The sequence below is a fragment of the Oncorhynchus kisutch genome, linkage group LG9 (assembly GCF_002021735.2).
Source record: "Oncorhynchus kisutch isolate 150728-3 linkage group LG9, Okis_V2, whole genome shotgun sequence".
Classification (NCBI taxonomy): Eukaryota; Metazoa; Chordata; class Actinopteri; order Salmoniformes; family Salmonidae; genus Oncorhynchus; species Oncorhynchus kisutch.
Genome location: NC_034182.2, coordinates 13,238,651 through 13,360,546, shown reverse-complemented (window position 1 = coordinate 13,360,546; position 121,896 = coordinate 13,238,651). Strand labels below are relative to the sequence as shown.

At 43.3% G+C, this 121,896-nt stretch overlaps 6 protein-coding genes and 1 long non-coding RNA gene across 32 annotated transcripts; 4 read left to right on the top strand and 3 right to left on the bottom strand.

The window, feature by feature from the left end:
- The first annotated feature begins 1,646 nt into the window (after window positions 1–1,646).
- LOC109896771 (cyclin-dependent kinase inhibitor 1B) lies at window positions 1,647–11,427 on the top strand. Of its 2 annotated transcripts, none has more exons than XM_031831926.1 (3): window positions 1,647–1,768; window positions 7,159–7,658; window positions 8,285–11,427. In XM_031831926.1, the coding sequence occupies exons 1-3, from the start codon at window positions 1,656–1,658 to the stop codon at window positions 8,341–8,343; spliced, it is 672 nt and encodes a 223-aa protein (XP_031687786.1). In that variant the 5' UTR covers window positions 1,647–1,655; the 3' UTR covers window positions 8,344–11,427. The 2 variants fall into 2 exon arrangements, with proteins under 2 accessions (XP_031687786.1, XP_020346699.1); XM_020491110.2 differs by having other exon boundaries at window positions 1,687–2,487.
- On the bottom strand, window positions 10,961–24,343 carry LOC109896770 (sugar phosphate exchanger 3). Of its 2 annotated transcripts, none has more exons than XM_020491109.2 (14): window positions 24,201–24,343; window positions 23,369–23,568; window positions 22,558–22,672; window positions 22,074–22,166; window positions 20,722–20,805; window positions 20,370–20,515; window positions 16,819–16,915; window positions 16,416–16,500; window positions 15,824–16,041; window positions 15,235–15,376; window positions 14,751–14,852; window positions 14,250–14,449; window positions 14,031–14,096; window positions 10,961–13,884 (listed from the first exon to the last, which is right to left on the bottom strand). In XM_020491109.2, the coding sequence occupies exons 2-14, from the start codon at window positions 23,443–23,445 to the stop codon at window positions 13,792–13,794; spliced, it is 1,518 nt and encodes a 505-aa protein (XP_020346698.2). In that variant the 5' UTR covers window positions 23,446–23,568; window positions 24,201–24,343; the 3' UTR covers window positions 10,961–13,791. The 2 variants fall into 2 exon arrangements, with proteins under 2 accessions (XP_020346698.2, XP_031687785.1); XM_031831925.1 differs by having other exon boundaries at window positions 23,369–23,483; window positions 24,201–24,342.
- LOC116375267 (uncharacterized) lies at window positions 14,001–14,672 on the top strand. Its single transcript, XR_004211006.1, has 2 exons — window positions 14,001–14,108; window positions 14,264–14,672. It is a non-coding gene; the product is annotated as an uncharacterized LOC116375267 (long non-coding RNA).
- A 90-nt stretch (window positions 24,344–24,433) lies between the features above and the next one.
- LOC109896769 (dnaJ homolog subfamily B member 9) lies at window positions 24,434–27,371 on the top strand. Its single transcript, XM_020491108.2, has 3 exons — window positions 24,434–24,555; window positions 24,989–25,229; window positions 26,012–27,371. Exons 2-3 carry the CDS (start codon window positions 25,013–25,015, stop codon window positions 26,455–26,457), a joined length of 663 nt encoding a protein of 220 aa, XP_020346697.1. The 5' UTR covers window positions 24,434–24,555; window positions 24,989–25,012; the 3' UTR covers window positions 26,458–27,371.
- Window positions 27,372–27,824: 453 nt separating this feature from the next.
- LOC109896768 (dynamin-1-like protein) lies at window positions 27,825–38,204 on the top strand. 4 transcript variants are annotated; one of them, XR_002256147.2, is made up of 20 exons: window positions 28,005–28,218; window positions 28,732–28,876; window positions 29,564–29,610; window positions 29,714–29,785; window positions 29,900–29,986; window positions 30,159–30,321; window positions 30,552–30,672; window positions 30,816–30,947; window positions 33,337–33,543; window positions 33,828–33,948; window positions 34,143–34,298; window positions 34,684–34,773; window positions 34,873–34,965; window positions 35,585–35,638; window positions 35,811–35,888; window positions 36,130–36,267; window positions 36,349–36,458; window positions 36,864–37,023; window positions 37,173–37,281; window positions 37,520–37,568. XR_002256147.2 is itself a non-coding variant. In XM_020491106.2 (19 exons), the coding sequence occupies exons 1-19, from the start codon at window positions 28,117–28,119 to the stop codon at window positions 37,227–37,229; spliced, it is 2,133 nt and encodes a 710-aa protein (XP_020346695.1). In that variant the 5' UTR covers window positions 28,005–28,116; the 3' UTR covers window positions 37,230–38,204. The 4 variants fall into 4 exon arrangements, 2 of the variants coding, with proteins under 2 accessions (XP_020346695.1, XP_020346696.1); XR_004211005.1 differs by lacking the exon at window positions 35,811–35,888 and having other exon boundaries at window positions 27,825–28,218; window positions 37,520–38,204; XM_020491106.2 differs by having other exon boundaries at window positions 37,173–38,204.
- A 3,523-nt stretch (window positions 38,205–41,727) lies between these two features.
- Window positions 41,728–55,058, bottom strand: LOC109896767 (troponin T, cardiac muscle-like). Of its 5 annotated transcripts, none has more exons than XM_031831920.1 (18): window positions 54,969–55,058; window positions 52,668–52,703; window positions 52,530–52,537; window positions 51,110–51,136; window positions 50,779–50,799; window positions 49,850–49,882; window positions 49,555–49,572; window positions 48,564–48,581; window positions 48,186–48,203; window positions 47,725–47,743; window positions 47,550–47,613; window positions 47,213–47,329; window positions 45,389–45,466; window positions 45,169–45,282; window positions 44,926–45,038; window positions 44,536–44,626; window positions 43,418–43,455; window positions 41,728–41,938 (listed from the first exon to the last, which is right to left on the bottom strand). In XM_031831920.1, the coding sequence occupies exons 2-18, from the start codon at window positions 52,685–52,687 to the stop codon at window positions 41,899–41,901; spliced, it is 837 nt and encodes a 278-aa protein (XP_031687780.1). In that variant the 5' UTR covers window positions 52,688–52,703; window positions 54,969–55,058; the 3' UTR covers window positions 41,728–41,898. The 5 variants fall into 5 exon arrangements, with proteins under 5 accessions (XP_031687780.1, XP_031687783.1, XP_031687779.1 ...); XM_031831919.1 differs by lacking the exon at window positions 43,418–43,455 and adding an exon at window positions 43,768–43,808 and having other exon boundaries at window positions 41,729–41,938; window positions 54,969–55,057; XM_031831923.1 differs by lacking the exon at window positions 48,564–48,581.
- A 289-nt stretch (window positions 55,059–55,347) lies between these two features.
- Window positions 55,348–111,233, bottom strand: LOC109896765 (non-muscle caldesmon). 17 transcript variants are annotated; one of them, XR_002256145.2, is made up of 18 exons: window positions 110,865–111,187; window positions 92,312–92,405; window positions 86,579–86,661; window positions 79,740–79,874; window positions 76,674–77,058; window positions 76,547–76,576; window positions 76,247–76,450; window positions 75,494–75,567; window positions 74,554–74,818; window positions 73,557–73,697; window positions 71,706–71,749; window positions 71,513–71,588; window positions 68,804–68,938; window positions 68,514–68,606; window positions 63,556–63,624; window positions 61,986–62,051; window positions 60,098–60,134; window positions 55,348–57,306 (listed from the first exon to the last, which is right to left on the bottom strand). XR_002256145.2 is itself a non-coding variant. In XM_020491097.2 (17 exons), the coding sequence occupies exons 3-17, from the start codon at window positions 86,650–86,652 to the stop codon at window positions 57,287–57,289; spliced, it is 1,782 nt and encodes a 593-aa protein (XP_020346686.1). In that variant the 5' UTR covers window positions 86,653–86,661; window positions 92,312–92,405; window positions 110,865–111,187; the 3' UTR covers window positions 55,348–57,286. The 17 variants fall into 17 exon arrangements, 12 of the variants coding, with proteins under 12 accessions (XP_020346686.1, XP_020346689.1, XP_020346692.1 ...); XR_004211001.1 differs by having other exon boundaries at window positions 55,348–57,303; XM_020491097.2 differs by lacking the exon at window positions 61,986–62,051.
- Window positions 111,234–121,896: the final 10,663 nt, after the last annotated feature.

The window sequence follows — 121,896 nt, the reverse complement described above, 5'->3', positions numbered from 1 at the left end:
TGTATAAATAGCAATAGCCGTTGGTCTGGAAACCTGGAACAACCTCAGCTCAGACTGAGGAGTGGTGTTGGGTGTTGGCCCCTGAACAAACAGTCCCTATGATGTCACCCCACAGCCATGCAAGTATGACAGAACCTATGTAATAACTGAAAGAGGAGAAAGGACCTATGAGGAAGGGGATACACTGGTATGTAATAAAGATACAAGGAAGGAGATATTACTTTAATAGTGATACCATATACACTACCACTACAGTCCCTTGAAAAGCAGATATTTTGTCCATTAAAATAACATCAGATTGATCAGAAATACAGTGTAGATATTGTTGATGTTGTAAATGACTATTGTAGCTGGAAACGGCTGATTTTTTCACTCCTGCGTTCCAGTGGCACGTTGTGTTAGCTAATCCAAGTTTATCATTTTAAAAGGCTAATTGATCATTAGAAAACCCTTTTTCAATTACGTTAACACGGATGAAAACTGTTGTCCTGATTAAAGAAGCAATAAAACTGGCCTTCTTTAGACTAGTTGAGTGTCTGGAGCATCAGCATTTGTGGGTTCAATTACAGGCTCAAAATGTCCAGAAACAAAGAACTTTCTTCTGAAACTCGTCAGTCTATTCTTGTTCTGAGAAATGAAGGCTATTCCATGCGAGAAATTCCCAAGAAACTGAAGATCTCGTAGAATGCTGTGTACTACTCCCTTCACAGAACAGTACAAACTGTCCCTAACCAGAATAGAAAGAGGAGTGGGAGGCCCCAGTGCGCAACTGAGCAAGAGGACAAGTACATTAGTGTCTAGTTTGAGAAACAGACACCTCACTCAGTCATTCACTGGAAATGTTTAACAATTTGTATAGCCTAAGCAAACATCTCTTATTGACATAATTTATCTCTATGTGAGAGTGTAAGACCAGGAGACTAAACACATAAATTAAAGGTATAACAAGACATAAATCATCAATAATAACATGACACTTTGGCTGCGGTTTACACAGGCAGCCCAAATCTGCTCTTTTTCAGAGCTGATTTGATTGGTCAAAAGACCAATTAGGGAAAAAAATATCAGAATTGTCTGCCTGTGTAAACGCAGCCTTGTTGTTGTCCATATATGGCCTGCTATAATAGCGTATTAATAAAGCTTTGTCCATGTTTTAATTCATTTTCATTAAACATGAGTTTATTTATATTAACATTGTAATTAATGTTAGTTAGAATAAGTAATTCATGTTAATTAGAATAAGTAATTCATGTTAATTAGAATAAGTAATTCATGTTAATTCGGACTAATACTAATAGATAGCGCAATAGACTAACTATACTAACATAATAGACTAACATGGACCTTATGCTTGATATGTAACCTACTGTCCTAAATAGTAATATCAGCTATAGGTCAAACTATTTGAAAATGGCACAAAGCAACAAAAAAACATTTTGTGCCTAGCCAGTCCCATTGAGAACTTTTCGAGCGGGAGATGACTGTACCTAAATGAAACGTAGGCTAAACTGCGGGAGAAAAAAATACAAAATGGAGTAGAGGGTTGACTAGCTCACGTTGAAATTCAACGTGACTTGTGGTCTTGGATCGGAGCCAAGGCGAAACGTGACGCAATGCCAACACAAGAATGTGTCACATTCAAAAGAGCTGGGTATATGGGTCCTATGTGCCAAGATATTTTACCTAGAGAGAGAACAGTGCAACAAATCTTTGCGCGCAGTTCGAATCTTACAACCGAACTTCAAAACGATCTTATAATGAAAACGAGGTAGGAAATATATTGAAAAACTAATAGAAAATGTGTTGGTTGATTTAAAAGAAGTAGTATACCAAGATGATTTTTATGCCAGATTTTACATTAGCCTACACTTGAAAAAAGTGTTCCATAACGGTTCTTTGGCTGGCCCCATAGGATAAACCTTTTTGGTTCCGGGTAGAAAGAACCCTTTTGGGTTCCAGGTAGAACCCTCTGTGGAAAGGGTTCTACATGGAACTCAAAAGGGTTCTCATATGGGGACCATCGAAGAACCCTTTTCGGTTTTAGATAGCATCTTTTTTTCTAATAGTGTATTTAATTAAGAATGCAAGGCCAGGATGCGCACTTATACCAACTATTTGTGTCATTGGATGAAATTGATTGAATCACTGATTATATAAAGGTGTTTTCCTTGGGCATTGTCCAGCTCAATGGTCCAGCTCCCAAACCCCGATTGTTATGATGATTATGACGTGTTTAAGTCTTCTGCGGTGATTATCACGTGATTAAATCTTCTGTGGCGGTAGGACGTCCCATTGCCTTCTAGGAACAAACAAGTCACATAAGGGGACAAGAGAGCGCAATAACTGGGAGCTTGTAAAGTGATATTCGTTTATCGTGGACAGTGAAGAGCATCAGTCTATACTTCGGTGAGGCGCGTCAATTTTGACCCACAACGTCAGGAATTCGCAACAGTATTTCAGATTTGAGTGCATCATTGGACACTGATGGTAAGAGAAGTCACATTGGCAACATTTGAGAAGTTTTGCATTATTCTTATTCGGACTTTGCAGAGTCAAACCATAGGAAAATCTGTGCTGTTCGGGTTTTTATTGTCAATGTGTATTTCTTTATGTTGCATCTCATTGACCAACATCTCATGTAGTATGCGAATGTAACTGCGTCATCTGTGATTTATACTTCTTCTGTGTATTGGTTCAAAATAAGGCTACTTTTAATCTATTTTAACATCTGGCAATGATATCGAGTGCTGTACTCTTAAAATGTGGTAGTTTCAAAGTTCTTCTCCTCTTATCGACTATTTGGAGAAGTTGGGCACAATTATGATCGGAGATTGAGAATGTTTGTGTGGGTCTGGGGATTCCAGAGAGTTGTAAACGATCTAGTTACCGCGCCCACTTTTTCGACGCAAACAACTTTCACTCCAAGGAGTTGAGCTGTTGCTGTTGAGGGAATGGCAGTTTATATTAGTTTAGAATAATGTTTTTATTTTCATGAAAATATGTTATTGGAAAGAAGACTTATTTTAATGAAAGTATTTTACGTAAAACGTTTTTTCTTCTTTACGGGACAGGCTAAGAATTTGATCAAACTGCGTCATGAACGCAATGTAGAGAATATGCATCTTTGGCATAGTAGGCCTAACCAATATCCTATTAGTCCTACTGTTCCCTTTATGATTATGCTTTATATAAGATATTCAATATATATAGCTGGAGAGCAACGAATATAATGTACAAACTCCCAGTTTAAGTCTGTACATTTGTTTTTAAACAGTTGACAGGCCATTGCGCAATGCTCAATTGAGTCGACCTCAATTCCCTGGCTCTCGCCCCTGTTTTCCTTAAGATTCTTACCTTACACTCAAAAAAATGCTGGGTTAAAAACAACCCAATTTGTGTTATTTGGTAACCCAGCACTATGTAAATATTGAACAGAACACATGCTGAATTCTTTCTTGAATAACCCAACATTTTGGGTTGTTGGGATTACCCCCAACATGGGTTAATTTAGCATCAATCTGTTTTTTATTCACTTTCATGCAGTGTTGACCCACCGACTTTTAACATTTTATTTTCAGGAGGGGTGGCCTATAAGGGAGGTGGCTATAAGATAATTTCTTTTGGCCACCCGTGAGACTTAAGTGTCATTCTTGTTAATCATGTTCAGTTTGTTCAGTGCAAAATAAAACGATCCTAGAATATTTTTGCACATTACATACATTAATATAAAATGAGTAATATGATTATTTACATATTGTGACAAAGTGCTAACTATCTCAACATTTGGATATACATAGGCTCTTGAGGGACTCATACAGTTGTGTAAGCCTCATTAAAGCTATAAAAGGCTCAGTGTTCAACCTTAAAATGTGATAACAATTAGGGATGTGACAAATGGTAAACATTTCTTAACGTTTAAACAGCCATTTTTAAAAATCGGTTATCCGTTAAAACGCGAAGAAAAATTCATTAAATTCAACGTGAATTCACAATGGAGATGTGCTGCTGCAAGCAACGGTTTGAGGTCTCTCAGACGGTTAAGCATTACACCTGTACCTCCATTACTGTCCCTCAATTCCACTTTGCAAGTTAGCATTTCCTTCTCATTTAACTTGTTAAAGTATTTCCATACAGGACTTTGCTGCCATTTTTCCGAATCTTAACGACGATGACATAGGGGTGGAGAGTTGACTCCAAAACAATTGATTCTTCCACTTCCTCCACGTTGACTCCCATTTCTAAGTGCAAGATTGACTCCTAAGATTCTGTCATTTTGGAATGGAGGAGACTGATTAGTTGTCGTACTTACGAAAATGCAAACACTTGTGTCTTTCATAGCGAGCCAGTGAAGGACAGAGGGTGAGAGTGGGCACAGTATAGGCAGGTTGGCCACCAGGCAGACAGAGTCTGAACTGTGCACTAGGCCTATTGATCGGCAATCAAAAGCTGTATCTTGCAATAGAATGCTGTATCTCGCAATTTCTTGGCTTGCAATGTCTCGCAACATCAGTAAAGCAGGGCCTATCATGAATGAATAGGCTACGATATTCTACACGCAACAAACCAAAGAGTGAACACAAACTCTCACCATTAGCGGAGCACGAGGGAGAGAAATGAGGGGGCAGGCAGAAACGAGCGTATAGGTCTTGGTAATCTGTATCTCGCAATGTCTTGTCTTGCATGCCTTGCAAATTCACCAACGTCTTCCTCTCTGGTTTGACTTAAAACACATAACTTTCCCCAGGCCTTAATTGTCTAGATGTCCATAACATGGAAAATAAATTGTTTTGTGATAACTGCATTTTGTAGGGTAAAAAACTGAAAAACTTTGTTTTTCATTTAGGGATTTTTCTTAATGTTAAAGATCCCAATTTCATTATAAACATGTTAACGTTCACACTCCTAATAACAATACACCAGAACAGATTAACTGGAATGACATTTACTCTCACAGGTCACCAAGTGTCTGAAAGCTAGGTCCCTACTAAAGCTATGCTTCCAGTCTTCTGATCTAACCCGCTCGGTCATATCTCAATAACTCAGCATCAATAACCCAGTATCAACAACCCAACCTTGATATTTTTAAAGAAAACAACCCAACTAAGTGACCGAATGCCTGCAACCCAGCAGTTGAGTCATCCAAGCAACCAAGCAGTTGAGTCATCCAAGCAACCAAGCAGTAGAGTCATCCAAGCAACCCAGCAGTTGAGTCACCCAAGCAACCCAGCAGTTGAGTCAAACCAAGCAGTTGAGTCATCCAAGCAACCAAGCAGTTGAGTCAGCCAAGCAACCCAACAGTTGAGTCAGCCAAGCAACCCAGCAGTTGAGTCAGCCAAGCCACCCAGCAGTTGAGTCAGCCAAGCCACCCAGCAGTTGAGTCAGCCAAGCAACCCAGCAGTTGAGTCAGCCAAGCCACCCAGCAGTTGAGTCAGCCAAGCCACCCAGCAGTTGAGTCAGCCAAGCAACCCAGCAGTTGAGTCAGCCAAGCCACCCAGCAGTTGAGTCAGCCAAGCAACCCAGCAGTTGAGTCAGCCAAGCAACCCAGCAATTGTCATCCAAGAAACCCAGCATAGTGTATGCGTCTCTCAAAGTACAAGATTCAAAAAATCTTATTTTACCTGTTTAATTCATACATATTTTTTTTTTACAAAATTGTATGCATTTTATTTTCAATTTGGCTGTTTCTTTGCATTTTCTTTATAGATGAACGTCTGAAAAGGTTGTCCATCTGATGCATAAAACCTAATGTTCACAATGTGGAATAATGGTTTCTGTTACACAAGCGTGTTTCTTTGTATGAGGGGGCTGGCATTTAAATGCAGACGTAGTTGTGTCCCAGACGCTGTAAAGTTTGCTCAATCCCACCGTGTAACGATTTTTTAGATAAACAAAGGCGTAGAAATGATTCACTGCCTGTCTGGCGCACATTTTTTAGTGTGGTTCCTTCCCATTCACTGATGCTGATAGTGGGTAACTGACTGATACACTCTGGCGGGTAAAACTGTATTTCAAGGAGGCAAAATAATAAGAAAAAAAGATCTAGATGTTTCTAACTTTGATAAGAAAAATTCAGCGAAGGGAAGTTCTCATTATATACCAGGGATAGACTCAGCAAGGCAAATCTGACCAACCTAACAGGTATTTATTAAAACAATTCAGACTGCTACATGTGATCTATTGGATATTAATTAATATTTTCTAGACTTTGCAAGCTGTATAATGGTTTACTTGCTATTGATTTTTTAAATTGAATTGCTGATCAGGGCCTGTATTCACAGAGTCTCAGAGTAGGAGTGCTGATCTAGGACCTGTCCATATAATTATATTCCTTATGATCTAAAAGGCAAAACAGATCCTAGATCAGCACTCCTACTCTGAGAGGCCTAGATTTCCTTGGTGTGTAGAATGTTTGCGTGTCACAAAAAATTAAGAAAGTGTTAATTTAAAACACTAGTATTGGACGGTTGTAACTCGTAAACTACAAAAACGTGTAACATTCCTGAACTTCAGAATGTATACCTTTAACTACATGGGGTGACTAGAAGAGCACATAAAACATTCTCACATGAGGTGAAACATTCTCCATACGTTTTACCGTGCCGCACCATGTGACCTTTTCTCCTGACCTCTCACCTCTGGCAGCCAGAGCAGAGACCAGAGCAGGTGGAGCAGGTTCATTTTTTACATACTTTAGGTGTTCTTCTATTCTGATTCTATGGATGTTGGAGATTTATTTGGTGTGTGGGTCTCTTACCATATGGTTAACTACTAAGTGGGTTAGGTAGGGCAGGGGTACTCAACTCTTACACTATAAGGTCCGGAGCCTGCTGGTTTTCTGTTCTACCTGATAATTAATTGCACCCACTTGGTGTCCATGTTCTACATCAATCCCTGATTAGAGGGAAGCCATGAAAACATGCAGTGGAACTGGCTTCAAGGTCCAGAGTTGAGTTTGAGGGAGGTAGGGCATGTGTGTTTGATCACATAAAATTCAACGATGCCCCTAAAGGGCAAACGCTGAACAGAACAGGCGTGTCTGTGTGTTTAGTGTGTTGGTATGAGTGTGTGTCTAAACCTAGGCCACACCAGTAGTGACCTGGGCCACACCTCATAGAAAAACAGACACCTCACCTTTAACCCTCTCCCTTTCTCTCTCAGGGACATTGAGATGGCATCATCATTATCATCTGATGGGGCCATGTTGGTCTGTGGGAGTATGGAGGAGCTGAAGCGCAGGGCCCAGGGCCCGGTGAGGAGGAACCTGTTTGGGCCTGTGGACCACGAGCAGCTGCAACAGGACTTCCAGAGGCACCTGTGTATGACCGTGGAGTCGGCCAACAAGCGCTGGGACTTTGACTTCAACGCCGGCCGGCCGGCCACCAACAGCGCCAGCATGGAGTGGGAGGAGATGAAGTGCCAGGATGTGCCGGCGTTCTACCACAGCTGTGTGGTAAAGAAGCCGGTGATTGGCATCGCCGGGCGGAGGGCAGAGAGCGAGAATGTCAGGCTGGCGCGGGCATCATCTCCAGGGTCGTCCAGCATTGGAGAGGAGTACCTGGAGGTGACCACCAGGGAGAGCTATAGGATCCAGAGGCCGGAGAAGATGGTGGCCAGCCAGAAGGCAGGAGCAGTCAAACGGAGACAAGCCGCCATAACAGGTCAGTGTCAATGAACGGGAGAGGTGCTGCACTTTTCCCCCTATTGTTTTCCTTCTATTGGGCTTGGTACAAAAACCATACGAAAAAAGGCAATAGAGAGTTAGTAGCCTACAAAATGTTGGAGTCCAGAGGTTAACTTGACTATCGTTATAATAATAATAAATCAATAATATAAATCAATACATTTGTGTATTTTTTTATTATTATTACTCCCACAAGCCCTGAGGTCTTCATTTAAAGAGAGATAATAGAAGTTTACAGGTTGTTTTGAACTTCATATGAACCTGTTATTAACCTGTTAACCTGTTAATAACCATTGAGTGACAGCAGTGAATACCTCAGTGTGCTTGCAAAAGCACTGTATTTTAGGCCTTACAACAACACTGTGTTGTTACCTATGCCATTTTTCCCAAACAGTTTCCCAGTTATAAGCCTTGTTGTGTGTGTCCCATATTCCACCCTATCCTCTATATCTAGTGCACTACTTTTAACCCTATGGGCCCTGGTCAAAATTAGTGCACTATACAGGGAATAGGGTGCCATTTGGGATGCAAATATTATTTCCCTTACATTACTGGGACTGGGAACTAACACCTGTTCTCTCTCTCTCTGCCGGTCATCCACAGAATTCTTTGTTGTGAAGAAGAGGAGGGCCATGCACCACAAACGGTCCTCACTGCAGTAAACGCATCCCAAGAAAGAGCACCATTCAGTGGGCATGCTTCGTTTGGAAATCACCTCATTAAGATGAATTTATAATCTCTGCAGCTTTCTGTAGCGACTCTGACTGTCAAAAAGCTCATAGCTACAAAATGTCTTAAAAACTCCTGACAAACTCTGTTGATTTCCACGCAAGGAAGCTAACTAACGTCCTCTCAGAGTGAAATATCTCTGAGTGGAAATGATGGATATGTTTGTATATATATTTATATATCTGTATTTCATCTATATTTCCTAAGCTTGTATGATTGTCTAAGCTTTAGATTATACTGTGAAATAGTTCAAATACACTCATCAGGAAAAAACCTAAACAGCTCTGTTGTAAGAGACTTCTTCCAACAGTAACCTTGGTATAGTATTTCTTAACCCCTAACCACCTCAGCCCGCTCTCTAACAGCCTCTCTCAGAGTTTTGATAAGAGGAGTTCAACTACTCCTGACCTCACTCCACGTGTCGTCTTCAGTTTCACCACGGCTGTAAAAGTATCAGCCACTCGAGTAAGAGGCCCCGGAGTCACCTCAGGTCAAATTGGCAACGTGACCATGATTAGCCTAGGGTACAAAGGTCAACGGTGAAGTTCCAGCACTTAGGCTATCAGGCGATGGCTGCATCGGTAGGGACTTTTATGATAATGATACATCTTATTGAGTAATAATGCTTCTCAATATATGTTTTTTATGACGGTAATTGTTTTATTCTTAACAACAAGATACTAAAGCGTCATATCAGCTTCTTGGTGTGAGTATTATTACAGAGTGATATAAGGTGTCAGTAGGCAACAAGCTTAAATTAGCTTAAGTTCATGCTCAAATATTGTTATAATGGCAGACATACACTTCACCGTTGGCACCACCGTCTCTGTAAAATTCGTCAAGAACTTCAGTACAAAATGGAATAAAATGTCAAACTGTTTTTATTTAGCCCGTAATCTTTCCATTATCTATTTAGCCCGCTTCATTTTGACCCATTTATCTTACTAAGGTAGTAAAACAGGTTATTGGAAATTGTTTGGTAACAAAACGGAATATACCTTGTATGGTTGGCTTTTGTTGGCTAAATCCTTTTTTACAATGTATCCTTTTCTACTCTTGTCTTTTTATAATGGCAGCCTCTAGGTTTTGAACGCGACTCTTTTCTGTATGAAGGTAATGTAGCATTGACATTATTTGGAGTTGAAGTTATAATGGTGTTGTAGTTCACCAAAGTACATTGATCCTTAATTGCATACGGAACATTCCAAGTTCTGTCAGTAAATGATTCTTTTTTTTATGAGGAGCTGAGCTGTTACACATTTCTATTGCTGTGCTAAAATACTAGACTGTTGTGACAACTGAGGCAGTTGACCAAAAATTGATTTGTGAGACATCTGTAAGCGTTGGCTTGAGACAAGGGACATAGCCATAGACATCCACATGCCTTAAGCATCTCACATATACATCTCAGATATACCTGTGATTAATATACAGTATCACAGATGTATCCATTGGTATTACATTCCAAACTTTATACCATTCATTCTCCAGAGTCACATCGCAATACTGATAGTAATAGTGGCGAAAATAGCAGTCCTACAGGGAGTGCATTTCCCAAAATGAGTCATGTTTGAACAAATAGCCATAATCTGGATTACCTACCTCATTGAGCGATTGACAAAAAAAGTGAAAATAATTGACAAAAGATATACAAAATAAAAATTGTCAAATAATTACAACATATTTGTTGGAAACTACAGGAGATCATTTTGTATTACTGTTCATAGCTGGTTCAGTGGGAAAATGGGTTCAGACCATAGGCTTTAGTTACACATCAGGTAAAATAGTCAGTGTGTCAGAGTGATAGGCCCATTCCAGCTCAAAGCAGGACTGAGGAAACTCAAGTCCTCTGGGAGTCCTGAGCTTTGTTATCTCTGGCCCTCTGGCTTGCTTTGACTGGTTTCCCAGAAGTAGACAGAATGGAGGATAGGGGGGGCAGGGACTTTATTAATAGACCGCAACAGAATGATGTCCGAGACCCTGAATCAAAGTGGTTCTATAACCAGACGAGTAGCCTGTGTTCTAGAGGGCTTTTGTCTGGATCCAAAGAGGTCCTTATATACCACCGCCCTATTGACTTGCCAACGTAGAGACATGTCAACAGAACGTCTTGATTTCCGTTTACACACTTCACCTCACAAATGGAATCGATTATCCATTTTTATTTAATAATATTTTATGGTGTTTTTGTTGTTGTTTTGTGTGTGTTTGGACTTTGCATTTTGGTATACATGCGCCTGTCTTTCAACGTGTTCAAAACAAATCTTTAAAAGTCTGTTAACTTATTTTTAACTATATATTTTGTTTTTGTAGGGAAATAATTCTAAATACCCTTTCGGTAAAACTAATTGATTATGTGTATTGTTGAACTGTCTTTGCACTAAAACATTATTGACAAGATAATTCTATATTTCTGATTTTATAAAAGTACTCTCACGGAAGGGGAAGTGGTTAGAACAAAAACAAACCTTCACTGCTGAACTGGGACACAGACTATGGGCTATCGTAGTTTGGGTCGGACACAAAATGATAAATAGATATTCGGTGCTTTCTTGGTATTACAACAGTGTTAAAACAAGGTAATACTCAGCCATAATATTACTGACTGTACTGGTTTTCCCAGAATTCCCTTGGCAAGCGAACTGTGATAAGCTAATGATCATAGATCTGTATACAGCTACTGGGCTGCTCAATCCTGCATCCCCCCTGGCCCACAGTATCCCAGGTATATCAAAACATAGTATTGCATGCCTTATATGCATGAATGGATAACATAGGTTTTTGATAGGATAATGGTTAATGTATGCCAAGTGTATTACAATGTAATTACATGGGAACAGACTATTAGCTTTGATTCGGTTTGGTAATAGTTTGAAAATAAAATGACACATTTCAATGAGGATTAAATGACCGGTTTTTGGTGCACTGTTGACTTTGATGTTCATTTGTTACAGTATGTTTCAGATTATTAAATATGTAAATAAATAATAGAAATATACTAAAGTATTGTTTGTTTAGACTCGTCTTCATCCATAATTTACTACCTCCTTGTACATTAATATGATCTTCAGTGTCAACAGCTGGAAAATCTAGTAGGCCTACTAATTCTACACATATTAAGTCTACTAATTATATTAAACCTACTAATTATATTAGGGGCGACAGGTAGCCTAGTGGTTAGAGCGTCGGGACAGTAACGGTTGCTTGATCGAATCCCTGAGCTGACAAAAGTACAAATATTTCGTTCTGCCCCTGAACAAGGCAATTAACTCGCTGTTCCTAGGCCGTCATTGTAAATGAGAGTTTGTTCTTAACTGACTTGCCTAGTTAAATAAAAATTAGGCCTACTTAATACTACACATATTTTGACGGTATTATTTTTGCCTTAAAGGCTCCTCCTGGTGGATCTGAAGTGACATAACACGTCTGTAACAGGATGAGCAGAATGTATCCTCTACTGCTCTACAAGGGTGTCTATCCCATTAGTAATTTACCGCGAAAGTCCTTCTGAACAGATCCTCTTAATTTGTGTCCATTTTATATGTGAAAATAAATACAAGTATGCTAATTCAATGTTTCTAAATGCTGGTTTCATTGCGTTGTGTGAATACAGTTTAGGATCATTGAAGTTCAAATTCATTGAGGTGGTTTCCCAAACATATATAGTAAATTCCCTTGTGAAGAAAAAAATATAGGAGTCAACAGTTTAGAAAATGTCAATTTTCTTTTCTTGAAAAAACAAAAGAAACATCACATAGGCTCATTCAAATATGAATTTAAAGTGCACATATGGAGAGAAAAAAACGAACATTCATCACAGATTAAGAACATACATTCAATAAATGTTACAATTAAATACACATTCTATTTCATCAAGTTTAGCAGGCCCTGGACCAGCTGAAATGCACTTGTGACCTTGGTTAAAACCACTACAGTAATTTAGCAACTGATCCCAGTCCAACCAGGAGAACTACTTGTACCGTTTTAATTTACCTACAGTAAATAAAATCAGTATACTTTTACCTCATTTTGAGAAGACAACTTTTTTTTTACATTGATGTAATCTTACTGTTCTTTAAATAAATAAAATATTTCAGAGGCGTGCAGTTAATGTTTACTGACCTTTACAAAGCTGCTTAAAAACTTTATCGGCAAACGTACTTTTTACACTGACCACGTTTAAATACACACCAATATTCCGTTATTATTCGGGGTACTCAAGTGAGTTGATACACGTAAACATCATATCCCGTTTACAATAACCCGAAAAAGTTTTACTGATGCTCCGTATTGGACCGTGTAGCCTACTGGCTAATTTCACCCTTAATTTAGACACTTTCTGTTTATAATTTCTGACAATTAGTAGTCCATTTGTTTGCCAACTATTGTTAGATACATGCAGCTTCTCTTCTGTCATAACTTGTTGTCCCAGAAGACCAAATAAAGTAGTGCTCACCAGAATAATGTTTTACATCGAAAGAATGAACGCAGTAGTAATCTAGCTAAAACCGGTAAAATTGTCTGTTTCGTTTAGCGACCGGGAGAACAGTGGAAAGATTCCAAAAACAATGGAACGATAGGTCTGTGCAAAATGTCCAAATGTCATCAGTTTGACCGGTTTTAATTCAATTAAAAGCTGAGAAAACGATTAAATAGGTTTATGATAAGACTGTCTGCTTGCATAACAGCATCAAAGATAACACATTCCACACGCATTTTCTCAAGAGATGCTGAAAGAAATAATTAATATTTATCCACTCCTGTTCCCGAGACAAAATTAACATTTGTTGCCTAATTTTACTGCAAAAAAATTATATTATGCTACATGGGAGAGGTTGTAGGCCATATTTCAGTTACTGTTTAATCCATATGAATGAGCTACTGTCCAGAATACTGTGTGCATGTAAACGTGGTCACTGACTACATGTATGTGCTACAGGCAATGACTGAAAATCCACCAAGCGGATGTGTGACTGAGATTCTAAGAGTGAGTGGCGGACTTCAGTGAGTGTGTGTTTTGCCTGCCTTTGAAATCTGATCTCTACTAAGCAAATGAGCAGATCCAATCATTCTATACAAGTAATCATTATACACTTCAGTAAACAGGTAAAGGAATTTGAATCATTGACAGCTGCTTGGAACTTCCTATCTCAGACCACAAACATTGAGAGGGCCCTGCCCCCACTCGTAAAAGGCGCTGAAGTAATATCTTTAAAAAACGTGTTTCAGACCAAATATATACATAGATTGGACACACACATTCATAGACATGTTGTACATATATCTACAGTAGTGATCAGTGGACATAATCTGATTGACTGACAGCTAGTAGGCCCCATAGGGAAGGAGTAGGAACAAACATGGCCCCCGTGAGGAAGGCTTCACAGCTGGTATGTCCTTGCCTGTCTGTCCCTCCACATGGCCCGAATCTCAGTCACGATAAGCGGCAAGATGAAGACTATGCTGCCCCCCGTCTGTGAGGCAATCACAACAGGACCAAATATGTCACAAACAGGGACAACACAGTGTCTTATGTAAGATGCTCCTGAGGAGAATAAGTGACTAATTAACAGAATACATGAACATTGTCTCACATTATGGATTAGACAGATGATCTTACCATGACTATGAAGAAGTAGAACACACACATCCAGCCCAGTTTGCTCTCGATCAACGATACCAAGTACTGAAAGACAAGGTAAAATACTCAACATTAAATCAATGGAAAGCACATATTTATGTGTTTACGTATGTACCTATGTACGTATGTATGTATGTATGTATGTATGTATGTATGTGCGTGCGAGTGTGTACTTTCTCGATCTCTAGTGTGTGTTACCTGTCCCGCTGCAGCTCCAATACTCCCGGTCCCGTCCACTATGCCGGTGACGGTAGCCAGAGCCTCCTGACTGCCCCTGAGGGCCTCCTGTCGCCCCAGGTCTGCAGAGATGGCTGAGCTGATCATGTTGGATGGCCCTCCTATGAAGAAACCTGTGGTGGCCAGGAGAGCTGCATTCACCACCTGGTCCGGAGGGGAGTCTGAGGGGGGGACAACACAGGGTTAATTCACATGTTTTTTTTGTGGTTTCTGTATGAGACATATGGTTCTTCATTTTCTCCCCCCCCCCTCCATCAAGGGCTCCCCTTGGTGGTCTAGAATTGACATAACACAATAATGAACCATTTCCATTTTTTCTCTCTCACCTAAAATAAATAATGGGAATACTATTTCTTAAATAAATGGGATCACATTGAAATTGAATGTTGGCCTGAGTAATATAGTGAGATGTTTTGGGCTAGAAAAAGGAGGAAGGTGGATGAAAAAAGGAGGAGTACTCACGACTGTACCCCACCAGGGCTCCCATAGCCAGCAGCAGACTGACGGCTAACACTGGAGCTCTCTTCCCCATGCAGTCTGAGATCAGGCCCTGGATCGTACCACCTGTGTGTGTGTGAGTGAGTGAGTGAGAGAGAGAGAGAGAGGACAGAGAGCAGAAGATTAATACACAATTTGCGGTCCCGTCTTAAGGGCTTTACACAGTCCACGCAAACAGAGCAGACGGAGGTCCATTTGCGTCGCGTTCCAAAAACTCAGTCGCACAAATGTACGTGGAACTACGTTAGAGAGCGATGCAAACGGACCTCCATCGGCTCCATTTGCATAGACTACGTAGACCCCTTCAGACAGCATAGATAAATGACTCTGCATAGCTAGCTAGGATGTTACCACAGCTAAACCGCAGTCAACAACACCAATGCCAATGTCATTCATATTAACCAGTCAATACAGCCAGCGGTAACTAGGCCTGGGCCGGAAAACTCACCTATGATGCCTCCCACGTCGTACCACACAGAGAGCCTGTCGGCCTGGGCCTCCTTCCAGCCAAAGTTCCTGCTCAGGTAGAAGGGCAACCAGAAGAAGAAGGAGTAGTTCACCAGCTTCAGACACGCGTACGCCAGGGAATACTGGGGAGAGAGGATGACAGTCACCAGTTACTGAGAGAGTCATCACAGAAAGCCAGAACTAAAATCTTCATATCTACAGATGCTCCATAATACAATACTTGCTTTATTGGTTCTGGGAGGAGAAGTTGAGAGAAAGAGACTAACGCAACTAGTGACGTCTTCACCCCCCCCCCCCCCCCCCGATGCCTAAACAAAACTGTCAGCTAAAGAACAGAGACAGAATGAAAACGCTTAAACAGGGAGGGGCAGATAGCAGAGAGGCAGGGAGGATAATAAGATGATAGAGATATAGAAATAGATATTGATATAGATGGGGAGGGGTGAATGAAAGAGGGAGATAGCAGGGTGAGTGCGAGAGAGTGAGTGGGTGACAGCTAGCCAGAGTTAGAGGGATCACGAGAAAGAGGGACACAGAGACACAGAGAGCTCTAGTAATATCCCACTCACAGGCAGCACCCCGGGCAGGCAGAAGGCCTGGCAGAATCCGATGGCTTTGGGTGTTTCTCGCGGCTCCTCATCCCCCTGCTGGATGGTGTAGTACCCTCCGTCACACACCTCCTCCGATCCCTCCTCTTCCTCATCCTCTTCATCACTCATCAGAGGCCTGTGGCTGTCTGCATCTCTCTCCACTGGACTCGGACTTGTCTCTGACTCCAAACACAGACCTGATGGGACAGAGAAACGACACTCGTCATCAAAAGAGTCACACAGTACATCATAGCTATATGAGCTTTATATCATATTCCACATACAGTATTACAACATCCTCACAATTTTTTTAAAGTGTTTATTCTATTCTACTGAGCCATTTACTTTATGTTCGTATTTTGATCTTTTATTATTTCTTATTCTTGTTGCATTTTCGAGGAGGATCCTGCTAGTAAGCATTTCATTGGACGGTGTATACCATGCGTATCCTGTACACACGACTAATTGAACTCGAAGCTTGAAGTGAAAAAAAAGTACAGTACGATACAATGATAGGGAGACAATACCAGATCAATGAGGGAAACTGAGAATGCGTGGACCCAATACTCACCCACTTCTTTAGGGGAGGTGAGCAGACCAAAGAACACCACCACCCCACCGGCAAACTGCAGCACTGAAGTGACCAGGAAGGCATACTGCAGAAACACAGCATAACACTGAGGTGCCTTGTATTGGGAATTGTGCTGTTCATACTCTGTGCTTTCATGTTTTCTTCCCTGGGACCACAGATGGACTACATAACTAACTATGTAGCAAGGGGTTGAGAGAAAGACAATACCGCGTAAATTCACTTTTCTCGAGACAACAATTTGTTGACCTTTTCTTCTAGACTTACTGACTAGACCATACCAGGTATTGTCTATGCAACATGTCCCTTTTTCATCTAGACCTTATAAAAAGGTGGATCCCAGAGCAGATCTGTAATATGTATATCTGTGTGCATCTGCACTCACCTCATATCCGTACTTGAGAACACTGGATGCCAGGAAAGCTCCCAGAATGTTCCCAACAGAGGCACAGGCACTCCACAGGCCAAACACAAAACCTCGCCTGGAGGGAGGAGGAGACATACAGCGGTTACAACACTCTAAAGAACATGCACAATACACACAACATACTCAACACAATACTCAATTAGAATAAATCAGTACATCACTTCCTGTCCATATGATTTCAATCACTTTCTGACTGCAACCCTTCGATGTAAAATAAGATCTTAGATTATTTAAAATAGGGTCTAAGCTACAACATTTGTGAAAATGAGTCAAATCTGAGTTCACGTGTTTTTAGATAATTGGCGTTAATGCTTAAATGTTATTTTATTAAAAACATTTTAAAAAAAAGAAATCATAGAATAGATTGACAACCCCATTTGTAAACTTTTAAATTATATCAAACTCAACCATTTATCTTTATCAGAGATAAAAACATTGACGTCCCATGGTAGGGTGGGGTATTGTTACAGGTTTTGTTTTTCCATTTATGTTTTGAGGTTGGACTTTAGCACGTATAGCTTGTTAGCAAGTAGGGCGCACCGATTGGTGTCACCTCGTTAGTCAGTACAGTGGGGCAAAAAAGTATTTAGTCAGACACCAATTGTGCCAAAAGTTATCCTACGTAAAAAGATGAGAGAGGCCTGTACTTTTTTCATCATAGGTACACTTCAACTATGACAGACAAAATGAGAAAAGAAAATCCAGAAAATCACATTGTAGGATTTTTTATGAATTTATTTGCAAATTATGGTGGAAAATAAGTATTTGGTCACCTACAAACAAGCAAGATTTCTGGCTCTCACAGACCTGTAACTTCTTCTTTAAGATGCTCCTCTGTCCTCCACTTGTTACCTGTTTTAATGGCACCTGTTTGAACTTGTTATCAGTATAAAAGACACCTGTCCACAACCTCAAACAGTCACACTCCAAACTCCACTATGGCCAAGACCAAAGAGCTGTCAAAGGACACCAGAAACAAAATTGTAGACCTGCACCAGGCTGGGAAGACTGAATCTGCAATAGGTAAGCAGCTTGGTTTGAAGAAATCAACTGTGGGAGCAATTATTAGGAAATGGAAGACATACAAGACCACTGATAATCTCCCTCGATCTGGGGCTCCACGCAAGATCTCAACCCGTGGGGTCAAAATGATCACAAGAACGGTGAGCAAAAATCCCAGAACCTCACGGGGGGGGGGACCTAGTGAATGACCTGCAGAGAGCTGGGACCAAAGTAACAAAGCCTACCATCAGTAACACACTATGCCGCCAGGGACTCAAATCCTACAGTGCCAGACGTGTCCCCCTGCTTAAGCCAGTACATGTCCAGGCCCGTCTGAAGTTTGCTAGAGAGCATTTGGATGATCCAGAAGAAGATTGGGAGAATGTCATATGGTCAGATGAAACCAAAATATAACTTTTTGGTAAAAACTCAACTCGTCGTGTTTGGAGTACAAAGAATGCTGAGTTGCATCCACGTTCTGACCATAGTTCTTTTGTGTTTTCCTTGTTTTAGTGTTGGTCAGGACGTGAGCTGTGTGGGCATTCTATGTTGGTTGTGATGTTTGGTGATGTATCGTGTTTTGTTTTGGGTTTTCGCTGTCCAGTGTTTGTAACTAGGTTTTTGGGTTGGTTTAGCGCCAGTGTTTTGGGCATTCACCCATGTTTTGGACCTGTTACGTTTTGAAGGACATTAAAGCATTTTCCCGTTCATTTCGCTCTCTGCATCGGACTCCTCACTCATTTCACTCACCCACCGTTACACCTACTGTGAAGCATGGGGGTGGAAACATCATGCTTTGGGGCTGTTTTTCTGCAAAGGGACCAGGACGACTGATCCGTGTAAAGGAAAGAATGAATGGGGCCATGTATCGTGAGATTTTGAGTGAAAACCTCTGTCCATCAGCAAGGGCATTGAAGATGAAACGTTGCTGGGTCTTTCAGCATGACAATGATCCCAAACACACCGCCTGGGCAACGAAGGAGTGGCTTCGTAAGAAGCATTTCAAGGTCCTGGAGTGGCCTAGCCAGTCTCCAGATCTCAACCCCATAGAAAATCTTTGGAGGGTGTTGAAAGTCTGTGTTGCCCAGCAACAGCCCCAAAACATCACTGCTCTAGAGGAGATCAGCATGGAGGAATGGGCCAAAATAGCAGCAACAGTGTGTGAAAACCTTATGAAGACTTACAGAAAACATTTGACCTCTGTCATTGCCAACAAAGAGTATATAACAAAGTATTGAGATTAACTTTTGTTATTGACCAAATACTTATTTTCCACCATAATTTGCAAATAAATTCATAAAAAATCCTGGATTTTTTTCTTCTAATTTTGTCTGTCATAGTTGAAGTGTACCTATGATGAAAATTACAGGCCTGTCTCATCTTTTTAAGTGGGAGAACTTGCACAATTGGTGGCTGACTAAATACTTTTTTGCCCCACTGTATGTGTTACACCTGTGCTGGTTTCCACCACGTTAGGGGAACGTGTTTTACTTGTCCTGGCCCAGGTGCTATTTTAAGAGCGGCACTTGTCTTGATAGATGTGGAGGGTTAACACCTTTAGTTGGCACTCCCTATTTTGATTTCTAGATAAACAATCCCTTATCTGATTTTGTTTTGCTTCCTGTCTTTAAGTTAGGTGTGGATTTTTCTTTTGTTTGCCTCTTCTTGGGCAAATTTAGTTGGTGTCCTTTAGGTTACAGTGTTTGTTGCTAGTCAACTTTCAGTGGACACGCCCATGTCTTTCAGAACCTCTCCTAAAACCCCATCTGTTTCAACTTGGTTGTTGGTCAGTGACTGTTAGTTCCCCCTTCTGTTTGCCTGACATTTTTGGTTTTCTTGCCGGGGAACGAAACAGTTATGCAAAGTGGGTCAACTTTGAACACCTATCTCCTGAATGTTTTGGCATTCAGGTCTAAAATGTTACTTTGTGACCAATTTCACCATGCGCAAACATGTATGACAGGCTTCTGGCAAATCAAAAGGGGTGTCGTCAGAAAGCGATTGAAATCATATGGAACGACCCCACAGTTAAAGCAATCCCCTAAGGCTGCTGTTTGTAAAGACAACTTCTGATTGTTGACAATCAGGGAGCCTAACTCAATCTGTGTGAGTGATCGGCATTGATCAGTAGTGATCAATGTAGATTGTTTTGACAATATCGCAATGTTATTTTTCCACTAGTTTTCTGTACCTGCACCTAATCTCCAGTATTTTTCCTTCATAGCTTGTTCTCCATCTTGTTTTTAGGGAGTCCATTTGTTTTCAACACTTTTATTTCCCTGACTGACCAAAACTCTCATGGCTCTCCCTCTGACATATGGTGTTTGGAACATCGAATCGCAATAAAAATCACAATATCGAATCACAATACATATAGAATTGTGGGAATCGCAATAAATATCTTATCGTTATAATATCGTATCGTAAGGTCCCTGGCAATTCCCAGCCCTATTGATCAGTGTTGGAGTATACTAGTGTCATGACAGAGAGAGGGACATGATACTCACCCCGACTTGCCGAACCAGTTCCCCATGACTGCCACCACACAGGGCCAGACAGCAGACTGCAGTAGGCCGTTCAGCACCCAAAGGCCACAGTACAGGTAGATGTTATAGAACTGCAGCCACTCAGTCAGGGTACCAAACACAAACTCCTGGGAAGTGAAGGAGGGAAAAACAAAAGGTTATATTGGATTACGCCATCAATAGAGCACAATGAAATGTAACGGGATCAAAATGCAGAATCTGCAGTATATATGACTATTGTAGTATCTACGTTTGAACTAAGTACCTATTGTAAAAATCTGATGTAACAACTGTGTAGATGTATGTGAAATATAAAAAGCAATGCCCCACTTACCACTATGGCTGAACCACACAGACCAAAGGAGAGGACATACCGGAGGTTCATGCGGTCTCCGATCACTCCACTCATATATAGGCCCTGCATGAATATTGAACAACACACGCATATTTACTCTGTCCTCCTGCTTTGACTATTTAACTATGACTATAAAAAATATATATATTTAACTTGGCAAGTAAGTAAAGAACAAATTCTTATTTTACAATGACGGCCTACCCCAGCCAAACCCTCCACTGCAGGTCAGCACTCAACCTGTTTACAACTACCATATATCCTCAAGATTATAACCTGTAATAAGAACTCTAGGCTATACGTCACTTCCTGATGACAGGGTCTGGAAAGCACAGCCACACAATCTTTTGTCACGCCCTGGTCTAAGTATTTTGTGTTTTTCTTCATGTATTGGGTCAGGCCAGGGTGTGGCATGGGGTTTTTGTATTGTGGTGTGTTTTGTCTTGGGGTTTTGGTGTGTATGTATTGGGATTGTAGCTAGTGGGGTTATCTAGCAAAGTCTATGGCTGTCTGGAGTGGTTCTCAATCAGAGGCAGGTGTTTATCGTTGTCTCTGATTGGGAACCATATTTAGGTAGCCATATTCTTTGAGTTTGTGGTGGGTGATTCTGTTATGGTTTTCTAGGTGTGAAGGAGAGTCGGACCAAAACGCAGCGTGTAGATTGCGATCCATGTTTAATGAATAACGTAAACACGAAGTAACACAAACACTACAAAACAAAGAATGTAAATAACAAAACGAAAACCGAAACAGCCTATACTTGTGAAAACTAACAAAGATAGGAACAAGGACACTAAGGACAATCACCCACAACAAACTCAAAGAATATGGCTGCCTAAATATGGTTCCCAATCAGAGACAACGATAAACACCTGCCTCTGATTGAGAACCACTCCAGACAGCCATAGACTTTGCTAGATAACCCCACTAGCTACAATCCCAATACACACACACCAAAACCCCAAGACAAAACACACCACAATACAAAAACCCCATGCCACACCCTGGCCTGACCCAATACATGAAGAAAAACACAAAATACTTAGACCAGGGCGTTACATATTTAGCACAGCTGAGTGGGGTCAAAGGTCAGGGTTCAGAGTGGGGAGGTCAGAATAGGGAATGTGAGAAGACGGCATCAGTGTGCTTGTTTCCATGTTGATAATTAAAGATAATATTCACGAATTAACACCACAGTAAACTTTCAGTGTGGGGCAGGAGAGAGAAGTAAATCTGACATGACTGATTAGGTTACATTGACTCACTGTTGCTAGACTACCAGTACGCCCCCCCCCCCCCTCCCCCCCATGACCCCAGCTGGCCCTGACACTCACCACGGCGTAGGAAAACAGGAAGATGGTGTCAAGGACACCCAGGAACAGAGTGGCTTCATCGGAGTCTGCAAACAGGTTATTCTCCTCCCATGTCTGGAGGAAGATTCCGAATAGACAATCAAAGATACATACAGTAACACAATAAATAAACATTATATCATATCAAACATAAACATTTTCAGAGCAACTGAACAAAGGGATTTATTTAACCATTTGACCATTAGTATTAGCTGTACTTCATGGTCTGTTTCAGTACTCATCAGTAGCTCCACACGTGATAACACTTCCTCATCCACTACACAAAACAAAAAGTAAATATTGAGGACTGCACCTGAAGAGATCACTAAACAAATCCAATAGTGCAAACTAAGGCAAAATAGCAGACATCCAGGAATTAAGTCATTATATCAGAGGCCATCTTTTAGATGAGGCGAAAGGGGGGGATAATTCAAGGAAGTGAATCCGCATCCTCCTGAGTACGTACCTCCCTGGGTGAGAAGGCAGGAGAGCTGGCATTCTGCACAGAGGGAGTCCACTGGGCTGAGATGCTCACTTTCACATTACTGAAGGTCTTCCTTGAGGCGTGCAGGAGGACATAGCTGGAGGGAGAGGGAGGGGAGACTTAATAAAGCCCTGTTACATTCTTAGCAGAACAAGGGACCAGAAACATCCAGGGCCTTCCAATGATGTGTTTAGCTGTTTAAAGCAGCTGGTGTGTAGGTCAGTACTCAACCCGTTTACAACTACTATATAACCTGTAATAAGAACTCTAGGCTACACGTCACTTCCTTATGACAGGGCCTGGAAAGCACAGCCACAAAATCTTTGGCACAGCTGAGTGGGGTCAAAGGTCAGGGTTCAGAGTTAGGGAGGTCAGGAGAGGTAATGTGAGCAACACAGGCACAGATTCAGCGTTAATCAGATTCTTTCTGCTCAACTGTCTGATACGTTCACTTTCTCCTAGTCTGATAACAACCAGTCTGACCAAGAAGCAATGATGTCATTTTTTTTTTTTTTTATCAGTGGAGAGCTGTATAGGACTGTGAGTACTGTAGCATGTGCCAGGCATAAGCATGTGCTGGGGCCCCTGGCTTAGTACTGTATTTACTTAAGGAGGATGTAGGCCTATATGAGCACAAGTGAGCCTGCGTATCAAATGCGTATGTATGCTCTGATTTAAGTGCTTGTGTAGAGAACATTTAGGCCAAAGAGAACTGGAATGAGAACTCTGAACAATCAGAGGGTCTTATACCAGATCCCTACAAGGCTGGTGGGAGTTCAGGAGTTGAGTTTACCTAAAGAAGGTGAGGAGGAAGGCGACCAGGTGATGGTGGGTGTACTGCGCCAGGAAGCCACAGCACGGGGACGACATCACAGGGGTCACCAGGAGGGATAGGAGGGGGTGGAGGCCTTCAAGGGAACAGCAGTAGGAGGCAGGAGTGATAGGGGGTTCAGCGAGGGAACAGCACCACAGTAGTTTATCCAGCAGTACAGCCTAGATCACAGGACAGCAGCAAACACAACTCTAAGTCAGAAACACAGCTTTGCCTGAAAAGAGAGAACTGGGATTTAAAGTCCTATGAGACCAAGTGGATATTTTTTACCTTAGTAAACATTGGTAAACGGTATAGGATATAAAGCCATAAACAGGGGACCAAAGGTTTTGGTTAGCCTCTTCCAAAGAATAAAGTCACAAGCTTGTTCCCATTAACCTACTTCCCATCATGGGACCTTACTGTTAGTTAAACAGCCAACAAACCTTGGAATCTGGTCTGAAACCTTTATCTGGTGTAAACACCCTCTGAATCACACTCTGCCAATAAAGGCAGCAACATACAACAAAAATTGAGATTTCCTTGCTTACTTTTTCCATGTACTGATTCTAGATAGGAAGAATATAGCTATTGGTTTGCAATAAATATCCTTGGGAGCTGTCTTCTGTCTGCTTCTGTTGCTGGCCAGCAGTGCAGCACTTAACTCAAGTGACTCACTCTGGTGATAGGTAATGCATATGGAATACACTAGCTTGATACTTCTCTTTCACTAAATATACATTTGGCATTGGATAACACTATATGGAAATGCAAATATGTAATCAAGATTGAGGTCAAACGGATAAGGACTTACCTTTTTAATACCTAAACAGCGACGCTAGCTTGAGATCATCTGTTTACAGTCCAGTCTGCCATTGTACAGTGTAGCAATCGGTTTCTTTTTGTTTTCTTCTGCTGTGGTTTCACATTTCCTACTGCCACCAACAGGACTGGAGTGTACCGGAAGTGAAAGCTTGCATCACAGATCCACATGCCCCTAGTTTCAGCCAATGGCGGTGTTTCGAGTCAGTGGTTGAAGGAATTAACCAATAAGATTGCGAGTCGTGGTGTTACAGCTCGGGAATGCAACCTGCTATCGTTTGTCACCTACGGATCAGCTGTGCCATTATCGTCTGATAGAAGAGCCGCGGTTGTTAGTGCTTTTCAAGGTAAGTTCTCAATTTATTTGTGATGTTTTTTTAGCTTAGAATTTGCATACAGAACAGATGTGTTTCATAGTTTTCACAGGCTCTATGTACTTGTGGTTCTGACACTTTTTCTCTTCCCCCATCCACCTTCAATGGTTTAAACTGCCTTATCAATTGCTTTAAATACAATGTAAATGGTTGGATCATTCTGTGGCTGACTCAACCATCTATTCACTAGGGTAAATACATTAGTAGATCATGTCCCTAGCTAAAGTGGGATTTAAAAAAAGAAAAGCCTATGTCACACAGCAGGTTTTACAGATTTGCCATGCTGCCTTTCTACAGTACAGGTTAAAAAAGCTTACATAGTTATACTTTTGTCAATTTTACATTATTTGCTTGTGTAAGTAGCAAACTGTAAACTAACTGTCAAACCTCTCTCTTTCCTGGGCAGGGAGGCAAGCGCTAACCACCAAATATGGCCACAGCACAGTCCGTCTTAATGTTAGCAGTATGTATTCTCATGATAACTGAGTTCATACTGGCACAGAGGGACTACTATGACATCCTAGGTGTGCCAAAAGATGCCTCTGAGCGCCAGATCAAGAAGGCCTTCCATAAGCTAGCCATGAAGTACCATCCTGACCGAAACAAGAGTCCTGACGCAGAGGCAAAGTTCAGGGAAATAGCTGAGGGTGAGTCCTGTCAACTTCTGGGCACTCCCCTCATCTGTTACATCAGGGTTCCTTACATCAAGTCCACATCAAATGTATTGGATGGAGTGTTAATTATTCATCCTGTAGTTGTATTAAAACTTTTGTAAACATTTCAACAAGTAATAGATGTTTTCCAATCTTTTAATATTGTCAGTGTAATAGACATTTTCAGGTGAACAAGGAGAGCAGTCATTGATAATGTCAATAAAAAAATATCTATCTGGCTTAATTACAAGTTTGCAAACAGTGATAACAATATCCTGCACAGGGGCAGAGAATGTCTAACTGGCCTTCGCTGAAAAGGCCCAATAGCCTGATCAGCAACGCTAAATGTACTCACTCTGAACAACAGCCCGAGTGGCTTGTAGAAAGTCAAAACAAAAGGCCAATGACTTTGTCAGCTGCTACAGAATCACAGTGTTCACAGACCATTCAATACAATAATAATCAGTGTGTTCTCAGTCCTTGTACCTCCAGTCTAGCATCAATCACTATACACAGATATGAGTTTAATCCATAACATTCAGCATCGAGTCGAGTGACCATCAACCCGAGTGTCACAAACAGAACACTGGAAATCATGTGTAATACAGAAAGGGAAAATGCTTAACATTGAGTGAATCACTCTAAACTGAATATGAACTTTATTGATCTTCATATTCCCATTACAGTCAGTTATGAAGTTTTTCCATGTTAAAGCATTTGTTGTTTTTCTTATGTCTGGACACCACCAAGAGACTTATTATGTTTCCTTTCCCCAGCGTATGAGACGTTATCAGACGATAAGAGGAGACTGGAGTATGACCAGTTTGGACATGGCCCCTCCCCTGGTGAGCCAGGCACAGGAGGTGGGAGGAGTGGACAGCACTTCCACCAGAACTTTAACTTCAACTTTGATGACCTGTTCAGAGACTCTGACCTGTTTGGTCATAACCAGCACTCCCATCACAAGAGGGCCTTCAACAGCCACTTCCAAGCCCACCAACAGGCCCATCAGAAGGCCCAGAACAGGCACAAGAGACACTTCCAGGGCTCCTTTGGTGGAGAACTCTTTGATGACGTGTTTGAGGACATGGAGAAGATGTTCTCGTTTAATGGACACACAGGCGGGGCGGACAGCCGGTTCCAGGGCTCGGCAAAACAACACTGCAGGACAGTGACACAGCGCAGAGGGAACATGGTCACCACATACACAGACTGTTCTTGATTGATCTCTACCAGAAACACATCCCACTACTCACGGGGTATGGGTTTAGCTTTTGTGGTTATTTTGTAATTACTTTTAATTTAGCACTTTGGAACATGGTTTTGGAAAGAAAGAAAATATGCTATAAATATGTTGATGCCTATGGGCCATAAAACAAACTGTTCTCAAGCAATACCTTTCACTCATTTTGGATATAATTTAGCTGGGCTTATGTATTAGGTTTTTACTTATGGATATCATTGCATGTTACAATGCCTCCATTCAGATTTTAAATTTACTTTGTTTACATCATGCTATGACAAGCACCGACTCTCCCATTTCTCAGGTTCTCTCTTGGCTTCCATCTTTGAGAGCAGCAAATGTATTGAGTTGGGAGGAAAAAAAATATCACGTTTTCTTTTATTTTCATTCTGGAACATTTGAAAGTAATTCTCTCTTTCAGAAAGAGTTCTTCCAATATTGTGAAAGAAAGTCAGTGTTATAGCACATTTTATATGGCTTATGCCTTGTAATTTTAGAGCTTTTGCATTTGATTGGGGACTTATTATGCCCCCCCCCCCCCCCAGTGTGTTAAGTTGCTATAACTTGAGTTGAATCTCACCGTGAAGTTGAAGAGAACCTAACTATAAATGTGTATTTAACCAGGCTATACACCATTATCAACTGTTACCTCTAGTTTTTTTCTGCAAAGTGTGCCTCTGCCATTTTATTATGTGCAATATTTGCAGTTGGCACCTTTTGTTCTGTTGTCTCTTTCTTTGACTTTGCTGCCTGATTTATCATTTTGTGTGAAACCAATGTTCAGTTATTGAATGCTGTCTGCACTTTTAATCCTAAGGATGATCTATTTTTAAATATTGAAAGAATGAGGAGTGGTACTTGTTTGGAAATAAAAATATATTTACTCTAAGGTCCCTGCAGACTAAAATGTATTTCTATCATTCTATGCTATCATGTTCTATATCACATTCTATTCTCTAAATTCAGGGGTTGAGATTACTGTAGTATCTTCAAAATGTGTGTCTATTCTATTCCATGCTCTGACATTTGATCAATTTGTGTAAATCTCAGAATAGGTTTACAAAACACTATTTTCGCCTGCCACTATAATGTAGCTACTATTTTTAGCCTAGCGATTTGAGCGGTGAGCCAGCAACCAGAGGGTTGCCAGTTTGAGTCCGGGTCTGACAGGAAAAATCTGTCTTGAAGTGAGCTGGCGACTGGGGTGTTGTTGGTATCAAATCATATATACTATTGCCTGCCGTTGTGCCCTTGAGCAAGGCACTTAAGCCCCCACAAGAGCTCCCTGGGTGCCCAGTGTGTCTTTTGGAGGGGTTGGGTTAAAAACTCAAGTCAAATTCCGGGTTGGAGCTTGTGTGCAATTGACCAGTAAAGTGATTTTAATCTTACACGTCCATAGAAAAACAAACGTTTTTGAGCAGCAGCCCTATTCTGGGAAATGCAGTCCTATTTATAAAATTCAAGCAGCGTTTGGCATCTGGAAGACTACAAGTCCCTACAAAACACAACGCAGTCGCAGACTGGTGGGAATGGCTTATTTCAATGCTGTCTGTGGGACATTGAATGACTTTTAACAGAGCTGGTGGATAGCTGCTCCATTATTTTATCTCTCTAGAAAGGTGTCAATTTAGCTTGAACATGGAGGCTCTAATCCCCGTTATAAACAAGCTTCAAGATGTCTTCAATACGGTGGGAGCAGACATAATACAGCTGCCGCAGATAGCAGTCGTTGGAACCCAGGTGAAATCCTTCCCCTTAGTTGTCAAAATAGGGCTATGCAGCTAGGCTCTTCACATGACCCTGAAAGATAGCTACATAGCTAGCTACATGCGTTGCTATCTATCCAGCTATTTTGTGTTCGAGGTTTTCATTATGTTCGGGCAAAACATCAGGATTGCTAAAAATGAGCCATTGAACTGGAGCGTGGTGCAGTTAAAAATACACCTCTTTCTATTCTGCTTGTGCACGAGTCAGTTGGGTGGCTATTATTGGTGTGCATGTGTTAACAGACAGCTGGAATGTTCCATTTGACCCGGGCAAAGCCTGCTTTTTGGCAGCAGCCATTATGAGGAACACCTGTCAATTACTGTAGGACCATTTTTAGATCATCTTCATTATCAGTTCTCCTAAAGTCAGGTCACCACCACCTTATGTGCCATATTATTTTGTAACACTGCTGTTCTCAGATCTGTCCTTATGTGATAGCTGTTAACCCAACTCCATGATGTGACATAATGTGATGCCTGTCTCCAGAGCAGTGGGAAGAGCTCTGTGTTGGAGAGCCTGGTTGGCAAGGACATGCTGCCCCGTGGGACAGGTGTAGTGACCCGCCGGCCACTCATCCTACAGCTAGTCCACGTGGATCCTGGAGATGGCAGGAAAATGAAAGATGAGAATGGTACGTAGTCCTACCTGGGATGGAACACCACCATATGTGAGCACACTGACTGACCACTAACCGTGTGTGTGTGTGTGTGATTCCCCATTCTGTATTTTCAGGCCACTTTGTGTCATTGTTTCTGACCTGCCACCCATGTTGTTGTTTTGCAACCCTTCAGACCAATTGTACCATTTCATACTTCAGCAAGTTGTGAAACTCAGAAGATCACACGCTTGCTACTGTATCATGTTAAACCCAGAGGGAGCTGTTTTTTGCAATAACCACATTGTTGAAAATAGGAGCTGAAACTTCCTCTTTCTCTGACTGCAGACCCCACAACATGGACAAACACATAACAATGTAACCGTGCCTCCCTTGACCGTTATTAGGGACCTGTAGAACAGACCGTCCACACTTGAACATGTAGTCTATCTAGGGTTATTCCTTCGATGATTGTGATCATAGAGATGCTATTAATATAGTATACTAATCTATGATTGTGATCCTGTGTGGCTCAGTTGGAAGAGCGTTGTACTTGCAAAGCACAGAGTTGTGGGTTCGATTCCCACTGGGGCTGCCCATATGTCAAATGTATGCATGCATGACTGTAAGCTGCTTTGGCTAAAAGTGTCAGCTAAATGGCATGTAGGACACATTATATTATTGATAGCTCTCCCGTAAACCGTGTGTTATTGTATTCCACAGGCGTGGAAGGAGATGAATGGGGCAAGTTCTTACACACCAAAAACAAGGTATGACTTATCTCAAATATTGATACGTGTTGCTACTCATGACATTCTGTTTTCTGTGTTGTTGATTGAAGAAAATCTACATGAACAAAGCTGGTCTTTTCAGATCTACCCAGACTTCAGTGAAATCAGGCAGGAAATTGAAAACGAAACGGAAAGAATTTCCGGTATTAACAAGGTAAGACAACCGCGGTGTAATTATTTAGCACCTCATAAATTGATCTCCTTCACATCATACGTCCCTAACAATTTCAACAAAGCTAGTCATTGTTTGTCATTGTATTTCTTATAGGGGATCAGCGATGAGCCTATTCACTTGAAGATTTTCTCTCCTAATGTGGTGAACCTCACTCTGGTGGATCTACCCGGCATCACCAAGGTAACAGTGACTGGAGATGGAGATGAACTATACTAAGTGTCTGCTCTGCATAGGAGAACCTAGAAGCCTAGCAGACATGCAGGGCAGCTGAAACCTTGGCTGGAGCTTGATACACTAAAAGACTCCGTCGTCTGTCACTCCTCTGTGTTTGTTCCCCCCCCCAACCCTACAGGTCCCAGTGGGCGACCAGCCCCAAGACATAGAGGTGCAGATCAGAGAGCTGATCCTGAAGCACATCTCCAACCCCAACTCCATCATCCTGGCTGTGACCGCTGCCAACACAGACATGGCCACCTCAGAGGCCCTCAAAGTGGCCCGTGAGGTCGATCCCGACGGTCAGAACTGGGTTTGACTTTTTCCCCGCATATCTAGTTGATGGTAACAGTTTGGATGTCAGGGTTTTGACCCGCCTTTTCGTTTTGACATCAATGTAAAAGGGCTATAATGCTCATTTTCATCCATAGTGTTTGGGCAGCCACTTATCTCTCTCTGCGACTGGTAAAAGTGTATGGTGTGTACAGCATGTTGCGTTGGACTCATTTCTGTAGTCTGTTGTTGTGTACAGGCAGGAGGACACTGGCGGTGGTGACCAAGCTGGACTTGATGGACGCTGGTACTGATGCTATGGACGCCCTGCTGGGCCGGGTCATCCCTGTCAAACTGGGCCTCATCGGAGTGGTCAACAGGTCTGGCGTTATACTCTACTGTAGCACGTTACACTCACTCCCAATAGTAGCCTCTACTCTTACCTTACCTAAAAAATTAACATTAGCTGAAATCAGTCTTGTGCTTACCGTGAAGCCGACACGTCTCTGTCTGGTTCACGCAGGAGTCAGTTGGACATCAACAATAAGAAATCGGTGAGCGATGCCATCCGAGATGAACATGCTTTCCTACAGAAGAAGTATCCCTCTCTCGCTAATCGAAATGGAACCAAGTATCTGTCCAGGACTCTGAACAGGTGAGACTGTTATTGTTCCCTCCATACTGCAGTTTAGTATGAGTATTACATAAGCACATCAGGAATGGTAGTAGCAACTACAGTAGTGACTTCTAACAACACTAGCCAGGAAATGTTCTTAACTCTGATCAGCCAATAAATCACAAAGTGCAGCCTACTTTATCTAATGGAACGTTGAGATCTCAGATATGGTGCCCATGGAATTACCACTACTAGAATGGAATTCTGTCATAGGAATTTCAAGGTGAACAAAAGAGAAGAGGAGTCACAGATCAAGGCAATCAAAGAATCTATCTGATTTATTACAAGTTGCGGCAGGAAGACTCATCCAGCACAGAAGCAGAGAAAATGTCTAACTGGTCATCACTAAGAAGGTCCTTACAGTGCATTCTGAAAATATTCAGAAACGTAAGACTTTTTCCACATTTTGTTACGTTACAGCCTTATTCTAAAATTGATCTACACACAATACCACATGACAATTTCTTTTTGCTAATTTCTTTAAAAAAAAATCACATTTACATACAGTAGGTATTCAGACCCTTTACTCAGTACTTTGGCAGCTATTACAGCCTCAGGTCTTCTTGGCTATGATGCTACAAGCTTGGTACACATGCATTTGGGAAGTTTCTCCCATTTCTTCTATGCTGATCCTCTCAAGCTCTGTCAGGTTGAATGGGGAGCGTCGCTGCACAGCTATTTTCAGGTCTCTCCAGAGATGTTCAAGTCCGGGCTCTGGCTGGGCCAGTGAAGAACATTCAGACTTATCCCGACGCCACTCCTGCATTTTCTTGGCTGTGTGCTTAGGGTCGTTGTCCTGTTGAAAGATGAACCTTCGCCCCGGTCTGAGGTCCTGAGCGCTCTGGAGCAGGTTTTCATCAAAGACCTCTCTGTACTTTGCTCCGTTAATCTTTCCCTCGATCCTGACTAGTCTCCCAGTCCCTGCCGCTGAAAAACATCCCCACAGCATGATGCTGCCACCACCATGCTTCACCATAGGAATGGTGCCAAGTTTCCTCCAGACTTGACGCTTTGCATTCAGGCCAAAGAGTTCAATCTTGGTTTCATCAGACCAGAGAATCCTGTTTCTCATGGTCTGAGAGTTCATTAGGTGCCTTTTGGCAAACTCCAAGCATGCTGTCATGTGCCTTTTACTGAGGAGTGGCTTCCGTCTGGCCACTACCATAAAGGCCTGATTGGTGGAGTGCTGCAGAGATGGTTGTCTTTCTGAAAGTTTCTCCCATTTCCACAGAGGAACACTGGAGCTCTGTCAGAGTGATCATGGGGTTCTTGTTCACCTCCCTGACCAAGGCACTCCTCCCCCGATTGCCCAGTTTGACCGGGGGGGCGGCCAGCTCTAGGAAGAGTCTTGGTGGTTCCAAACTTCTTCCATTTAAGAATAATTGAGGCCACTGTGTTCTTAGGGACCTTCAATGCTGCAGACATTTTTTGGCACCCTTCCCCAGATCTGTGCCTCAACACAATGCTGTCTCTGAGCTCTATGGACAATTCCAAAAATATGGCTTGGTTTTTGCTCTGACATGCACTGTCAACTGTGGGACCTTATATAGACAGGTGTGCGCCTTTCCAAATCATGTCCAATCAATTGAATTTACCACAGGTGGACTCCAATCAAGTTGTAGAAACATCTCAAGGATGATCAATGGAAACAGGATGCACTTGAGTTCAATTTCGAGTCTCATAGCAAAGGGTCTGAATACTTAACAATTATGTAAATATTTTTCTTTTCTTTTTTTTTCTTCTCAAAATTTTAAAAACCGCTTTGTCATTATGGGGTATTGTGTGTAGATTGATAATGAGAAAAAAAACGATGTAATCCATTTTAGAATAAAGCTGTATGTAACGTAACAAAATGTGGAAAAAGTCTAGGGGTATGAATACTTTCCGAATGCACTGTATAACCTAATCAGCTGACAACTGTTCTGTAAACACCAGCCAAGAGGCTTGTAGGAAATCAAAACAAAAGGCCAGTGACTTTGTCAGCTGCTACAGAATCACACAGTGTTCACAGACAATACAATAATAATCACTGTGTCCTCGGTCCTTGTACCTCCAGTCTAGCGTCAATCACTATCAACAGATATGAGTTTAATCCATAACATTCAGCATCGAGTCTAGTGACCATCAACCCGAGTGTCACAAACAGAACACTGGAAATCATGTGTAATACAGAAAGGTAAATGTCACACTTAACTAAACATGAACTTTATTCATCTTAAATATTCTCATTACAGTAACCTACTGTATCGATTGAAACTTCAAGGTCTCAGATACTGTGCCCATAGAATTAGAACTATTAGATTGGAATTGCCATTCAAGTGCCATTCAAATCAATGTTCTGTGATTCTATTTCTCCTGTCCCTGCTAGGTTACTGATGCACCACATCAGAGACTGTCTACCGGAGCTGAAAACGCGTATCAACGTGCTGGCGGCCCAGTACCAGTCTCTGTTGAGCAGCTACGGCCAGCCCGTTGAGGACCAGAATGCCACCCTTCTGCAGCTCATAACCAAATTCGCTGCAGAGTACTGCCACACTATCGAGGGCACTGCCAAGTACATTGAGACGGCCGAGCTGTGAGTAGTAGTACCGTCTCTATTCCACAAGGTGGTGCTGATGTCTGGGCAAAATGCCTGTGAAAACCCAGATGCACTTTTTATTTACTCTACACAGTCCATTTACTCTACACAGTCCAACGCTCTAACCACTAGGCTACCTGCCTCCCCTACACTTCATGTAGTAGTACCTGTATTATGAAATACTTGAGATGAGTTTGAGTGTTGGCACTATTACTTTGATTCATAGTAGCACATCATGTTTGTCACACCATGTCAACTTGATCTTTCCTCTTGTTTTGCAGATGCGGTGGTGCCAGAATCTGTTACATATTTCACGAGACTTTTGGGCGAACATTAGAGTCAGTGGATCCCCTAGGAGGACTCAACACCATAGACATCCTGACCGCCATCAGGAACGCCACTGTGAGTAGAAGTTCTTCTTCTCTCCTTCTAACAACAGTATCGGCCAAAGAGTGGGCATACCTTCAAACTGGGGAATGAATAAATAGTAATCGGTGTCTTCCTATCAATGCTACTTTGTCGGAACAACACACGGTACATGTCTGTCTCTACTCTAATTTTTCTCTTGCTCTCTCCCTCTTTCATTCTCTCTCTAGGGCCCTCGCCCGTCTCTGTTTGTGCCCGAGGTGTCGTTTGAGCTGCTGGTGAAGAAGCAGGTGAAGAGACTGGAGGAGCCCAGCCTGCGCTGTGTAGAGCTGGTCCATGAGGAGATGCAGAGGATCATCCAGCACTGCAGCAACTACAGCACACAGGTAGACACTGTGCACGCACACACACACAGACACGCACAACACACGCACAGTCTTGTATAACTAACCTTGTGGGAACACAATTCAGTCCCATTCAAAATACTATTTTCTCATAAATCTAACCCTTAACCTAACCATAACCCTAAACCTAGCCTAGCTCTTAACCCTAACCCTAAAACTAACCCTAGCTCCTAACCCTAAAACTAACCCTAAACGTAATTCTCACCTTAACCCTAAACCCCATATAAATAGCATTTAACCTTGTGGGGACCAACAAAATGTCCCCAGTTGGTCATCTTTTTGTTTGTTTACTATTCTTGTGGGGACTTCTAGTCCCCACAAGTATAGTTAAACACACACACACACCTGATACCTGTGTTTTCCATAGGAGTTGTTGAGATTTCCAAAGCTCCATGATGCCATAGTAGAAGTGGTCACCTCTCTGCTCAGGAAAAGGCTGCCTATCACCAATGAGATGGTAAATTTAGGTTAAAACTGTTTAATGTGCACGTGGGTTATTTGTATGCCAGTTGCATCAGGTTATTATATCGCATCACATACAACTCTCTTACTCCAGGTGCATAATCTGGTGGCCATAGAGCTGGCCTACATCAACACCAAACACCCTGACTTTGCTGATGCCTGTGGGGTCATGAACAACAACATAGAGGTGACAGCTCATTACTGTTTCTCTTGACATGAATTCTGTATAATAATAGTTGTGTGATGTAATAATAATATGATAATGTACACTACCGGGTCAAAAGTTTGGACACACCTAATCATTCAAGGGTTTTTCTTAATTTTTTTACTGTTTTCTACATTGTAGAATAATAGTGGAGACATCAAAACTATGAAGTAACACATATGGAATCATTTAGTAACCAACAAAGTGTTAAACTCTGTCCTTTGGTCAGGAGTCCAAATTTGAGGTTTTTGGTTCCAACAGCCAGGTCTTTGTGAGACGCGGTGTGGGTGAACAGATGATCTCTGCGTGTGTGGTTCCCACCCATTCCATATGTGCTATTTCATAGTTTTGTTGTCTTCACTTTTATTCTACAATGTACAAAATAATAGTACAACTAAAGCAAAACCCTTGAAGAAGTTGGTGTTCTAAAACTATTGACGGATAGTGTATGTCATTTAGTAGACGCTTTTAAGCCAAAGCAACTTAGTCATGCGTGCATACATTTTACATATGGGTGGTACCGGGAATCAACTGCGCAAAAGAGGACATTGTGTGTTGTAAAAGTGATGTAACTTTCCTCCTTGCTGTCTGTGTCCTGTAGGAGTCGAGGAGAAACAGAATGAGAGAGCTGCCTGCTGCCGTCCCCAGGGATAAGGTAACTAACTATCCACCGTACTTTGAATCATTTCTATAATACTCCAAACAAAATGGCTCCCATGGTCAATCTCTCCAGCTCTCTTTAATCGCAATGTAATACCAATTGTCCCTGGTCTTTTCTTCTTTACCTCTCCTGACTTCACAAGTCCCTTCTCCTCTCTTCCTCTTAGTCAGTAGTTAATGGTCCAGTCGGCCAGCCTCCCATTCCTACCGAGCCCCCTGCCTCTGTGGACGCGGAGGGTGCCAAGGTGGGGCATGGGTGTGGGCATGCTCCGTACTTCCTGCTGTGCTCTGCTCTGTGTGCTCAGTCTGCTCCCCAGCACTCATGCCCTCTCTTAACAATGTTCTCTCTGCCTTCTCCCTCTCTGTGTGTTTTGAGCTTGGCTCTGACTTAAATAGATTGGTTTGCGTTGTGGTTCTGCAACTTGTGGCACAAGATGCTGTAAAAACGGCTTTACATCTGATTGTTTGTGTTGTGTGTAACCTCAGCCTCCCGGAGCAGGGACCCAGGGGGACCAGGAGGGGACAGGGAACTGGAGAGGCATGCTGAAGAAAGGGGATGAGGGGGCCCCCGGCTCTGGCCCCGCCAGCCCCCATAAGGGCCTTGCCGTCAACCTGCTGGACGTGGTGAGCGAATAATAATAAAGTTATTCGATTTCAAAACGCTGTGTGTTGCCCTTCAGTGATTGGCTGATGCTTCTCCCGCAGCCCGTTCCTGTTGCCAGGAAGTTGTCTTCTCGGGAGCAGCGTGACTGTGAGGTCATCGAGAGACTCATCAAGTCTTACTTTCTCATCGTCCGGAAAAACATCCAAGACAGGTGCATGTGTTTTCTGACACTGTCCCTCTCTTTTTGGGAAAGAGGGATACCTAGTCAGTTGCACAACTGAATGCATTGAACCAAAATGTGTCTTCTGCATTTAACCCAACCCCAGAGAGGGATTGTGAATGTCTTAATTGACATCTACAGTGTCCGGGGAGCAGTTGTTGTTTGGGGTTAACTGGCTTGCTCAAAGGCAGAGCGGCAGATTTTTTCTCTCTCACCTTGCCAGCTCGGGGATTCGAACCAGCGACGTTTCGGTTACTGGCTCAATTCTCTTAACCGCTAGGTTGCTTGCCACCCGTTGTATTTCTGCGCAGTGTTGAAGTCTAGAGGTATTTGCTCCCATTAGGCCAGCAGCTCAGATTTCTCCCTCCTCTCTTTCTCCCTTCCTCTGTCCTGTAGCGTGCCTAAGGCAGTGATGCACTTCCTGGTGAACCATGTGAAGGACAGTCTGCAGAGTGAGCTGGTGGGTCAGCTCTATAAGTCTAGTCTTCTCAACGACCTGCTCACTGAGTCTGAGGACATGGCCCAGAGACGCAAGGAGGCTGCAGACATGCTAGAGGTTGGTACCTTAACCATGAACAGTGAGGTTTGACATACACCCAAACATTGGTACAGGAAGTAGATCACAAAAGCAACAACTAAAGGTAGCACTTCGATATTATACACAACAAGCTTCATAGTCAAGTGTATCTCATTGTGTGTCCACAGGCTCTGCAGAAGGCCAGTCAGGTCATTGCTGAGATCAGAGAGACTCATCTGTGGTAAGGAGGAGAATTCCACTGAAGTCAATCTACTAATCATGTCTGGAAGACCGAAGGTGTGTGTCTACTTATCATGTACGGAAGACTTGTGATTTGCCAATGTGAAAATGCACTGTTGTGGTTCATGTAAGTGTGTTGATTGAAACATGGTACTGGCTCACAGCTATGTTGAGGCTAAATACATATCATCGCTGAGCTGTATGAGAAACTGATACCTCATTAAGGCATATCTGTACTGTGTAGTTATAACCAAGAATGTTTATTATTTAGTTAATTGAACCTTTATTTAACTAGGCAAGTCAGTTAAGAACAAGTTCTTATTTACAATGGAGGCCTACCCCGGCCAAACCCGGACGACGCTGGGTCAATTGTGTGCCGCCCTGTGGGACTCCCAATCACGGCCGGATGTGATGCATCCTGGATTCGAACCAGGTACTGCAGTGACGCCTCTTTCACTGTTTGAAGGCCAAACCTGTCATATCTTCAGCTGTCTGAGTGTAACACAACAGGGAGAGATTGATGAATGGTTCTTTCTGTAGCCTAAATCAAAACTGAAACTCTAACCTCAGTTTCACACCCTAGCCTTCAACTGGAGAATATATCATTTGTGTAAATATTCTCCAGTTCACATACATTTGATACTGCCATCCCACATTGTTTATGAGAATGTATAACACTCCAAAATATACCGTAACTCTAAATGTCTTTATTTATGAAATGTATTTAAGTTATAATGTCAAAAGCACTGGTACCGCTTTCTATGTCATTTTATGTTTACAATGTGCAGGCAATATGTGGTGCATCCCTTACGGGGAGAAATGCACATGAATTTCACGTGATCTCGTGTGATTTTTTATGTGAAGTTTAATGTGATAACGTGACAACATATGAAGCAACGTAATAACATGAAGCTACACGTGACAACAGTTGAACACATGTGAAAACATGTTAAATAAATGTGACATGAGGATGCAACATGTTTGCGTGTGAAAGTGTCATTGAGAATATTTAAAAAAAGGCATAATTGACATTCAAATTAAACAGTTTCGGTTTGTTCTGGAGACGTCCCCGAGAACGCTATTGTGTTTTTTGTTGTTGTTGAAGTTACTGTATTTTTACAGCTAAGTGAAGGCGCTAACATTAAAGGACAGGACCTCACTTGGGATTTGAACTCACAACTTCTTGGTTGATAATTACCTGAAGTTTGTGCTGCACCACCAGGTCTGTGGACCTAAGGGAGATTGATTATACATACAATGAGTATGCCAAACATTAGGAACACCTTCCTGATATTGAGTTGCAGTTTGCCTTTTTGCCCTCAGGACAGCCTCAATTCATCGGGGCATGAACTCCACAAGGTGTTAAGCGTTCCACAGTGATGCTGGCCCATGTTGACGCCAATGCTTCCCACAGTGGCGTCAAGTTGGCTTGGCGTCCTTTGGGTGGTGGACCATTCTTGATACAGGCAGGAAACGGTTGAGTGTGGAAAAACCCAGCAGGGTTGCAGTTCTTGACACAAACCTGTCCACCTGGCACCTACAATCACACTGTTCAAAAGCACTTACATTTTTCCTCTTTCACATTCACCCTCTGAATGGCACAACTACACAATCCATGTTTCAATTGTCTTAAGGCTTAAAAATCCTTCTTTAGCCCGTCTCCTCCCCTTCATCTACACTGATTGAAGTGGATATATAACAAGTGACTTCAATAAGGGATCATAGCTTTCACCTGGTCAGTCTCTGTCATGGAAAGAGCAGGTGTTCTTAATGTTTTGTCTACTCAGTGTATATTGGCACCAAAAAAATCTTGCACTTTACCTAAAGTATATCGAGCAACTTGGTGTTATTTCTATAAAATGACAGTATTCTGTTATTTTTATATATACACTTCCGTTCAAAAGTTTGGGGCCACTTGGAAATGTCCTTGTTTTTGAAAGAAAAGCACTTTTTTGTCCATTTTAAAATAACATCAAATTGATCCAAAATACAGTGTAGACATTGTTAATGTTGTAAAGGACTATTGATTTTCTTTTATGGAATATCTACATAGGTGTACAGAGGCCTATTATCAGAAACCATCACTCCTGTGTTCCAATGGCACAGTGTGTTCGCTAATCCAAGTTTATCATTTTAAAAGGCTCATCATTAGAAAACCCTTTTGCAATTACATTAGCACAGCTGAAAACTGTTGTCCTGATTAAAGAAGCAATAAAACTGGCTTTTAGACTAGTTGAGTATCTGAAGAATCAGCATTTGTGGGTTCGATTACAGGCTTAAAATGGCCAGAAACAAATACCTTTTTTTCTGAAACTCGTCATTCTATTCTTGTTCTGAGAAATGAAGGCTATTCCATGCAAGAAATTGCCAAGAAACTGAAGATCTCGTACAACGCTGTGTTCTACTCCCTTCACAGAACAATGCAAACTGGCTCTAACTGGGAGGCCCGGTGCACAACTGAGCGAGAGGACAAGTACATCAGAGTGTCTAGTTTGAGGAACAGAGGCCTCACAAGTCCTCAACTGGCAGCTTCATTAAATAGTACCCGCAAAACACCAGTCTAAAAGTCAACAGTGAAGAGGCGACTCCGAGATGCTGGCCTTCTAGGCAGGAATGTTAACACACTCTCGAAGAATAAGGGTATGGTTAGGGTACACATATGACCTCACATGGTACAGTTCGGTACCTTGTAGGTATAATGGGACATTTCTCCACCCAATATTTTGAATATAAGGTACAATTCAATGTGAGGCTCATTTGCATATCGGTCAAATATATGTGTATTTGTGGCAGCCATCAGTAGAAGTTTAAACGTTTGATGGTTTTGCCAATGTAAGTTGAGCACCTCCTTTGACATGGCAAACTTTGTAAGAGGATGTGTTGGTAATGAGCTGCACTGTAAAGAGGTTAGTGTGCATTTTCCAGTAAGTTGATGGCAGCTTGTTGCTGTGAATTTGTCATTTCTTAACTGAAAACCATTTGTCAGTATGTTATTGTAAGATTCACAATAACTAACTGGCAAAACATTGTCAGTAACCTACAGGCAACTTGCTGCCACTAGCATTACATGCTAGTAACCTATTGTGTCTTCACTGAATCTTCTGTTGACAACATCACTTGCTGATTGGCAGCATACTGTAACTGCAGCCTGTCAGAATATTGCAGGCGTGGCTTTCAACTAGCTCTTTTTGGTCTCCCATGAGAAGGAATGTCGTCCCAGTTAATGTGGTCTGTTGTGTTCTGTTCATAAACACTAAGCTTGTGCGCTGTTGGTTATCCAGTCTTAACAAATGCTAACATAAGTGCACGTGATGGCAAAGATATTTTCCACCACAATTTGCAAATAAATTCATTCAAAATCTTACAATGTGATTCTCTGGATTTCTTTTTCTAATTTTGTCTGTCATAGTTGAAGTGTACCTATGATGAAAATCACAGGCCTCTCTCATCTTTTTAAGTGGGAGAACTTGCACAATTGGTGGCTGACTAAATACTTTTTTGCCCCACTGTAAATTCATTACTTATATATTCATTTTGCACTTAGCAAAAGAGTGCCATGTGCACTGTTATTTTAGTTATCAGTTAATCAGAGTATTTTCACATCATTGATTGACGTATTTCAGACCATTTGAGGGTTTTCTGTATAGATATCTAATGTTGGTGGGGTATATTATTCTGCTTTAATATTACTCCTGAATCACTATGATAAATATAATCGTTTTTCTTGAGTGTGTTTTTGAACAAAGCTGAGATTGACTTTTAAGTCCCAAAGTGTAGGAATACAGGGTGAAATCAGATATTGACACAGACATGGTGGAGTAGCAGGAAGATCAAAATGCTGTTCAAATCCCAGGTAAGGACACAATAATAATTACTGTATAAATAAACATATACAATGTAATCATGTGTGTCAAATATCTAAGTTGAATACACTACGTTAAAAGCGATGTGTGTATCATAACTCATTTTTGTTTTCACATGTGTACTGTTCCAAAAACACGATGTCAAGTGAAATTTCTTATGTGACATCGTGATTTTCTACCAGCGAAATCATGTGGTTTTCCTGTAAGGGATTGCACTGTGCAGGTAATATTATGTGTTATGTTGTACAGTGGTATTTACGTGTGGTTAATAAATACATTTATTTCAATAACTTGTTGCTTTGTCTAATAATAATAATTGATTGGATTTATATAACGCTTTTTCCAGATGCTCAAAACGCTTTACGTTATGAGTTATGAGCCAGAACTGGAGGGCGAGAAGCAAGCTAGATTTGAATTCACGACCTCAGGGAAATGAGACGAAAGCTTTAGCACTACTGGAGCCACAGTATTGTACATTATGTAATAATAATATATGCCAATTGGCAGACGCTTTTATCCAAAGCGACTTACAACAGTCGTCCGTGCATTTTCAAATGGGTATGTCTTGTACATTTTTTCAGCCTCAAGACTTTTCATTAAAACTTTTCAGATTTTTCATTAAAATCAAACCAGACACGGAATCAAAAGCAAACATCTCTTTATTGTTTCTAGCGTCATGCAAACAGTGACCGTGATAACAGCACATTTCCATAGTAATTTACATGTACACTGATAACAAGAAGAACAACAAAACAATCCTCCGTTATCGTCTGGCGTCTCAGTCCAGAAGACTTCATCCTGCCAGGTCTCATTACCTCCTGACCGCCTTGGCCTTGCCTCTGCCTTTGGCACTGTGAAACCACACAGCGTAGACAGACCAGTCAAACACCTCTGTCACTCTTTCTATCTGACCAGTGGGTGGCGCTATTATATTGGTATACTTGGGAACAATACACGTAGGTATACTAAGAGCTGAAAACGATAAGCTCCTCAAGCGATTATTATACTAATGTGAGTGAATACATATGACCAACAAAATATTTTAAATATCGAGTACATGTATATTCAAAGGTTCTACCAGGAACATCTTCAACAAATCTATCCGAAACATTTTCAGCACCAGAGAGGAAGAGTAGTTTTGAAAGAATGAGTTAGAGATAGTTAGAGATTGATGTATGAAAGAAGGGGAGTGTGGGATGGAGGAGGGGTTGGGAATGGAAACAGAGACAGTTCTGTGAGAGTTGGCATGCATCACAGGATGAAAGGGAAGACAGAACTTTCACACACAGGACCGAGGGTTAGTGAAGGACGAGGATGAATGAATGACATGGCGATCGTGTCCTATCTTCAGCGGTCTTACCGTGATGTTCTCTTAGGGCCAAATCCTAACTCTCATTTTCTCTTAGTTTCCCATTGACATCAATGCATGACTAAGTGAACATTTGACTGAATTGGAAGTTAGAATTTCACCTGTAATGCACCATTTAAATGTATAATTTATTATAGGCTATCAATCTATCATTCCTCAAGCCTGACAGATGAGTTATAAAGCTATAGCCAGCTAATACCTGTATGTAAAATTCAACTTACCATCAGAAAATAGTGGCCAGGAGTCAACCCTTTTTTCCAGAGGTCATTTTTTGGAGGCATTACAGTATGTAATGTATGAACTGCAATACATATGATTTAACTAAGTTCCTTAGCCTACAAAGACTATAATCTACTGCCAGTTTTGATGATGACACAATGTTCTTGGGCCAATAGTAGGCTGTTGATTAGGATCACGATCTTCCCAGACTATTTGGATCTATTCTAGATGAATGGAGAGGGATGGATGGAATGGAAGGAGCCACTCTAAAGACTGGTCAAATTAGGATGCAGCACTACGATCCTAATGTTTTCTCCCAGGTTGGATCATATGCTCCGAGCTAGTTCTCTTCAAGCAGGATCATGTGACTTTAAAAGGCCTTGGGGTTAAGACAGTGAACAGTCAATGGGTGTATCTCAATAGTCTAAACTAGCTCCTTCTTCTTGTCTCCGTTCCTTCATCTGCACTGATGAGAAAAAAGCAGGAAAGGTTGCTTTCACATACCCTGTGTCTTCAGATCAATACTGATTAATGGGAGGAGACGAAGAGAGGAAGCCACTTTAGACTTTTGAGACACACTCCATTGAATGTTCCCAACTGCAAATGTCTTGATAGTATTCCAAAACTTTATTTAATGTTTTCTTTTAATGAGTAGCATTAATTATCATTTGTTGGTTGGTTTAGGCCCCCCAGGCTCTTTTAAATAGAGAAGAAACTGACCAGTGTGGCTCTGGGTACTTACCTCTGGTGGTCCTGGACACGGGCCAGAAGCTGATTGATCTGTGAAGGGACACACAGTGGAGGCTGCCTAAGCACTGAGACAACACACTGACTGAAATCTGTAGGGAAACCTGGGATCCTGCAGTTTGGAGCCACGGCCTGGCTGCACCGCCACCTGTCTGAGTGTGTGGAGTGTGTGGTTCACCTTTGGTTGAAAGCATTCACCTGTGGTCCACCACCTGACCTGACCCGGTCGCCCGGTTGAGCTTCCCTGAGCCCCGAGTGTAAAATAAAAAACGCTCACTCTGACAACAACGACTGACAGCGGACTACACAACAGTGAGGTTGACGCCCCCACAGCCCATTACTCACAACTTCTGCTGCTCATTGATTCGGGTCTGGAGAACATTCATCTGGAAGCAAGTCAGAGTTTTAGACAGCTGCGCCCCTCGTAGGGTGTCCTCTTGGGCAGTAGGATTAACACCACCAGTTTCAGAATAGGGGATGTGGCATGATATGCATGTATATGTTTAAACGGCTTTGTATTTCAAGAGTGTAAGTTACTCTCTGTGAAATAGACTGCATTCACAGCATGTAAAGGGACACATGTAATGCTTTGGTAGAGAGCGCAGGCGGCTGGTGGCCCCTTAATTGGGGAGGACGGGCACATAGGAATGGCTGGAATGGAATAAATGGAATGGTATCAAACACGTGGTTTCCATGTGTTTGATACCATTCCTTTTACATGAACATTTTAGTCACTTAGCAGACCCTCTTATCCAGAGAGACGTAGACAGTCAGTGCATTCATTTTGAGATAGGTGAGACAACCCGATCACAGTTGAAGTAAGTACATTTTTCCTCAATTCACTCCCGTCATTTATTATGAGCCGTCCTCCCCTCGCCAGCCCCTTGTGGTATGCAGTCATTGGATGACAGAGGAGATGATATGGAGGTCAGGACACATGAAAAAGACCCAGACCCATTTGAAGTAAAACGTCACAGTCTTGTAGTCATCACCGTATTATACTGTCATGTCATAGGCACGACCAGTGATCTTGTTTTTACCCTGTGGACCACCATGCACAGTACAGCCACGGGTTTTTGTCACCATAGCTTGGACCGGAGTGAGAACACTTACGTCGTATTTCTGCTTCTTCAGTTTCTCGCTGAGGTCGAACTTCTCCGCCTCCAGCTCCATCATCCACTGCCACAGCTCATTGGCCTTCTCCCTGCAGGACGACAACCAATGGGACGCCAGCGTTCAGTCAGCGCATGAGGTTCTACTTTTGGTCTCTCCTTCACAGCAGACTTTCTAAGCAACTATGTGTATTCATCTGCATTTCATGTTTTCTTCGATGTATAAACCTTGTACAATAGATACTTTCAACAATGAAATAGAGCTTTCAGTGTGTGTCTGAAATGATACCCTATTCCCTTAAAAGTGCATAACTTTTGACCAGAGCCCGGGTGCCATTTGGGACTCAGTCAAAGACCTGTGAGTATTTCGGGGTAATTAAATATATCATACTTGAGTTTGTCCTCGTTGAGATGGTCGATGATCAGAGCCTTCCTTCTGTCAGCCAGAATCTTCTTCTTCTTTTCTCTCTCAGTCTGCTTCTTGGCTCCCTTCTTGCCCTCTTGCTGTGGATGGACATCACCGCAGCACAGCGAGAGGGCATGCAAGTGTCAAGATAACCACGAGGGGGAAGCAACTCTGATGCAAATGTTGTAATCATGAGAGAGAGCGAGTGCGTGTGGAGCTAGCGCTAACCTTCTGTTGGATGCCACCGTACGTGTGAGTCATGGTAGTGAGGGCCTTCTTCTTCTTAGCGTCATCATCGTGCTTCCTACGCTGTTCATCTTGCTCCCTCCTCTCTTTCTCTTCCTGTGTCGGGGAGTGAGCAACAGAAGGTTAAAGAAGAGGAGAAAACAACTTGGGCCGCAGTTGGCCTTGACATCTCAATTGAAACATTACACAACGAGAGACTCACGGCTAGACGGGCCTGCCTCTCTTTCTCTTGCTCAGCACGAATCCTCTGCTGCTCTGCCCTCTCGGTACGACGCTTCTCCTGCACACACACACACACGCACATGCACACACACACACACACACACACACACACACACACACACACACACACACACACACACACACACACACACACACACACACACACACACACACACACACACACACACACACACACACACACACACACACACACCCACACACACACACACACACACACACACACACACACACACACACACACACACACACACACACACACACACACACACACACACACAGTTACAGTCCGTGACAGATAAGGTATCCAACCTGATTCATCTGTGTACCTCAAGACTATAGTGGCACACTGAGCCCGGGCTTAAGCTATGGGAGCCAACCAGAATGTTCACCAACACCGACTCTCTTCTCTGTATTACATCAATGATGTCGCTCTTGCTGCTGGTAATTCTCTGATCCACCTCTATGCAGACGACACCATTCTGTATCCATCTGGCCCTTCTTTGGACACCGTGTTAACAACCCCCCAGGCAAGCTTCAATGCCATACAACTCTCCTTCCGTGGCCTCCAATACAAGTAAAACTAAATGCATGCTCTTCAACCGATCGCTGCCTGCACCTGCCCGCCTGTCCAACATCACTACTCTGGACGGCTCTGACTTAGAATACGTGGACAACTACAAATACCTAGGTGTCTGGTTAGACTGTAAACTCTCCTTCCAGACCCACATCAAACATCTCCAATCCAAAGTTAAATCTAGAATTGGCTTCCTATTTCGCAACAAAGCATCCTTCACTCATGCTGCCAAACATACCCTTGTAAAACTGACCATCCTACCAATCCTCGACTTCAGCGATGTCATTTATAAAATAGCCTCCAATACCCTACTCAACAAATTGGATGCAGTCTCACAGTGCCATCCGTTTTGTCACCAAAGCCCCATATACTACCCACCATTGCGACCTGTACGCTCTCGTTGGCTGGCCCTCGCTTCATACTCGTCGCCAAACCCACTGGCTCCATGTCATCTACAAGACCCTGCTAGGTAAAGTCAGTCCCCCCTTATCTAAGCTCGCTGGTCAGCATAGCATCACCCACCTGTAGCACGCGCTCCAGCAGGTATATCTCTCTGGTCACCCCCAAAACCAATTCTTTCTTTGGCCGCCTCTCCTACCAGTTCTCTACTGCCAATGACTGGAACGAACTACAAAAATCTCTGAAACTGGAAACACTTATCTCCTTCACTAGCTTTAAGCACCAGCTGTCAGAGCAGCTCAGATTACTACACCTGTACATAGCCCACCTATAATTTAGCCCAAACAACTACCTCTTTCCCTACTGTATTTATTTATTTATTTTATTTATTTATTTTGCTCCTTTGTATCCCATTATTTTTATTTCTACTTTGCACATTCTTCCACTGCAAATCTACCATTCCAGTGTTTTACTTGCTATATTGTATTTACTTCGCCACCATGGCCTTTTTTTGCCTTTACCTCCCTTATCTCACCTAATTTGCTCACATCGTATATAGACTTGTTTCTACTGTATTATTGACTGTATGTTTGTTTTACTCCATGTGTAACTCTGTGTTGTTGTATGTGTCGAACTGCTTTGCTTTATCTTGGCCAGGTCGCAATTGTAAATGAGATCTTGTTCTCAACTTGCCTACCTGGTTAAATAAAGGTAAATAAATAATAATACATATATATTTTTAAACATGCCCATGTAGTGTTCCAGCAGTGTGTGTTTGAGCTCCAGCAGTGCTACCAGTAGAGGACTTACGATCCTGTTGACGAGACTGATGAGCTCATCTTCATCTTTCTTCCTCTGGACAAAGTGAGACTCAATCAGAGAGGTCAGCTCAGCCATGTCCTTCTCTTGACGCTTCCTATGCAGGTCCTGTAAAACAAACACGCACACGCACACACACACACACACACGCACGCACACGCACACACACACACACACACACACACACACACACACACACACACACACACACACACACACACACACACACACACACACACACACACACACACACACACAGAGTGAATAGTGTGTTGGCACTCTTATTGCTATATTCAGGTAATCTAGCTGGTAGGATTGCATCACTCACGTCAAAATCGACTTTACCATCTCCCTCTGGTAGCTTTGGAGGGGCAACATTTGGCATAAAACTTCTGAAAAACATCAGAGATGATTCCATCAAATACTCTCAGTTTAATTACTTTGATTCAGTGACACGGCAAACCACAAGAAAGTTGTTGGCCGAAGTAGAATCAAACACTTACTTTGGTTTGGCTTTGGAATCTGTAAGTCACAACAGAAAAGGCTATTTTATTTATTTCAAAGTAGAAATAAGAAGTGATCAAATTCAATATAGATTTTTTTTCTAAATCTGATTAGTAAAAATCAAAATGTATTTAAATATCTCTTAAACAAATTGAGAAGAATCCAAAGGTTTGAAGTGTTTTTTAAAACATAAATGGCTTTGGAAATGTTTCAACAGTTGTGAATTGTGCCTTCAGTATGGTCTGTTGTTTATAGCAAAAATAATAAAATAATCACTTATTTTAGACTGAGACACACGACTCTAAGAGTGATTTTCTGAAATTCTATACAAAATGCATACAGAGAACTTGACAACTACACCTTAAACTGGCTACAGAGAACAAGAATAGACCTAGAACTAGTTACAGAGAACAAGAATGGATCTAGAACTATAAGTTACAAAGAACTAGACAACACTCACCTTGAGTCTCTCCACTGGCTATTGGTGAAAAACATACAGCAAAAGAAGGGATGATTACACACAGAGCTTTCAACACAAGACTCATCCATGTACAGAACACTATGGTAACACATTGGATTATTACTGCAGGATATTTCAGGGATAGGCCTTATCTAATGAAACCTTACTGTATGAAAGTGTGTATTATGCAACCAAAACCAATGCATTATCACATAGTGATGGCTCAATGTTCTGACAGGCAGCGTCAATGGTATGAAACACAACGTATTAGATACTAAGGAATACAAAAGAACATTCACAGCAGACCGTCACAGTCTAGAGTTATGGGAGTACACTTCATGCATTCTGTACAAGACAAAAACAACGTATAACAGGTACCTTCTTCTGCAGGCGTTTCTATGTGAGGGACATGAGAACGATTTGTTTAGTAGTCGATAAGACTGAAATGTGGATCAGTGAAGTGTGAGAATATGACGTTGTAAAGCGCATGCTGTTAAAGGTCTATTGATATTGAATCAGTACACATTAGTCAGTAATGGGGGTTAATCAGTATGATACGTTTGTTAGCTGGGTATGCTAAAGTGGCACAAATGGTACCAGTGAAAGGTGTGCTATATAAGCAATAAGGCCCGAGGGGGTGTGGTATATGGCCAATATACCACGGCTAAGGACTGTTCTTATGCACAACGCAGCGCGGAGTGCCTGGACACAGGCCTTAGCCGTGGTATATTGGCAATATACCACAAACACCCGAGGTGCCTTATTGCTATTATAAACTGGTTCCCAACTTAATTAGAGCAGTAATAAAAAAAAAACATGTTTTGTCATACACATGGTATACATCTCATATACCATGGCTGTCAGCCAATCAGCATTCAGGGCTCGAACCACCCAGTTTATAATAAAGCTTATAACATACATGCATCTGGGATATCAAATGCAGCTCAAACTAAGTGAATTCGAAGCCAAGAAAAGCTTTACTTTCTACTACTGCGGGGGGGGGGCGGCTCTGTTATAAAAGCATCATCGGACTGATTAGCAAAGATAGGAAAGCATGAAGCGAATAATAGAATATGAGATGATGCACTGTACGTATTTGTAAGATGAAGCCCAAAAAAAGCTTTACCTTCTACAACAGGTGGGGGGCTCTGTTGCAAGGACACATGAATGAATCAATAAAGCAGGAAGCATATAATTATGAAAATGAATGTGCAAAAATATTTAGCTGCGGCTTTGACAGCACCTGTGGGCCAGATTAGCTGCAAGCTGTTGTCGTGCCTAGTTAAAACATTAAATTACTACTGCAGATAGAAGGTATAAACCATGCAGGGGAAAACGTTGTAATGTCGAGGTAAAAGATCAAAATTACCTTCTACTGCAGTGGGCTCTTTTGTAAGGATAAGAGAATGAGGAGTGGATCAGTTAAGTGTAAAAAATATGAGGTAAAGAAAAATAATACATTTTATAATTGATATAATAATAAAAAATAACTCAGTAAGTCAGTGTTGTGAAAATAAGTATGTACTGTATGTTGCATTAATACAATGCCGATTGCTCATGTGTCTTCGATTACTTCACTGGCATTAAGGAATGCGTACTATTAGCACAAATGCACATCTATACTAGAAACTACAGACCATGGTAAAGCAAAAACAGGTCTTTACCTTCTACGTCTGGCTCTGGCTCTGGTTCTGGCTCTATGGTGAAGATACAATGTTAGTATGCGAGAAAAGCTTGAAGCAAAGAAGACAGCACCAAAACAAACATGTTCCACGACATAACGCCAAACTACTGTTGGTAAAATAATAACACCGGTATACTTTTACTCTGAACACTTAAGTCTAATATTGATACTGTAGTTAGGGTACATCTTAATATGCAGCAATGACATTTAATGTTAAAAGCAAGAAAGCATTACCTGGTTCTACGTCTGGTGTGGGCTCTACCGTAACGGTAGCGAAGGATTAGTAAGTGGATCAATTGTTATTATTCGCTAATAATAATCATGTGCAAGAACAAGAAGCATATCAAGCCATGACACGGTTTACCTACAACTGCAGGGGCAGGTTCTGTTGTAAAGTCATATCGTTGATTAGTGAATTTGCAACGAGTGAAGCAAATAACTTAAAAAGGGATAGTTCAGCTATTTTACACATTTAGACCTACAGTAGACACATCGCTTAACTATCACTTTGATAAGGATGATTACTTTTTTTGGTACTAAGCTAATAATAATAATAATAATAGCCAAGGTAAAAATGTACCTTCTACAGGTTCTGGGGCAGGTTCTGTTATAGCTAAAAGCATATGATTGTTTAGTGTCAGCCACTGTTATACTAAGGCAGAGAGCAATACAGCCTTTGATCTGATTATGAAGCAAATATTATTTTGCAGCTCCGTGAGGAGAGATATTATGTACGTTATACATTACAGAATATCTGCGGGACAATTGCTTTCAACTTCATTGACTACAAAAACACTGTGCTCATACCACATCTTTTATTTGTTGTACAGTATATAACTTGTATGTGGGGTACATTACATGTATATTAGCATGCAGAATCTGTACATATGACGCATTGAAAAGTATTACCTTCCTCTGCAGGAGCAGCATCTATTGTAAGGACATCAGACATATGAATAAGGCTTAAAGCACATTGTTTTGTTCATAATTAATACAGCCAAAATCATTAATGCAGCATTAACTATAGGAATACTGTATGCCATCTGAAATTAAGGTACCAGTGACTAGAGGCAAAATGTTACAGTGCATTCTATGAAACTAGTATGTATGACATAGGAATATAGAATATTTCAACACTGAAGAAAACTGAATCTCTAGCTGTACAATATGCATATATTGATAATACTATTATATTTATGGATCTGTATACATGCAGTTCACAGCACATGGGACGCTTTACCTTCCTCTGCCGGGACTTCAACCTCGACTGATGAGTGAACAGAAGATGAATTAGTGGTTCCATACAAGGCAATGAGTTGGTAGAAGCCCTAACCACTGACCTAGTTTCAGATATTGTTTAAGGATAATAATGATTATGGTTCAGAATTGGTGTATGGTGATCTGATCCTAGACCTGTAGTCAGGGCCACTTCTACGATAAGATCAAGGCAAACTGTTTATTACACCATCAAACTGGTATGAAACAAATGTTCATACATAATGATCAGATTGGATCAAATTGTTTGAATCTGATTCAGTATCATTTCCGTACAGTACATACAAACATTTCATGCAACCATTGTCAGAACATTGAAAACCATTCTAGAGTGAACAACACATTCTGTTTATGGAATGGAGAGTGCATGGTGTAACATGTGTTTAGCTATTGGATGGAATATGGAGTAGGACACATGAAAAGGGTATAAGTCTCATACACATTGGATATCCATGTAAGCATATACCACAAAGACAGAAGGGTAGGAAACCAGTATACAAATGATATGCACGTTCCAAAATGTTTATCTTGAGAGACAAATGTAGACATAGCATTTGAAATTTCACGTAAAAAATATATCTAGTTTAACGTATATTTTGATCAGGTACACGAAGCATGCGTTAAAAAAAAGAATGAATCATTTTTGTTACAGTTATTTTTGCTACAGTATATCTATCATGCACTCAATCCAACAACGTCTAAGTAACGTACGAAGCCATACAAAGCTGTGGGGGTTTCTGCCACTGCGCAGACACAGGTTAAGTCAGCTCAGCAATAAATTTACAATATAGCTAATATAGTCAATCTTAGCGATATATGTGCAATTGAGTGTACAAAACATTAGGAACACCTTCCTAATATCGAGTTGCACCCCCTTTTGCTCTCAGAACAGCCTCAATTCGTTAGGGCATGGACTCTACAAGGTGTCGAAAGCATTCCACAGAGATGCTGGCCCATGTCAACTCCAATGCTTCCCACAGTTGTGTTAAGTTGGCTGGATGTCATTTGGGTGGTGGACCATTTTTGATACACATGGGAAACTGTTGAGCGTGAAAAACCCAGCAGTATTGCATTTCTTGACACACACAAACCAATGCGCCTGGCACTTAAATCTTTTGTCTTGCTCATTCACCCTCTGAATGGCACACACACAATATATGTCTCAATTGTCCCAAGGCTTAAAAATCCTTCTTTAACCTGTCTCCTCCCCTTCATCTTCACTGATTGAAGAGGATTTAACAGGTGACATCACCTAGATTCACATGGTCAGCCTATGAAATGGAAAGAGCAGATGTTCCTAATGTTTTGTACTCAGCTTAAAGTGGGCTTGAAGCATTTTTCGTTTAGCCAAAAAGTAATAATCAATTCTCAAAGTCTTACTGTACCTTCCTCCCTGAAAAGAAAACAAACAAAAAAACATGAGACATTTTGTTGGAAGAAAAAAGAAAAAAATGTCATAACTAAATACTCTGTAGTGTAGGCTATAGTTTCTGAGACGACAAAGATAAATATACCACACTTACTCATTTTCTTCATCTGCCATGTTTAGATTGGATTACCTGGACATGAGAGACAAGAGTACTGATGTTTTCTGTTTCACACAAATAAGCACGAGGAGAAGGAATATAGTGGTGAAATGACTGGGGCATGGATGGATGGCAAAAATACTAAATAAAGATTGAAACCTTTGAATCTTTTCTACCCACACAAAGCTGTGTCTAAAATGGCACCCTTCTCCTGATATAGTGCACTACTTTTAACCAGGGCTCTAGTGCACTAGATAAGGAATAGGGACCATTCTAAATGCACTCAGGCCTAGTGACGTTTTCATCTGCGGCACATAGAGATACACAGCACAGTAATATCTGATGTGTTTGAGTTGAGTGTCTGTATGTGGTGTTCTTTCACCACTGGGACTGGCTGCCCTGAGGCCCTCAGCTCGAAACAGCTCCAAGACTAATCCTCAGCCATTTCCTCTTGGCATGGAGGGCTTCTCCTCTCTTCTCTATGGGCAGGATAACCTGATGTCTGGATAACACACTAACCATTACACTGGGACTGGGACAGCAACGGACACTTTGAGGGCCACATTTAAGCATTCTTTGCACCAGGCACTAAAAGGCACTGTTTCTTTCCAATACTTTATTTATAGATTTCCAGTTTAAGACAAACAGATAACAGTAAATTAAACTTTATTTTATTTTTACAACCACTGCCCTGCCATCGCAATCGTAAATCAGTGTATTATAAATGTGTTTACACAGAAATAGCAGGTGAACACTTTGCACAGGTGCTAAGGAATGGCACATATCTCCCAAATATGTACTGGCATTAATTAAACTCCAACGTATTATTTCAAGCTGATGGCCTTGTCATACCAGATACGGGGCATTTTATGGACAACCTGAAGGTTATCATTACTTTACAGACAGGAACAGATTCATGAGGTTATATAGTTCTATATTTAACTAACAAATGTAAGAATGCTATCGTGTGGATGAATCATTTGAGATGACAACTTTCCGTTGAAAGATAAATCGTCAGATCATAAAACTAGAGTCACTCCGTTGATATACAGAGGGGTTATTTTTAACAATAATAAACCACAGTTCATCAGCAGGTGTTAGGTGCTATTCCAGACAATGAAGTTGGCTGAGCTTATTGAGCGCCTACATGCTTGTACACACACACACACACACACACACACACACACACACACACACACACACACACACACACACACACACACACACACACACACACACACACAGTAAATCAATGAATAACATGCCAGTCAAGGCCAGCTATTTTGGACAACGGGTTGGCCCTCTAGAGCTGTACATATAGCACCCATCAACTCCACAGCTTTTAGCAACATGCGTTACATTCCAAAAATGATCCCATTATGAAACTATCTATCAGAGGAGATGGGAGTCAATCTTAACATTGACCATATTTGCCATGAAGGTAAAACTGAAGCAAACCTAGAGGGCTGGATTAGAAAACCATTACTCCTCACCTCACCCATCCCTCCTTCCCTATGCCCATCCTCTGACCTTACATGCCAGTTCATTACAAGTGAAGTGTATTTGGGACACACACCTATACATAACATACATTTGGACGGAAGTAACTAGCCTAGAGTGAATTTCTTCAACACCAGACTTCAACTCAGTTGAGGACATAGTGTCCCAGTCCGACCTCCAAATAGCTACAACAGAGAACTCCAGCTAAGAGAGATGTGAAGTAGAATATACACCATCTGTTTAAAGAGCTGTGTCTGAAAACGTATTAACTGAAATCCACCAAGAATTCACAGGCAATGAGACTTGTTTCCCTGTGGAATTAAATGTGTTTTGCTTTAATGTGTGCGGTCAGCATTGGGCCCTGGCTTGAGTGCTGGAATAAAATGGTTTGACAGTGGCAGGAATGTTGCGGGTGCCGCTTTCAGCATTAACCAGCATTAAGTCAAAGCCCAAAGCATGCTAACACCCAGTTCCCCCTACAGAAGACTAGCTTAGTGCCCACTGACTGTCTGTCTCGGTCCAGTCTGGGCCATGAGAAGCAAATCAAACAGACGCAAAGAAACAGAATCCATAAACGTTTCTCTCTGGCATTGTCTGAAATGTATTAGTTCAGCATTTCTTAATGCAACAAAAATATGATATGGTCCTTCTTGCACAAAAAACATTTATTCCACGTGCCCAGATTGACATGGGTTACAAAACAGCAGTCTAGCCCCAGAGCAGGCATTCATTCACGCATGCATCCCAGCAAAGTGTCATTGTTACAGTCAAGTCAGGGGTCACAGTCAACAGCCTTACCTCCAAACCACACAGGAAAGAGAAATGGACCTGTCTTATTCTTTCAGATCCAGAAACAGACAACTTCAATGAGACTCTAATGCTCACATAATGCAGCCCTGCCACCCATGTGACCACCTCTTATATCTGATTGGTTAGGGCAGTGAAGTCTATTGTTAGAGATAAAGGAAGCCTGATATATATCTCAACCATTAAAGCAGGAACAAGGTCTTAACAGTGGCTCATCTAATCGGGCTATAGTCATGTCATGTCATACTCACACAGACTGTTAACATTCATTTGGTTCTGAGTTCCAAGATAGGTAGAGGTAAAGCTGTCTAAGCAGTCAATGATATAGTGAGTTCAGTGTTAGAAAGAGAAAATAAATTGGACAAATTGGAACAATTTATATCTCTTTATTGCTGTTGTTGAGTCAACGGTACAAATATTTCATAACATTCATTTTGTAGGAAACTACCCACTACTATAACAAAGTTGTATCTGAAACGACAGAGTGCCTTGCATAGTTAACTCTACACAATAAATGAGGGTGTTTGAAATAAAATAAAATACAATTTAAAAACGGACAAAAAAAAGCAAATGACCAAAATATGAAATAACAGCAATGTAAAATAATGTTAGATATTTTGGTCAGACTCCATTGCTCGTATTTCTAAGGAGTCGTGGAATGTGATTGTCAAGGTTTACACGGAACAATCTTACAATGCCCCTGCTAACCTCTATATAATACCCATATTATCAAAGCACGTCATGCAAAATGAATGAATGAAACGTGAAACATAGAACATCGATAATGAAACGGTATAAAAACCAAAAGAAACAGCGGAAGTCATACTGAGTTGGCAACGTGCAAGGTACAGTTTATTCGGTGCACGTAACAACAAGGCTTTGAGACCGTTGCATGTAAAGGATTTGTGCTGTAAACACGACCTTACATACCACTACGGAACTTTTAGGAAAACTCAAACCGAGAACAAGCGTCGAGCGCAATTGTTGGCTGGAGTCAAAAATCTGTCTTCTTTTGACTGACTCAATCCTCTGTCATTGTCAATATCGAAATGTGCACTTTCCCTTCTTTCAGAGTCCTATAGTTAGTACATCGGATTTGGGCTTAAATGGCAAGGTGACATACGGTTTAAACCGACGCCTTCTCATGGTACAGGCATAGTATATAAATGTGTATCTGGCCTGCCATATTCAGACAAACTCATTGACAAAGCTGAGGTCCTTAACCTCCTGAATAGAATCCATTGGAGCATGCATGTGAATAAGCCCGGCGGCGTGCTTAGTGGTGTGGAATGTTGTGGGTCAGAGAGTCCTTAAGATGAGGATGTAACTCTTAAGTACACCTGCTGAATTATGGGTTGTTTGAAAGTTTAACAAAGTGAATTTAGAGATTCAAACAGCAAGTACAAAAGCTACAAAGACAGCCGATGACAAAACACGTTTAAAAAAAAACATAAATAAATTGAAACTAGGATAATAAACGTTATAATAGCCGTTTTAATATACAACTTTCCTTTAGTTGCTTGCACTGCCTTTCATTGCCTCTTGTCGGTTGGTAGTCACTCAATTTTAGAGTACAAAAGCGAAACAAATCTTGAGTATAAAGCTGTAATAGAAGATACAGTATAATATTCATAACGACGTGTACTTATGTGCTAACACATATTAACTCAGACCATTGTTGCACTAATTGGTAAGACAAAAAAAAAAAGTGAAATAAGTCAAATGTACGGAGTCCGTATAATCTCTCTCCTGAACTGGTGAACATGAATAAAATAGCCGTGTGTGAAGCTTTGCTTTAAATATAAATTTAAAAAAGAAGTGAGATGGACGACATGGACAGAGCATTGATGGTAGACGTCTCTCTTTGGAACACGGATATGATTGTGGAACTGGACACCTCACATAAAAGCATTTCTCTACTATATTCAAACTACACATGTACTGAAGAGCGCATGGGAAATATATCTAATTTCAATTCAGTTTTTTCTCTTCTGTAAGTTTTTGCTTCTAACATATAAAACAAATGACCATATCATAAAACATCCAAATTTCACAGCATATTCTTTTGTTTGTTTGTTGTGAAAGTAAGTCATAGTAAGTCGTTGTGCAAAGGCACTACACTGTCATGTGACGAGATGGTTGGTGGCTGTTCGTTTCAGTACAGTGCTTATTAAATAGAATCTCCTGTTTCTCTCCATTCCTTGGGTTCCCTCAGGGTGGTGGTCATATTTTTTTTGGTATAATACATAGAAAAGGAAGAGTCTTGGATTGTCTTGGTCCCCACCAGCCATCAGAAGAAGCTTGTTGTATCATTCGTGTCCCATACCTGCTGAGGGACAGAGACAACTCGATAAGAGCTACAGTCAAAATCTAAGGGTTGAATACTCTAACCTCTAACCTACAGTACCAGTCAAAAGTTTGGACACACCTACTCATTCCAAGATTTCTCTTTATTTTTACTATTTTCTACATTGTAAAATAATAGTGAAGATATCAAAACTATTAAATAACACATATGGAATCATGTAGTAAGCAAAAATAATTGTTAAACAAATCAAAATATATTTTATATTTGAGATTCTTCAAAATAGCCACCCTTTGCCTTGACAGCATAGCACACTCTTGGCATTCTCTCAATCAGGTTCATGATGTAGTTACCTGGAATGCATTTTCAATTCAAAGTTAATTTGTGGAATTTATATCCTTCTTAATGTGTTTGAGCCAATCAGTTGTGTTGTGACAAGGTAGGGGTGGGTATACAGAAGATAGCCCTATTTGGTAAAAGACCAAGTCCATATTATGGTAAGAACAGCTCAAATAAGCAAAGAGAAACGACAGTCCATTACTTTAAGACATGAAAGTCAGTCAATATGGAAAAGTTGCAAAAACCTATGATGAAACTGGCTCTCATGAGGACCACCACAGGAAGGGAAGACCCAGATTTAACTCTGCTGCAGAGGATACGTTCATTAGAGTGAACTGCACCTCAGATTGCAGCCCAAATAAATGCTTCAAAGAGTTCAAGTAACAGACGCATCTCAACATCAATTGTTCAGAGGAGACTGCGTGAATCAGGCCTTCATGGTCGAATTGCTGCAAAGAAACCACTACTAAAGGACACCAAAAATAAAGAAGAGACCTGCTTGGTCCAAGAAACACAGCAATGGACATTAGACTGGTGGAAATCTGTCCTTTGGTCTGACGAATCCAAATTTGAGATTTTTGGTTCCAACCTCCGTATCTTTGTGAGACGCAGACTAGGTGAACGGATGATCTCCGCATGTGTGGTTCCCACCGTTAAGCACGGAGGAGGAGGTGTGATGGTGTGGGGGTGCTTTGCTGGTGACACGGTCAGTGATTTATTTTGAATTCAAGGCACACTTAACCAGCTTGGCTACCACATCATTCAGCAGCGATACGCCATCCCATCTGGTTTGCTCTTAGTGGGATGTTTTTCAACAGGACAATGACCCAACACACCTCCAGGCTGTGTAAGGGCTATTTGACCAAGAAGGAGAGTGATGGAGTGCTGCATCAGATGACCTGGCCTCCACAATCACCCGACCCAAACCCAATTGAGATGGTTTGGACCGCAGAGTGAAGGAAAAGCAGCCAACAAGTGCTCAGCATATATGGGAACTCCTTCAAGACTGTTGGAAAAGCATTCCAGGTGAAGCTGGTTGAGAGAATGCCAAGAGTGTGCAAAGCTGTCATCAAGGCAAAGGGTGGCTACTTTGAAGAATCTCAAATATAAAATACTTTTTTGGTTACTACAGGATTCCATATGTGCTATTTCATAGTTGAATGAGTAGGTGTGTTCAAACGTTTAACTGGTACTATATGTCAGATGGGTTAAATCCACACATCCATCCATCCACCCACCCACACATACATATCTATTAGAAAGAGATCTAGGATGTCTCGCCTCAGGAGAAAACCATTATGCCTTTACCCACAGTCAGTCAAATTTAGCCAGCTAAAGAGACCTCTGTCTTGGTTGCAATCTTGATCTGGTGTTAAGTCTTTGCAGTATGACTAGAGCCTTCAGTAAGAACAGTTAAGCAGGCCTTTCTGCATGAGACTGGGGTTGTTGCATGCTGCTCAATGTGGCGTCAGATGCCTGTGAGGTCCCTGCCTGCCTACCTGTCTCTACTGACATTTATATAACTGACGCCTGTCATGTTGTCATTTGCCCTTCTCTCAGCGACAACAAAGAGGAGGGGGGTGAATACAAGGTGTGTGTGTGTGTGTGTGTGTCGAGAAACGTTGGATGTGTGTAACTATTTCAAGTGTCTCTCTCTCTCTACTTTAACACATTTAGGATTAAAGTAGAGAGACAGATTGTCTTGGGTCGAGATTTTCAGAAAGCACTAACTATGGAGCCACACCGTGCCTAAACTGTGAAGTGAGCTTGTTATATTGAGTTTGCCTCTCCTCTGCTAGCCCCTGACAAAATGAGGTGTATGGCGTGATAATCTTCCACCACACGAGCTAGTAATGTGTCAACCCAACAGCTGTTCATTTGTTCACAGCCTGGAAGGGCCGACCCCAACAATAGAATCCAGGTCGGAGTAAGGAGCAGAGGGGCGAGTGGGGTTGATGCAGGGGAGTTGAGGGCGGGGGGGGGGGTTGGAAAAACGACACATTACACAGACACGCCCGGCATCCCTGAAGGTCAAACAGTTCTCTCTACCGGGACAAAAGGAGTTGTGGCGCGCGGGCCACTTTGGAAATAGAACACAATGCGAAAGTGGCATCTGAAAACGCCATCGCCAGAGAGCCAAACAGCAAACACAGATGATTTACAGCTGACGCCAGGTCCCAGGGGCGATAGTGTTACAGGGTGGGAAGGATGGGAGTTATGGGTGCTGCTGGGCCACATGGTCGACGGTAAATTACAACAGGCTCCTTTCCCTGTCCCTTTTCAGATGGAGCAGAACCCTTTAACCTCACCGTCTCTGGGTGTGTATTGTCAGTAGAGCACAGACTTATGAATAACGTAGATACAAAGACATGCATAGGCCCAAACAAGATGGGCACAGATACACACACAGTCAGTCACCTTTGACCTCAGCCTAAGGCTTAAAACTATGTTGGTAATGGTAAGAGAATGGACTCACCGTTGGCAACAGATTTATTCTCCCCTCTGCCAGTCACCTGAGAGAAGATAGGTGGAGAAATAAGTCAAGAGAGAAAGTCATCTGAGGTAGCAGTCACTTCAACAGTCCATTTAGTCAACGCTGCCATTTCCTGAGAGAAGCTGTGTGCACTGGAACCTTTCGATCTCAGGCCGTGGTTCGACCAAATGTACCTCTTCTACATTAATAAGGAAGGGTTGATGTTCAATTGAGTAGGATTTCCATTATTTTTAGGGCCTTCGGTTGAGAGGTTTGAGACAGAGTGCAAATGCCACAGTAATGAACCATGAAGCTTATTCCAGCCAAACGGGGGATTTGGGGAAACAACATGAACAGGGTTCACATCCTGCCCAACACATCCAAACCCTGCATTCGCATCCCCAAACACACAGCCACACGAAGCCTATCCAGCAAAGCCCGGTCGCGGTGGTTCGTGGACGACGTCTCCCATAGTTCCCTGTTGTAACACTGTCCTGCCTGTGTCCCAAATGGCATCCTATGCCCTATATGGTGCAATACTTTTGACCAGAGCCTTAAAAGGAGTGCACTATATAAGGAATAGGTTGCCACTAATATCCCGCCCTCTCCCATGAACTCATCCCAAGCCCATCAGGCTCCTACGTCCCCTATCCCCCCATACAGCTCCCCTGACATCACCACAATTTGTGGTTAGTTAATAACACAGCTCATAACCGCTAGCCCGCTACCTTCCCCTGCGCCACGCCTGGTTTACGTCAGCACTAACCAGTAGTCTAGTGCCCCTCCAGCTCTATGTGGCTCGCCACAGCATTAGACTGCACTGCTGGCAGGCTGCTGTACTCTGTCTGTGTGTTCCGCTATAGGGAGACAGCAGAGCAAGGCATGCCAGGGCCTATTTCACAAGCCTCTCTGCTCCAGGGGCCAAATTTAGAGCCATTCCATAAATAAATATAATTATTGTGTCTTTTATCGGTGAAATATCATCCTAGTAAATAGCGGAGGCCACTTGGTGGGGTTGTGGCCAACACTGTGGTCGTTGGAGCGCCATGGGGTCCTGTATTGTGAGGGTCACAGTAGAGGTTGGAAATAGCTGTCCTTTCAACTGCCTGTTCAGGATGTGGTTAAAAGGAACCACACATACAGTAGCAAGGATTGGTTCTGCTAGCAAGGCCAAGTGTATGTATTATGTGTAAAATGAAGTGTACCTCTACAACAACATGAACTTAAATATACAGTAGAGTAGAAAGGACTATACAGGAAGAGTGGGTGCTGTTGTGTCTAAGAGGGGAAATTAAAGGATGGAAAACAATATAGAACAGCCATTTTGTGAAAGGCACTTGAGGCACTAATTACCCATACTATAGTATATTTAAGCAATAAGGCATGGGGGGTGTGGTATATGGCCAATATACCACGGCTAAGGGCTGTTCTTAAGTACGACGCAACGCGGAGTGCTTGGATACAGCCCTTAGCCGTGGTATATTGGCCATATACCACAAACCCCGAGTTGCCTTATTGATATTATAAACTGGTTACCAACGCAATTAGAGCAGTAAAAATACATGTTTTGTCATACCCGTGATATACGGTCTGATATACCACGGCTGTCAGCCAATCAGCATTCAGGGATCGAACCACCAAGTTTATATATTTCAATAGCACAATACATGGCCCTTAACATTGACTTCTATTTACAGTGCAGCTTTCCTGGTTCCAGATCTTCTTGTGCTGCCTTTCCAACTCCTATGGTCATTGCTACAAACAGATCTGGGACCAGGCCAGAGCGAATTATTACCAATAAAAGAGAAGAAGACCTGACATCATAGTAGACTGAGGTCATTCCAGTGATAATATTAGTGCAGTGAAGTTGACATCTTTAAAACATCATTACCTCTCCAGGGTTTCCAGACTAGTTAACGGTGAAGTCAACTAGCTAAGAGAGCTCTTCTTCAGAGCTCTTCAAACAGAAACAAGACAAAGCAACAAAGCCGTTGTTATCCCCCTAGCTGGCAAATGTACATCATATGATATTATTAACTAACAGATGAATACTACAAGGCCTCAAAACACTCCCCAGGTATACTTTTAAGTGTACTGTTGTTGTGTGACATGTGAATGTACTGTAGAGTTTACTGTATATGTGTCCTAATTGAAACCCTACTCCCTATGTAGCACACTACTTTAGACCAAGGCTCATACGGCTGTAGTAAATTATTTTCTTTTTTAAAATAAGTGTTCTGTGTAGGGAGTAGGGTACCACTTGGGACACAGCTGTGTGAGAAAGGATGATGGTACAAATTCCAGTAATTTTTTGGATTTTTGCTCAGTTTTGACATCTGTAACTATACTAACAAAAATATAAACGCAACATGCAAGAATTTCAAAGATTTTACAGAGTTACACTTCATATGAAGAAATCAGTGAATTGAAATAAATAAATTAGGCTCTAATCTATGGATTTCACATGACTGGGAATACAGATATGCATCTGTTGGTCACAGATACCTCAGGATCTCGTCACGGTATTTGTGTGCATTCAAATTCCCATTCATAAAATGCAGTAGTAGCTTATTCCTGCCCATACCATAACCCCCCGCCACCATGGGCACTCTGTTCACAAAGTTGCATCAGCAAACTGCTCACCCACACGATGCCATACACGTGGTCTGCGGTTGTGATGACAGTTGGAAGTACTGCCAAATTCTCTAAAATGACATTGGTGGCGGCTTATGGTAGAGAATGAGCATTACATTATCTAGTAACAGCTCTGGTGGGCATTCCTGCAGTCAGCATTCCAAATGCACCCTCTCTCAAAACTTGAGACATCTGTGGCATTGTGTTGTGTTACAAAACTGCACATTTTAGTGGCCTTTTATTGTCCCCAACACAAGGGGCACCTGTGTAATGATAATGCTGTTTAATCAGTTTCTTGATATGCCACATCTGTCAGGTGGATGGATTATCTCAGCAAATGAGAAATGCTCACTAGCAGGGATGCAAACAAATTTGTGCACAAAATTTGAGAGAAATAAGCTTTTTGTTGTTTATGGAAGATTTCTGGGATCTTTTATTTCTGCTCATGAAACATAGGACCAACACTTTACATGTTGCATTAATATTTTTGTTCAGTGTACATTCTTCATGGCATTAGCCATGGTCTAAACTCAGGTGTGTTTTCAGGTGTGTGTGTTTATGTACATGAACTCTTCAAAACAAAAAGGGTTCCAAAAGAGTTCTTTGGCTGTCCCCATAGGAAACCCTTTGTGAAAAGGGTTCTACATGGAACTCAAAAAGGTTCTATCTGGAACCAAATAGGTTCTCCCTGGAATCAAAAAGGGTTCTTCAAAGGGTTATCCTATGGGGACAGCTGGAGAACCCTTTTAGGTTCTAGATAATACATTTGTTTTACAAGAGTGTATGTGTGTGTGTGTACTATGAAGAGTTCAGGTGGTTCAGGTTACCTTGGCTGGGGAGGAGCCCTTGTTTTCCCACAGACTTCTCTTGTTGGTCACATCTCCTGGCTTTAGGTCCTGCAGAGAGAGAAAGGAGGGATGGAAAAAGGGAGAGAGAGAGGGGGGGGGGGCTTGCATCAGTGTCTGTAGTCCTCGTCAACTCACATTCAAGACACACAATTCCAACAATGGCTGCAGTATTTTAGTTGAGGAAACAGAAGTGCGTCAACAATTGGGTTGTAATACCTGAGGTGCTGAGAAAAGGGATGGGAGAAGAGGCAGAAAGAGAAGTCCAGCAGAAAGAAGGAGGGATGACAAAGAGAAGGATTACCCCAGAGAGGTGCTGAGCTAGGAGAGGAAAGGAGAAACAGTCACTTCAGATTGAAGAATGGAAGAAGCTTCTAAAGGAAAGAAGACAGAAGAGCGACAGTCAGTAAAGAATATTTCAGAAATGCAATTCTGTTATGCTCCTTTTAACCACAAGAGGGAGACAGATGTTGCAGTCATTTCAAGACATCATTTGTCAGCAGGCAGAGGCAGAGGCAGACCAGACCAAACATTCCCAGAGAGCAAGTCAGTCACCCATATCAGAATCTATATCGGAGAGCGATCATGACTCATCAATCAAGTCTTTTATGTCAATTATTTAAGTGAAAGTCACTTTTAATGTCCATGTAAAACTCACAGGGGTTCTTAGCTGGTTAAAAAGCTACACATCAAAGGTTGGCAGTAGGTATCATGTTACCGACCGTATAACCAGCCACACCAAACCACTCACAATGCCCGGGCCTTCTGCACCACTTCTTCTCAACACCATGTCACCATGGCAACGGCCCTCTAGCGGCCACATGGTGTATCACTACGCCGCCTTGATCTATGATTCCGACAGAGGTTATGGCAGTGGCTACTGTATGTACGTTTGCATTCTAGTGCTGCCCTCACACTTTGCGCCTATTTGAAAACAGGTCTGGGTGTAGCATGAACGTCTTAAAATAAACACGTCTGAAGTTTAAATTATGGTCCAGGAGATTACTACAGAGATTAAAGGACTGGGCTGCGTCCAGAATGGCACCCCTATTCCATGCACTACTTTTGAACAGATCCCTATGGAGTACTCTAGAAGTGCTTTTCCATCGAGACTTAACCCAAACCAGTGGGCCACCAGTGTTTAGATTTTTTTTTTTAACTTAACCTTTGTTTAACTAGGCAAGTCAGTTAAGAACAAATTTCTATTCTACAATGACGCCCTACCCCGGGCCAAACCCTCCCCTAACCCGGACGGCGCTGGGCCAATTGTGCTCCGGCCCTATGGAACTCCCGATCACAGCCAGTTGTGATACAGCCCGGGATCAAACCAGGGTCTGTAGTGATGCCTCTAGCACTGAGATGCAGTGCCTTAGACCGCTGCGCCACTCGGGAGCCCCAGAGTTTTGAAGTTCTATGGTAATGTCAGCTCTTGCATTATTGTGTTTCCATCAGTGTGACACGACATTTCGGTCATTTAGCAGACACTCTTATCCAGAGCAAATTACAGGAAGAGTTAGGGTTAAGTGCCTTGTTCAAGGCGACATCAACAGATTTTTTTTCACCAAGTCAGCTCAGGGATTCAAACCAGCAACATTTTGGTTACTGGTCCAATGCTGTTAACCACTCGGCTACCTGCCGCCTAAAGACTTGTGACTAAAGACTTGTGGCGGGCAGAATCAAGACTGTTGCTTTGTGAGAAGGTGTTAAAGTTCACCGTTTACAATTGTTACGTAACGGTCAGCTGAAAAGTACCCAGGGGCCTTGGCTCCAAATTAGAGCAGGTCCACCATAGCCATGGCTGAGTGAGACGCGGGTGCCGGTCCACGTAGATGGAAACAGAAAGTCTGAGCCTGTTGGGTAAGTACAGGGATAAATATGGCATATGGGCCCTGGTCAAAAGTAGTGCAGGGAATAGGGTGCCATTTGAGATGAAGCACTGGTATGTTGGAATGCATCCCATGCAGCCCAGCATGGGAAGCAGCCTGTCTGACTAAAGCCCCAAGTCCTTCTGATAACCAGCATGTGATCCATGGTAGGAACCATGCCACATTTCATACTAAACTAATACATACTCCGATAATATGTGATATGTACTTTTTACAACACAAATAAATGACTGTGGTTATGTGCTATGTGTTTTTCCTTCATGACTTCATGGTTATACAGTGCCTTGCGAAAGTATTCGGCCCCCTTGAACTTTGCGACCTTTTGCCACATTTCAGGCTTCAAACATAAAGATATAAAACTGTATTTTTTTGTGAAGAATCAACAACAAGTGGGACACAATCATGAAGTGGAACGACATTTATTGGATATTTCAAAGTTTTTTAACAAATCAAAAACTGAAAAATTGGGCGTGCAAAATTATTCAGCCCCTTTACTTTCAGTGCAGCAAACTCTCTCTAGAAGTTCAGTGAGGATCTCTGAATGATCCAATGTTGACCTAAATGACTAATGATGATAAATACAATCCACCTGTGTGTAATCAAGTCTCCGTATAAATGCACCTGCACTGTGATAGTCTCAGAGGTCCGTTAAAAGTGCAGAGAGCATCATGAAGAACAAGGAACACACCAGACAGGTCCGAGATACTGTTGTGAAGAAGTTTGAAGCCGGATTTGGATACAAAAAGATTTCCCAAGCTTTAAACATCCCAAGGAGCACTGTGCAAGCGATAATATTGAAATGGAAGGAGTATTAGACCACTGCAAATCTACCAAGACCTGGCCGTCCCTCTAAACTTTCAGCTCATACAAGGAGAAGACTGATCAGAGATGCAGCCAAGAGGCCCATGATCACTCTGGATGAACTGCAGAGATCTAGAGCTGAGGTGGGAGACTCTGTCCATAGGACAACAATCAGTCGTATATTGCACAAATCTGGCCTTTATGGAAGAGTGGCAAGAAGAAAGCCATTTCTTAAAGATATCCATAAAAAGTGTTGTTTAAAGTTTGCCACAAGCCACCTGGGAGACACACCAAACATGTGGAAGAAGGTGCTCTGGTCAGATGAAACCAAAATTGAACTTTTTGGCAAAAATGCAAAACGTTATGTTTGGCGTAAAAGCAACACAGCTCATCACCCTGAACACACCATCCCCACTGTCAAACATGGTGGTGGCAGCATCATGGTTTGGGCCTGCTTTTCTTCAGCAGGGACAGGGAAGATGGTTAAAATTGATGGGAAGATGGATGGAGCCAAATACAGGACCATTCTGTAAGAAAACCTGATGGAGTCTGCAAAAGACCTGAGACTGGGACGGAGATTTATCTTCCAACAAGACAATGATCCAAAACATAAAGCAAAATCTACAATGGAATGGTTCAAAAATAAACATATGGCCAAGTCAAAGAATTCAAGTCAAGAATGGCCAAGTCAAAGTCCAGACCTGAATCCAATCGAGAATCTGTGGAAAGAACTGAAAACTGCTGTTCACAAATGCTCTCCATCCAACCTCACTGAGCTCGAGCTGTTTTGCAAGGAGGAATGGGAAAAAATGTCAGTCTCTCGATGTGCAAAACTGATAGAGACATACCCCAAGCGACTTACAGCTGTAATCGCAGCAAAAGGTGGCGCTACAAAGTATTAACTTATTAAGGGGGCTGAATAATTTTTTCAGTTTTTGATTTGTTAAAAAAGTTTGAAATATCCAATAAATGTCGTTCCACTTCATGAAGCCTGAAATGTGGCAAAAGGTCGCAAAGTTCAAGGGGGCCGAATACTTTCGCAAGGCACTGTAACTGTACTCAGCCTTGTCTCAGGATGGTAAGTTGGTGGTTGAAGATATCCCTCTAGTGGTGTGGGGCTGTGCTTTGGCAAAGTGGGTGGGGTTATATCCTTCCTGTTTGGCCCTGTCCGGGGGTATCATCGGAGTTTCTGTACAGCACTTTGAGATATCAGCTGATGTAAGAAGGGCTATATAAATACATTTGATTTGATTTTGAATATAACTCAACAGCTCATCCACTTTGCTATTTTTCTTTTAATATGAGTGATATTTCAAATTCACTAGGTGACGCTAGACTATTTCTCCCAACAGGGCACATCATCTTACTACCGCACCAATATTTGCAGGCAATTATTAATACAAGTACAAAAATACATGGTAGCTTACAGCACTTCTCAAAACTATTAGAAAATACTGTATACACTGAGTGTACAAAACATTAAGTGCACCTTCCTAATATTGAGTTGCAACACCACCCCCCCTTTGCCTTCAGAACAGCCTCAATTCATCGGGGAATAGACTCTACAAGGTGTCGAAAGCATTCCACATGGATGCTGGCCCATGTTGACTCCAACTCTTCCCACAGTTGTGTCAAGTTGGCTGGATGTCCTTTGAGTGGTGGACTATTCTTGAGACACACAAGAAACTGTTGAGGTGAAAAACCCAGCATCGTTGCAGTTCTTGACACATTCAAACCGGTGCGCCTGGCACCTACCTACTACCATACCCCGTTCAAAGGCACTTCAATCTTTTGTCGTTCCCATTCACCTTCTGAATGGCGCACATACATAATCCACGTCTCAAGACTTACAATCCTTCTTTAACCTTCATCTACACTGATTGAAGTGGATTTAACATCAATAAGGGATCGTATATTTCACCTGGATTCACCTGGTTAGTCTATGTCATGGAAAGAGCAGGCGTCCTTAATGTTTTTTACACTCGGGCTAGTTCACGGAAAGCCCTATCCATCATCATTAAATGAGCTTAAGTCTCTGGTCTGATGAATGCTTGCTTACACTACAGCTCAAGTGCAGGAGCAACACTGAGTTGAGACCGCACATACACTATGTTTCATAATGAGTGTCTGTTCGCTGTCTCCCTCGAAAAAGACGTTGTTCATCTGAATAAAGGATAAATATAGGATTAGATAAAGAGGTGCAAAGAGGACAAACACACTGTAGAGTAAGTGGTTGTCGTGGAGACGACCTACCGCGGGCCTTCCTCCCGGCGTTTTGCTCTCGGGGGTTTTATTCAGCCAGTCGTTGATGCGGCCCGCCACACCTATCTTCATCCCAGCTGCTTCCTGTGTGTAGAGGAGGGAACAGAAAAAAAGACATGGGCAAAGTGCAACTCCAGCAGAACGCCCCTGGGCTGGTCGTCATCGAGGATGAACAGGAAGTGGCAGTGAAACGAGTCCCTGCCCCCCCCCTTTGCTCCCTACTTCCTCCCAAACCGCTCCCAAATGGAGTTCCAGATTCGAGGTTGTTTCCCGGTCCCCACCTTGTACGTGCCCCCGCCGCCCCCGGGCGAGTTGAACACGCTGCCTTTCTCCCACATGCTCTTAATGTTGCGTATCCCATCTGTCACCATGGGCAGGTCCACGGCACCGGAGCGTGGGGACCGCATATCCTTGTTCTGTATAGGGAGAAGGGAATGGGAGACTATGTTAGTGTTGGATTCAGAGTGGGGAATGATCGGTGTCGGCAAAGGAGAGAAGAGAAATGTCTTATTGCGTTTTCGTATCTGGAATTCTTTTTGTGACTTGTTTAAAATGGCCGTGAGGAAGGAGCCATACAAATCAAATCAAATTGTGTTTGTGACAAATGCAATTTCACTTTACAGTGAAATGCGTACTTACAAGCCCTTAACCAACAATGCCGTTTTAAGAAAAATAAGTGTTAAGTAAAAAATAGCAAATAAAAGTAACAAATAATTAAAGAGCAGCAGTAAAATAACAGTAGTATGGCTATATACAGGGGGTACCGGTACAGAGTCAATCAATGTGAGGGGGCAAAGGTTAGTCGAGGTAATTGAGGTAATAATACACAGAGAGTAGCAGCAGAGTAAAAGAGGGGGGGACAAAGTAAATAGTCTGGGTAGCCATTTGATTAGCTGTTCAGGAGTCTTATGGCTTGGGGGTAGAGGTTGCTAAGAAGCCTTTTAGACCTAGACTTGGCACTCCGGTACCGCTTGCCATTCGAGAAGTGGAGAGTACAGTTTATGACTAGAATTGCTGGAGTCTTTGGCAATTTTTAGGGCCTTCCTATGACACTGCCTGGTATAGAGGTCCTGGATGGCAGGAAGCTTGGCCCCAGTGACGTACTGGGCAGTACGCACTTATCTCTGTAGTGCCTTGCTGTCGGAAGCCGAGCAGCTAACATACCAGGCAGTGATGCAACCATACTCTCGATGGTGCAGCTGTATAACTTTTTGTGGATCTGAGGACCCATGCCAAATCTTTTCAGTCTCCTGAGGGGGAATAGGCTTTGTGTGCCCTCTTCACGACTGTCTTGGTGTGTTTGGACCATGATAGTTTGTTGGTGATGTGGATACCAAGGAACTTGAAGCTCTCAACCTGCTCCACTACAGCCCTGTCGATGAGAATGAGGGAGTGCTCGGTTCTCCTTTTCCTGTAGTCCACAATCATCTCCTTTGTCTTGATCACCTCCTTTGTCTTGATCACGTTGAGGGAGTGGTTGTTATTCTGGCACCACACGGCCAGGTCTCTGACATCCTCGCTATAGGCTGTCTCATCGTTGTCGGTGATCAGGCCTACCACTGTTGTGTCATCGGCAAATGTAATGATGGTGTTGGCTTTGCTACGGGTCGGTAGACATTTAGGCAGGTTACCTTAGTGTTCTTGGGCACAGGGACTATGGTGGTCTGCATGAAATATGTTGGTATTAGACTCAGACAGGAAGAGGTTGAAAAAATGTCAGTGAAGACACTTGCCAGTTGGTCAGCGCATACTCGCAGTACACATCCTGGTAATCCGCCTGGCCCTGCAGCCTTGTGAATTTTGACCTGTTTAAAGGTCTTACTCACATCGGCTACGGAGAGCGTGATCACACAGATTCTCTCATGCATGTTTCAGTGTTACTTGCCTCGAAGCGAGCAAAAAAGTAATTTAGCTTGTCTGGTAGGCTCGTGTCACTGGGCAGCTCTCGGCTGTGCTTCCCTTTGTATTTTGTAATAGTTTGCAAGCCCTGCCACATCAGACGAGTGTCAGAGCTGGTGTAGTACGATGCTATCTTAGTCCTGTATTGACGCTTTGCCTGTTTGATGGTTTGTCAGAGGGCATAGCAGGATTTCTTATAAGCTTCCGGGTTAGAGTCCTGCTCCTTGAAAGCGGCAGCTCTACCCTTAAGCTCAGTGCGGATGTTGCCTGTAATCCATGGCGTCTGGTTGGGGTATGTACGTACAGTCACTGTGGGGATGATGTCATTGATACACTTATTGATGAAGCCAGTGACTGATGTCATCGGAAGAATCCCGGAACATATTCCAGTCTGTGCTAGCAAAACAGTCCTGTAGCTTAGCATCTGCATCATCTGACCACTTCTTTATTGACCGAGTCACTGGTGCTTCCTGCTTTAGTATTTGCTTGTAAGTAGGAAACAGGAGGATAGAATTATGGTCAAATTTGCCAAATGGAGGTTGAGGGAGAGCTTTGTATGCATCTCTGTGTTTGGAGTAAAGGTGGTCTCGAGTTTTTCCCCTCTGGTTGCACATTTAACATGCTGGTAGAAATGAGGTAAAATGGATTTAAGTTTCCCTGCATTAAAGTCCCTGGCCACTAGGAGCGCCGCCTCTGGTTGAGCGTTTTCCTGTTTGCTTATGAGCTTATACAGCTCATTGAGTGCGGTCTTAGTGCCAGCATCGGTTTGTGGTGGTAAATAGACAGCTACGAAGAATATAGATACAAACTCTCTTGGCTTATAAATCAAAATTATTGTAGTATAGTATCATTACAATTATCTAAAGCATGTACTGTAGCTTTCAGATTCAGAGCAGTATTGAGATATACTGTATGTTCTAGATATGATAATCAACAATGGTAACAGTTATACAATCCCACACAAGATGTAATTTCACATTTTTTTCAACAAAAAAATATAATTTTTCTACATCTTTTCAACATTTTGTTCTCATAGGGCTCATTGGTAACTGTACCAATCAGGTGATTTGTGTTGATGTGTAACCTCTGACCTGGGCAACAGAGGTGTACTGCTCCAGTCTGTTGTCAATCTTAGAGACGACAGGAGAGTGAGTTGACTTCACCGTGCTGCTCAGAACATACAACAACAGAATTAGCCAAAGGGTCATTTTATTACTGAACTGTATGACTTCACACTGAGAGCACCAGTTGTGATTCAAACAATTAATGGAAACGACTGTTCACCTTTTCTGTGCCGACTTGCTCAGAAACTCTGCCCTTTCACCAATCTGTAGAGAGATCAGTGAATTATGCATCAACCATTTATTAGGCAGTAGCCGCACACACACGCACACACACACACACACACACACGCACACACACACACACACACACACACACACACACACACACACACACACACACACACACACACACACACACACACACACACACACACACACACACGAAAACAACCCCTACCAAATATACACATAGCACTCCCACATCACACACTCCATCCAAACCCAACAGCACCCTCTCCTCCTTTCTCCTGTTCTACCTTTCCCTTCTTTCTTTTTTACCAGACTCATTACATCCTTGTTTAGACTGGGCTTTTCCTAGTCCAGCAAGACACAATGTGACTGACTGTTCTGTTCTCCACAGCACTAGCTACAGCTACTGTCACCCAGCCAGGAAAAGCAGAGAGCAGAGAAGCACAGGCCTTTTTCAGGCCCCGCGCTGTGGGAACCTCGCTCCGACTGCTGTTTATGATATACGACAACAGGGCTAAGAGGGGGGAAAGCGATCCTGAAATGAAAAGAACAACCATCCATCCCTGCTCCCTCTAAAAAATGAAATAAAAAAGGACCCTGCTTGGTCTCTAGCTCGGCTCTGCTACCGAAATGCGGGTGTTCCTAAAATACTCCTCTTGACAGGAAATACCCTATTCTCAAGCTGCAGCAGCACCATTCCAACGCGGGTACACTAATCCTATTAACCTAATCGGTTTCCTGCATCCTCCGAGTCTGACGTTTTTGAAGGGAGCAGCTCTCTTTATCTAGCTAACTGTGTTGACTCCCATTTGCAGCTTGTGGAACGTTGTATCCTAATGTAACTACTCTGGATCAGTGCAAGAGGATCTGAGCGTGTACTCATGTGTTTACGTTACACTGGAACTACAGGAAATGTTGTTAATAATGTTAACACAGACACTTGAATGAGTAGAACCTCAACGTTGCCCATAGACACTGATCTAGGGTCTGGTTTTACGTTCCTCCCTCCTAATGGTTCAGGTTAAGATATGGGGAAGGGTAATCTGATCCTAGATCTGTAACATGTGGGCAACTTCTACCATCAGCTGTACCTACAGGGAACATGATGACAAAGTAAAGCTGTGGAGAGGAATGGAAGGATGTTAACATTCACCAACAGACCAGACCACAAACAACAACAAATGGAATTAGATTATTACCTTAAAAAAAAACACTAACACACAAAGCAAGACTATTTCAGGGCAGGTTTCAGTGTACCCAGCCTGTGAGATGGATATTTGCTAAACTTGGAGTAATTCAATTTTCTCCACTGGCAGAAAAGTGAAAACCCCCAAGGACATTCACTGCATGGGAGTTTATTTCAGCAACACTGGAGCGTTTATTCACATAAGATGATTGAACACACTACTCCATGACAAATATTATCTTTAAAGTGATATGTTGTGGCGTTTCAAGTTTCCATGCCTTTAACGCAGTAGCAAGACAACAGACAAACACACACAGACAGAAGACAACAGAACAGAGACACTTATTGTCAACAACAATGACGCCATAACGTTCCCAGTAAAACGGTCCTGTTACCTACAATGAGGTGAATGAGAATAAGGTAGAGATTATGCCATGAAAAAGACTAAGAAGTACAAGCTACTATATGGGAGCCAACTGTTACATCTGGAGTAGCTTTTGGATCCCTACAGAGGACTTGCTAGATTTATGAAAGGGCTGAATAGGTTAAAGCTATGTGATAGTATTCGAACCTGGTCATAGACAGACATCATAGATGGAGGTGACAGAGGTCAAAGGTCAAAAGTTTTCGACTGACCTTGAGGGAGGATCCTCTGGGACTGAAGCATTTGAAGGGTTTGGCCTCTGCGTCGACAGTCTCCAACCCCATCTGCTGTCTCTTCTCGGCCGCCTCCGCCCTTCTCCTTTCTATCTCTTCCTTCATCCTCCTCTTTTCCTCCTGAGAGATGTGGAACACAGCAGAACTCTCAGTTATCAAGCGGTCACACACGCATGCACGCACGACCAAGAATGTACGCAGGCAAACAATAACTAAGCACAGGTATACTCCTCTAAGTTGAACGAAAAGAAGAAACTGCTTCTTTACAGTTTATTGTATTGTATTACAGTCTGTATATTGATGTCCACCTATATCCAGGCTTCTATTTGATGTCCACCTATATCCAGGCTTCTATTTGATGTCCACCTATATCCAGGCTTCACCTACCCTGACACAAAACAGCCTCTTATGCACCACAACATGAGACGACCCCATGTTCAAAGCCAAGCACAGCACAGAGACCTGTCGGGAAATGACAGACTTCGTGTCTGAAACGGCATCCTATTCCCTATATAGTGCACAACGTTTGACCAGAGCCGTAGCCCTGATCAAAATGAGTCCACTTTATACGGTGCCATTTGAGATGGAACCAGAAAAACCTGTCTGCATAAGACAAACTAGGTGATTGCGCGGTGTCAAGTGCAAGTATGTACATGCAAATTATGGACTGACTATCATAGCGTAGATATGTTAAGGTGAGGTCATATAGCAGGGGACGAAGAATGATGGCCTATAAAGGAATTATTATTGGGATTCAAATAGGAGTGCGCCGATAAGGATGCAGTATATAGTAAGATCATGTCATGGTGAAGCAGGCAGGAATATGACATATAGCTGTTATCTTCAACAGATGTTATGACTAAATCAAGTGTACAGTCTTGAGATGAGGAGAGGAAGGGAGGGAGAGAGAGGAAAGGAGAGAGAGAGTGCAGAAGAGTGAAGGAGAGAGGCAGAGCGCGAGAGAGAGAACCCCTACCTCCTCTCTGTCCTTCTTCTCGGCCTCCTCCTGTTTCTTCTGTCTCTCCTCCTCTTCTATGATCTTCCTCCTCTCCTCCCTCTTCTTCTTCAGCTCCTCCAGCTCCTGCTCAGCCTCCTGCTGCTTCCGTCTCATCCTCTCGAACTCCTCGCTCTCCGCATCGTCACGGCGGCGCTTCAGCTCCTCCAGCTTAAGCTCCGCCTCCAGGGGCGCCGTGTCGTCCTGCTCCTCCGCCCCCGCCGCCGGGGAGCGCACGCTGCCGCGGCTATGGGACACGCACAGGAAGACAGGTTAATGTCGTCACACGGGTAGAAAGACAGCCACACACACAAGCCTACAAATGCACAGGTACACAGACACACTAAGACTCAGCCGGGCGCTGTCTAAGGTTTCACTCCAGTGCTTCCCTCCGGGGAGCTAGGATTACATGACCCGTGTCAAATACAGCCGTTCTGCTCTAGAAACCAATCATGCTAAACAACAGTCTGTCTGTGTGCGCTGGGATAAATATGCCTTTCAATTACATGACAGACACCTTGGGCAATACTCTCCCACCTCTCTCCTCCCCCTAGGTTTTGAATCATGACCAATGAATTATAATAATTTTTAAAAAACTTTTATTTAAACTAGGCAAGTCAGTTAAGAACAAATTCTTATTTACAATGACGGCCAACACCGGCCAAACCGGGACGACGCTGGGACGTATGTGCACTGCCCTATGGGACTCCCAATCACGGCCGGTTGTGATACAGCCTGGATTTGAACCAGGGTGTCTGTAGTGACGCCTCTAGCGCTGAGATGCACTGCCTTAGACCGCTGAGCCACTCAGGAGCCCGAATGCTAAGACCACAGAATGCGTATGTGTTTGTATGTGTGTGTATGCATGCACGTGTTGCGTGTAGCATTATACCATTAGCGCACATAAGTCTCTGGGTCCTACCTCAGGGTCCTTTCTGTTTTTTTGTGTTTTTGAGGAGTCTCCTCGTGCAGACCTCCATTCTGCTTTTCATTCACCTGCAGGCACAGAACACAAGCTGAGCACACTGAACTCTGGGAATGAAGGAATGCTTGTGTCTGTGCGTGGGTGCTTCTATGTGACATCACACCATCCAAACCAGACCAGTGACTCCACTCTGTGACCCTGGCTTCGTCCAAAATGACACCCTATTCCCCACTGGACTACTTTTGGCACAAGTCTTCAAAGTAGTGCACTATAAAAGGGAATAGGGTGCCATTTGGGACACACACCTGAAAGCAAAACAGGGGGGTGCGGAAAGTGAGTAGACATGAAAACAGATGCAAAACACAGGTTTCACACACAACCTCTTCCCCACAGAGGCAAACATGCAGCTGAACACACAGTGACCGTATTGTGACCACTCCGTGGATGGCATGGCATTGAACCACCTTAAAGATAACCACATGACCGTGACCTCAACCACACCTTATGAGATGTAGCTCTATTACCGTGGATGCAAAACCACACTGTGACCCACACTTAGCGTCTGGAGAACTTCAAATGTCTGGGAAATATTCATTCAGGCTACACCGCTACTCTTCCTCATTGACAAAGACACTATGCGTTGTCTTTAGAGTTATTATACACAACGATTTCGAAGAATTATTTCGGAGACATTTGAGTTATCCAGAGATGTTCATGCTCCCATTTCACACCTCTCTGTTAAAGTCTTACCACATCCAAGCCGTTTTGGATGGTTGACATCCGACAGTCTTCCTCAGTCTCATTGTTCAGGGTCACTGTTGTGCCCTCTACCTCTAACTGATCTGGTTCCTCTACCTCTTCCTCTACCTTATCACTTAATGCAGCATTTTCTTCAACCTCTGCCTCTGATTCCTCAACCTCATTTAAAACCACTGCTTGCTCTTCTGTATCTTCCTGTGAGAAGGAATGGAAGTGTCATGTTTTATCAAAATCAGATAAATAATCAGCAAACTCCAGCCACCATTCCAATCAATATATCCATGATCATACCTCGTTTCTAGTGTTTACGTCAATAGATTCCTATGGATAAATAAGGTACATTTTATGAATGAAAACACGCCGAAGGAAAATAAAATGAAAATGGACAGAAATGTCCATAAAAGAAGAATAGACTGACCTGTTCTCTCATATAGGATCGTCTCGGTTTCTCCTCCTCCACCACCTCTTCATCCGCTTCTTCCTCTCCCTGCTCAGCCTCTTCCTCCTCCGGAGCAGCCTCCACCTCCTCCTCCTTTCGGCAGTTCCGCTCTTCCACCTCTTCTTCGTTGTCCTGGTAACAGCCCCTGCGACCGACGGACCTCTCCTCCACAGTATTCTCCCCTCTGCCGTGGTTACCGTCACTGCCGGGGTTCTGATCCTTCTCTCGCTCCAGAGCTTCCATCAATCTTTTCTGCCTGCGCTCCTCTCGTTTGGCCATGCGCTCCAGCAGGGCCTGCTCATCATCGTCTCCTCCACCCGAGGAGGTCATAGAGGAGGAGGACACAGACACCGTCTCTGTCACACTGCGAGAGAGAGAGATACATACCACAGTCAATTACACAGGGGGACAAAAAACAGTTAACCACTGAATTCGCTATGTGGTCACTGCTTCTGAAGTTAAACTACCACCACTCTGCTGGACATTCCCCAATATCTGGACACCACGAATATGGACATCAACAACAGGGGAAATAGCTCCATTTCCCAGTTCAGACGTCTAATCAGTTTACCTCACCAAGTCTTCTGGCTTCCTAGCTTGAGGTTGTTCTTTTATCCACAGGTTAGGTCCAACAGCGTAACTTAGGCCGACACGAAAGTTCATGGCTTCTTTTCTCTCCCAGAAACGTATCCAGTCCACATTGCACTAGCGACTAGCGACCTCCTTTTGCCCAGCCTCAGAGCAAGCTGACAGGGCATCCATACATTACCGTTCGTGGGTCTGCATCCAACCCTCCAACCACCTCGCACATACCGACAGAGTTGAATACAGGCTGACGACACCGCTTGGCAAATGTTAGCACAGAACCAAACACAATCAACAATGGGTCGGGTTACGTCCGATCACAGGTCGAGACAATCCCGGACTTGTTCAATAGCCACAGGATATGGCTGTGACCTCACAGAGAGAAACCATTCTCCACTACAACAGTGCTTCTGTACTGGTGGATGTCAGAGCAGCCCACTACTTCCAGTGTCAACTGCTGTACTGACCTCAACTGGACATGGTATGGGGGCGGACAGTAGGGTGAGCTATTTATGACTGATTGGTAGACAAAAGAAGAGGGTCTCTGTTTAAATGATGTAAGTCTATGTCTGCGATACTCTACTGTAAGACTTGTGCTTCTTCAACACTTTAGAAAGGGTACTGGCCTACAGTACGATAGGGACCCACAGTGCACCTATTCCATTGAGAGAGTATACCATAAAAAAGAACAGAAGAGGATAGGAAAGGAAAGGGTAGGACAGCAGACAGGAAACCTGGAGCTTCCGTGGACTTCCTCCAGGGAGGAGGAAGCTGCATTCTAACAGTGGACAAGATCAGGGTTACACACCAAGGTTGTTATTTTGCTTTTAGATTTAAGATTTTTATTTGAAATTCAGTTTAGTTGTTTTAGTAAGTTTTCAGATCCACTTTACTAGTTTTTATTTAGTTCAAGTTTGATAAAAAAAAAAAAAACTTGCAGTTTTAGTTTAAGGGACAGAAAGAAGCCTATTTGTGGGAGGCTAGGGGCCATTTATGTGTTAATCGTGTGTTTTTTGGGATGTCAGTTCTTGCCACTGTGTTGCAATAATGCATAAGGTGATGGGTCAGGTCATAGGTTACATTTAAAGGTAGACTCAGCGAGATGATGTAGACGCACAAAGTAAACAGTAGTAGTGGGTCAATTTCCGCAACAACCGGGAATGTTGAAGTGCAAGATTCTGGTACGGTAGCTACCTCGCTGAAGCAGCGTGAAGCGTACCCATGCACATGTGCATATACAGTGCTAGAAGCACTAGTACAGACCCGGGTTCACTGTGGCCGGGTGTCCCATAGGACGGCACACAATTGGCCCAGCGTCATCCGGGTTAGGGGAGGGTTTGGCCGACGGGGCTTTACTTGGCTCATCGCTCTCTAGCGACTCCTTGTGGAGGGCCGGGTGCCTGTTGAACGGTGTTTCCTCCGACACATTGGTGTGCCTGGCTCCCGGGTGAAGCTGGCGGGTGTTAAGGAGCGCGGTTAGGCGGGTCATGTTTCGTAGGACGCACAAGTCCACCTTCGCCTCTCCCGAGCCCATTGGGGAGGTGCAGCGATGAGAAAAGATTGAAAACTGGGGAGAAAAAGTGGGCTAAAATCCAAAATACATAAATAAACAGTTCAACTTGCGCCTACATGTTGACTGCATGTGATCAAAGGTCATGATGTCTCTGCAGTTGCTCCTCAACGACTTCATCCTGCAGCCATCGTCTGCATTGTTGGAGGCTCTATTGTCAACCAATCACTAGGGTGTTTTTGTTTGACCCACACAAACATGACTGAAATGGGAACCAATTTGCCGTGATTTATGTACAGTGGATATATACAAATACACGTGATATTTGAGGGTCTCTCTCTATTATTGACTGTACTACGTGTACACACGTTATATTATATTAGGATTTTATTCGTTTGGTGTGTGATATTGGGGTTAGGTACATGTTTATTTCGGCATTGTAAAGAAAGCCTTATATAAACAATGGCAAAACTGCCATGTTGATCTGAGCCTTGCTGTTAGAAAACCAGATTAGTGTCCGACTTTCGGCTGTCACAGATGCACCTCCCCCGACTTCCCTCCTCGACTTTCATCTACTGTCGCTTTAGCCTTACCAGTCAAACGCGCCAAATATCTGCTGTGCCACTCTTGGCAAAGTCATCTTGCCTGACAAAAAACTAAAACGGAACCTTTGATTTGATTCAGTTTGGAGTCAAAGATAATCGTTTCCGTTATTCAGAATAGTTTTTCAAACAGATTTGTTAATTATTTTATTTCAGTTTACTAAATTGTTTTTTTTTGATGATTCGTTTTCATTTCAGTTTACTATAACAACCTTGTTACACACACAACCATTATTATAGGGGCAACTGGGTTCAAACCACAATCTCCTACGCACCGCAATACCGTTAGCCCCTGAGCTAAAGCCTAGACATTATGTTTGGGAGCTAACACAAGTCTTCAGGTCTTACCTATGACTGTTGGTCATCACCACGCTGTCACTGGGCTCCTCGCCTCCCATCCCTCTCATCCTCTCCTGACGCGCCCTGCGTCTACGCTCCCTTGCAGCCTCCTCCTCATCCTCATTACTACCCTGAAAGGCCAATCTGAGGCAGGGAGAAAGAGAGAGGAGAGAGAGTCAAGTAAGTCATTGTTCTCCAGATAATTCTCCAGGTATTTACAGTGCAATACAAAAGACTCACGGTGTCTTTTACTTGACTCACTGTACTCACATTCTACCCTGTTCTGCTCTGCTCTGCTGAGCTCAGGCCACTGGTGCTGCTGCTGAGGTTTCACTTTTCACAGCCTGATGAAAACAGTGTCTCGAGATGTGGCTTGGCCAGCGATGAGAGGACCCCGACTAACATGGCTGCTGGCCTACGCCTGCCTCAGCCCAGGCTCAGCCCAGTGGAGGGGAGGAGTGGTGGGGAGCCTTAGTGTGTGAAGGGCCATAGTGTGTATAGTGTCTGTGTGTGTGTGTATAGTGTGTGCATGTGTGTACAGTACGTGAGTGTGTTTTGCCTGTACTGTGCTGGCCAGCCGAGAACTCTACTAAGGCCAGATCACTGATCTCAACACCCTGCAGTTTGACAGCATGACAGGAAAGTCTCTAGCCCACAGAGAGGTACCCAGTCCATTCTATGTAGATTAATCTTCAATTTCATGAAACATTGGGAAAGCCTCTCCCCTAAAGGACTGAACCCACTTCTTATCTTCCCCGCCTATGTTTTGTTTGTGAGAAGAGCTCCATTCTGTCTGCCTCAGTGTGATCTTCAAAGTCAGTGTCAGGCATCGGCTAAGCTAAGCAAACATCATATGGCCGTTTGGCAGTGCGTATTGCATGTTACTGAAGCATGTGCAGTTAACATGTTAAGCAGAGTGGTTTTATGGGAGACTTTACAGCTTGCGAACAGCAGTCTCTCCTGCTGGGTAAACGGACTGAGGAATGTTGTTATAATTGAACACAGAACTCTGCTCACGCCCAAGCTAAACCAGGGGGGACAGTGACATCATGATACTGTATTCCCTCTCTCTCCATCGCTCATATATATACACATATACATACACATACATACATACACATACACACAGGGTGTTTCTCAATATGCATACTACTATGTTCCGAGTTCGTTCTCCTTAGTACGTTTTTGTGAGGAAAACCAACGATGACGTAATTTTGAGAAGCACTGTGCACTCCCCTAATATTGCATTACCTTTGACCAATACAGACAAAACAAGAGATCATTTGTCAAGATAATCCATCCACCTGACAGGTGTGGCATATCAAGAAGCTGATTAAATAGCATGATCATTACACAGGTACCACTTGTGCTGGGGACAATAAAAGGCCACTCTCAGTTTTGTCACACAACACAATCTGTAATAAAGGCCCTTTGTGGGGAAACAGTCATTCTGATTGGCTGGTCCTGGTTCCACAGTGGGTGGTTGAGTCACTCTTTGCTACTTTGTTTTACAAACTGCACTTGGGGATATAGCCAGTCATCTATGTGCAAATGTTAAGGATGAAGAGCAATATAGACTGTTAGAATAGAGATTCTATGGGATTGTAACTGTGTATTGCAGAGAGGTGCATACCTTTAGCATACACACACCCCCTCTCACCCTGGCACTCAAACTTACATACACTCCCATGCACTGTAAGTGAGGGGGACCGAAGGAGAGAAAGAGTGTGGGTGTTACTCCAAAATGATAAAAATCATTTTCTCTCACTTCAGTTTATAACCCAAATCCGCCATTGTTTTCAAGAAATGTGTCTTTGTTTCTTAGGTGGTGGCGTCATCTCACATCAACAATCCTGGGAATATTCCAGCTGAAGCTCGCATCCACACATGCTGCAAAACGTGTACAAACAAAGTACGCATCTGAGAACTGCCCTCCGTGCTCATACTCCGACTGCTCCAATTAGCAGACTTGGAGCACGGTAGTATGTATATTGAGAAACACACACACACACACTCTCTTTCACTAGAAGCTCTATTCGAAAGATCTATATTGCTCGTCATCCTTAACATTATGCACATAGATGACCGGCTATATTACCAAGTGCAGTTTGTAGAAAACAGAGTAGCAAAGACTGACTCAACCTCTGGAGAGTAGCATAGTCCCAGAAACAGCCTAAATGTCATGGGAAACTGAGACAACAGCGTCTAAAAATGGATCGGACCAGTCCTTAGTGGCACAGTGCAGTTAGAGTCACAGTATCTCCGGGTTGACGATGCTTTATGAAAGTCCAACAATCTCTTAACAGCTTAGTTAGCATTCTTGTCAATCAAAACGCTTGGCGCTCTTGGCTCTAGACTGTTGCACCAATGAAGGCCCCAATGCAATATCCTCATTCCTTATAGACCACCTACCACTTCAGTGCGGCCTCTCCTCCCATCAGAGAGAGAATATAGGGAGAGGTCTTATCCTATGCTCAAGATAATACATCTTCCTATACAGTAGGAGCCTGAGAGTCCAGCCACAGCAATCACATTCAGGTAGGTCTCTCTCTCCCTCGAGCCATTATTAAGGGTGGCCTTACTCATGGAGTGCTTACAGTTAATAAAGTGCATTGCAAACTTTGGCTAGCCAGCTTCCCTTGCAATGACATGTATAACTTATGTCGGCCATTACATGAACATGTTGTCCTTGTGGGTTAAATTGTGAAGGATGAAGGTAATCATTTTATTGCAAATGTGTGAAATTTTTGTTTTGAATCCTAACCGAATTTGTTGCCATTGTCCGTTTTTACAGTGTGTACAATAAAGTTGATTTAAGCCTAATGTTGCATTCAGTTCCTGACTACTTGAGTAAGTACAACATGTCCAGTCACACTAGGTCCAGTCACCAAACACATTAGGGGAAAATATTTCCAAATATTTTCTTTACGGCAAAATATCTCAGCAATGTCCGTGAAAACAACTTTGGAAAGCCCATGAGAAAACACTTCTTCACCTCTACTGGACTAAAACGGAGAGGGTGAGATAGAGAGAGACAGAGAGAGAGCGCATAGGGAAGGGAGGGGGGTGTGATTTACTGCCAGAACGGCTGGCCCATTCCCACGCTTCGCCCTGTCCTTCACTTTCTCCTCTAGGCCCAGAGAGAGAGCAACAACGTAGCCCCCATCCAGAAGTCTACAGACATTCTAGAGGCCTCTATCTTGTTATCAGTGCTCCATAGACCTACATACCATTTAACTTGCTCATCACCCACCTCTATAGCTGCTGCCCCTATTTCTGAGCACCCGAGTAAGGACAAGTACAGTGCTTCCCATGGTGAGATTCCCGCTTGGAGCGTGGGTTACTTTTGAGTTACAGCTTGACATTATGGGTCATGTCTAGACATATTTGTTTGGTTTATATACATTGTGGGGCAAAAGAAGCCCCCCCCCCCCCCCCGGAACCAGACTGCTCCAACTGTACTGTAGTCCACCCCAAACATTCAGAGCTGGGCAGACGCCCTAACAGATAGACACAAGCAGGCCCAGTGAGAGTTTATGGTGCAGGCCGCCGGTTGGGGAGGGCATGTTTGGAACGGTCCATTCACTGAGGATGGGTGTTATTTCCTGGCCTCTTCCTGGCCTCCCTGGAGATCTGGCCTGCACACAGATGTGGAGGAGATGGGGGAGAAAATGGTAGCTTCGCTTCTCAAAGGGCAGCAGACTGACAAACACTGGCCTGCACAGAACTGTTTTGCATGTTGCCTAGGCTATGAAATATGACATAAATGAAGTAAACTGCATTGGGCTCAGTCACCAGGAAAAAAGAAACGCGTGTGACATGACAGAACACAGGACAGGGTTATAAGGTTTGGGAACATTCCAACAGAATGTCATTTTTTTAAAAAGGGGACAAATAAAAACTGCACTCAAAACATTCCAGTGTGTGTACGTGTGTGTCTGCATTACATTGTCATAGCAAAGCCCTGGTCAGTCACAGAGGGCAGAGGACAGTATGTGAAGTCCACTGTGTCGGCCACCAACCAGACAGCTTGAGATCCCAGCTATATCGCTGTATGTCATTTGTCACAGAGCGCAATACAAAAAAGACCCAGTCAGGCAACCCCTGGGGCCACAGTGACCAGAAACACAAACACTGGTTTCTATACCACATTCTTTAGGGGAGCAGTGTGGATGCCTTTACATTCATTTGATTGATTAAGAACTGCAGAACTACACAGTAGATGGTGAAGCGGAGTCCACCTTGGCCTGGTAATCTCTGGCCTGCTGGTGATTAGGGATGGAGCTTCACCTCTCCGTCAACAAGACAGATTGTTCTGGTCCGGACTGGATCTGACACAATGCAGAGCCACACACACACACACACACACACACACACACACACAAATCTTGGCTCACTGGGCTAAAGGAGGCGAATGGAGCTCGTCAAGCCTTCCCCACCTGATGACGGTCCAATCTGGCTGAACCCCTACAGGACTTTCAGACCTCCAGATTGCATGTGCACGGGCTATACAGTAACCCAAGCATGCATGCATACCAGTGGAGGCTGCTGAGGGGAGGACGGCTCATAATAAATGGCTGGAACGGATGGAATGGCATCAAACACCTGGAGACCCTGTGTTGGGATACCATTCTACGCCAGCCATTACCATTACCATAACTTACTACTCTTACTCTCTCATACAGTCTGTATTTTCTACCAAATGCCATATAATATAAACACTGTGGGATAATATAGATCATATAAAACACGGGTTTTATGACCCGTTGTGAAATATAACGACTGCATTAAGTTATCGTTTAATCAACTGAGCTGGAGCAATGAGGCGTAGGCACATGCCTAAAGGTACAACAATAGATGCCAACATTGCTACAGAGGTTTACATTTGTTGTACAACATAACCACACATCACAATTAAATGTATGAGAGGATTATATTCACTGATTGAGTTGACTGGGAAGAAGTATTTTCTGTTTCTAGCCACATTACAGTATTTACAAATCAGGAGGACAGTGTCATAGATAAAGTTTTTCTTTTCTTTTTTAAACACACAAGAAAATGCTAGGTTAAATAGTGGACAGAACACACATTGGGTTATTTTTTGCCCAGCCAGTTGGGTTTACGAACTAGGTCAGATCAGAAGACTGGTGTGGCTTAGTAGGGGCGTGGCTTTCTAGATAGTTCTGTTTGGCCACCCGTGAAAGTAAATGTCATTCCGGTTAATCTGTTCTGTTCTATTGGCAACACATTTTAAGGGTGAGCACTGACATTTTTGTATCTTGCCAAGCATACACTAACATAGTGTCATATCCAAGGCCTTACAGACTTGTTCAGTAGCTCTGGTCTGCAGAGAACTCTTCTCATATCTTCAGTAAATGTCACTGCCATATTGCTCAGTAAGGGATTGGACATCCAGAGATTTACATTTGCATATCCTATTGCCCATGATGCATTTTCATGTTTTATGATGTGTGTGGCCAGGCTAAATGACTGTTTGTAAGTATAATCGGGATAAGGGATGAAGCTACCCAGACAGGCTGGGCAAACTAAGCTCCTGGAGTTAAGTAGCCTACTGCAGGGTTCTCCAACCCTGTTCCTGGAGAGTAGGTTTTCACTCCAACCCCAGTTGTAACCAACCTGATTCAGCTTTTCAACCAGCTAATTATTAGAATCAGGTGTGCTAGATGAGGGATGGAGTGAAAACCTACAGGACGATAGCTCACCAGGAACAGGGCAGGACAGCCCCGGTCTCCTGTACCCTTGCTCTGAAAAAAAGGAGACATGGTTGAGGTGATCCATTTGAGATGAGCTCAATTGAAATGTCTGGGCTTGTTACAGTATGTATTACAGTAAGTCATTTGACTTGAGGATGCACAGAGGCCTTTTATATGAGTTCAACAGTACATTCTACCAGTGACGTGATGAGAGACGAAGCAGAACTTATTGAGTCAGAGAGAGAGAGAGAGAGAGAGAGAGAACACAACACAGGTCATCAGATCAGTAGTAGATTACTGCCTGCATGAGGAGGAGAGGAAGCCAATATTTGCTGAGTGATGTTTTTAAAGCCCTGAGGAGAGTCCAAACTATTTAAGGGTTGGCTCTCTGGTTCCAACTTGGCATGGAGATCACAGGGACCTGTAACAACCTGAGCCCAGCTCAAAGCCCTTTAACTGACTTCAACTGGGCTCTGAAGAGCACTGAGGTCATATGATCACAGCACTCGCTGTGTCATCAACACCCCCTCTGGACAACACGTGTACCTGTAACTCCCTCTGGCTGCACACTTACCGTTACGACGTCATGTTCAGAGTGGTATGTTTAAGCAATAAGGCCCAAGGAGGTGTGGTATATGGCTAATATACCACAGCTTATTGCTGTTCTTATGCACGACGCAACGCGGAGTGCCTGGACACAGCCCTTAGCCGTGGTATATTGGCCATATATCTCAAACACCCGAGGTGCCTTATTGCTATTATAAATTGGTTACCAACGTAATTAGAACAGTAAAAATAAAATGTTTTGTCATACCCATAGTATACAGTCTGATATACCATGGCTGTCCGCCAATCAGCAATCAGGGATCGAACCACCCAGTTTATACTGATAAACTCCAATGAGATAAGACAACAATATCGTAGATATGTAAGTGTGTGTGTGTAGTTGTTGATGGACATGGAAGAGGTTTGAGGTCCAGAGGAGGATGAGTAGGAAGAAGGGATGTAGGAGGAGAGGGAAGAAGAGCGGGGGTAGAGGATGGAGACACGACGGAGGAGCAGGAGGAAGACGAAGGGGAGGAAAAGTAACAAGAGGAGACGGGAAGAAGAGGAAGACGAGGAGGCCAGTCTTACCGCTCAGCCTCCAGGCGCATCTCCTCCCTCTTCTGCCTCCTGAGCTCTCGGCGCCGCTCAAAGTCATCATCCATGGTTACGCCCTGCAGGACGACATCATCATCAACAACATTGTAGTTTACATAGCAGACCACCATAGTCCCTGTGCCCAAGAACACTAAGGTAACCTGCCTAAATGACTACCGACCCGTAGCACTCACGTCCGTAGCCATGAAGTGCTTTGAAAGGCTGGTCATGGCTCACATCAACACCATTATCCCAGAAACCCTAGACCCACTCCAATTTGCATACCGCTCAAACAGATCCACAGATGATGCAATCTCTATTGCACTCCACACTGCCCTTTCCCACCTGGACAAATGGAACACCTACGTGAGAATGCTGTTCATTGACAGCTCAGCGTTCAACACCATAGTGCCCTCAAAGCTCATCACTAAGCTAAGGATCCTGGGACTAAACACATCCCTCTGCAACTGGATCCTGGACTTCCTGACGGGCCGCCCCCAGGTGGTGAGGGTAGGTAGCAACACAAAGCTGATCCTCGACACTGGAGCCCCTCAGGGGTGCATGCTTAGTCCCCTCCTGTACTCACTGTTCACCCACGACTGCATGGCTAGGCATGACTACAACACCATCATTAAGTTTGCAAACGACACAACAGTGGTAGGCCTGATCACCGACTATGACAAGACAGCCTATAGGGATGAGGTCAGAGACCTGACCGTGTGTTGCCAGAATAACAACCACTCCCTCAACGTAATCAAGACAAAGGAGATGATTGTGGACTACAGGAAAGGAGGACCGAGCACACCCACATTCTCATCGACGGGGCTTTATTGGAGCAGGTTGAGAGCTTCAAGTTCCTTGGTGTCCACATCACCAAACTAGAATGGTCCAAACACTTCAAGACAGTCATGAAGAGGGCACGACAAAACCTATTCCCCTTCAGGAGACTGAAAAGATTTGGCATGGGTCCTCTTAGCCACAAAAAGTTATACAGCAACACCATTGAGAGCACCCGACTGGTTGCATCACTGCCTGGTACGGCAATTCCTCGGCCTCCGACAGCAAGGCACTGCATAGGGTAGAATGTACGGCTCCGTACATCACTGGGGCTAAGCTGCCTGCCATCCAGGACCTCTACACCAGGCTGTATCAGAGGAAGGCCCTAAAAATTGTCAAAGACCCCAGCCACCCCAGTCATAGTCTGTTCTCTCTGCTACCGCATGGCCACCGGTACCGTAGCACCAAGTCTAGGACCAAAAGGCTACTCAACAGCTTTTATCCCCAAGCCACGGATAATCAAATGGCTACACAGACCATTTGCATTGTATCCCGCCCTTCGCCAACCCCTCTTTTACGCAGCTGCTACTCTCTATCATCTATGCATAGTCACTTTAACTATACCTACATGTACATATTACCTCAATTAGCCCAACTAACAGGGACCTCCGTACATTGACTCTGTACTGGTACCACCTGTATATACTGTAGCCTCGCTACTGTTATTTCCACTGTCAGTTTACAGTTTAAATTTCTTTACTTATCTATTGTTTACCTAATACCTATTTTTTTTATTAAAAATTGCGCTGTTGGTTAGGGCTTGAAAGTAAGCATTTCACTGTAAGGTTGTTGTTGTCGGCGCACAAATAAACTTTGATTTGCAAGAACATATGAGTTTTTCACCATCCGGTACCTCTGTATCCTATGCTGGGTCATATTCATTAGGGCAAGCAACAGAAACACTAAAATAGGCGTTTCTTATTGGTAGGTAGTCCCTCCCTGTTTCATTCTGTTTTCTTCTGCTTGATGCGTAGTGAATACGACCCGGATGTCTTTCTGCTCTAGACCTCGATACAGGGATATTCACTACCAATACTAGCCGTACAGTACTGTGAAAACATTGATATCTCTCCACGCCAAAACACACAGTCACATTTCACTATAAAAAACAAAACAAAAGGAGAAAGTGAAGGAATGAAGGAGGAGGAGAAAGGAGAAGAAAGTGTGTGAGGAGGAAGAGATGTTAGCGCAGGATGTTAACGCTCTTCACTACAAATACCCTGGGTACGTGACCGGGGAGAGGAGCGGGACCACCCAGAAGATCCTTAGCCTGTCATCATCAACCTACGCTCTTCTCTTACAAGAACACAACTGTACACAACCACAATCTAGCCTACTGCTACAGCTAACAGCAAAGTGCATTGAGTGAAAGGCTACAGTACTCTACCTTAGCAGTTGTGACGATTAGACTTTTAAATGTACTGTATTCCCTCTTAAACCATTCCAGCCTCTCCCACTGCTTTATCCCAGCACGGCTACAACACAAAGAGCTCCTGCTGCTGCACAATCTTTCACCGGCTTCAGCAGTCAACAGCAAAGGCAAACGCCTCTTCCTTTCCACCTTCTACTCCTCCCCTCCCTCCCACTCGCCCTCCCTTCCTCCTTCTCCCGGTTGCTGTCTCTCCCTTCTTTAACTCTACACCCCCCCCCCAACCCACACACACCACCCCTTGCTCTCTCCTTCCCAAATCTCTACAACTTTTCCTGTTTTGTTTAGAGAGCTGTCAGTGGATGGCTAGGATCAGATCCGGGATCAGTTTTAGAGAGGCAGGGTGGGTTCTTCAGGCTTGCTTCCCGAGTTGTGCTGTCGATCATGCTGTAGCCTCCTGCTCTGTGCCCCTCTGCAGCCTCACACAGTGAGAGGACCAAAAAGGGTCTCCAACACCCACACGCGCGTGTACAGGAAACACAAGGACAGGGGAGGTGTGCTTTAAACAAAACCCATCACTCGAAGGGCTAGTCCCTCTGTCCCTTTCTTTCCCTCCCTCCCTCTCTTTCTCTCTCTTTCTCCCTCCTCCCACAGACCCCACCTCCTTCTCATTTCAACTAGAGGACTATCAGAGTCAAACTGCGATGCCCGTGTGATTCGGGCCAGATTATTTCCAACACGGCAATACTTTGCTCTCCTTGTTTAGATACACTTACGCCATTTGCAGGAGGAAGAAAATTGGCACGTGGATTTCGGCAATTCGCACAACTGTAATTAGACAAAATGAGAGCAATACCAAAAACACTAAAGCCCTCACCAGCGTTAGTTTAATCACATACTTCCTGAAAGCAGCACTGGGGCTGAGAGCACACTATTAGTATGACTATGATTTGGGGAATATTTAAGTATGACGATTTAGGCATAGATCATCATTTGATATTATATTCAACAGGATTTGGAGTTTGCCTGTGAGGGTGCAGAGCATTCCAGAGTATAGCCGTCGATAAAATGGAGCGATGTCAGTGTCGCACCGATTCCTCGAGGGGACCACCCATATTCCGTCAAAGCTAACATACACAGAGCAGAAGAATGGAGAGAGAGAAAGGGAGCTTCCTGGAATTACATCTTTCTGACTTTCTCTCTGAGGGTTTCGTACCAGAACCAATTTTAGCCTGCCTCTCCCTGTTCACTGTAAACTATGGTCTCTCTCTCCACTCACTACCACTCTATCAACTGTAAATTAAGGTCTCTCTCTCTCTCTCTCCCTCTGAACTAAGGTCTCTCTCTCTCTCTCTTCCACGCTCACTCTACTCTCTCGCCCACTGTAAACTCTCTCTCTCTCTCTCTCCCTCTGAACTAAGGTCTCTCTCTCTCTCTCTCTTCCACGCTCACTCTACTCTCTTGCCCACTGTAAACTCTCTCTCTCTCTCTCTCTCTCTCTCTCTCTCTCTCTCCCTCTGAACTAAGGTCTCTCTCTCTCTCTCTTCCACGCTCACTCTACTCTCTCGCCCACTGTAAACTCTCTCTCTCGCCCCACTGTAAAACGATTACTTTTTTCTCTCTCGTTCCCTCTCTGTCTGCCAGCTCCAGAGCTACAACGGCAATAATGTAACATTTACCAGTCAAATTAATGCTCTGCCGCAACTCTCTGGCTGACACTACCCAGCGCTTAAGGAACATTATATTAAAAAGCCACGTTGATGTTATCCAGACAACGCCAGCTTTATTTCCCCCTATCATTTTAGGACAGGTTTGTGTTAACACCACCCAAACAATGTGTCCTCTATTCACAAGGAGAGAGCTGGAAGAGAATGTGGCACCATTTCATTCTTAGAGGCATTGCTATGTTAATATGCAGTGAAATGTTGATGTACTGTTTTGCTCCGTGAGTCCATAGAACATAGAGGCCTCTTTTTTTCCCCCATGAGTCATTGCTGTGACACACAGCCGAATAACTTTTGTCTTCACCACTTTTAGCACAAACACATTCACCTCAAGAGTACGCCTCGGAGACTATTTGAGGAATGCAGCATTTTAAAATTCTGATGTGAGCACAACGTCTTGAAAGAAGCTTTAAGTTACTCATTCACATGCCATTTTAAAAACAACTCCAGAAGATTCTTCCAGAGGACGAAGCACTTTAAGTTGTTGAGAAGAAAAAAAAGTTGTCAAGTGTAACGTTAACATTGGCAGGCCTGTCAGCAGATTACTTACACCCCCTGACACTTCTTCGCCTGATAAACAGAACAAAGGAGAGCGAGAGGGGAGAGAGAGTTCTACTGGGACACAACAGCAGCTTTTACTCCATGTTATCCAAAAATTGCCCCGAGTCCAAAACTGATTAAAAGACACAATATTTGGACTGCAGCCGTTCTGGGCGACTTGAGCGTGGGACAAAAATTAACTCCCGAGAAAAAGAGGCAGAACGAAAGAAAGACAGACAGAAAGAACAAATGAAGAAATCATTGAAGCCAACACAAACTTGGTCTACTTAGACTATATTCCAATATATCCATAAACTGCACCAATATGCACAGTTTACTGTAGTGGGGACATGAGAGTAAACATGGTCAAGCTATGGGACTCTGGCTAAGGCTTCTACTTTTGTCATCCCAAGGAATGCTGTTCTTTTCCCTTTAAGAGAAGAAAAGAAGAGGAGGGGATTGTGGGCCGGCTCCCACCCTCCCAGCTCCCTGGCTCTGCCTGTACCTGCAGGTAAAACGCAAGCAGTGTGCACATTGCCATGGTGACCCAGGTGTGAGGGTTGGCCAGGTGTGGTTGGAGGGAGGGAGGGAGCTGGGAGAAATAAAGGTATCCCAGGTATCTGCCATGTCAGTGCTGGGCTGGCACAAGACCCAGGGATTGTGTGGCAGGCGCAGAGAGGGAAAGGGAGAGCGAGGCTAGGGCCAGGCATCCTTCACCTCCTCTCTCTCGCTGGGGCCTACTCATTAGGAGATGCTGGAGGAATGTGAGCTATGCGCTCTTTGCTCTGGCCCCTGTCTGGGCCTCTCAGGTGGGGTGGAGAGGTAGGCTGCTGTCACTCTTACTCACTGTCAGTCTATCCATAGGCTACTGTGAGAGCCTGGCACGGCCATGTACAATAAAGGTCTTCATCACAATCGCTGCCATTATAATCATCCTCATCAGCTTGATCATCACCATCTTGAGTTCACCATCCTCCTCCTCTTCATCCTCCTCCTCCTGATTATCATAATATAATAATATAATCTAATATAATCTAACCATTCCATTCAATTCCTGACAATAGCATGCATTGTCTGAGCGACAGATTCCGGCAGCAACAACAGTATCCCTGATTCCCTGTCCTATGGTTGGAGACATGAATCATGTCTGGCTCTGGCACTGACAAGCAGGGATGGGGAGGGAGGGAGGGAGGGAGAGAGGGGGGAAAGGCTGAGAGAGAAGCTGCCCGAGGGAGGAAACGGGAGGCGCACTCTCACCTGGAGAGAGAGAGAATCTGAGCACCAGTCAGTCAGTCTGTCAGTCACTCCAGCCTCGGCCTGTTCCACGTTGAGGAGGAGGGGGGTCTTAAATCTGTTTGAAAAAGGAAAAAGCTATTAATACTTCATTCCATGCCATTCCCCCCCAGGGTGCTATTCACTTAATGAGTTCCAATGAAACCTAGTGATCAAAGGGCTGTTTCTGTTTCGAGGCCCAGTTCTGTCAGTGAGCGTGGTGCGAGAGCCAAGACAGTGAAATCTATCATTCTAGACTATGACTTTGACATTCACCTGGGTCAGGTCACCCCAACCGAGCACCTCAACTCCGTCTGACTGGCTGACTCGGAGTCAGGGCTCTGTCAACGCTGTAGGTGTGTCGCCTCCTGATCCCGATATAGTGTCATTTAGGTGGTGAGCCAAAATCATATTACACTGATCTCAGACCTGCTGGAGTAGAACCTATTGGTGTGATGTTTTATGGTGGACTCAGGTCTTAGTTCAGGTCTGTGTGTACTTGTATGTGTGTTGACTGTCTGTGTCTGTGTTACGGTGCAGTAGACCAGCTAATGGCCTGTACAGTAATGAGACTGTGCATCGTCCCCTCCCGAGCTACACTAAGCTCTGCACAGTGTAATAGTCACTCCTTGACAGGTCAGGATTCCCCATTCCCACCCAGCAGTGTGTACACAGGAGCCATCAGGACTGTCTCACAGTCGCACAGCCTGCACTCTGTCTACTCATACACAGAGGAGAGGAACAGAGCAGAGTTTAACTGTAGTATATATCATGGCCTTTATATGCAGACTGACTGACTGACTGCAGACTGACTGACTGACTAATGCTTTGCAGGTGCTCAAGGGGCAGTTTGAGTTTGAGCAAACGCCAAAAGGATACCTGTAGGGGTGTGGGTATGTATCCAAATGTGGATAGCAATGCAGAGGGCAGAGAAATGTTCCATCTCTGAGAACATCTGGGAGTGTGTGTGTGTGTACTGTCTGCCTTGGTCTGTGAGTGTCTCTGTGCGGCCAGCCAACGTGCGTGTGTCCTGTCCATCGCCACCTGTAATGATGTGTTTGGAAGAGGTTGTCCTCCCTTGGTCCCGTTCAGCGTGATCTGCCTCTCATCTCACACGTCGGGCCCCTGGCCCCGCCTCACCTCGGGTCCATTAACACATTTACTGCCTCTGGCCCAGCCCAGGCTGTGAACCACGCCAGGATGTGGCCACATAAATTCACTGGAGTTTTTGGCATGGGGGAGGCCATGATTTCTGCCTCTCTTTCTCGTTGCCTCTCTCTCCCTATCCCACTCTCTCTCTCTCTCTTTCCCCCTTCTCCCCCTCTCCTCGTCTGTCATGGTACAGACACTGCTGTTGGACCACAAAGGCATGATCCGACCAGCTGCTGACTACGTGCTCATCGTGAACACTGGGATAATGTGAGGAGGAGGAGTGTACGGCTGTGTGCATCTGTGTGTGACTGCACATACTTCCTCCCCTACATACTGATGCCAAGGGAATGTCAGCCAACTCAGCTGACCTGAGGACAGATCTCGTGGTGTCAGACTAGAAGACTTTAGCTGGGACTCATCTTTCTTTGGGCAGGATATGAGGTGGCCAAAAGCGCCTGAGCTCAGATTTGTTCAGCTCGATCTCAATACCATCTGCTTCATGTGTTAGGGCTCTATCCGCTCCAAAAGAAATTCATTCCGCGAGAAGTTTCGGTTAGCTCTAACACGGGAGAATTCATCAAATTCAAGCACTACTCTAAGAATAGTGGAGAGCTGAGAGCCAATTGGAAATGACAGTATAAGGGCTGAATAAACTGGGTGAGTGACTGGGTAAGAATCTGGCTGCCATGCATCCTTGAATTCTTAAGACCCGCCATCATTAGTGACTTAGTCTGATGATCACACACAATCCCTCCCAAATCACCACAGATTGCTCTTGTGCCGACTTTGGCCGTCAGATTGAGAGGAGCGAGGGGGAAAATACTGGGGTTAAAAGAAAAAGAGGTCCAAGCCTTTGAGTTTCCACTTGGGGATGGATAAGGAGACCCCTGCATGCATTCCCAGACGATGGTTCACAATTCCTGACACATCTCCTTGCCCAGTGATGAATACACTCTGACTGACTGCTAGCTATAGCCTAAGGTTATCGGTAACAGCTCACAGCTGAGAATCCATCACTGAGACACACTGTAATCATCACAGGCACAAACTGATCCAGTGTGTTACTTGATGTTGCTGTCCAATCAGTGTGGTGCTAGACAAGGTTCTTTCCCTGATATGCTTGCCATCTCAGTTGCTAAACACAGTGCGCGACGTAACATTTTCGTCGAATTACTCAGTGTCACATAACCCTTTGAGGAAAGGAAAAAAGCCCCTCGAATGCCTTTCATTCTGATGAGAGATCACTAATTCTGCCCCATGATGGAACATTGATACATTTCCCAATGCCAGTGTGATTAGCTTGGGTCTTTCGGGCATGGCATGTTCTATTGGTGTTTAAAATAGAACAGTCATTGCAATCATCTATTTTGACCCTTCTGGTTTGGTCCCACACAAAGACAATACACCCACCACACCATAGTTAATTCCCAACATCATGGGTTGAACCATCAGCCCTAGCCCAAGACTCAGTCCAAATGAGATAACTGCCAACAGCGGAGAAGAGTGGACAAAAGGAGGATGTCAGTAAAACATTACCTTGCTATAAACACTGTTTTAAGAGAGTCATTTGCATTGGGATTAGTTTATACAGTGAACCCTAAATGACATTGTAAAGATGTCAGCTAGTTTCAGAACGACGGGCAACTTCAGTACACGAGATGAGGCCTTTTCTCTTGTCCTCGTTGTGTTTTAAAAGGCTCGTGCTGTGCCTTAATGGTGAACTTTCAACGTCAGATTCACAATCGGCCCGTATCAGAGCAGCACGGCCCAAGGAGAACAAATCCCACACAAAATAGGGATGTTTTTTTTTTTTGTACACCATCAAAAGGCTACTGGCTGTACTCCATATGACCAAATATGGAAGAGAAAAAAAAGCTCCCTTTCCCGTAACATAACTGGGAGAGAGAAAAATATTTCTAGCTAACATGCTGTGCAGTGAGATACAGGCAGCTCTCACACTCATAACATACTGACCACAAAAGAGCGGGGTTAAAAGGGGCAGGGTTCAAATAGTATTGGGAATTGTTGAAGTACGTTGAGTGTTTGCTTGAAGTCTGCCTGGCGTGCCAGATGAGGTGGGGTTTGCACTTTTGGGGCTAGTCCACAGTGGTTCCACTGCCCCAGGCAAGCTCAATCAAGCACAGTTCAGCTATTTGAACGATTTAAAATACTATTTGGACCCAGGTTTGGTTAGGGCTGGCTGTATCTCTAAGCAACATGACGGATGATGCTGTCTCTCTGGTGGCATCTCTGGGACAGAGCAAAGTAAACCCAGAATATTATTAGCCTGACTTTCCCTAGACAAGAGGACCACATTGTGTGCAACTCTATATCTTTGTCTGGCTCGATCTCTATGGTACAAGCGTGTGTGAACCTGTGGTAAAGGCTGACTCCATTTTAAGCCAGTAGGGAGTTGAAAATACCTAACCTTTCTTTGTTCACTTTTAGAAAAATATACTTTTTCCTCTTTCGCGAAAGTGCTTGCATTCTGCACTCTAAAGCCGGAAGGACTGTACCGTAGGTTACATTCCTCGTGGCTAAACATAGTCTCAATCCGAGGGGTCTCAGCCCTGCGCTACAGTTAGAAACCGGTTGTTTATCAGCCAACCAGACTATTTGGTCTCTGGCAAATGCCTGCCACTATTGTCAATCAAAGAAGATAACCAAACGTCTGGCCAAGAGGAAAAAAGGCAAACTCAGCAGTAGAACAAAGCTATAAAGAAGCTCACTTAGCTTTTTTTTCTCTCTCGTATTTAGTCAACATGGAGTGGTTTTAACTGTCAGCATGTAACCTTTGAAATAATACATCAAGACTCTAGTCCAAATATCCAGAAGGTCAACTCAATAAAGATCTGCCTACGCTCGACGCAGGTTAGCGTTTTCATCATGAATATTGTTCTGGAGGTAGCTCTGTGGTCACTAGCTGGCACAGCCAAAGTCATACCATCTGATCTGAAATCTAACCCTAACCATAACCTTAACCACACTGCTAACCTTGAATTAAGACCAAAAATAAAATAATACAAATCCTGAATTTTTACAATATAGCCAATTTTGACTTTGCAGCTGGCCTATCTAGTGGACATCGCACGGTTCTGTCTCCAGGACAAGATTCATGACAATAAATGTCAACCTGCGCTCTTGACACAGGATATCAACAGCCTTTGTCTCGTGTAATTCCACTAGGACATACAGTACACTAACTGTTTCCATATTCTTTCTATACCGACGTTGGTATGAAGCCACTCTACAGCAGTTTGACAGAAGGGGTTGGGGGGGGGGGGGGGGGGGGATGGGGGTTACTAAATGAATCCTATTTAGTGGACAGGAAACTCACTCAGTGAAAACACACTCACTCACGACCGGGGACTTTGACGAATGACTCTCTCACCCCACCTTTTCATGAGAATAGCTTCCTCTTCCTTCATCCTGTCTGCATCCCAAATGTCACCCTATTACCTATATAGTGCACTTCTTCCAAAGTAGTGCACTATGTAGGGAATAGGGCGCCATTTTGGGACACGTCCCATTCGTGACAACTCGCCATCTTGACACCTGCCGTCTTTTAGTAGAAACACCCTCCAAACGGGCCCTGAACCCCTCCTCGACAGATCATTCATCTGAGGTTCACTGACCAGAGAGAGTAGCAGGGTGTAGCAAGGCTGGGGTGTTGACACCTACATGATGTGTTTTACTCAAAGCAAAGCACTACTGATGCCAGCACAACCAAAAGGTCTGGATCTGCTACTCTGGTATTGCTCTCTGTCTGCAGTTTGTGGGCCACTCGGGACGGGAGCACGTCCTGTACCAAAATAGACCTGTGTGTCACTAGAGGCCCCATAGTAGGGGCCCTTACTCGTGTATGGAGCATGAGCAAGATGGAGCATGATAACATAGTGAAGCGTGAGTAACAGTCCCACCAAACCGTCGATCCGAGGCATTCCTAGTCGATCGCTAAACATTTCTAGAAAATAATAACGATAAAGTCAATCATTCCTACATTTTTCTGTCTCGCGCTGTTGGCAGTAGGTGGACTTGTTTCAGCTGCCCTGCATGCCGGGGAGGCGAAGTGTTCCCATTTCATGTGTCTGAAGGTACAAACTCCGCGTGCCCAGAGAGCAAATCAAGCATACCTATAGGCCTACCGCTAGCCAATCGGATTGCTCAGATCATGTCTCTGTCTGCAGCTTCATTGAGCGTACAGCAAAGTAAGTTGATACTGTGATTTCAAAACATCGAAAACCATGACTAGAGAGAGACTGTCAATGAATACAGCAAAGAGCTTTCGTTTTTATGAGTGAGTTCATGTTTAAGTTCATACTCAGCAGCACTGTCAACACTTTTTATTAAAACACTGCTATATGCCATAAAATGCGCTTCTCCACTTGCGCTGCAACCAGCAATGCAGCTTCAATGAATGAGTAGCAAAGTGTATCTATAGGCTTGCGTTGTTGTTATTATTATTATTAGCAGCTTGTGTCTTTTTTTAAAATCAAGGAATATTTCACTTTCTCTGGTCATAGGAGTAACAACATGAGTTGGTGCAGAAATAACGCAATGTGACTCAAGTTTCGCCGGCCAGCTGGAATGCGGTCGCCCCTTTTTGGTCAGTCTTAGCTGAGGGACGAGAGCTGAGGGACGAGAGCTGAGGCGAGCTGAGGGACGAGAGCTGAGGCGAGCTGAGGGACAGTCCGACTGCGAGATGCTCTCCCTCCGCTGAGACTGACCAACAAATCCAGACACAATCAGTCCAGTAAAATAAATAAAGCACATTATATATACCCACTGAGCTGTGCCTCACAAGTAATACAACAAGATCATATACCTCGAGTTTTTAAATATACTTTGAAAATTGTCTGAGAAGAACAACATTGGCAGAACAATTCAAGCCTAGCCAATATGCACAGGATAATGTATTGGGCCTATAGCCTACTACAGACATCATTGCTACAGAACTGTTTTGAATGTTGCATAGGCCTACGTTTTTTTTAAATCAAGGTTTTCAAAAACAATTCTGAGCTGTAGATCTCGGTCTTCATTATGACTCAGAAAGTGATCTCGACTCAGAAAAGTTTGGGGAACCACAGGCCTATACAGTACATGTATAGCATGACAACGTCACAAGAGTTGTCTACAGTATACAGTATGGGACCATAGAGGCTAGAATGTCCCCTGGTAAGCAGCTTATTATAGTTTGGGCCCCTATTCATATTCCATCTCCCATATGGTACATACATAGTGAATCATATAGTGAATCATATAGCTAGACAGGACAGGCACTCAGCCACCAGGCCTACAGACCAGTGTTCCTGCTGTAATCCCCTCTTGATTTGACAAGAACAAGATATTTCAAACACCGCCTCTTTAAGGGTCCCAGGGGATCTGGGCTGAGCTGCCCAATTTTCTCCACATAATTATTATGACCCAGAGCAGTGGGGAACGGACTCAGACAGACACCGTATCTGTCACGGCACCTGGAACACATGTTCTGGAACATACAAATGTATTTCTCATAAAGCCCTGAGAAGTTCCTGATGTGTCTTGTAAAGAAAAGTAAAAACAAGTATCATACACCAAAACATTTCTGACAAGTTTCCCCCATAAAAAAACGTAATTATGTTTTGCGGAGATTGAGAGACCCTTCGATTGCCAGAGGAAGAAAATGTGGCTATACTTTCGAGAGAAAAAAAATGACTGGAAAAAAAAAGATGAATGAAAACATCTGACTGATTTATGTGCCTGGTCTGTATCACAGTGGGAGAAATGCCTTCCTGTCATGCCTTACATGGAAACATACAAGCAGCACGAGCCGCAAAGAAGCCATGGCGCAACCGCTTACACACCAGGAGACGCTTGTGAGGCCTGCTCAGAACATGACACAGGCACTGACAGATGTTTGTGTATCGCCTTTTTTTCTGTCTGTGTCTACCCAGGGGGCCGTGTTGCCCCACAGAAAATTGGTGCCATGATTACTGCCTCAAAATTACACGTTTTTACCTCAGAGCATACATTTTCATCAATCCGATCGTTTAGCCACGCGCAAATCTGCAAATCAGGCTGCGGAATGTGCTTCCTGAAGTGTTGCGCAAGGGTATTCAAGGGTATTATGTGACAAGAGATCTTTCAAAATAAGGGGCCTGTTGCATTCCTGGGAAGAGATAGGAGAAAGATAGGGGAGAGAGAGAGAGAGAGAGAGAGAGAGAGAGAGAGAGGGGTGGGAGATAGAGAGAGAGAGAGAAGATTAAGATTCTAGCTCTAGCACGATGACCTCACCGAGGGCTATTACTCTGAGTGGACGGGAAAGGTGGAGAGGTCCAGCATTTAGGCTACTTCGAGACCCCTTGGGAAAACATTTTGGTTTGTTTAGTGAACAAATACGTTTAAAAAAAATAACTGTCAGGATAACTGATTATAATGGAGCTCGTTGTGACGGAGTTTGGAGCTTTTAGCTGTGATGGCTGCCGGAGCTGTTTTTGTTTTTGAAATACGAGGAAGAGATAGAGGACGAGGTCTGTTGCTCTTTGCATCCAAGCGTCACTCAGCAGGCCTGAGCACATCTGTATTGGGGGGGGGGGGGGGGGGGGTCACTGCATTGGGGCTAAAGGCAAGGTGTAACACAAAGAGATGTGTTCAGTAGCAGTGCAGACTGATGAATGGGAATGGGAGTGGAAACTGTGACCAGAGACAAGGGCTAATTTATCAGTCAAGCTCCTCTATTCTGTAAACTCCTATCTGTTGAGGTTGTCATTGCACTGCTAAAACCATGGTCTTAACTGTGATGTGATGGATGTAACGAAGCTGTCCTCTAGTCAAGTCTACTTCCCACCACCACAACCAAATCCCTTGGTGAGATATCCGTGAGGGAACGGGGCCATTCTAAACCATCCACTTCATTTTGAAGAGCCATATCAACAACACCGCCATCTTAGACAGAAACCAGGAGTCTCCTATTCCAATCCTCTTGGTGTTCTAGAGATGCCTTGCTTACGGCGCAATGTCTAGGACTGTCTGTGTGAAATAAATATGAACGTCTATACAGTGCGTTTGCCTCTAGTGTCAATATTGCTCTTCTTCAGACTCTGAGCCTGCAGCTAGCTCAGCGTAAGGAGAGTGTGATATCATTGGAATTGATAGTGGTGAGGTTCAGCTCCTCAAGACCAAACATTCCTGTCTGAGTGGAGAGAGGAGACAACCCTTCTTGTGCCTCAGTGTTCTCCTATCCAGGAAGCTAGGCTACACTATAGGTGATCTCGTTTCTGTGCATATTTCTGCTGGATGCTATTATTAGCGTCGCAGAGGGCCAGCGGTCTGTCTGGGAGGGGTTGCAACTCTGTGTGCCCCCCCAAGGCGCTTAGTGGGGGCCAGAAGCCATTGATCGCCATGAAGCACAGGTATATATATATATATATATATATATATATATGTTGTTGATATGTGTATATATATATATATATATATATATCTCTCTTCTCCTAGTCCTATCTGTCAATGGGCCCCGTCCGCACGCAACCTCCACACGCAAACAAAACAAAATCTCAATAGATCTCAGTAGCATAGCCATTTTTGTCAGTGAAACATCTTGAGCATTGGCAGTGTGTTAAATTATGTCAACTCAGCGGTGCTTGTCTGTCAGGACAGAAGGCCGTTCCCTTCTCTTCTTCTCCCCGTGGCTCTGACTTCTGACTCTGCTGCCAGGCATTCCAGGAAACACTAGAGCTCTAGGAGACATAACAAAGCACTCACCCTGTCTCTTTCTCTTCCTCCTTCACTCTTTCTCTTACTATCCCAGTCTCTCGCTCTCCCTTCTATCTTTCTTTCTCCATCTGCCCGTCTCTCTGTTTCTCTCGCTCTCTGTCTCCTCTCGCTCTCTCCCACTACTCTTTATTTTATTTTTTTATCTCTCTCAGTCTTGGAAGCCTCATGGTTAGTTCTCGTGAGTGCCTTAAGTATTTTTGTAAAATGGCGCCATTGCCTCAGATATACAATTTCAGACTATAAAGTATTTTTTACGTGCCTACTAACGCTACGTCACTGACACAACTCTAGGTAAGAAGACTACTCCTCTCTTCAACATGAGGTGACATTTACTGCCAAACGAAGGATCAAATTCAGCTTTATAGGTTAATGCATGTTATTAAAACCGTCTAATTCCTAAATCTATTAGAATAACACATCTCAGACAACCATGAAATTGTAAATAATGAAGTAGTCGGTTCAGGAGAGTGCTCAGGTTCGCTTTATAGGGGTTCGTTCAGTTTTAGCTAATGGCAAAACTGGAAATGAGATTACTCTGTAAACTTAAGTATAATGGGAACAAATCTGCCCCCCCCCCCCCGGTTTATTTTCTGCTAGTAATCTGCTCAGAAGGAAAACCATCTCCTTTTCACATGATACCCATCCACCTGAGCCAGACACACACACACACACACACACACACAACCTTATTCACTTCCAGTCGGTTCCCTCTGTTTATGTATTGAACCTGAGTGACTGGTACTTAATTTGGGATGGGCTCAAACCCTGGGCCAGGCAGGGGTGGTGTACTATTACTGGTCATTAACTTTAACCTGAACTAATGGCTACTTATTATCCAAGGTGGTCCCCCAGATGTCTGTCATAGTAAACGGGTGGCACAGAGCTTCAGAGCCCAGACCAGTCAGACATCCTCTCCTCTGTCCTAGAGAATCTGCCAACCCGGGGCAGACATAGACACAGGCCTCCCCCTAACAAGCCATCATTGTTCTACTTTTTCCTGTGTTTTGTTACTCAGCTGCTGGGTTCATTAAAGCAGGGCTTAATGAGGCCTGCCAGCTTGTCACCCCCAGCACCCCTCTCTCTTCTAACCCTCACCCCTAGTACCTAACCCTATCCATCCCAAATCTCCAACCCCATCAACCACACCTCCTTCTACCCTCCTCATCCAAACCCTCTACCCTACTCAACTACCTCACACCCATCCACCAAACCAACCCTTTAATCTACTCCCATCTCACCCAACGTCATACACCCACACCCCTTCCCTCTTCCATCCCCTCCACCACACTCCTCTCCCGAAACCTCCACCCCACCCAATCGCATGTGTTCAATCTATTCAACCCATCTCACTCAGACAGAGTTAGCCTTGTCTTGTCTTAGCTATCTAGCAGAATGCTCCTCCTCATGAAGACCTGTCTGCATTTATCTGACGAGAGAGGAGCCATTGGAGCGGCAGGAGTGTTGGACTAGTAACCGGAAGGTTGCAAGCTCAAACCCCCGAGCTGACAAGGTACAAATCTGTCGTTCTGCCCCTGAACAGGCAGTTAACCAACTGTTCCTAGGCTGTCATTGAAAATAAGAATTTGTTCTTAACTGACTTGCCTAGTTAAATAAAGGTAAAAGAAAAAATGAAAACAAATTAGTGCTAACAGGCCTGTAATTAAGAAGCGCTTCACGCTCCATTAATGAGCGTGCTCACTTCATTTAGTCTAACCGTGCATTGCGTAAATAAGCAGCGGGGCCTAGCAGATTTGCTCCATTGTCTTTGGGTAGCCTAGCATCACACTTGTTAGCGAGTTGCTTGTTAAGAGCTGTTGTTTTGTTGACATAGTGTTCTCATCTTGGCATGTGTGGAATTGACTGACTGCCACTGCTTTTTGCATTTCAATTTGTTAGCCGGTTTTCTCCGTCTGTCAGACTATTGATGCTACAGATTGGGTCTTGTTCCATTAAATAATTAGGCCTACTCATCAATTTATCTTTAACTCAACTCGGCCTGTTAGGTAGAAGGGTTTATTTTCAATAGTAATAAAACTACTTCACTATACTTGAATCAATGAATCAGCTATCTTCCTACAAGTGTACACAGGAGAGTTGAAACCCAGCATGAATCTGAATCTGTCCCTTCTTAGCAGAGTTTTGGCTAGCACCTTAGCACCAGAACCATTGCCCTAGACCTGGGCTGTTTAACAATAACATGACTGATGGTTTCTCCCAATCACCTTGAGCAGGTCTCTTATGAGGTAAGAAATTCCCGTTTGCCAGCCTCTCTGCCTGCAGAGGAGCTCTGATTAAAACCCCTTTCAAAAGGCAGTGGCTACGTCCCATGTGGCACCCCATTTCCTCTATAGTGCGCTACTTTTGACCAGAGCCCTATGGGGCCCTGGTCCAAAGTAGTGCACTATTAAGGGAATAGGGTACCATTTAGGACTGAGGCAGTCCACCTGCCAGCTCCATGTTACCCAACAGTGAAGTGAATTTATGAATTACCCGATACTGAAATGATTCCAAACTAACAAATTCAAGCTGGGCTCGGGTCTCGCACAGTACTGTATGTGGATGAGGGGGATACTTACATTCCCCTTTCTCTGAAGTGGGGGAGAAGTCTTTGGCATTATTAGATGCCAGGAGAAAGAGAGAGAGAGAAACACAACACACAGTAATGCACGCACGCACACACACACACACACACACACACACACACACACACACACACACACACACACACACACACACACACACACACACACACAATAACTGCTATATTGGGGATGGATCCTCCATGTCAGCCATTTGATGATTTGATCTCCAGCTTTAATCAGATTTCATTGCCTTCCTCTGTATGGAAGCAATGACATGTGGAGTGGAAAATAAATGGAAGGGGAGATCTGCACGCTGCGCCGCTCCTCTCGTTGCTTGTAATACATTCCTGAGCAACCCTCAGAGGCTTATATGTCAATGCCGGAATATGCTTCTGATTACAAGGGAGAGAGTACACTCAATAAATGCACTCTTAAACAATTACTACTGCTCCTAATACCAGCCAGAACACAGACCCCAGACCGGGCTGGCTAATTCAGGTGGATAACATTACTGGAGACAATTTGAAGGTCTGCACCTTTAAAACATAACGTTTGGCTCCAACAGGAAGAAAAATGGCAGCCGTCATCGCTTCGGATTGCTGCTGTGCTGTGCAAGGGAGCGTTGTCCCTGATCCAGACAGGTCAGAAGGATCCAACTCAGGCGAACTGTATTGATACCCTAGTTTCAAAGTCACGTCTTTTGAACTGAAGCAGCACAATCAACATAATGAAGAGACAAGGTTTGTTACATCAGTTTGTTTCAAAGGGTAAAGTACATACTGACTTAGAGGATCTCCCAATAAAGTGTTACTCAAAGTACAGTAGTGTTACAACTAGCGCAGCACATCAGCACCCTGTGCCATACCAGTCAGAGCCTAGACGTGTGTGACACACAGATGAGTAACATCCTCATCTTTCGTGTGCACTCACTGTACGGAGAGTCAGCAATAAAGTGCTGAATCCTGTCTCCAGAACCCTACGCCTGCATAACTCGAGGTTTCACAGACACACAAATCATCCATTGATGTCAATCGGAGAACTCGATGCAAATCCTCCAGTTTCTCAAATTAAGAAAAGGTAAATCCAATGGCTGTATATGAATGGTAAAATCCCCTTGTTATACCTAAGAGCCCGATTCCTCCATCTGCTCTGTCCCATGAGAGCCAGCATTCACCATGAAAACACCACACTCTCCTTTGCTCTCACCACCTCCACCATCCATACAGTTCCACACACGCACGTACAAACTAATTATTATTAAGTAACTGGTTCCAACACATAAAATGATGCGTTTGCTAAAATGTTCATTCAACTAGAAATAATTTTTTGGGCTGTGGAACTAGTTACACACACTGCAGTTAACATACAACATTTCCGATACACATTGAGCATGTTCATTTATACAGTAATTAATATTCAACATTTCCTCACCTGGGATTTGAACTCACAACTACTCAGTTCACAGCATTCTAATCTTCCAGCTACGCCACCATGCCTGTGTCAATAACTGATTTCACCTGTATTGCTACACATTGGACTTAAAAGTAAACCTCAGATCTGTTAAAAGTACACCCAAGAAAAACTATTTCATTTATCATAGTGATTAAGGAATAACATTAAAATAAAGTCATATGGCCCACCAACAACCTTACAGAAAAAACAAACATTGCTTAAATAAGTCAGTCAAATCAATAATGAGAGAATAGTCAGATTAACTGATAATTAACACAGACATGGTGGCATAGCAGGAAGCTCGTACTGCCATGAACCAAGAGATTGTGAGTTCCCATTTATTATTTAACTAGGCAAGTCAGTCAAAAATTCTTATTTACAATGACGGCCTACCCCGTGCCAAACCTTAACCAGTGAGGTCATGTGTTTGGAGATGGAGAGAGAATCTATGAATAACGGCACGGGTATGAGGGAACAGATGTGTGTGGGTGTGTGTGCCTGTGTCCCAGGTGAGGACATGTTGAATACTAATTACTGTATAAATGAACGTGCATAACGCAATCATGTGTCAATCTGGTTGAAAGAGTATATGAGACAAATTGAGCAAAGACATCATGTTAAGTTCAACATTTTCTAATGTTGGGACAACTAAAAATGTTAAGTTCAGGGAACACTTTGACCGAAAAGTTGAGTAAACAAAAAGAAAATGCTGTGGAACCAGTTATTTAATAATAATTAGTTGAAACAACTAGATTTGAGGGTGTTATTTTTTTAAAAGTGCACACACACACATCTGTTCCCTCATACCTGTGTCGCTATTCATAGACTCTCTCTCCATCTCCAAACACATGACCTCACTGGTCCTCCACTCAATAGCATCTTTCACACACACTGTTGGGATTTACCTCACTATATTACCTATATGACCTTTAATTCCCACAGGAACCTACAATATGGGACTTTTAAAAAAAGGTGATGAAAGCCTTGATCAGCTATGTTTGTTTAGTTTTGGTGGCTGAGGAGAGAGAGGAGGAGGGAGGAGAGGGAGAGAAATGGAATGTTAGCAGGCTGTAAGGGGGGGGGGGGGGGGCGTGAAGAAACTTAGTGCCGGTGGACTTGTCGAAGCACTAGGCATGTCTGTGGTCCCTATGGGAAGACGAAAACACAGAGCAAATCAGCTCGCAGAGACATTTCCTGCGCTTGTTTTATCAGATGAGGAAAGAAGCCCAGGGGCAAAAGGCCTGCTCAACAATGTAACACACTTTCAGCCCCGTCGCCGTTTTGGGAGCTGAACATAACACATCTTTAGAGGATGACATAAGTAGTAGTGTATGAGAATCAGGGTAGTGAACTGAACTCACGCTCCCACGATAACCCCCAGCCTTGAGGTTTATACCTTGGGGTGAAAAATGTACTTTTACCTTATAAGACCTGAGTTGAGTAAGCCAAGGGATCCTGTACCATCGCCCATCTTCTAAAAAGAGAGTTTGTTGTGTTGTGAGTTGGATGTGAAAATATCCTTATACAGCTGGTGGAGTTCTGGAGGCCTCGCTGCCTGCCAACTGGCATTCGATGGGTAAATGTGCCAATTATCAACACAGTCTGCCATGCTACCAATTAGGGAATCTGGCCTTGAATGATAGCACTTCAAAGTCGAAGAAATGTGGGAGAGGTTTGATCTAAAAGGCCTTCTAATCTGAGCCACGGCAAAAAGAACGAGTGTCAGCGTTCTTCATCGTCACCAGGGAGAAATCCAGACTCTTCGTTCCCCAGAAGGGTTCTACTACTGCCAGACTCTCCATACCAAGGACTGAGGAGACATACGAGCCTGGTTTGGCACGGGTTCTAAAGCAATGCAGAACCTTTCCATTGAAACCTGGCTGGGTAATGAAGAACAACAAACAGAATATAAAGTTGAATTACAGAGAGGATTTCATGCCATGAGAGGAAAGATTAAAAAGGAGAGAGGAATTTTTGATTTATATATTACTAACAAAACATCTGTAAGCCACTTATTGCATATTTGCTGGGTCCTAAATAAACTAAATCTAGAGTTTCAGTTTCAGCTGGCCGCTCTTACTTCACAAATTAGGAATGCCGCATTTGACCCATTTATTTTAATCGTCACCAGTTAAGAGTTAAGCAGATTCCTTTTTTTCCCCTCAGATTTTCCAAATGTGCTCCAACTTTACCATATTATACAACTTACTGTGTGGTTCTGGATAGGGTGCATTCAAATTACATGCTATCAAAGCTGAAAATAAATAACAGTGAGTATGCTGTGGCCAGAGTCCAGGGCAGAATCACTTGAGGTTTAGTTCCATGTCAATCATCCTCCACTTCAAATGAACTGAGCGCTCCACGAGAACAGTTGTCGAGAGGACACAAATTTGAGCTTTGTGCTCCAATTCGATTTCTCCCTTGGAGACATTGACGATGCCGACTCTTTCGATCAAAAATGAAGAAGAGACATCTTTGTCGTGTAACTGACAGCATATAAAGATGGCTCCTCGATCCCACAAATATATCTTGAGGCGGAAAATCTGCAGAAAATCAACCCAAGTGGCAATAAACTGAACTAGGCAAAGCATGCTTGACATACTTTAAGTTGTCCATAATAAGACAAACCAGAAAACAGGCTCTGGCGAACTCTAAGAAGCCTGTGTATGATTGGATTTACATGTCAACGTGTAATCATTTTGAACTCCTTGCAGAACATTTGACAAACATAAATGGAATATATTACAATGGTAATAGCAAAAACGAACAAACGAATAGTTTGTGTTACACAATTTCCGATGCGAGTTCTCTTTCTCATACTTCAGTTTAGTTGGCAGCCTCTCTCTGTCGTGGTAATAGTAACTGTAGGCTTGCAGGCTGCAGCAGAGATATTAAGAACTTCTGGAACTGAATACTGCAGTGGATTAAAGCTCTGCCTCGCATCACAGAGGCGCTGCAGAACTCTGGGTCTGCATTTACACAGGCAGCCCAAATCTGAACTTTTTTTCTCTAATTGGTCTTTTGGCCAATCAGATCAGCTCTGAAAAATATCTGATATGAAAAGATTTGATGTGATTGGTCAAAATTGTGCTGCCTTTGTAAACAGAGAGACACACAGGGGGAAAAAAACAGAGATATTTCTCATGAATCCTAAGAGGACGCCACCTTTAAAATACATTATGATTCAACTAGCCTTCTCTCAAGTACTAACTGTGTCTAACAAATAGCTTTTTTCTCATAACCACAGTGTCTCCAGGCACTCCTCGAAAGAGAGAGGGCCTGGATTCACATCGTCCTCAATAACTTCATCAGCTTCTCAACCCTGAAGACAGTGGTATTGATTCCAGAGTAGAATGTGTGTTTTCACACCTGCAGGGACCTTGAACACAAGTAGCTCAGGTCAGTCAGAGAGCAATGAAAAGTTATCTAGTACAGTTAAGGGGATCTACTATATTGTTTGTGAATCTAAAGGCTGCATTTAAGCCCTGCCCTTGGCCACAATCTATCGCACACTCCAGGGTGAAGCCTCAAGTCTATGTCCAAGTCCCATCCCAAAGTTCCAACCTTTGGCCAACTAGGCCTAAACTTCCTTCTCTGGTCCTTGAGGGTGTATTCTCCTCCCTTCACCACTGGTCTGAAGCCATCTTTACGTCTTTTTGAGTAATGATTAAGGTTATGGAAGAACTGATCCTGAAACAGTCTGTAAATGAAGGGCAGAGAGAGCAGAGTAACGACAGCCTGTACTACACAGGGCAAACCAGGCTCCGGAAACCCAGGGCAGTGTTCCCTACATCCTGCCCGGGCCCTAGCCCATGCCAAACCCTTGTTATCACTGTGCAGAATTACCTTCAGACCCCCCTTCCCTCTCTCTCCGCACAGCACAGCGCATTACCCAGGCTCTTTATACGCTAAAGAAAAGAAGCCGAAAGAGGCAAAAAAAAAAGAGGCAGAAAGAGACGAAAAAACTAAGCCTGGCTGTTATGCATTCCAAAGGCTATTCCAATCGTCTGTCAGCAGGTTCAATCTGTTCCTTATAAGGCATTCCCCTCATATTTTCCAAACACCGCAGTGTTATCAGATACAGCTTCATGGACAATTACTGTGCTGTCTAGCTTGGAGAATTCTACAGGCCCATAGCCCCCGAACCCCCCTTTTCTACCGTTCACTCACTTCACAGCAACTGCTTTGTAATCAACCTGAGATCAAACGGAAGGCTGAGATAAACTACGTTTTAAAAAAAGAAAGAAAAAGAGGTGGTTGGCCCAAGTGATGGTGGGATTGTACAGGACATGATTCCTTCAAACTATTTGGATGGATTCATTTGGAGTTACTGCATCTCACTGCAATGGTTTACTGTACCACAATGTGGTCAGATGAGAGAGAGAGAGAGAGAGAGAGAGAGAGAGAGAGAGAGAGAGAGAGAGAGAGAGAGAGAGAGAGAGAGAGAGAGAGAGAGAGAGAGATATAGAGAGAGAGAGAGAGACAAGGTTCTTGGAATACCACACACTGTTTGGACAGTGTTGAATCAGTGAGTGGCCTTCTACAGCCAGTTATAACATCAGCGTTTCCTGCTGCTTTGATAAACGTAGATATCAAGTTGATTACTCAGATTAATCATGGTTTAACTGGGCTCAACTGGTGCTGTGTAGCATCAGCTAGATCTACACAGGGATAAGGATTCTAGCCAACCCAGTGCAGATGGTTAAGCCTACCCCTGATGAGGGCCAAGGCTGTCATTTAGACCCCCAGTGGAGAGGACCTGACCTGATGGATCCTTTGCTTTCATGACATCCCTTGGCTCAGGCAATTGAAGACAGCTAGTATTCGTCTACAAGAGACAGTAAAATCCCACACCACAGCGCAAAGGCCATAGTTTGCTGAGACTGTCCAGTGCTGGCAAAGGCTCCCCACAAATATTTTGGGATATATTTTGGGTAGACAGAAAATGAAAGGAAAGTGCTTTTAAGTGGAAAATTCTTTATTTTGTGTAAAGGAGGATGTTGTTTTGTTTGTTTTTCATTGAGGTATTATTCAGTTAAAACTAATGCATTCATAACGTAATTATTTATATAGATGTAATCCATCCTAAAGTTAGCCCACTGGCAAATAATATGCAGCCTATGTATTGTCTATTATAATGGAGAGAGATCTGGCTCCCATCCCTCTCCATGAGTTTGGAGACTGCCTCCTCATATTTGTCTGATAAGAATCTATGGCATGGGGCGGGTAGGGACTGAGGGGACATTCCAGAATTCACATCCAGATCGGTAATAGGTTTTGTAAAGTGATTTGCCATATAATGAAACATATTATACTCGATAACAACCACATTTCATTGCCATGCACAAATAATCTACATGAACTCTTTAATTCTTTATAGTTGAAATGTAGTTTTTGAAAAAGTTATTAGGAATCTGCTGGTGTGCAGTTTGCTGTAAAAATCTATAATTTTAAAATGACATAATAAATTGCAGCATTGCGTAGCCCCAAAAGAGCATTGCACAAGTTGTAAACATAAGCACTACGTTCGTGCGCGCTACACAAATTTCACCAAATTGGATAAACAACACAAACTATTTCTGAGGCGCAAAACTTACCTATTGAGTTCACAAAGTAAACTATTGTTGATTCACCTGGGTAGCAAACAACCACGAAGCAGGCCAGTCAATGTAAAGAGATAGAATCTGCCTTCGGATCGGTCTGCTCCACAGTATTCAATAATAGGCTACTACAAAGCGTAAGCCCCTCCCTTCAAAACATAATCGCACACATCTCTCATAATGTTTACCGCTGGAGAGCCCTATGCATTGTCCGTAGTCTGGTCCAAGAGCTACCAAGCCTATGTATTTAAAAATTCATTCTGGCCAAACTTGTCAGTGGAAAAAAAACACGATGTCAAAAGTCAAAAACTCAGTCCATCATTTCTTTAAAAAAGTGAAGAAATAAATGCCGACATTGAAAGTAATACCACAAAAAAAATCGAAGCAGCCAAAACTCACTTGCAGAATGTCCTTTTTTGGTTATCCTTCAAGGGGCCTCTGAAAGAAAATCCTCTGTCAGGAAAGATCATATGAAATGTTAATCTTGGCGAAAAAGGGGCCGTTTGCTCAAACAAACACTTAGAGACTAGCATAAAAACTCTTTAGAAAGGACTCAAAATATCCCCCATTCTTTTGATACATGTTGGGATTAACCAGGTAATAAAGTGAGACTTTTTACACATTCGTGTATTGCAGGTTCTTTAGACACCGTTTTTACTCATTCAGTTATGTAATAGCCTACATTCTTGTGTGATGAATTTGGTTGAGATGTCATTCTTAGCATTCTGGTCCATTGTGACCTTTTTTTCTCAACAAATTTTTCGCAAAATGAAGTTGAAAAGTGTATTTTCCAGATGTTGACATTAGGTGCAATTTAGGTGCTTGAATTAAAGAAGAAAATAAGCATTTTCCTTATATTGAAATCAGGTGCATTTTAGGTGATAAATGAAAGGTGAAAATACATATTTTCTGGACATTGAAAATACTTTATATCCAGATGTTCTCAGGGTAAGCACAATAATACTTTTCCAAGCCTTATTATAGGAGAGAGGTGCCAACTGAAGATTGCAACATAATGTACATAACATAATGTTCATTATTGTTCCCATCCGTCACGTGTACAGTGCATTCAGAAAGTGTTCAGACCCCTTGACTTTTTCCACATTTTGTCACAATACCCCATAATGACAAAGCAAAAACTGTTTTTTAAAAATGTTTGCAAATGTATATATATATACAGTGGGGAGAACAAGTATTTGATACACTGCCGATTTTGCAGGTTTTCCTACTTACAAAGCATGTAGAGGTCTGTAATTTTTTATCATAGGTACACTTCAACTGTGAGAGATGGAATCTAAAACAAAAATCCAGAAAATCACATTGTATGATTTTTAAGTAATTCATTTGCATGAATGCATGATGCTGCCACCGTAGGGATGATGCCTCTCTGGGGCGGCAGCGTAGCCTAGTGGTTAGAGCATTGGACTAGTAACCGGAAGGTTGCGAGTTCAAAACCCCGAGCTGTCGTTCTGCCCCTGAACAGGCAGTTAACCCACTGTTCCCAGGCCATCATTGAAAATAAGAATGTGTTCTTAACTGACTTGCCTGGTTAAATAAAGGTAAAAAAAAAAAAAAAAATGCCAGGTTTCCTCCAGACATGACGCTTGGCATTCAGGCCAAAGAGTTCAATCTTGATTTCATCAGACCAGAGGATCTTGTTTCTCAAGGTCTTAAGGTGCCTTTTGGCAAACTCAAAGTGGGCTGTCTCAGCCTTTAACTGAGGAGTGGCATTGATCTGGAGTGCTGCAAAGATGGTTGTCCTTATGGAAGCTTCTTTCATCTCTACAGAGGAACTTTGGAGCGCTGTCACAGTGACCATTGGATTCTTGGTAACCCCCCTGAACAAGGCCCTTCTCCCCAACTGCTCAGTTTGGCAGGGCGGCCAGCTCTAGGAAGAATCTTGGTGGTTCCAAACTTCTTCTATTTAAGAATGGTGGATGCCACTGTGTTCTTGAGGACCTTCAAATCTGCATAAATGTTTTAGTACCCATCCGCAGATCTGTGCCTCAATACAATTCTGTCTCAGAGCTCTATGGACAATTCCTTCGACCTCATGGCTTGGTTTTTGCTCTGACATGCACTGTCAACAGTGGGACCTTATATAGCCAGGTTCCTTTCCAAATCATGTCCAATCAATTGAATATATCTGTAACGGTTGTCGTCGGGAGAAAGAGAGGACCAAGGTGCAGCGTGGTAAGTATTCATTGTAATTTAATAAACAATGAATACTGAAACCAAAACAATACACGACAAACGAACAGTCCTGAACGGTGCAACAAAACACAGAACAGAAAATAAACACCCACGAAACATAGGTGGAAAAATCATACCTAAGTATGATTCTCAATCAGAGACAACTAATGACACCTGCCTCTGATTGAGAACCATACTAGGCCGAACACAGAAACCAACATAGAAAAACAAACATAGACTGCCCACCCCAACTCACACCCTGACCATACTAAAATAAAGACAAAACAAAGGAACTAAGGTCAGAACGTGACAATACCACAGGTGGATTACACTCAAGTTGTGGAAACATCTCAAGGATGATCAATCGAAACAGGATGCGCCTGAGCCGAGTTACATAGCAAAGGGTCTGAATACTTATGTAAATAAGCTATTTCTGTTTATGATTTTTAATAAATGTGCAAACATTTCTAAAAATATTGTGTGTTGATTGCTGAAGATTTTAAAAATATATATTTTTTAGAATAAGGCTGTAACGTACTGTAACAAAATGTGGAGGAAGACAAGTAGTCTGATCACTTTCCAAATGCACTGTACTTATGTTCACTTTTCAAAAGCATTAAACTGGCAGTGATGCTCTTCACAATAATATAACCTACTAAATAAACCAACAGAACACTTAAAATCAAATAAAATGTTATTGGTCACATACACATGGTTAGCAGATGTTATTGCAAGTGTAGCGAAATTCTTGTGCTTCTAGTTCCGACAGTGCAGCAAGTAATCTAACAATTCCACAACAACCACCTAATACACACAATCTAAGTAAAGGAATGGAATAAGAATATATACATATAAATATATGGATGAGCAATGACCGAGTGACATAGGCAAGATGCAATACATGGCATAAAATACAATATATACATATGAGACGAGTAATGCAAGATGTGTAAACGTTATTAAAGTGCCATTATTAGTGACGAGTGATCCATTTATTAAAGTGGCCAATGATTTCGAGTCTGAATGTAGGCAGCAGCCTCATTGTGTCAGTGAAGGCCGTTTAACAGTCTGATGGCCTTGAGATAGAAGCAATTTTTCAGTCTCTCGGTCCCAGCTTTGATACACCTGGACTGAACTCGCCTTCTAGATGGTAGCGGGTTGAACAGACAGTGGCTCGGGTGGTTGTTGTCCTTGATGATATTTTTGGCCTTCTTGTGACATCGGGAGCTGTAGGTGTCCTGGAGGGCAGGTAGTTTGCTCTCTGTAATGCGTTGTGCCAACCGCACTACCCTCTGGAAAGCCCTGAGGTTATGGGCGGTGATGCAGCCTGACAGGATGCTCTCAATTGTGCATCTGCAAAAGTTTGTGAGGGTGACAAGCCAAATTTCTTAATTTCCTGAGGTTGATGAGGTGCTGTTGCGCCTTCTTCACCACACTATCTGTGTGGGTGAACCATTTCAGTTTGTCCGTCATGTGTATGCAGAGGAACTTAAAACTCTCCACCTTCTCCACTGCTCTCCCGTTGATGTGGATAGGGGGCTGTTTCCTAAAGTCCACGATCATCTTCTTTGTTTTGTTGGCGTTGAGTGAGAGGTTGTTTTCCTGACACCACACTCCGAGTGCCCTCACCTCCTCTGTATAGACTGTCTCGTCGTTGTTGGTAATCAAGCCTACTACTGTTGTGTTGTCTGCAAACTTGATGATTGAGTTGGAAGCATGCATGGCCATGCAGTCATGGGTGAACAAGAAGTACAGGAGGGGGCTGAGCATGCATCCTTGTGGGGCCCCAGTGTTGAGGATCAGTGAAGTGGAGATGTTGTTTCCTATCTTCACCAACTGAGGGCGGCCCATCAGGAAGTCCAGGACCCAATTGCACAGTGCGGGGTTGAGACCCAGGGCCTCAAGCTTAATGATGAGTTTGGAGGGTACTATGATCCCTGACTAGTCTCTCAAAGCACTTCAGGATGACAGAAGTGAGTGCTATGGGGCAATAGTCATTTAGTTCAGTTACCTTTGCCTTCTTGGGTGGCCATCTTAAAGCATGTGGGGACAGCAGACTGGCATAGGGAGAGATTTAATATGTCCGTAAACTTACCAGCCAGCTGGTCTGCGCATGCTCAGAGGACGTGGCTAGGGATGCCGTCTGGGCCTGCAGCCTTGCGATGGTTAACACGTTTAAATATCTTACTCACGTTGTCCACGGAGAAGGAGAGCCCACAGTCCTTGGTAGCGGGCCGTGTCGGTGGCCTTGTATTATCCTCAAAGTGGGCAAAGAAGATGTTTAATTTGTCTGGAAGCAAGACGTCGGTGTCCGTGACATGGCTGGTTTTGTTTTTGTAGTCCGTGACTGTGTGTAGTCCCTGCCACATAAGTCTCGTGTCTGAGCCATTGAATTGCTACTCCACTTTGTTTCTAAACTGACATTTTGCTTGTTTGATTGCCTTGCGGAGGACATACCTACACTGTTTCTATTCAGCCATATTCCCAGTCAACTTTCTATGGTTAAATGCGGTGGTTTGTGCTTTCAGTTTTGCGCGAATGCCGCCATCTATCCACGATTTCTGGTTAGGGTAGGTTTTAATAGTCACAGTGGGAACAACATCTCCTATGCACTTCCTTATAAACACTCACCGAATCAGCATATAAATCGTTATTATTCTCGGAGACATCCAGAACATGTCCCAGTCTGGGTCATCAAAACAATCTTTAGGAGTGGATTGTGATTGGTCATACCAGCGTTGAATAGTCCTTGTCATGGGTACATCCTTTTTGAGTTTCTGTCTATAGGAAGGGAGGAGCAAAATGGAGTCGTGGTCACGTTTGTTGAAGGGAGGGCGGAGAAGGGCCTTGTATGCATCAGGGATGTTAGAGTAGCAGTAATCCAGAGTTTTGCCAGCATGCGTGCTACAATCAATATGCTGATAGAATTTAGATAGCCTTGTTCTCAAATTTGCTTTGTTAAAATCCCCAGCTACAATAAAGGCAGTCTCAGGACATATGGTTTCCAGTTTGCATAGAGTCCAGTTGAAGTTCCTTGAGGGCCGTTGTTGTATCGGCTTGAGGGGGGATATACATGGCTGTGACAATAACCAATGAAAATTCTCTTGGGAGATAATACGGTCGGCATTTGATTGTGAAGAATTTTATGTCAGGTGAAAAACAGGACTTGAGTTCCTGTATGTTGTTACAATTGCACCATGAGTCGTTAATCATGAAACATACACCCCCGCCCTTCTTCTTCCCGGATTGATGTTTATTTCTGTCGACGCGACGCACAAAGAATCCCGGTGGCTCTATGGATTCTGACAGCATATCCCGAGAGAGCCATGTGTCCGTAAACAGAGTATGTTACAATCCCTGATGTCTCTCTGCAAAGCAACCGTGTCCTAATTTCGCCTACCTTGTTATCTAGAGACTGGACATTAGCGAGTAATATACTCGGAAGCAGTGGGTGGTGTGCGCGCCTCCGAAGTCTGACCAGAAGGCCGTTCCGTCTACCTCTTCAGCGGCAACGTTGTTTTGGGTCAACCTCTGGATTCAGTTCCAATGCCCTGGGTGGTTCGGACAAAGTATCCGCCTCAGGTAAGTCGTATTCCTGGTCGTAGCGCTGGTAAGTTGACATCGCTCTGATATCCAATAGTTCTTCCAGGCTGTATGTAATAACACTTAAGATTTTCTTGGCTAACAATGTAATAAATAATACATACAAAAACAAAATACTGCAAAGTTTCCTAAGGACTAGAAGCAGGCGGCCCTCACTGTTGGCGCCATTCTACAATAACATTGTCAGTAATGGTTACAGAATATTATTTTGTCTTGCTATGACTGTGATATGTTGTTGTTTATCTACCTTAGTCGAATGCACGGACTAAGTCGGTCTGGATAAGAGCGTCTTCAGACTGACCAAAATGTAAATGTAAAAACAAACCATTTCAAGCATGCTGAGAATTATTGTGATGAGTCCCGCCTCCAAACACGTACACATTTGGTCAGTGCGGATCAGGGCCATTAGTAATCAAGCGTCTCAGAATTACTCCTAGGTTATTGAGATAAAAGTATGACTGTGACCTAATTTACTCACCGCTCAGAGTATGACATAAAAGGTAGTTATCAAGCGTCTCTTTCCTACTTTCAGCGATGAGTTGATCTCAGAAAATTTTTAAGTCATGAGAAGGGCCGTTAAGGGAAAGTGTGATGACGTTTTGTAGTTTTTCAAGTAGAAAAAGGGCACACTGAGCAGATTACACATTTCCGAAAACAAGACTGATATGTTTAAGCAACATTAATCTCAAACCAATTACAGGCCTATCAACATAGCATTATGTTTGTTTTGTAGGCTATTCGATGACTTGTTTGTGTTGTCATATTAAAATGTACTCATCATAAAATATAATTATAATGGTGTTGGCCAATTGTAAAAAGTTGAGTAAAGTTGCTACGTCATGCACACTGTAAAGTAGACTATTTTGTTGTCTTATGGGTAATTCTCTGCATTCAGGAGGTGGCCCTCCACCTAAACCCCTCAGTGCCATAGCTGAATGTGTGTTTAACTATCTGTGTCGCTCAAATGTGACCAGCTTGTGCATTGGAGAGGGCCAAGCTGGTGCGCTTTTGAGGGTCAACAAGCAGGACAATAAGTAGGATTTAAGCTTACTGTTCAATTTCAAACACTTTTTATTCACATTATATTTTGCTTAACAAACTATTTTTATTGGCCATAAGTATGACAAACGGAAAACAATAATTATCTTGTTGCAGCGCATCTCTCGCTCCAGCTTCTGGCACAGCGTCTGAGGGGCCCTACATGTTGCTGCAGGACACCCATCCCTTTGGGTTCTCCATGGTGCTGTAGGTCAGGGCGTGACTAGGGGGGTGTTCTTGTCTTTTCCTTTTTATGTTGGTTCTCTTAGTATGGTTCCCAATTAGAGGCAGCTGATGTTCGTTGTCTCTAATTGGGGATCATACTTAAGGTGTCCCTGTTCCCACCTGGTTTGTTGCACCACGTAAGTAACGGTTCGTTGTTTGTTTATTGTTTTGTTCAGTTTCACTGCAAATAAAAGATGTGGAACTCTAATCACGCTGTGCCTTGATCTGTCCATTTTCACAAGCGTGACATCCACCCGGAAGGTCTGGTTCCAACAAACCACGAGAAGGACATTGCTCAGCTGGAACGGGAGAAGACACAATTAAAAATAAATGTTTTGCGCCTGCAGGAAGAATATTACTCTCTTACAATAAACAAAATAAATAATATGAAATACTATGGTGTGTTTATTTGTTCACAGTAATCTAGCCTACACTTAAATGTTAGCCCACTATGGCATGTCTGTATTGTGCTTTCCAACTCCTAAGGTTAAAGTTAAGCTGTAGCTAGATATTGTGTTTTTGCAAGACCATTCTCCTGTGCTGTAAATACACCCTGAGATACGACTACTTTTATGTCACAGGAATGTTGATAACATGCTCTTACTCCTATGCGTAAAAGTACTGTAGAACCATACTTTGGGGCCATTTCCTACTCTGAGACGTTTGATATCTACGGGCTCAGATCGAAATCTGAACTAATATTAAATGTTAGTGGGTTGGTAAGGAGCCACCACTCCATAATAAAACAATAGAGCCAGTGTTCTGCAAATTACTAGGAAATAGCAGACGGGCATCTCTGCTCTTTTGTTCTCTTCTTAAAACAATGATATTATAGACAAAGGCTGCATTTAAGCAAATGAGGCCATTGAACCAGAAAAATACACATGCATAGTAGTTCTCTATTGCACATGTTAAGTCATAATCTGTACACTTATGGTAGAAGCAATATGTTGTGAGTGTGTGTGTGTGAGTGAGTGCCACTTTATGTGTGGACAAAGTGTTCGTTAGATTTTGTCACGTTCTGCATAAACAGAATTCCAATCAACATCGCTCACATCAGATAAATACAACAAACACAAAATATGAAATGTTTGTTTGCTCTGAGTAAATCGAGATAAAGTCGCAGGTATTTAACGTCAAGGTAGAAAATTCAGACCGGCACATTTCCCCTTCTCCTTTACTCACAAATCCCCAGGCCCACAAATCACTAACCTTAACTATTCTCATGTAAAACCACTCTCATGCATAATTTGATTGATCATGTTTATAGTTTTTATAATAACCCGGAGCTCTACAGGCTGTTGTTGTTCACTCCATAATTAAATCATGATCTCAGGTGTTTACCTCAGCAATACACTGTGGTTTATGCTATGCCAAATCAAATCAAATGACATTTCATTCGTCACATTCTTCGTAAACAACAGGTGTAGACTAAAAGTGAAATGCTTACGGGCCTTTCCCAACAATGCAGAAAAAAAGAAAATAGAGAAATAATAGAAAAGTAAAACACATATTAATGAAAGTAACAAGTAATGATACCATGGCTATATACAAGGGGTACCAGTACTGAGTCGATGTGCAGGGGTACGAGGTAATTGAGGTAGATATGTACATACATCTAGGAATAAAGTGACAGATAGTAAACAGTAGCAACAGCCTATGTGATGATTCAAACAAGTTTGTGCAAAAAGGGGTCAATGCAGATAGTCTGGGTAGCTATTTAGTTAACTATTTAACTAACTATTTAGCAGTCTTATGGCTTGGGTGTAGAAGCTGTTCAGGGTCCTGTTGGTTCCGGATGCAAGCGGTACGGATGCACCGCTTGCCGTGCTGTAGCAGAGAGAACAGTCTATGACTTGGGTGTAGAAGCTGTTCAGGGTCCTGTTGGTTCCGGATGCAAGCGGTACGGATGCACCGCTTGCCGTGCTGTAGCAGAGAGAACAGTCTATGACTTGGGTGTAGAAGCTGTTCAGGGTCCTGTTGGTTCCGGATGCAAGCGGTACGGATGCACCGCTTGCCGTGCTGTAGCAGAGAGAACAGTCTATGACTTGGGTGTAGAAGCTGTTCAGGGTCCTGTTGGTTCCGGATGCAAGCGGTACGGATGCACCGCTTGCCGTGCTGTAGCAGAGAGAACAGTCTATGGCTTGGGTGTAGAAGCTGTTCAGGGTCCTGTTGGTTCCGGATGCAAGCGGTACGGATGCACCGCTTGCCGTGCTGTAGCAGAGAGAACAGTCTATGACTTGGGTGTAGAAGCTGTTCAGGGTCCTGTTGGTTCCGGATGCAAGCGGTACGGATGCACCGCTTGCCGTGCTGTAGCAGAGAGAACAGTCTATGACTTGGGTGTAGAAGCTGTTCAGGGTCCTGTTGGTTCCGGATGCAAGCGGTACGGATGCACCGCTTGCCGTGCTGTAGCAGAGAGAACAGTCTATGACTTGGGTGTAGAAGCTGTTCAGGGTCCTGTTGGTTCCGGATGCAAGCGGTACGGATGCACCGCTTGCCGTGCTGTAGCAGAGAGAACAGTCTATGGCTTGGGTGTAGAAGCTGTTCAGGGTCCTGTTGGTTCCGGATGCAAGCGGTACGGATGCACCGCTTGCCGTGAGGTAGCAGAGAGAACAGTCTATGACTTGGGTGTAGAAGCTGTTCAGGGTCCTGTTGGTTCCGGATGCAAGCGGTACGGATGCACCGCTTGCCGTGCTGTAGCAGAGAGAACAGTCTATGACTTGGGTGTAGAAGCTGTTCAGGGTCCTGTTGGTTCCGGATGCAAGCGGTACGGATGCACCGCTTGCCGTGAGGTAGCAGAGAGAACAGTCTATGACTTGGGTGTAGAAGCTGTTCAGGGTCCTGTTGGTTCCGGATGCAAGCGGTACGGATGCACCGCTTGCCGTGCTGTAGCAGAGAGAACAGTCTATGACTTGGGTGTAGAAGCTGTTCAGGGTCCTGTTGGTTCCGGATGCAAGCGGTACGGATGCACCGCTTGCCGTGCTGTAGCAGAGAGAACAGTCTATGACTTGGGTGGCTGGAGATGTTTTTTTTGTTTCTTTTTGTGTGTTTTTTTGTTGTTGTTGAATTTTACCCCTTTTTCTCCCCAATTTCGTGGTATCCAATTGTTAGGAGCTACTATCTTGTCTCATCGCTACAACTCCCGTACGGGCTCGGGAGAGACGAAGGTTGAAAGTCATGCGTCCTCCGTTACACAAACCAACCAAGCCGCACTGCTTCTTAACACTGCGCGCATCCAACCCGGAAGCCAGCCACACCAATGTGTCGGAGGAAACACGGTGCACCTGGCAACCTCAAGGATATCCCTACCGGCCAAACCCTCCCTAACCCGGACGATGCTGGGCCAATTGTGCGTCGCCCCACGGACCTCCCGGTCGCGGCCGGTTACAACAGAGCCTGGGCGCAAACCCAGAGTATCTGGTGGCACAGCTGGTGCTGCAGTACAGCACCCTTAACCACTGCGTGACCCGGGAGGCCATGGCTGAAGATTTTGACCATTTTTAGGGCCTTCCTCTAACACCGCCTGGTACAGAGGTCCTGGATGGCAGGAGCTAGATCCCATTGAAATATACCCCTTCATTTCTAGGAAATACATATCCAATGGCAGCTTCCCAATTAGTAGAGAAGTCAACAACAATCTGATGGAGAGGGTAAAAAGCTTCAAGCTTCGGCGTGCAGATCACTGACAACCTGAAATGGTCCATCCAGACAGACAGTGTGGTGAAGAAGGCGCAACAGCCCTCTTCAACCTCAGGAGGCTGAAGAAATTTGGCTTGGCCCCTGACATGGTGTCTACACCTGGCACGCGAGTGTGTCCGTGTGCTTTATCGCACGCATGTTGATTTTGTCCATCCACACCAGAAGCGATCAGGACATGCAGGTTGAAATATGAAAACGAACTCTGAACCAAATATATTAATTTGGGGACAGGTTGAAACACATATGAAACATGGATATTTAGCTATCTAGC

Bases quoted from the DNA above. Each gene is read 5' to 3' on its own strand.
- LOC109896771 (XM_031831926.1), top strand. From the start codon at position 1,656: ATGGGTCCTATGTGCCAAGATATTTTACCTAGAGAGAGAACAGTGCAA. The intron at 1,769-7,158 runs GTAGGAAATATA...TTTCTCTCTCAG, and splicing joins GATCTTATAATGAAAACGAG to GGACATTGAGATGGCATCAT. The intron at 7,659-8,284 runs GTCAGTGTCAAT...GGTCATCCACAG, and splicing joins GAGACAAGCCGCCATAACAG to AATTCTTTGTTGTGAAGAAG.
- LOC109896765 (XM_020491099.2), bottom strand. From the start codon at position 86,652: ATGGATGATGACTTTGAGCGGCGCCGAGAGCTCAGGAGGCAGAAGAGG. The intron at 79,875-86,578 runs GTAAGACTGGCC...TCCCTGCCTCAG, and splicing joins ATGCGCCTGGAGGCTGAGCG to ATTGGCCTTTCAGGGTAGTA. The intron at 68,939-71,512 runs GTCAGAGGTTAC...CTCCCTATACAG, and splicing joins AGTACACCTCTGTTGCCCAG to AACAAGGATATGCGGTCCCC.
- LOC109896767 (XM_031831919.1), bottom strand. From the start codon at position 52,687: ATGGCAGATGAAGAAAATGA. The intron at 50,800-51,109 runs GTAAAGCGTCCC...TCCTTACAATAG, and splicing joins TGAAGTCCCGGCAGAGGAAG to ATGCTGCTCCTGCAGAGGAA. The intron at 45,283-45,388 runs GTGAGTCTCTCG...TCCCCGACACAG, and splicing joins AGAGGCAGGCCCGTCTAGCC to GAAGAGAAAGAGAGGAGGGA.
- LOC109896769 (XM_020491108.2), top strand. From the start codon at position 25,013: ATGGCCACAGCACAGTCCGTCTTAATGTTAGCAGTATGTATTCTCATG. The intron at 25,230-26,011 runs GTGAGTCCTGTC...TCCTTTCCCCAG, and splicing joins GTTCAGGGAAATAGCTGAGG to CGTATGAGACGTTATCAGAC.
- LOC109896768 (XM_020491106.2), top strand. From the start codon at position 28,117: ATGGAGGCTCTAATCCCCGTTATAAACAAGCTTCAAGATGTCTTCAAT. The intron at 34,966-35,584 runs GTGACAGCTCAT...TGTGTCCTGTAG, and splicing joins TCATGAACAACAACATAGAG to GAGTCGAGGAGAAACAGAAT. The intron at 36,268-36,348 runs GTGAGCGAATAA...CTTCTCCCGCAG, and splicing joins CCGTCAACCTGCTGGACGTG to CCCGTTCCTGTTGCCAGGAA.
- LOC109896770 (XM_020491109.2), bottom strand. From the start codon at position 23,445: ATGTCGTCCCCGTGCTGTGGCTTCCTGGCGCAGTACACCCACCATCAC. The intron at 14,097-14,249 runs GTAACACACACT...CTTGTCTTTCAG, and splicing joins TTGGAGCTGCAGCGGGACAG to TACTTGGTATCGTTGATCGA. The intron at 13,885-14,030 runs GTAAGATCATCT...ATTGCCTCACAG, and splicing joins TCTACTTCTTCATAGTCATG to ACGGGGGGCAGCATAGTCTT.